A 138,994-nucleotide genomic window follows, 5' to 3' on the forward strand; every position below is an offset into this window, starting at 1 on the left:
GCCCACACCCCACCGGCCCCCAGCATTCATCACGTGCCTCAGTCCAAATGTAAGCGGCTCTGGGAAATGCAAGCTTCCTCCCCCAGGAAAAGGGAAGTGATGCAAGTTTTGGTCCCTCCGCCACCAACTCCGTAACATTTACTTATCCTAAAGTCAATCGCTGAGAACTCACATGAGGTTGTCTTAATGGGTCAGAAAGAGTACGAAGTTAGATATGACGGATAATATATGCAGCCCTGTTCCAGTCTCAGCACTGACTTTTTACAATCCTATCCTTTTTAAACTTGTAAATATCAAGAAAGTCCCAGGTTGCAAGGAATCAGAGATGGAAATGCTAATGGTATTTAAAAGCTTGCTCTGCGATTCCAGTCTTCTCTCCAATCATACAAACAGAGATGGGGGAGAAAACTCAGGGTCAAGTCTACTCACTGCTGAGGAAGCAGGCAGGTAAGCAGCTGTGCGGCCTCTCTCCAGAATGTTCGGACGTCGTCTGCATGCGTGTCTGAGGGTTCTTGTTGTGTTGCTCGAACAGTGTTGATCGAAATGTTTGCAGAGGCCTCTGCTTCCGGCAGCCCCGTGCCAGGTGACCTTGGCGTGTCACAGTCCATGTCCCCAAGCGGAGTCCTGCTGGGTGTCCACAGGGAAGAGGCTTCACTTTGTGAGGCCTCGCTTTTCTCAGTTGTCATAGGAATGGCTTAGCAAACTCAAGAAACTTGACCAAAGAAATTAAAATTAACATTAAAATAACAGGCCAAGGTGTGCCACATCTGTGACTCAACAGTTGCCTATAATTTAAACAACCTGCAAAGAGCATTAAATTGAAACAGAAGAAACTCTTGTTTTAACAGATAAAAAACAGCAAAATATTAGTAATTTTGCACATAATATAGTATGAAAACTGGCAGCCCGTGGTCCTTTTCTAGCCCATAGATATGTTTTATTTTAAAACACAAATCGAAATATTTTACATGAAAAACAAACTTCTGATCTCTTTAAGAAAAAAGAACAGCTCTATAGGAAATCATAGAAGAAAATCTAGGCAAAGACTTCCTTCTTAGCTACATTAAAAGACTGACCCCTAAATGAAAAAGTTGATAAGTTGGATGCCATCAGAATTAAGAATTTATGCTCCTTAAAAGACAATCGAAAGACTGCGAACTTGGGAGAATGTGTGTGTGAGTCACGCACCTAGCAGAGAACAAGTGTACCCAGACCACACAAAGAACCCCAGGTCTTTAAAGCCACAGATGATAGGATTCCATTTAAATGAAACGTTTCAGATCGGCAAATCCAGAGAGACAGAAAGTGGATTAGTGGTTGCCTGTGGGGGCAGGGAGGGGCTGGGGTGGTAACTGGAGGGTGCGAGGCTTCTTTCTGGGGTGATGAAAATGTTTTCAAGTTGATGGTGCTGATGGCTGTGCACCTCTGGATACACTAAAAATCACGCATTGTACACTTTAAACGAGTAAATTTATGGTAGGCAAACTACATTTCAATAAAGCTGTTACCAAAAAAAGGAACCCTCAAATCTTAATGAGAAAACAAACCAAAATTGTAATGAGCAAAATATCTGAATAGACACCTCACCAAAGAAGATATATAGATGGCTAATAAGCACATGAAAAGATGCTCAACATAATTAGTCATTAGGAAATGCAATTAAAACGACGATGAAATAAGTTACACAGCTTTTTGATTGACCTTTAAAAAAAAATACTGACAATAACAAGTGCTGACAGAGATAGTAAGGAACTTTGATGCAATCCTGGTAAGAATACAAAACGATACAAATAGTCACTTTGGAAAACAATGTTGCGGTTTCATATAATATTAAACCTACACTTGTCATATGGCCCAGCAATCTCACTGCTACATATTCACCCAAGAGAAACAAAAACCCATATTTAAGCAAAAACCTGCTCATGAATGTCTACAGTGACTTTATTCATAAACACTAAAAACTGGGACATAGTGCTAATGTCCTTCAGTGGGGAATGACTAAACAGTGATGCATACATCCAATGGGACCCTACTCAGAAATGAAAGACATGAGTAATTCACAGAGACGTAATCTAAATGCATAATGCCAACAAAAAGAAGCCAGGCTAAAAATGCGACATATTAGGGTTATATTTCTATGACAATCTCACAAAGACAAAATTATAAGGACAGAAAATATCAGTGGTTTCTAGGCACGAAGGTGGGGAAAAGGGTTGCCTGCAAATGGAGAAATCCTGGCGAAGCTAGGACTCTCATATTTTGATTGTGGTCATGATTATACACCATACATTTTTTGTCAAAACTCCCTGAATGTTCTATCAACACTGAGCCCACGATCCTGCAAAGCTGCCATCAACCGCCCCCTTTGGACACAGTATTTATTGTCCAGACCCCAAGTCCCCCCTGAGTCAGCTGGACTCATTCCCCTGCCTGAACCCTGGGGGGAAGTGCTTGTTACCTCTGTGTATCCCACAGGGTGAACAGAGAACAGCAAAGTATATTTAACTGCTAAAAGCCAGTGATTTCCTGGCTGGGAGACTCTCCGTAGTACAAGCTTCTGGAATCTTCTACTTCATCTCTATTTTCCCTCCACATGGCAAACTTCTACTGATTCTTCAGGACCCTATGCCAAATGCCCTCTCTTTGTTGAAGCCCTCTGCAGACCTTCCCTCCCCCTTGGACAGGGCCGCTGGTCCTCCCTGTCTCACAGCATGTAGCAGACTGTCGGGACTGGCCTGGCACAGAGCGGCCGCTGCAGAGTACAATTAATAAGTCGACTAACAAGAAAAATAGAGCCGAGCGAAGCCACCGGGGATGAGGCAGTAAACCCAGAGGAGAATCAGAAAATAATTCTGAGCCAGACCGAGGAAAGCTCTGAACGCCAAGTGAAGGATTTCAAACTTGATCCTGTGGGCTCCAGAGGTTCCTCGACATGTGAAAAGCCACTTTCTCCCTTTGTCTGGACAGCTGTCCCTCCTGACAGCCATGTGACACTCTCCTTCATCAAGGTCTCTGCCTAAACGGCCATCAGAGGAGCACCCCCGCCCACCCCACAGCGCAGCCGCCCCCTCCACCCTACTTCCTTTTCTCCACTGCACTAACCACCCCCTCTCCTGTGGCCGCTGGGTCGCCATCTCTACCCCCCACTGCAATGGAAGATCAAGGCGGGCAGGGACACTGTCCGCTGTTATGTTTTCTGAGGCGGAGCAGGGGTTAATACAATATTTGCTGAATAAGTGAATCCCAATTCCACGGATGAAGAAACAAGACCTGGCGGCTAGTACGTGGTGGAGCCAGGAAGCAGACACAGAGCTCACGTCCACTCGACTTCACAGGAGGTTCTCTTAACCAGGACCCAGAGGAGGGGAACTCAGAGCACAGGCTGTGGGGTCAGAAGGCCCTCGTCCTAAACTAGGGGCCCTTCCCCAATTTGGAATCATTGACCTTGGAGAATCTGTTGAAAGTGTCAGGCCCCTTACGCTGAGAGACAGACAGAAGAGCCAACGTCAAACGTGTTGCAGGTGACTTCGAGGCACTTGCAGACACTCGCTGCCACCTCTCCTGGGCTTCCCAGCTTGTGTGCCTGAGCCGCAGTCACTTCTCCGGAGTGGGGATAACGAGCCTGACTGACGGGATAGGAGGAGGATCCACGCAGATAGACGTGAACACCTGGTGTCCCGGTACCGTCAGGCCCAGTGCGCCCTTCCCTACCTGAGCAACTGTGAGCACAGGGTGGGAACGGGCTCCCGAGACCCAGGTCCCAGGCCAGCTTGTGTGGCTCTCAGACCCTTATTTCCAGGAGCCTTTGTCACCCCACCAGGGAAATTATTGCTCATTGAACAGAATGCACCAAATGAGAGCAAAAGCCCTCAGGAAACGCTAAAGCCCTGGAAACATTTCCCAAGACAACCCCTCCAAATGCCGCAAATTGCTTTACTGTTTCAATTTCAGCTACAAAGAGCCTTCTGCAGTCCCCAGTCTAACAAGTTCAAGGATAATGTGGGTCAAATCCTCTTACCCCAAACCCTATTATAGCACCACTTTCCTGAGGAGAAGGCTCCTCTCACCACCGGACTAGGACCTCCCAGGCTACGCCAGCAGACCTGCCTCTGCCCCCTGCCGGCCTCACACACAGCCCGGCCCAGCACAGGAACCCCATTCCCAAAGCTTCCACCTGCAGCCAAGAACACCTTGTTTGCTTGGCATGATTGCTATTTTAATTGGATGCCAACATCAAAAACTGAGAAAGTTCATAAACAAATCAATGTTTACAGAAAAGTAGAAGATGAGGTCAAGTCCCCACATTTGGAGACAGCTGGGAACCAACTGCAGCTGTCCCTTGGGTCCTCAGCCCCACAGGCCCCACAGTTCCTCTTCGGACGCTGCGTCGATGCCCACCTCCAGCCTGGAAGCAACAGGCGGGTAAGCCAGGCCCCAATTTTACATTCTGAGAGCACTACAGAAAGCCCATCCCCAGGGGCCATCTTGGTTAGCCCACTTCATAGATGAGAAAAGTGAGGCTCCTGGAGGCAAAGAAACACACCTAAGACCACAAAGCTAATAAAACATGGAATTGAGACTCAACAATAAATTCCCGTTAGGTAGAGATAGATTGAACCCTCCACAATGGCTTCCACATACTTAGAGCGAGAGGCACGGCAACCACGTTCCGGCACAAAGACACTGAGTCTCACGCACCTGGCTTGGAGCTGGACTGCACCCTGCACACCGTATGGCTCTGCCTCTCCTGATGCCGCGTCTCTAACAGGGGACGTGGAGTACCTCCCTCACAGGGTTCGTCGCCAACCCACGAAGAGCGCAGTCAATGAATCCAGGAAGGGCCACCGACCCAAGGACAAAACAAGTCAAACAAAAGCGGTCGGAGTCTGTTTTGGTTCTGAACGGAAGTCTCCGAGCAGCTACAGAACCAAAGGCAGCTTCCTTACAAGCCGTGCAGTCGTACTGGAGAAGAGGCCTCAAGAAGCTGGTCGGAGCATCCTCTCCGGCTGCAGTGAAGTGATGGGGGAAGGGTCACTCTCTGTGACTCACACCTACCGCACAAACTCATTGGCTTTCCCCCAGCTTTGTCTTCTTCCTGCCGGTCACACAACTAGGCCACACCACATTTCCCTGCTAGTTCTGTGTGGCCTAGTAACTGAGTTCTGGCCAAAAAGGTATGAACGGAAGCAACGCACGCCGCTTCCGGGACTGCCCATAAAACCCTGGCCTGCATTCTCCCCCGCATTCTCCTCCTTCTGGGGCCTGAGGCAGAGGAGCTCGTTGGAGGTCAAGCTTTGAAGAACGGTGGGCCCACAAAATGGCAGGACCCCGAATCCCTTCATCACCAACCGAAGGGGAAACGGCGGCCATTCAGACACATCAGCGTTGAACAGCAGTGAGCTTTGACTTTACCTGATCCAGTGTATATTGGGGGATATTTGTTATAGAAGCAAGCACGAGCCTGAACCAGCACCACCAATGTTCCCCTTGTGAAAGGAGGCAGCTAAGAGAGCAACAGCTGCCCCTCTGTTTGGTTCATCGGGGCACCAGGCCACAGGCTTGCGGCTCATATGAGCCACACACAGAAATCTGCGTCCTCACAGCTCTGGAGGCTACAAGTCCAAGGTCAAAGTATCAGTAGGTGTGGTTTCTTCTGGGCTTCTCCCCGTGGCTTGCCGATGGCCACCTTGCAGTGGTGAGGGCTTCCCTCTGGGTACACGTGTCGGGTGTCTGTCACAGTCTGTAGTCCTCATTTCCTCTTCTTAAAAGGACACCAGTCACCTAGGATTGGGGCCCACCCACACGACCTTATTTGACCTCAAATACCTCTTTAAAGCCACATCTCCAAGAACAGTCCCATTCTCAGGGACAGTAGTCCCCCGACCCCCGCCTTAACTGCAGGGAGTACATCCCAAGACCAAGGAGAGTACTGAACCCTAGATAAGCTGTGTTGTTCCATCCGTCCATACATACACACATACACACACACACACACACCTACGATACAGTGTAATGGCTTTTCTATCTTAACTAAGCACTTGCCACCACTGTGGCCGTGATTTTTGTGGTTTAGGCGCAATAGCAAAACTGGCACGCGTGTCTTTTTCCTCTTCCCCATTTCAAGAGTAGACGATTCATTCTTACCATAGATCCTCGCGACCCCAGCAGACAATTTTTTTGCTTACCTTACGAAGTCAACAACTTTCACCTTTTCCTTCAAAGGAAACCCTCCCCAGCTTCTTCTTGGCGCATCCAAATTGCCGGCCCCACTGCTTTTGTAGGTCGGGGACGTCACTAAGTAAAATGAGGGCAAGTTGAACACGAGGACCGCAATGTCACCACTGTTCCGATGACCGAGACAGCTGCTCAGTGACCACCAGGCAGGCAGTGTGCGCACGGCCCGCACACGCTGGACAGAGGAATGACTCGCGGACACGCGAGACACAGCAGGATGGCACGAGCTTTCATCACACTGCTCAGAATGGTACACAACTTAAAACTTGTTTGTTCTAGAGTTTTCCACTTAATAATTTCAGACAGTGCTTGGCTGCAAGTGACTGAAACCATGGAATGAAACCATAGAGAAGAAGGGAGTACTGTGCTGGCGGGGTTAGGTCTTCAACCTGTGAAATTTGGGAAACCACTTGATTTCAAGAATTATATGAAGCTACATTAATCAAGACCATGGTGCCAGCATCAAAGTAGCCACAGAGACAAGTGGAACCCAACAGAATCAAGCAACTGACCGTATATGGGTTTTGGACAAAGCTGCCAAGGACATGCAATGGAGAAAATACAGCCTTCTCAACAAACGGTCCCGGAACAATCGGGTAACGTCGGCAGGAAAGCAAACTGGGAGCCACACCCGTCACCAGCTGTAAAAACCAACTCAAAACCAGGTCAGGAATCTAAACGTGAACCTAAAACTATAAAACATCTTAGAGAAAACAGGGAAAGGCCTCTGTAGCCTGGAGTCACACGAGACTTCTCAAATCTACAACGAGAGCGTGACCCGTAAAGAACGAATCAGTGAACCGGATGCACCACAAGTAAACTCTTCCACTGTCGGAAACCCACCTTTGAGACAATAAAACAACAAGCCACCCACGGGGAGAAAACACTTGCGAAGCACACGCCCGATGAAGGACTTAATGTCCAGAATAAACGAAGCCCTCTCAAAACTTAACAACAAGGACACAACCCAGGTGTTGAAAACCGGCAAAACACATGTGAACAGACTCTTAACCAAAGACACACAGATGGCAAACAAGCGCATAAACAGGACTTCCACTCCCTGTCATCGGTCATCAGAGAAATGCTCACTGAAACCACAAGGCGACGCCCCTGCACCCCCATCCGAATGGAGGAACTGAAAAGACTGACCTTGGCACGTGCTGGCAGAGGTGCGAGGACCCGGGACTCCCGCACTGGTGGCGTCAGCCATACACTCACCTTGACACATCCGGCTGCCAGCATTACTGCCCTTGATCCAGCCATTCTTCCCGGGGGTGCTGACCTAAGAGAAAAGAAAAAATGTGTATGTGTGTGTGTACATATTATATGAAATACAAAGACCTGAACACAAATGTTCATAGCAGCTTTGCTTATAATTGCACAAAGCCAGAAACTGTACAAATGGCTGTCAACAAATAAACTGTGATATACCCATTTAATGGCATACTATTCTGCAATTTAAAAATGAGCTATATATGTAAACAGCAATATGAATCTCAAAACAATTATGCTTCATGAAAGCCGAACAGAAGAGTCCAGGCGATGTGACTCTCTGTCGAGAGCTCCAGGGTCTGCAAGCTAAATCGCAGCGACACAGGTCGGACCGGCGTTCGCCAGAGGCGAGGTGACACCCCGAGGGAGCAAGTGTACGAAGTCAGGAGCGCACACGTAGGGGCCCCGGACGTGGGCCCTGCCTTGAGTGCCGTAACGGTCTCGGGGTGTATGAATACGTCAAAGCCTGTAAAACGGTGCACTTGAAGTTGTGCCGTTTATTACTGTAATCAATCACCCCTCACGCTGATTTACAAATTAAAGCCCAGAGGAACATGCAATCCACTAAGTCCAGACTGTAAAAAATTACAGGCAAATGATCTTGTTTCTTCAACTAATAAGTTCCAAGAAAAAAAGAAAGAACCACAGGGAACCTTCGGTTAAACAGACCAAAGAGATCTACTGAGTAACAGCAATGGTCCTGATTTGGATCTGATACAGGCATCCAATTAGAACCCTGAACACTGACTGGATAGCTCATGACATTAAGAAAGTATTTTTAATTTTTTAGTGTAATAATGATGTGGCTACATGCTTTAGAGCCGCACTCAGAGATTCATAGTGAAATACTTATGGATGAAACTACGTGATGTCTGAAACTGGCTTCGGAACAGAGGAGGCGGGGACACAGCCGAAACTCTAGGAGCTGTGAGCTGACAGCTGTCGGAGCGGAGCAATGGCTGTGTGGGGTTCCTCCACCTGTGTTCCTCCACCTGGTTTTTCATGACCTTCCCAAGAGCCTTTTTAGACATTATTTTGAACTTTCAGTGCCAAGGATACACTGTGCATCTGCGGACTGTGGCCCTCTGGACTAGCACGACCATTCTAACAGTTCAGATACATTCACCCTTCCCCCAAAACCAAGTTTCCCCAGCTCTTGACCCCTCTCCCTAACCCGGTTGAGAATGTGTGCATTACACTACTACACACACTGCGTAGGTTTTTAAGTTTCTGTTCAAATGTTTTCAAATAACTTAATTTTTAAAAGGAACAATATAAGAAGTGTAATTGTTCATGTAACGAGACAATGGCTAGGGGAAATCTACGGAACCAGCTTCTAAGCCGCCCAGAACCAGGACTCAAATGGCAAGGGGAGTAGCTTGTCGCTAAGAAGCTTGTGATGGCACTTAAACCACCGAGATCTCGGGCTCCCAGGTCTGGAGGGCCCGCAGGTGGGGCAGGCACCGGGGAAGAACCACCCACAGCCAGACCCAGAGTCTTGCTCGCCTCCCCTCTTCTCTCCTCCTAACTGCTCACCTCACCCCCAAACTGGCTTACTTGTTGGATGCTCACTTGGAAGCTACCGTATTTTGCCATGTATAATACACACGTTTTTGCCCAGATTTTTGAGGGGAAAATAAGGATGTATGTCATACATGGGTACAATGATTACATAGCATGAGTATAATAATCCTGTGTATAATGCACACAAAACCATGGGTGCGCATTATACTCGGCAAAATACAGTACATGCTTCCTCTCACCCAGTAGGAAAGAGAAACTCCGTCCCAGCATCCAGTAAAAGTCCTTTACTCATCCCGACTGGACCAGCTTTGGCACTGCCCGTCTCCGGCCATTTCTGCAGTGGGGAATGGAACGGGCTGCGTGGCCTGGCCCAGGCCAAGTGGTCCCCTGTGGGCCGGGGAGCTGCATGGCGGTGGTGTTTCCAGCGCGCTGGAGCTCCCCAAACAGAAATCAGGGCTTTGGGAGGGGGAAGGGGAATGTCCTTTTCTCCTTTGCTTCTATCTGCACCTCAGTTTAATTGTTTCAAGTCCATGTCTCCATAAGGTGGAGAATGTTGGATGACCACTGCTGTGTTAAGGGGCAAATAGGTATGTCAGCTCCAGTTTTTAAAAATCCCAGGAAAGGACATGATTGGCCTGGTTTGGGTCACGTGCTCATGCCAGGCCGTCACTGCTGCCAGGGTGATGGAACACACGCTTGGCATAGCTAGGGTCAAACGCCCGCCCCCTGCCAGGGATGGTGCAAGGCAGAGCTGTCATGCGGGGTGTGTCTTCAATACCTTTTTTCTTTCCCAACCCTCTTCCCGCACCATGCCCTCCAGCTCCAAATTTGGCAGACCGAAGAGCGTATCCTGAAAACAAAACAAAACAGAACAGAACAAAACAAAACAAAAGCCCTTAGGTGACTTCTGTCTGAACAGGCTCTGGTTCCCCATACACATCTCGCTCATTTGAAATAAGTATCAAAGCAGACAATGCCTGAGCGAGCTGTCATGTCCCCGAGACTCGGAGTCCTCACTGTCAGGCTGGAGTTAGCAAAAATCCCTGAGTCAGAAAGTAGCGGTGATGTGAAAGAAATGGCGTACGGCGGGCACTTAATAAATGGTAACTTTTACACTCAATTCCAGTGTGTACTTAAAAAAGAAGTCTAAAACGAATCTTACTTTAAAGAAATTCTCCAAGAACATTTCAAAGCCTCCCATGGCTAGGAAGGGACCACATCGCCTCCATCACAGAGAACACCTGTCCCCAGGGTGTCACCCACCCGGCGCCCACCTGCACACCCAGGCCCAGCCCCTCCGCCCAGTTTCTCAGAACTCAGCTCTGTGCCTTCGCCCGCCACCACCTCCCTCCCCACCTCCAGGCATCTGTGCTGCCCGCCCTGCAAGCTGTCTCCCTAACACCTCACCTACTCACGGCTTCATTATTTGATTCCCTCGTCCTTCTCACTCAGAGGAGGAAGAGGAGTGGGGACAGTCACACACAGCAGGAGAGTGGTGGAGGGGGTGGAGAGACGGCCATGCCCACAACCCCCACCTTAGAACAGTCCTGTATGTCCGTCTCTGCCCTCTGACCCAGATGCAGGGGGCGATCCTCCTAAAATGCCCACTGACCCAAATTCCTTCCTGCTGAAAACCCCACAACGGTTCCCAAATGCTTAGAAGGTGACATTCTGGCTCCAGGTGTGGTATTCAAGGTCCTTTTAAAAGAGCCATTGACATCTTGTCCTAACTGCTAGCCGGCCTTGAAGGAGTCATCAAACTGAACTGAATTCTCCCTCCCAACCACCAGGCTTCCTCATGCCTTTGCCCCTATTTTCCCTCAGCCTAGAAGGTTCTTTCCCATCTACCCCACTGGAAACTCCTACCCAGGACACAGCTCTCATTGTCACGCTCAGAATGAAGCCTTCTCGGGGTGACAGGCAGCAGTGCCGTCCCCTTTCGTGTCCAACTGAACCCTTCGTAGGTACCTTAGAGGCAGCTCTCTCCGTCTTCCTGGCCCTGGTAGATGGCGAAGCCTAAGAAGCGAAGACTGGATTTCACTTACGTTGATCCCTAGCACCAGCCTAGGACTTGGGGCCACATAGATACATGATGACCAGGTGAGCAGATAAAAAGCATTAGCAGGTGTATTCATGAATGGGTGGAGGGAAGTAGGCTGATGGGAGGATGAACAGATGATGGATGGATGGTGAACCATGAACACTTCAAAAACAGAGAAGGGTTCTTATTCAACTGCTTTCACAGTGCCTAGAACAGAGTCTACAATACGGTAAGAGATGGTCAATACACGTTGCTGAAGGACTGAATGCATGATTGAAGGACCACATTATTCTGGTAAAGGCTTTGGACTGAGTCAGAGACCTGAATTCTGTCTCCATCTGTATCCTCAAGATGTCTATATGAACATGAGAGACTTGACCAAACACCTTGAATCCACCTCCTGTGAAATGGGTAGGAGAAATCCAATGATTTCTCCTCTTTTCCAAACAGGCTTATGTTCCCTGATTTGAAGCAGCCCAAATCTTAGATAAGGCTGTGGGCTGGGGGAGGGGCCCCACTTGAGCAAATGTGTGTTTACTTACAACTTGTCCTAATGCAAAGCTGATCCCAGATCTCTGCCAATGAAGGGGGAGGAGTTAATACACTCCAGATGAGGTTCTGTTCAAACCGTCTGGCTGAAAGCCTCGTGGTGGAAACGAAAGACAAGCTGAGAGTAGAGCCGGAGGGGTAATTACAGTGAAACTCGAACCTCTTCGAGGCTGTACCCACCCCGAGCTGACAGGAAAGAGAGAAAGGCCAGGGCACACAAAGCCTTCCCAGGGCCGCTGGCTGCTGGCCAAAGGCACCCTGTGTCCAGAACAGTTGTTTGTCCGTGGCAGCACGTGGTCTGTCCTGCCGAAGCCACACCTGGATCTTGGCACGCTCTCAGAACAATGGCTGTACCGAGGACACAGCTGTCATTAGTCACAGACTGGTACGTGCCAGGCACCGTCTACACATCACCTCATCACATCTCCCAGCAACCCCGGGAGGCAGGAATGATCATCTGTGCTTCATGCAGGAGCACAACGCAGCCAGTTAAGTGTCAGACTGAGGAGCTGAACCTGGAGGACCCTGGCCCCTGGTCTGTGGCCCACTGCCCTGAACTGGCCAGGGAACAGCCCAGAGACTGGACTTCATGCCACATTGAACTGCAGTGGCTCCCGCCAGGGCTCGCCCGACCCTTTGCAAGGTGCTCTCTCCCTGCGTCAAGCCTGCAATGCTGGGCCGTCACTCTGATTTCACAGATGAGAATACTGGGACTCAGACTGACTGGAGAAATGGCCACACGACAATGGAACTGAGATTCCATCCCTGGGAACTGGAGCCCCAAGCCAGGGCTCTCCACTGTCGGGTTACTCTGCTCCCATGTCACAGTGATAGCGGACATCAGTGGGGTTCGCCTGAACATCTAGTCTTCCTTCCTCTGGTGACAGCCTGCGAATTCTCTTAGGAGGGTCACACCCACCACACACACACACACCCCCACCCGCCACTTCAGTCCATGAGATTTGGGCAGAACTGATATACCCTGTTCTCCCCCTACCCTTTGCAGGGTGGACAGACAATCCGCCTGGCCACAGTGACCGTGTATGACCAAAGATATCTACTGAGACCCCACCCACTGACACTGGAGGAAACCACTGAGAAAGAGGTACCCTCTTTCTACTGGGATTTCTGAGCCAGTGAGAAAGACACCAGGACCTGCTGGGGGCCACCTGTGACCCTGCAAAGGGACAGGCTGCTGGAGAGACACCAACACAGAGAAAGACTCGTACAAGAGACGGAGAGTGACAATTTCCTAAGGACCTATTTTGAGACCCTGGATCCCACCACACCTGAATATATTCTGGGTATATGAGCCAGTGAGTTGCCTTTCTATTTAAATCAGTCCAAGGGGAGTGTCTCTCACCTGCACCCGAGAAGCTCCGAGGCAATACGTACCCCCACCACCACCACAGTGAATTACCATCACTGGGTCTTGGCTGTTGTCCCATTAGACTCAGGTCACTGGAGTGCAGGGACTGGGTCAAAGCCACCATTTTGTCTCACTGCCTGACTCCAACCATGCCTGGTATTTGTTGATTAAAGAAAAAATCCAACTTGACCCAATGACCCTCTGTGAAGTCAGAGGGATGTCGGACCCAAGAAACCCGAATTCCGTGGCCTGGCTCACCTTTCCCTCCTTCTCTGCCCTTCAAGGCCTAATTCCAAGGCTCCCTCCTCTGAAACTGGCCCACAGCCCTACCCGCTCCAAGTGCCCCCACCCCGTCAGGCCCTCTCTAGAGTGTTTCTGCCTCTCGCGGCATGAGCACCCCCACCCCAGCTCCCCTCCTGGATGCGGCCGCGAGCACAGGCCCTGAAGTGGGGTCCTTTACATATCGCTCCAGCCCCTGGCACCCCAGGGCTCAGGAAACATTTTCATTCAGTAAACACCCCCAGCCCCTCCTGTATGTCAGGCACTGAGGTTGCAGAGGCAAATGCGGCTCAGCAGTTAAAACAGCCCTGGCTGGCGTGGCTCTGTGGACTGAGCGCCGGTCTGCACGCCAAAAGGCCGCCCAATTCGATTCCCAATCAGGGTACACACCTGGGTTGCAGGCCAGGTCCCCGGTTGGGGGCTTGTGAGAGGCAGCCAACAGATGTCTCTCTCACACTTGGATGTTTCGCTCCCTCTCTTTCTCCCTCCCTTCCTCTCTTCCTAAAAGAAATTCTTTAAAAAATATAAAAATGACAATACTGAAAGCTAGCATTTACTGAGTTACTACTTCGTGCCAGGCACAGACCTAAGCACTTTACCTGTATTCACTCACCTAACCCTCAGGGCACACTACTGAAGTAGCTACTACCATTACCCCCCATTTCACAGATGAGGGGACTAAGGCTCAGATGTCGAAGAACCTTGCCAGAGGTCACAGAGATGGCAAATCTCAGAGGCAGGATTGAAATCCAGGCAATCTGGTTCCAAATCCATGCTCTGAACCGGTCCACGGATGGGATCATGAGTCCTTATGGGGCTGTTCTGTCACAAGCCAGGCCTTCTTCCTGTCTATCTCCCCTGCCCCCAGAAACAGCTGGGCTGAAAGTAGAACAGGCCACGCCCCGCAGTACTGATGAAAGCCCGGATTCCGGAGTGGGACGCACTGGCACGGATCTCTAACAACACCATTCTCTGGCCCTGTGCATCCTACAGTAACCTCTCTGAGTCTCAGTTGCTTCGGGATTAGTAACCCCGCAGGGCAGTTATGAGACTTGAAAGGGCAAATATGTGAAAATCACTTAGCACAGGGCCTGGCCCAGACCAATCAGGAAGTGCATTCGCTGTCACTGGAACCTTTTATTGTTCTTACAGGATAGAACAACCTGTCAACATAGAGAGCTTGGCACAAGGCGCACCATCGAATATTATAAATCTGCCCTCACCACATTCTATGACCTTGAAAGAGCACCTGCACTTCTCTGAAATGATTCAACCAATGCTGTTTCCCAAGCTCCTAAAAGCCCCGCTTCCAGCCGGCCTTTAAAATGAATCAAGGACTTGGAATTCCCTCTATTTCTCCACCCACAGAATCAAAGGCAGCAGGCGAGGGCTGAGGAGCGGGGGAGGAGGAATGCAAGATGGAACAGGCCCCAAGGTTTGAACTTGCAGAAGCACAACTGTGGCTCAGACTAGGCTCTGCTGAGCTGCAGGGCGCAGGCCCCCCTGTTCTGCTTTGCCTGTGCCCTTGAGAAGTAAACACAGCTGCCAGAAAGCGGGACGCTTCAGCCATGGCTAATCCCAGGCCACAGGGCGAGCAGGAACTCAGAGAGGCCCTGTGATGCGAAGTCTTCTCCAAAAATGTCAGCAAGTACACAGAACAAAGAGGGAGGGGACAATGCAATGCAAATACAATTAGGCTTCGGAACTGGAATAAAGGCTGAGTGCACAGACCAGCTCCAACCTTCCCAGCACACAGCCTTCCTAGTGCGGCCTTGGTTCCACTGCCCTCTCGTGGCAAAATGGGAACCAGCAAGCAGGTTTTAGGGGCTGGATCCCAGGGGTTGGAGCCTGGAGACCAGACCCCCCTCTCCACCCTGCGGCCACGGGCCTGGCTCAGCCCCTCCTTCAGCTCTTCTGCGCAGCCTCCAACAGCTTCCCCACTGGTGCTAATAAGCATCACCAGCAACTACACAACACTGACCTCAGGCGCTGTGCTAAGCATTCACATGATCCCAGTGAACTGTTCCACCACTCTGGAACTGGGTAGTATCTCACTCACAGATGAGGAAACTGAGGCTTGCACGGCGAGAGGGCTTGGCCAAGGCTAGAGGCTGGCTACTGAGATCTAGAGTTGAAACCGGCAGCACTCTGGACTGGGCCCATACACCTAACCACCTCAGCAGCAGCAGCAGCAGCAGCTTCCCTAGGAACCTGCTAGACTCCACCGCCCCCCACTGCAGGATAGGGAACCACCAACCCCGGGGGTGGGACTGAGCAATCTGCGCTTTGACGGCCCCCCAGGGGGTCCAGAGGCCCCAGCTTGAGAAGATCCACGTTACACTGCACAGCTGTGAGAACTCTCTCTGGAATCTAGTTGCCACAACACCCCACGTGGTCTTCCTAATACACAGCACGGAGATGCCTAAAGCCCTTAAATCGCTGACAGGCTATAGGTCTCACTCCTTAGCACAGGGGACAGGCCCCTTCACAGAGGGGCCCCGTCTACCTCTCTAGCCCCACACCTGTCACACTCCTCCCCTGAATCCAGGGAAGCAGGGGGTGGAAGGGAGAGAACCCAACACCCTCTGTTGTCTGCTGCCCCCTGGACTGAGCATACTGTGGGAAAATCAGACTGCCCAGAGTGGGGAACCTGACGCTCAGACAGGTGATGAGACCTGCCTACGTTCATGCAGCTGGCAGGTGGCAAGGTCAAGATAAGAGCCGGGGACCATCTGACACCACTGGCCCAGGGCTTCCAAGCCAGGTGGGGCCACACTGGTTAGGAAGCTGGACAGGGGCCCCGTGCCTGTGGGCTCTGATTGCTGAATGGGCGTAGGGTTCCCCTCCAGGTTCTATCTTTATTTAATGGAGCCACCAGGCCAAGGTCCAGCTGGTTGTACCCAGAAGGCCTTCTTGACCTTCTCTGGGACCCTAATAATAATGGGACAGAAGCTTAGAGAGGTCAAAGCCTGGAGGTGATCCTCAGGTAACCACAGCTGGAGGAGAGATGGGTGAGACCACAACAGGCAAGGCAGAAGAGTCCAAACGCTGGGCGGACGCTCTCCCCCAACACAAGCACTGTTAGAGGAAAGCCACCACTGCCCAGGTTCCTGTCAGCCAAACCAGCACAGGATGGTCCCTGTCTCCACGTCTTTGCCTGCATGGCCTCCTGCCTCAAACCTCCTCTAAGGGCTCCCTGGCTGACTCCTGCCCATCCTTCTAGGACCAACTCGAATGCCTCCTCCCGGAAGCCTTCTTTTCTTCCTCCACACTCCTGGGCCGTTTTTGTGACACTGTTACAGTGGAATGAGCAGCCAGAGGGGAAGTCAAGGCAGGGCCCTTGCCATTGTAATTTAACAAAGAACTTAACACAGGGGCTAAAAGCAGAAGCTCCCCTGCTGACCCAGTCATCTTGAAGCTGGTCCGACAAGGCGGCCAGACACCCCAAACCAGTGAAACTACAGTAGTGCAGGAGGCGGGGAGCCCTCGAAAGTCTGCGTGTTTCATCCCCACTGGCTGGGAAAAGGAAAACCTTGAGACTGCGTATTCACCCCAAGGCCTGGAAGGGAGAGGGGGAGGGTGTTCACAGTGCCCCAAGAAAAGGTCCATAAAACAGCTTTGGTTTACTGCCTCCTGTCATGTAGGCAAAATGAACAAACAGGCTCTACAGCAAGTTGAGGATTCGGGCCAACAGGCCCTGCCCCCATTACATACGTTTGGGTGATCACATCTCCCTGGGGAAGCTGGCACCACCTCTACCCATCAATCAATATGTAACTTCTCGGCCCCCACCCCACCAACTATACGAGTCCTCAGAACAAAGGACTGTTTCTGGGCCTTGTCTCTTGGCCTTGGGGCTCTCTTGCCACACCAGGGGACCCCAGCCACCTCTTTGCTGGCCACCTGGCCTCTGGCCACCCTTGCTTTTGCTTTCCTATTAGAACTTAGCACTAATAAACTTCGCTTGCACACTAGTTGGCTCGCTGGCTTATAATTCTTTACTACATTGATGAGAAGAACCGAGTTTCTGGGAGTTCCTCCCATACCACCACCGCCCGACTTCCAATAGCCCAAAGGAACAGCAGGACTCGGGCAGTGGTTCTCGACCAGTCAGATGTGGGGCTCGCCTTGGCAGTTGGGTTGGGGAGGGTGGTCCTGGTGTGTGGCCCGGGCTGGGAGAAACCACCCGCTGGGAAGAACCTGGCTTTGCAGCCATGCACAGAGGTTGCGATCCCGCTCCTAGGCTGCACCGCTGGAGTGAGGAACACCCCCGCTCAAGGCCAGCTTCATAGCCCGAGAGTTAGGGCTACACCGCCTACCTCTGTGGGCCACTGAGGGTTAAATGAGGGCTTTACATCCTTCCCTGGTTTCTGCCCATCAGCATTTTTGCCACAAAGCACAAGACCAACCCCCATGTTGATGGTTCACAATCCTCTAAGACTCCTAGCCTTCACATCTCTGTTATTGACAAGCCACATCTAGACTGTGCTGAACCTGAACAGTTGGGGTTTTGGACCCATGTGTAGGACATAACGCAGCGACAGACCATGGACTTCAAACTAATGTACTGACCACCTGTCCCTAGGCAAGTTCCCTAACATCCCTGAACCCAGTTTTCACTTGTAAAATGGGTCCAGGGTACAGCCTGATTCTGCCCGCCCCCGCCGCCCCTTTTACAGGGCCGGAGCTCAGGGGAAGCTGACTTGTGGTCACACCAGCAGTGATTCCCTTCCACCAAGAAGGCAGAGGGCCCCTCTCCACTCCGTGCGGCACGCTGCACTTCGGCAGCCACAGCGGAGATGCTGCCCGTCATTAATGTCCAGTAAGTCATCACAGGCCTGATCATCCTCAAGGAACCCCACAGTGACATCCGTTTCGGGAGAGACCTTTCTCCACGTTGACTTTAATCCCCACTCTGGGAACAGTCAGTGCCCTGCCCAATTCTCCTTCGGTCCCCAGGACGTCCGGAGACCTGCTGACAGCTTCATGACGCATGTGTGCCAACGCCTCACCTCTGTGCCAGTCACCTTATGAAGAAAGTAAAAGAAAACAAGATACGTTCAGTGACTTGTTCTTGCCAAATCCAGGGTGGTTCCAGTGATCCTTGGTGACACTGCAGCCAGGGCAGGTGGCACCCAGTGGGTTTGTTGCTATGACGCTGCAGGTCAGGGAAATGTTCTCACACTCTGCCTGCCTCTCCAAAGGGTGGAAGACCAAGATGCTGGATGCCTTGAAGTGCAGCAGCTGGTGGTTCCATGTCAGCAACAGTTTCCGACACGAACTGCTGGCAAACCGGCAGTTACTGATGACTAGTTCTCCACTCAGTATCCCTGAACGAAAATAAAGGGCCTTCGCTCTGCAAACCGGCACTAAACGGTAAGTGTTACATACTCATTTCCTATGAATTCCACCCATCCCCCCCTTCATTGTGCAAAATGAGGTCAGCTCAGGGGCAGTGAAAGCCTCCCGAGGCAGGGAGGTTTAGACGGCACACAGAAATGGTGTGAACACCTGCACTACAGTAATAGCTATTCATTGAACGCCCGCAACCCACCAGGCATTTGACATGCATCAATTCATTTTGCCCTCATAGGCTACACAGTTACTATGAACGTCATAAAAATAAGCCAACTGCAGCTCATGGAAGTGCAGTGACTTGGCCAATCTCCCAGTTACTGGCGGCAGAACGAGGAACTGAATCCAGGTCTACCCTGCTCTTCCCCACTTGCCAGGCAGCACGACCAACCCATGCAGAACGAAGTAACCCAGAGCCTGGCCCCCGTCCCTGCCTCCAACGCCCTCTCCTATTCCTCCTGACCATCTTCTCCACCAGCCAGGACTCTGCCGCCGGCTCGGCTTTGCTCCAAGCTGCAGCACCCCTCATCATATGTCCTCTGCCCTCCATTCTCCTCCTCCACATTCCAGACTTGCACTGGCTCCACCTTGCCCCACCCTCTGCCACAGCCTCAGCAAACAGAACTTGACCCTCTCCTGACTGCTATCCCCACAGGTGGCAAACAGTTCCGACTTCCGCTCCACTGTCCACAATGCAGTCATCCATCACGCAGCCACACGGCAGCAGAACGCTGATCCAATCTCTCCCCTCTGATCTGTGCCATGCCCAGGGTGTGATGGACAAGTCTGCTGCCTTCACGACACCCTTGCCTGGGATGATGAACATGGCTCTCTCGGCTCTGGCATCTAGAGCCAAGCTGATGGACTGATGACACGTCTCCGTGGCCTGGCTACGGTCTCATTAGAAGCAGCTCCTCCTCAAGCGGGAGGGATGCATTAGCGTGTCAGGTGCTGTGGCAGACACTGCACAAATACTTTATCTCACTAATTCTCCTACCACCCAAAGACGATTCGTCGTCCCCACTTGACGGATGAGGAAGGTGGGTCAGATCCGTCACTGCCGGCGCTGGGAGCCAATTCCGGTTCTGCTCAAGTATGAAGCCAGCCTCACTCCCACTGCACCAGCGTTGGAGGGAGAAGAGGAGGAACACCTCACCTACATACAGGTGTGTCTGCGTGTGCAGTGCCCTTCCATATGTACTCCCCTTCTGAAATACAGGCTGACCTTTTCATTCCTTTTACAGGCCCTTTTTCTTCTTAAGAGAGTAGACATTCCACGGTCCCTTTTACGACTAAAATCTTTAGGGAGTAGAATACACCTTTGACACAAAAAGAGATCATTTCTACCCCATTCCTGTCATTCTAAACTGAACCCAGAGTCACATCCCAACCAGCTCCTAACATACCCACCACACACCGCTTGGCTCTGGGACCTGCCAGAACTGGCCTCCTCCGGTTCACCCTCTGGCGATCGCCCGGCGTGGACAGCGTAGCCTGCTCCTCGGTCTGCCCGCATCTGAGCAAGACGCCCTGCTCTGGCCTCCCAGTGCATTCCGCCAGGAACGGCCGCCCCCTCCACCGCCGGCTGCACGGCCTGACCCGGGACAGCGGAGGATGAAGGGCACAATTCTCAGGACACACACGCACACCTCACACAAACTTACCATTCGGCAGGTTTTCTCCTTCCCTGGGCCTCATGCCAGAGAACCCAGGATCTCAGCGAGAGAGATGACACAATCTTAGCTACCTCTCTCTTAGCCTGACTTGTAACTCTAGTCAACGCAGCAGTGGGTCACTGGCACGGCACATGTGACGCTCCCTGCCATCGCAAGTCTAGCTCGGGGCTGACCTCTCCACCCACTTCTGACTTGCTCGTGTCTGCAGCAGCGATTATCTGTCATCCCTAGACTTACCGAATAATAAATGGCCACATCTGCTCCCGGAGGGCCTCCTCCCTGCTCTAAACGAGGATCTCACTCAAACCACAGGGCTTCCGTGGTCTGGCACACATCACATCATTCCGCCAGGAAGGGGTCCCTGCAGGACTCCGAAGCCAAAACAGAAATGTCAGCAAGACCCCGACAGTGAGCGAAAGCTCCCAGAAGCCGGAGTTCCTTCTTCGTAGATGTCTTCCTGTTGCTACAGGAAGTGTCCCACACATCGAAAGCAGAGTCTCTTGGTTAAGTGATAGCTGGCACGGATCACTGCCTTACACAAACCCAGGGGAAAACATCCACACGGAAGGAAGAGGAGAGCTGATCAAACACCAAGAATCTAAACCAGACCTTAGCATCTCATTCCAGTGCCGTGGAGGGATACACGGAGAAACACAGGAGCAACCACAGTGACAAGTTATTGCAAAAACAAGAAACAATGCGCCAAAGTTTACTCCCCGCGACACAAACACCGAACTCCTGACAATGCTTTTTACAGGGTTGTACCTGAAAAGCCCGTTTTTCAGAAGAGGTGGGGGCAGAGGCTGCTCTGGGGGCTGGAGGAAACGCTACTGAGCCAGAAGACCAGGCTCAGTCAATCAGGCACTAATCCAGGCCAAGAGTGACTGCTCAGAGCCACGGGCCACTCCTGTGAGATGGGAACGTAAATGGAAATGGAACAGCCATGGCAACGAAGGCACCCAGGTCTGGACTCTGGCACATGAGTAGCGATGAGTTACTTCTACCCCCTGGGGCAGGAAAAGGATGGTGCCCAGCCTCGGGAGGCTGTCCCAAAACTCGAGTAACAGCTGATGCGAAGTGCTCTCTATGGTGCCAGACTCGGAGGGAACGGCCAATGACTAAAACAGTCTAAGACTTACTGAGTGTTCATACCACTCAACACGGCGCTGACACCTCGCATGACTTCTCTTGTCATACTTGTCTCCGAGACGTTCTCACAAAGCTAGACATGTTTCTATGTACGAATGAGCCCAGGGAAACTCCTAGGATACACACTAAAACGCTGATTGTGACTCATGGTGCTGGGAATACGACTTTTCTTTCTGCTTTTCTGCTTTTTCTAAATTTTCTACAAACATCGTTCACTGAGGTATATCCTGTTTTACGCTGAAATACATTAAAATACAATGAAAATCATGACATTACTCACCAGAACCTCCTACACGAGCCATTTCTTTTGGAGGAAAAACTAACAAAGCTCTGCTCTGAGGAGCTGGCACGAGCTTCTCTTCCCACCATGAAGCAGCGGACTTGCCCCCGTCTTCACTTTGCCACCAGGGAGTGCAGAGTCCAAACTTTAGTCCAATCACTCAACTAGCTTATTCTTTGCACGCTTCTGTTTTGATTTCCCAAGTCTTGACTTTCTAATGTATTTTCCTCACCCTGATTGTGTAGTTCCTGTTTCTAACTACTTTTCCCAGTGTTGGCCACAGATCTGAAGAACGAGGCCAGGCGCATGCGCACACACACACACACAACTGCCGACTGAAAGCACTGCTGCTGCCCGTCGCTGCATGACGCGTCCCTGCGCTTCTCGGGCTCTTGGGTTAGAAGATTAAATGACAGAATTACAACCTTTAAACTCTTCTTGGCATTTCTTTTAAATGCAAAATGGCAACATCTCCCTGTAATAACATAATACCAGAATTTTAAAAGTCCTAAAAGTCTTGTAGTGAAAAAGTCATTTTTATTATTCAGTTCTCAAAATTACATGTATTTCTTTCATTATTAAAAAAAGCCCATCCCCGAGTCACCCTCCTTCACCCGCCCTCCAAAGGAGGCATTGCCCAGGCAGAAGCAAGTCCAGCGCAGTCCGCCCTGCACCCAAAAGCAGGAAGACAGGAGACCGCCAGAGGCCAAGGTACGCTGGTATCACTGCCCACGCTGCACAGCCCTCACGCAAGGGGGAATGAAAAGGAACGGCTAACGTCACAAACAGGAAGGCAACCGGCATGGGCAGCCTGAAAACAAGACTTTTATAATTTATACCAATTTACGAACACTGTAAGTGCACACCAACTCCAGGAGAAAGGACCAGACTAACACACAAAGGCAGGCCGGGCGCTCTCCCTACGTCGGGTCCTCCCAATCAGGAATCGTTAGGAAGCCCAAACAGCTTCACAGTTCCTGCTTCCCGACTACTGTCATATTTGCCATCTTTGTCATCACAGGCAAATGCCAGCAGAGGCCTTTTGGGGTGCCAAGCCACGGTGAAGGTCGGGGACTCACATTGCACCTCCCATAGCTTGTCTCCTATAAAAATCAATATAGAGAAACCAATCAATACATTAATAACAAGAGACCACAGTCATTAAGTACTTAGCTATATTAATTCATTTAATCCACTTAACAGCCCCCGAGATGGATACAATCATTGCCCCACTTCACAGAGAAGACTGAGGTGCAGAGCAGTCACCAGCCAGTAGGTGGCAGAGCAGGATCTGAACGCAGCCGGGGTAACTTGAGGGCCTAAGCCCTGACCCCTAGTCTACACTCCCTGTGAACACAGTGAAGAGCACTCAATGTCTGGTGAGTACCCTTAGGAATCACGTGGACTAGACTATATTCCCATGAAGTATAGCAACAACCCAGCAAGACAAGTAGTGAGTCAAACCCATTTTATAAAGAAATGAGTGATTTAACAGGTAAGTCACCTCAAGGAAGCAACAGAGTCAGCATGTGAGGTCGGTCTGTTTCCAAAGGCACAGATCTACTAAACTTCGATGCCTCCTGATCAGAGGAATACAAGTCTTTTCCCCAAAATGCTATTCCTCCCACTTGTTGAAATTAAACATATTTTTCTAATGCTGTTATTCCTTCAATCCTACTTAACCGTTTTTCAACTTGAGGATTAAGATCAACGTAGGGTTAGCAACAGGGAAGTGGGAGGAGGAGAAGGGGGGAAGAATGTACAGAAAATAGCACAGACAGTACGTAGAAAATAGACAGGGGGGAGGGCAAGAATAGTAGGGGAAATATAGAATCTAAAGAACTTGAATACTCTGTTTCTCTTCAGGTCGTATAAATCTTTCGCCTTTTACTAAAGAACTTGAGACACGTGGTCATAAACTAAAGGGGGGGAATGGTGGGGGAGGGGGTGTGCAGGGTGGAGGGGAATGAAGGGGGGAATAGAACAACTGTAATGGTATAATCAATAAAATATATATATTTTTAAAAAGATCAATGTAGTAAAACATTTACAGTTTGGTATCAATTTAAAAATGCAGAATACCCTCTATTATATACTTCACACTAGCCAACCATGGTACGTGAATTATACTTCAATAAAGCTACTTCGTATATACTTATGTTTGTGTATGTGTGTGTGGGGAAAGAGAGGGAGGGCGGGGAAAGGAGAGAAATCCCATTTATGGGACGGTCACCACTCTTCATGGCACTAGGGGCTGGCAGCCTGTATCTCCAGGAGCAAAGTTCTGAGTGACAGAGACCTAACAATCGGTTCCGGAGGTGCTACCACTGGGCCTCTGACCCCGTGTTATCCGATATGAGATTAAGAAAGAAATGGATATAGTTCAAGAATATCACGGCAGACGCAAAGAAGTCTGAAATGAAACAGTGTGGCTTCATAAATTTAACATCTCCCCCATTTATTGGAAAGTGTAGTCTCTGAATGACAGATGAGGGGCTTGCTCAGACTGACGTGACTATTCCAGACCATCAAAGTTCCAACAGAATTGGGCGATGTGTATGCGTGTGTCTGCAGAGCTGAAAATTGAGTGGACGGCATGAAAATGAGGTTCTGTTTCACATGCTATCAGGAATAAAATTTAAATTCTTACTCTGTTACATTTAACCATTAAAAATATGTAGAATACGAAATTATATCTGATTCCAACAGACAAAACATAGACTGTGCAGGAGGAAAAGACCAGAGGAAATACACTAAACTGTCAGCAGTGAGTCCCTCTATATCATGCACCTACACCTGCCTGTTACTTTCTCCTTTATATCTGTTAGCATTTTTCAAATATTCTATACTTAGCCTGTAGTACTCTTAGTTTACAAACTAATCTGTAAAGACACGTTTTACTGCATCAGATTCACACAGGTCCAGGGTATAAAGCCGCTCATACAATGAACGCTTCCGTGATAGAAATGTTGCACGTCTGCATGGTCCAATACAGCCCCCACGGGCCACACGGCGCTTCCAAGGCCCTGAAAGGTGCTTAGAGTGGCTGAGAAACTGAATTAATTTTGTTTAACTGGTTGCAGTAATAAGTGATCATTTAAATTTATTCTTTTTCCCTATTCAAGTCTTCTCCTAATCTTACAAATCTGATCTAAGTTCTTCTAAATGTTTTCAACCAAGTGCAGTTTGGTTTCTTTACCTAAATGTTAACACCTCACATGCACGGCTGGCTACCTGCTTTGCCCAGTACTACACCTTGTGCACCTTCCACCTCGGCACACAGAGCTGCCTCTCTCTCTGGGCACACTGTGACAGGCATGCATCACGACTCACCTCATTAGTCCACCATAATGAAAAGTTAGACTGTGTCCCATTTACATATTAAAATGTTGTAAATAACATTAACTGTGCTTTACTGGGATAATCATCTTGCTTTTAAATTTTAAATTTTAGGTTATAAAGAACTTTTGTTTAAAGCCCAACATGTTAAAAGTATTTGTCTAAATAATACTGTGTGTCAACTACAACTAGAAAACAAATCTTAAGAAATAATCTCAACAAAGTATTTGTTAAACAATTTAGAAAAGGTAATACAGCCACATTTAATATGTTCCTGAAAGAGTACATGCGAATTAAATCATATTTTACATATTATTAGGTAAGGTGTGAGAAAAACATGTACACACACACACACACACACACACTAAGAGCAAACAGCAGTAATTTGTCCGTGAGCTGGCGCGGTCCCTCACCAAATGCGGGCACGACGGACTCAGCGTTCCCACTGCAACGGTCTGGGCAAAGGGAGGGTCACACGTGTAAAATGAAGCGCACGAAGGACACTCATCACAGCATTACTTGTGACAATGCAAAACTCAGAAGCCACTACCAGCACAGGGAATGAAATTTAATCCCACTCTAAGTGGAAGGAAGCTCAGCAGCCACTGCCAAAGGGAGCTGTGACGTTTTGCAGGCGAGGCAGGTGGCTCGCCTGCAGAATGCAGCATCACAGGTGAGTGCCCAGCATCACAGGAGCTGCGCGTCTGGTCGGCTGGACCACACCCCCATGCAATGTTAGCAATGGTGGCACTCTCTAAATCATAAAACTTCAAGTTTTCTTCTTTGAAGCTTTCTATAATTTGAATTCTTTTACTCGAATATCATGTATTTCCAAAAACACAGCGGTATTAAAAAAAATAAGACTGAGGTATTAACCAATGTCACCCCAATAAATTCAATAAAAAATAAAAATTAAAAATAAAACTGAAAAAATTCTTTTGTAAAATAATTAATTGCTCTATTTTTCTGTTTGCAAGTTCTGATTTGTTGTTTTTAAAGGAAATCACATCCACTTCGATAATTCCTTAAATTACATATATATAGTCACATGTAGGCAAAAGACAGAAATATACCAAAATGCTAAAAACAGGCAGTTAAATGGGAGGACCACAGATAACACTTCTTTCTTCTTCCCACTTCCTATATTTTAAATTTTTCATTATAATAATGAAAAAAAGTGAATAAAATACAAATAGGCACCTAAGTCCCTTTCCTTCAGACCTGCACCTGCCTTTCCTGACTCTCTGCTCCCTCAACACCTGACTAGAACAGTCACAACAAGCTTGTCGTAAGGAGACAAAGTCATTTACACTGAAGCTGAGGAAGAAATAACGTGCGGAGCTGAACACACACAGCAGAGACGTCCTGATGGCCAGAAGCGAGAGGCGGAAGACTCGCCCTAAGGTAGGGAGGCTTTGGTTACCTGTTTCCACCTCAGCAATGTCAATAAAGTGGTCCTCCGACGCTGAGGCCAGCATCTTCCCATCGTGGCTAAAACTGAGGGTCCTCACAGGCCAATCCAGCCTGTAACACAGAGCAGACAAAGGAGACAATGACCCAACAGCACGGGATACAGTCAAGTGCAGCACTGGGAATACAGTAGGCGATACTGCAATAACTATGTCGGGTGTCGGGGGCACTAGACTTAGCAGGGGCTCACTTTATAAGTTATATAAGGATCTAACTTCTATGCTATACCCCTGAAACTAATATAATATTGAATGTCAACTGCAAAAGAAAAATAAAAAAATTTTACATAACCTAATAAGAAGGCACAATTTCACCCAAGATGGAACAAACGCATCCAACGAGGAGGAGAAGCCGACCTGGAAAAGCACCGAACACACACCAGCTCATCCACATCCCAGAGGCTGACCAGCGCATCTGCACTTCCCGTGGCGAAGTACTTCCCCGTGGGGTCGAACTTGATGCAGATGCAGTTAGAAGGGTGCGCGTTGATGGACTGCACTGGCTTCAGCTCCGGGTAGCTGCGGAGTGAGACGGAGAGCGATCAGACTGTGCGAAGAGGACTGCGGGGCTAAAGCGGCCAGAGGGGACACTGAAGGGGAAAACCAAGAACGGCGGCACAGACACCGAAGACTGTAGTTCAAGCGAGCGTTCCTGAGACACCGATTCCAAACAGCAGGCTGCAACAGCTCACCGACACCTCAGAAGACAAACCTGGACGTGACAGAGCCGTGAAATTGCTGAACTTTTTAATTATCATTCAACCTTTTTAGCAGTAACATTTTATGCCAAAAGAAATATTGTGTAATAACATGTTTAAGATACAAAAAGCAAGAAAACATAAATCAAGAATTTTGATAACTACCAAAACTGACTGTCCATTATAAAGAGTTCAAAGAATAAGCACAATATAATAAAGCATCTACAAGTTTTAGAAGTACAGGTTATAATAAGTATGAGCTCAGGGAATCTTGTTCCCATGAGCAAACCAGCCCTGAGGAAACTAAATGAGACGGTGAGCTTGGACGACCAAAATGACTAGACACTAGCTTGTCATCTTTGAAGGTGATAGGGAACTCATTCATCCCCAATGACACAGGGAGAGAAGTGAACATTGACCCTGCCTTTCCTAAATGAGCTATATTCCCGAGTCACCAAACAGCCCATGAGGGGACGTGTCTCATATTCCATCAAATAAGTAAGTAAACACGAAAGCAGCAAAATCCAGGCTGGGAGAAGCTCCACCAGGGTTCTGGTCTGGTTAACAGTCTGCTTTTCTAACAGGTAAGTTATAAGCAAAATGAAGGACTGGAAGGGGCCCCCCTAGTTTAACAGACTTAGGAAAATTCTCAAAACGTCTTAAGTGGGCAAAAACTAGACTATCTAGGGATGCACATTTGGAAGCTAACACTATAAATAACTATAAAAATCAAGACAGTGTTTACTTTCGAGGGGAGTGAGTTATGATGAGGACAAAGCTTATGGACTGACTTCTGGGATGGCCAGCAAAGTCCTATTCCCTACACAGACTACACAGACATAACACATGTAAGTGTTCATTAAACTACATGTTTCTTTTCCATGGTTTCCACATCTATATCAAAAGAGGAGACATTTTCACCTTCTATAAAGAGGCTTTGAAACAAAATTGCAGAATCCCCACTGCTTACAGCATAAAATCAAGCTGCTAAGCATGGAATTCCATGCCTTTCGTAATCTAGTGCCAAACTGTAATTCAACTTGACCTTCCCATTTTCAGGCCCTCCGTTCTGACACCTGAAGTGCCACCACTCTAAGCAACGCTGACCTACCGACTACTCTCCAAATAAGTCCCGCTCGTTCACACCCGTTTTGTCAACCATACAGTTCCTTTTTTCTGATTCTTAAAATTCTACTCATCTTTCAGAAGTTGCCTCCTTCAACTTTCAATTCAAGTGTCTTCCTTGGGATTCCACAACAAGCTCCCAGACTGTCTAACGTAAAACCTATTTCACTCTGCCTTGCACTGCTCACCCAGGATGGCAGAAAGAACAGAACCAGAAAGACCTGAAGTTCAATTCCACAATTCCAGTCAGTCAGAGAGCAACCATTTACTGAAATCCTTACTGTGTGTGGCAAGCTCTGGGCTAGGCACTAGGGATTCAACAGCGAACAAATGAAACACACTCCCTACCCTCATGGAATTTAAGTCTAATGGAGGATATAGACGAGTAAACATGCCGCTACAACAGGAAATGAGAAACGCTTCTAAAAGGAAGTACATGAAATAAGCCTCTGACCTTGGGGCGAGGGTGGGAAGACGGCTTCCCTGGAGGGAATGTAATATTTAAGCTGAGACTCTGAGGCTACAGATCAGCCACAATTCCAGGTGCACCCAGTTCTGCTGCTGACCAGCCGGCCAGTGGGTCTGAAGCCCAGAGCCTTCTCTGTCCAATGGTAAACACACCATCAACCCTCCTCGGATTTCTGGGAGGACCCGGCAAAATTTCAGGTGCCTGCCTCAAAGGTGCTCAGCAGGGGTTAGGGTTCTTCATTACTACCCGTCCTGTAAGCTCCTCCAGGACAGACCAGACACACCTAACTGAACTCTGTAACCACCAGCGTACCCAGCCGTTAAAGACAAGACAGTTCCCTGAGCTAGAACCCCTTCCTCACCTGAGGATGTTGATACAACCATTGCCATTGGTCAGGAAGAACATGTTATTGTCATTGTTCCAGGAGATTTCGTTGACCTCAAACTTGAACTGCTCCTCCGCCTTGGAACGGTGTGTCTTGGCATCAATAAAGGTCACCACATCGTCCTTGTTGCCCACAGCAATGGTCTGCCCATCGGGACTCCAGCAGATGTTAATGTTCTCCCCTGGAAAACCAGGCATACTCAGTAAGAGAAAACTGTTTGCCCAGAATCCTGGGGACGTTTATTTGGTTATCCTAGAATGCAGGCCAGCATTATCTCCAGAGCTCATTCATCAAGGTCACAGTCAATGGAAGGCACCTAGCACCTAAGTATCAGCAGCTATGCAAGTCAGGCACACCCGCCTACACATTTCCCCATTTGACCCACACAATATGCTATTTATTAGCAATTCATGGTCCTCATTTTACAGATGAAAAAAATGGAAGAGGGATGAGCCAAACCATCAAAGCTTGAAGTAACAGAGCCGCTCCATTTAGCTCCACAGCCCTGCACTGTCTTACTCCAGCATCTCCCAAACCCCTTTCGCCTGCAGGCCACTTTCACGATTTCTGTCCTATCCATGTAACAGCTACACCTCTCTCTATTGAAGAGTTTTCCAAAAATTGACTCAAACTTTTTAAAAATATTTTATTTATTTATCTTTAGAGGGGGAGGGAAGGAGAGAAATATCAATGTATGGTTGCCTCTCATGAGTCCCCTGCTGGGAACTGGCCTGCAACCCAGACATGTGCCCTAGACTGGGAATCGAACCGCGATCGTGTGGTTCGCAGGCCCGCACTCAATCAACTGAGCTACACCAGCCAGGGCTCAAACTTTTTTTTACACTAATAAACTTAAGAGATAAATTCAATAAGCTGGTTCTTTTTTCTAACAGACATCCAATTTTTAATGTTCATCCACACACCCATAAATCGCTTATGCATCACCAGTTGTATACCTGGGGAAACCGCTGCATCATCCCACTTACAGGTATGAGCCTTTTCTTAGTGCATTTTTTTCCATTACCATTTATCCCCCTTATAAGACCTTCTACCTCCACCCATCCTCCTACCCCCAACAGGTAGAAGCCCTATCAACAAAGTCTGGTGGTCCACACTGAGCACATCAATTAAAAATTTCATCAACTCCACCAATTCTAAGATTCACATTTTTCCCCATTTTATTTTCTATGATGCATCTTAAAAGGCATCTTAAAATTTTTAGTGCACATGGTTATCTGGAAGCTTTATTTCCTTTCCCAATAGAACTTAAAATATCAGTGCATCTTATAATCAGTGACATCTTAATCACTAAAACATGGTAAGTTACCTTTATAGGACACTACCTAGTGAAGAAGAGTCTACAAATGCTCTCCACAACTTCCGGGGCATTTGCTCCCTGACCACCGAGACCACCCAGGCTTCAGCCACTGTAGCCCATCAGCGGCTTCCCAAATTCTCCACGCCTGTGCGCTGCCGCTCCCTCCTAAAGCTCCCCTGCCCTCCCACTGCACCCTGACCCCTAACTTCCTACGGCTATTCCGAGAGTCCGCTCAAATTCTGCGAGGCCTTCCCTGTCTTCCCCCACGCAGACCTCAGCATTTCCATTCCAGGCACCTACCTTATAGACATCTCCACTGTAAGATGACCCATGTCGTATTTTGTTAGGTTTTTTTTGTTTTGTTTTGCTTTTTAATGCACATGGCTCCCTCCCTGCACTGAACTGTGATGTCCTCGGAGTTCAGGATGCCCCCCCAACTAACACCAGGCACAGAGAAGATTCTTGGAAAATGCTTGTTGAATGAATATCAGCAGCTTATCTGCCTATTGCCTCTCAGAAGTCACCTTTGGTGTTCACAGTAGCGATGCATTTGGTCGTCCTCACGTCCCAGATGCGAATGGTTTTGTCCCCAGATGCGGTGACAAAGAGGTCAGGATTACTTGGATGCCAACAAAGCTGGTCCACGCTGTCACCATGTCCACGGTAATTGTTTTCTTTGACCTGAGAGAACGAGATCAGGATGGAACTTCCCACAGGTGTAACTGGCCTCACGTGTAACTCCTCAATCAGAGCACCTGTGACCCACGAAAAATTAGAAAAGTACAGAGCCCCGTTCTTCCAAGCTTCTTGCCCAAAACTCTCTCCAAATCCCTCCTTCCTCCCTCCCCAATCACCATGAACCACCCCGAGGCTGGACTCCACATCAGTGCTGTTACTCATTTGTAGGTCCTGGCCTGGCCTGCCTTCCTCCTTTCTGCTTTTCCACCCAAGTTCCCAATGCGCCTCTCCATTCCCACAGGAAGCCCTATCACAGCCACAGGGGCCCTCCCCACCAGACGCGACCCACAACAAGAGCCCCAGCCCCCCTCACCCCACAAATCCTTGCTATCACTCTCCCACCCCCCCTCCTCCCCGCCTGTCCGCACCCTCTCCCCTCCGCTCCAGCCTAGCTACACCCCTCTTTACTACTACACTTCCCACACTCCCCTCCCGGGCCCTCCCCACGCCAGTGCGTTCCCCTGACACCTCCACACTCCTCGTTCTCACACCACACACCCCGCTCATCCACGCCCCCTCCTAATCCCACTCCTCTCCGCCCCCCTCCCCGCCATTTTCGCCCCACCACCACACCTGCTACCCACAGCCCTTCTCCCTGGCCTGGGCCGGGCCCCGGCAGCTCACCAACCGGTCCTTCTCCAGCAAGAAGACGCTAGCCGTCTTGTCGAAGGACCCAGAGGCCAGACGACGCCCGTCGCAGCTCCAGGCCACCGAGTGCACCTTGGCGCTGTGCGCCGGGAACTCTCGCGTCTTGCTGTGGCCCCGGAACAGCTCCTGCATGCCGAGCACATAGCGCGTCGGGCCGCTGCTCACTGAGCACCAGTGGGCCATGGAGCCGGGACCGCTCTGGCCGAGCGCCGAGGGCCCCAGGGCCGCCGCGGGGGCCGCCATGCCGAGCTCCCGCACACCCGCACGGACACCGCAGCCCCAACTCAGTCAATCCTGCCGCCGACGCTGACGCCGACGCTCCGGTCCAGTCAGTCCTGCCGCCGCCGCCGCACGCGTGCGCGCAGAAGAACGACGTCTCTCCCGCGCAGCCGCACCGCGGCCCACCGGAAACTGGACTACAAATCCCACCGTGCAGCGCGCACCATCTTTTTGCCTTTCACAGTAATGAATCTGTTTTAAATGTGTTGCAGAGTTAATGATCCTGAGGTCTTTAGGGTTTCTATCACCCCCTTACCTACTGCTTGGTAGATATATTTGTGTTAATCAAAAACGGAAATCAACGTTATTCTTCTAAACCTCAGTTCCCTCTCAGTAAAATACCTTTTTATGGGGTTGCTGTGCATCCCTTAGCCCCCTACCTTAGAGCAGAATGCCTTGACTCATTTTCCCGTATGTTCTTTTTCTGTATCTGTAAACGGAAATGTTGGAACCCACTACACTTTTCACAGGGACTGGTACAGAATAAACAACCAAGAAATGCTCACAGCAACAATCGTGGCAGTTTTGTGGTGGTTTATTTCAAAGCCTTAGTTGACGTGTGTGTGTTGTGTGTGTGTGTGTGTGTGTTTCTTCAGACCTGATATAGTGGCCTTACTGAACAGCTAAAACCACCAGTTTCAATACAAATCAGAATAGTTGCCTACTGGGGAAATTAGGGTTAGGATTGAGTCATGGGGTATGATACATATATATACTGTATATAGTAATTTTGTATGTTTTGAAGGATTCACAGGAAACTCTATTTATTTAGATATTTAGCCTTGGGAAGAGTTAAGAAAGGGAGGGTGGCTTTCAACGTTCACTTTTTGTTTTGTAACTTTTTGTAGTACAAATTTTCTAATCTCATAGATATGCTTCTTTTTGTTTACAGACTGTTCAATGTAAGATATCAGGGATGGGGGAACGTGATATACTCTTTTGCTTGCTTCTTTGTGATTTTCTATAAAAGAAGAGCAAATGTCATAGTATTTTAAGAATATATTACGAACCAATAAAATGGACAATGTAGATCATGTAAATCTTTTTTTAATGTTTTATTTATTTATCTTTAGAGGGGAAGGGAAGGAGAGAGGGAAAGAAATATCAATGTATGGTGGCCTCTCATGCGTCCCCTGCTGGGAACTGGCCTGCAACACAGGCATGTGCCCTGACTGGGAATCGAACCGCGATACTCTCGTTCGCAGGCCCGCGCTCAATCCACTGAGCTACACCAGCCCGGGCTTAGATCACGTAAGTCTTTAGTCACTGACACAGAAAACTATAGTCATATTTCTTAATTTAAGAAAGCTAATTGTCATTCAATGTGTATTGTATGATCCCACTTACATATAATTATCTACACATTTGTACCCATGAGTATTGATCATTCAGAAATGTCTGGAAAGATGTTATCAAAGTGTGATGTGGTTATACATTCTGCATTGTAACCATTCTGAAACACTTCAGTTTTTCTCAAAATGAGCATGCGTCATCTTTGAATATCAAGGATAAAGCAAAATCTTTACAAAGTCTTTGACCTCTACTTGACATCTCAGCAAACTGGAAGCTGGGAAGGAACAGGGGAAAGGATGAGAAAATGATTTAAATAAAACTATGTACAGTGAGAGGCTCCCTACTAAAGCAGTCCAGAAAAGTGACCTGAAACTGGGGAACGACGCCTGGAATCTAGCGGGGGTGGGGGATGGAGTGTTCCCTAGTGCAGGGAGAAACCTGAGCTGGCTAGCTTTAGCATAAACAATAGCAGATCTGCAGGCACCAACCCTGCCAGATAATGAGAAAGAGAAAATGAAAGAAAAAAAAACGTTTTAAAGATGTATACTCACCCAGAAAAATCCCTATTAATCAGGTCAGAAGCCTATTACCTAGAACATTTTTACTGGGAATGGTGGTTTCAAATCTCTATATTAAACAAACTTACTCTTTGGATAAAACAAAAAATATGTCATTCTGCCCTGGCTCAGTGGACTGAGTTCACGAACCACTCCCAGGCCCACCTGCGAACCAAAGGGTTGCAAGATTGATTCCCAGTCAAGGAACATGCCTGGGTTGTGGGCCAGGCCCCCCAATAGGGGGCGCGCAAGAGGCAACCACAGACAGATGTTTCCCTCTCTTTCTTCCTCCCTTCCCCTCTCTCTAAAAATAAATAAATAAATAAAATCTTTAAAAATTTTTTAAATGTCATTTTAATAAGTACATATGGATACAGGTAAATATACACAGAAACTCTAGAGGAATTAACATGGAAGCACTGAGGAGGGGGAATTAGAATCAGGATGAATCAGGATAGAATCAGGAAGTGGTCAAAAGGGGCTTTGACATGGTCTATGATGTTTTAATTTGTTAATAAAAAGAAAACAGTCACATATTTTTCTTGCGGTAAAATACACATCAACCGGCCACTATAGCCATTTATGTGTACAATTTCAGTGGCTTTAGAACAGTGACACGTTGTACAATCAGCACCACTAACCATTTCTAGAGCTTTTTATCATCCCAGACAGGAATTCCATCCATTAAATAACTCCCTATTCTCCATTCCTCTGATCCCTGATAACCTCCATTCTATTTTCAGTCTCTATGAATTTGCCTGTTGAAGGCACCTCCTGTTAGTATTGCGCAATCAGCATTGTTACTAGAATCATGCAATATTCGTCCTCTCTTGACTGGCTTATTTCTTTTAGGACAATGTCCTCAAGTTTCGCCCATGTGGTGGCATACGTCACAACTTCCCTCCTGATCTTCAGGCTGAGTAGGACTCCATGGTGGAAGGTAGGCCATGTTCTACTTATCTCTTTTCGTCTTTCAGCTACGATCGATAATGTGGTTCTAAAGATTGATGGACAAGTATATTTGCATCCTTGCTTTCTGTGCTTTGGCACAAACACGTAGGAGGAGAACTGCTGGGCCATATGGCAACTCCATGTCTAACTTCTTGAGGAACTGCCAGAATGTTCTCCACAGCAGCTGTACCATGTTACATTCCCACCAGCAAGGCATGAGCGTTCCAATTTTTCCGCGTCATCACCAGCACTTGTTTCCTGTTTTTCAAAAATAATAGCCATCCCGATGGGTGCAAAATGGCAGCTCACCGCAGTTTGGACTCACACTGTCACATATCATTTTTTCGCGTATACATTTTCAATTAAAAGTTACTTGTAAAAAGTAAGGGATTAGGGTTTGCTTTCTTCACTCACAGACTAAGGGGACCTCCTTCTCTGCAAAGCTCTGCGAGGACAGAAGCCATGGCCGTCCTGCTCACTGCTACATCCTCAGCCCCTATACGTATCGGGAGCAGATGTATAGCATGGTGACTGCAGCTAATAATCGTACTGCATACTAGAAAATTCCTATGAGCGAAGAGCTCGACCCTTCTCACCATGACAGCAATTCAAAAACTGTAACTCTGAGAGTCAAAAGGACATTTAACTAACCTTATTGTGGTGGACAGTTCACAATCTACCTATACACATATCAAAATACCACATTGTACACCTTAAACTTACATAATGTGATATGTTCATTATGCCTCAGTAAATCTGGAAAAGATGAGGCATTACTCAGAAAAAAGAAAAGAAAAATGCACTCACCGATTTCTCAAAAACATACCATCATTCTGGACGTCTTGGGTAAACAGCCTATTTCAAGACATATCCAGTATGGCCAAAGAAACATAAGGGACATTACTTACAGTTTTAAGAAAGGCAACTTCAGGGTCAGCAGTCGTCCATCCGGGCTGCCAGATAAGGACAAGGTAGATTTCAAGTGTGCTCACATTTGCACAGCCAGGAATCCTGGTTTCCCTGAGTGTCGTCGGACAGGGTGGCTGGTGAGAAAGATCTGCGCTACAGTCAAAACATTTTACCACTAAAGTCAACCACTGTTTTAAAAAGTCAATTACTAGTAGTAATCACTTTATTGTAAATTCTACAACATAAGTAGATATTTGAATTTTTCCCAATTAGTTCATCTCTCCATGGATGGACATTTCTTACTATAGATGACAACCATCCGTGACCTCTGCCCAGCTAAAGAGAGTTTAAAGCGCAGCAAACTCTTCCTCTCTTCACTCCCCAAGCTGAGAACGTGCCTGAAAGTCACTGAACCATTCACCTGGACAAGCCCCTGATGCCCTTGGGGGTGAGGAAAGGAGAGAGAAGCTGGTGCTGAGAGAGGGGGACCAAGATGGGAGCCACCTGCACTGCCCCCCTCCTTGAACTGTGCATGGAAACCCCCCCTGTATGATCTGAGTCAGCTGGAGGTGGGGGTGAGGCGTAAAGCTTCTGCTGGTGCTCCCCAAAACCCCCTCCAGGCCACGACCCCCCCCAACAACAAATGCTTGCCCCTGATAGGAACTGGTGGGGATATCCAGGAGAAAGGGGTTGAGGCTGACCTCCCCTAGGTCAGGGGAGGCCCCAGAGAGTAATGACGTACCCAGTGCCAGTAAGAAAGAGGACATCTGTGCTCCTGACATGTGAGGAAGACTGCTACTACAGTAGCAACGACGGGCAGAAAGAGAACAGACAACTCTTCGTGGACAGTGTTGCAGAGAACATTCTTTCCCCCTCCTCCTCCTCATCCCTATCTGGGAGGAACAAGAGCCCAGGTGAGAGGAAGGGAATGACCTTATCGCCCCTCCACAAAGAGCTGTGGGGCCACACGTCCACCTGCACCAGCAGAAAGGGAAGAGCTACACATATGAAATTAAAGATCTAAAATGGGCAGCCCGAAGTCATACTCCCTGGTGGGAGACCCTAGTAGTTACCGAAAGGGACCAGATCACCTGATATCCTCCATGACTTCATCCAAACCACTGAGCCGCCCAGCCAGGGCCAGACCACTAGTTTTTGAGGGGTAGTCCCCTGATAGCAGTATAAACAGTGGCTGGGAACTTGTTAGAAATGCAAATTTGGGGGCCGCACCTCCCAGTCCTGAATTAGAAGCTGTACAGTGGAGACCCAGAAACCTGTGCTTTAACCAGCTCCCTCAGGAATTCAGAGGCTCGAGAACGTTTGAGAGAAAGCACCTGATAACAATCTTCTTAGGAACAGGTTCCCCTTCTAATAAACATATTTTCATTTGGATCTGTCAATATTATTTCACGGAGCTGCTGGAGCCTGAGAGGGAGGAATTGGTCAATTCCTCACATTTATTGTAACACAGATTCTCTCTCGATTGTAATGATCCTGCTTTCAAACCAACCACCTGCCACTTTTCCCACTACTGGGTATATCCTTTTTCATCTTCATAACCTTGTTCATTCATAACATCTCATTATTCAAAGCGTCTACTATCTTATGGCTTCTCTTTGTGTATTTCCATAGTTTCCTATCCTACTACCAACTGAACAAGCCTCTAAATCGCACAGTTTAAATCTATGAATGGCATGGATTGTTGGCGAAACTGCGAATCTGTTCAATTTAGGAGAGTCATTCATTTAACCTCGTTTATTGAAACAACTAGGGAAACGCCACCTTTGACCCAGTAATCACACTTCTAGAAATTTTTCTTACAGATGCACTTGCACACGTACACCAAGAAGTGGGGCCTCTCTCCACCCGACTCAGGCCCCGGTCTCAGCCGGACCCCCGGTCCCCCAAGGGACGGACCCGCCCGTGTCCATCAGTGAAGCCAGATTAGTCCCAGTCCTGTTCACACCGCCCTTCACTCTGGAGTCAGTCGGAAGCCGTGGTTTCTCACCCTCGCCTTCAACACCGGCCCAGACTGGCTGAAGCTAGATTTTCTCTTGCTTCTCTTCGGTAAGACCGGATGAGTGCCACCACCAAGTACAATGGTCACGGCCTTGACCTGGCGACTGCCTGCCAACAGCAGGCAGCCAGCAGCCTACCTTCCGGATGGCAGGGCCCAGAAGGGGGCGGGGTTCGCAGTGGGCTTCGGGGGCGGGAAGGGGCGGGGTTGGGGGGCGGGACTTGGGCGGGAAGGGGCGGGGCCTGCGGGGGATGGCCCGGTTAGTCGCCGCCGCGACCGCCGTCTCTCCAGCCGCGGGAACCGAAGTCGCCGTCGCTGCCGCGGCCTGGGTCACCGGCCGCCCGCAGCCATGGAGGACATCATCGTGATCTCGGACGACAGCGGCTCCGAGAGCTCTGAGGGGACCCGCCCGGGCCGAGCGCGGAGGCTGCGCCGGGGCCTGTCCCGGACCTCCGGCGCGCTGCCCCGCCGAACTGTGGTGAGTGAGCCGGCCGCCGTGGCCGCAGCGCCGCCTCCTCTCGGGCCGCGCCGCTCAGCGACCGTCGGCCCGGCCAGCCGTCCCCGGCGCCCCCGCCGCCCGCCCGGTGGCGCCCCGCGGCTGCAGCCCGTTCCCGCCTCGCCGCCTTTCCAGCCGCTCTGGCCTTGAGCGCAGCGGGCCCGTGCGGGGATGGCCTCCGGGCTCCGCGTTCAATCCCGAGCGGCGGGAGGCTGAAAAGGGGCGGTCGAGCACATGCGCGACGTCCCACGGCAAGCGGCTGTCTCGGGCCCGGCCGTGGGCTTGCCGGGAGCCTTGGCGGGGCGGGGGTGGGGGCTAGGGGTTCAGGGGGACGGGGAGTCCTCGGGGGGAGTCCTCGGGGGGAGTCCCCGACCTGGAGGTCGGCACGCGCCTCCAGGTGGGTGGGTGGTGGTGGGTGTAGATGTGTGCAGGTGGTGGGTGTAGATGTGTGCTGGAAAGTAACGGGAGCAGGAGCTGGGAGGGAAGGAGGGAGGGAGGGAGGGAGGGAAGCAGTAAGGGAACTGCGGGCCTGGGCAGATGGTGGCGGCGCTCCAGGGCCTGGCAGCCGAGCGAGGGGCCCGGTTTTGGAGTTGTGCGGGAGAGTGATTTGTATCGCTTAGCAAACGTTTGCCGAGCTCTGAAGGAACAGAGAGGGCAACATCTTGCATTCTTTCTTTTCCCCTGGGTACCCTTAGTCTCTGTCCTTCTCCCCGAGATGGTGACTAACACATCTATGGTCCCTGCCTTTCTAGAATCCTCCACACGCATTTATTGGACCCCTACTATGGGCCAGATGTTTTTTTGGGGGGAGGATACAAGGGAGAGCACGACATCCATGGTCCCTCTCATAGAAGGAGATACAACCAACAAGCGTCCACTGAGTACTCAAGGGGTAGGACGTGGACAGGCTTTCTCTCAGAAGAGTCTCAACATCATCAACATCATCAACATCATCAGACTTACAACACCTTCTCAGTCCCGCAAAGCCACACCCCAGAAATAAAAGGATGATCTCGCTCATCCTTTAACCAGCTGCATTGGTCTCTAACCTACCACCTTTCCTCATATGCAAATACTCCAAGGCAAATCTAGCCTCCGCCCCTGCAAACCCCTGCCCAGCCAGACTGATCCCTAAGCCTCCAAAGGAAGCCCCTTCCGAGTCCCAGGTATGATGGTCAACAGAGAATGAATGACAGGCAGAACCAATTGCAGACAGTGCTGTGTTGGCAAGGTTCAAGCACCAGGGGTTCTCAACAAATCTCCATAAAGAATTTAGATGAGTGTGTGGATAAGAGATTTGCAAGGTGGAAGTGATCCCACTAGGTAGCTGAATGGATGTACCTAGCACTGTAGCGCGTGTGGGACAAAATTGATCCCCGATAAACGTTTGTTGGGTGAAATGGTGGAAGGAATGGGGGAGAGCGCGCAGTTTAGTTGGATGTTTGGTAGGAGCGCACGCACGTTCACCAGTAGGAACAGGCGTGGAGGGGAGGCTGCATTCATTCTGGACCCACTGGATTTAAAGTGCTGGTGGGAAGTGTACATGGATGCGGCCCACCCAAGGAAGTTGATCTCCACACAACTGGCAGAAGGGAGAGGTTTGGTAATTATCCAAATAGAAAGCACCGAAGGCCTAAGAGTGAGATCATCAAGGAAATGATATGGAGAAAAAAAAAAGGTGGAAGGAAAAAATAAATACTGAGAATAACTCACAGCTGCCTCTTCTTTCCCTTCTCAGTCCCCCTTGAACTTGGTCTTCTCCACCCACTTCCGTTCATCTCGAGTGCTGTCTCTTTTCCTTCATCTCAGTCCAGCTTCCTCCTTCAAGCACACAGATGGCATCCTTATCCCCGTCTGCTGTGTCTCCTGTGGCCCTTCCCACATGTGCATGGACGCGCTCTCTAAATGCTCCCCATCCCATGGCCACCCAACTAGGCAGTTTGCTCTTGACCCTTTTGAGTTGAAGAAGAATGAAGGGCAAGTTCCAGAGAGCAAGCTATCTGTAGATACTTTACTACAGCTTTCTGGAAACACCAAGCTTTTCTCTGTTTATTTCTCTTGTCAATTAGATAAGGGAGCTGGGATAACCCCTACGAAAGATCAAAGGCATTGAGAGACTTGCAAGGTAATAACACCTCAAGCGGTCTGGGCTGGTGTGGCTCAGGGGATTGTGTGCCAACCTCAAAACCAAAGGGATGCAGGTTCGATTCCCAGTAGGGACACATGCCTGGGCTTCGGGCCAGGTCTCCAGTAGAAGGCACGTGAGAGGCAATGACACGCTGATGTTTCTCTCCCACTGTTCCTCCCTTCCCCTCTGTCTAAAAATAAATAAGTACAATCTTTAAAGCCTCAAGTGCCTTTGTCTAGCTTTCCTTTTTCCTGAAGGCCCTGAGGTCAGAGAGACCTCTATAAATCACAGCCTTGACATACCAGCTGTGCAAGCTTTGGCCAGTCCTGTCACCTCTCTCAGCTTTTGCTCCTGGGAACATTCCTGCCTGCCTTGCAGGACCGTTAGATTTGTAATGCGGCGATGCAAGGAAAACACCCAGCACAAACGAGAACTTTGGCTACACTCTGTATTGTTTCTCAGCCAGGCCTGACCTTCTCAAGCGTGGCAGGCAGTGAAATAAAAGAAACAACTTTTACATTTTTTTTCTCTTTTTTGTAATGCTGACTGCGGGGAAGCAACATGCTTGAAGTGAGGACATCAGACAGCTATCCCCGATACTGTAGCTAATATTCCCGAACTCCTGGTTCTTCACTTGGGCTTTCGTCTTCGCTCAGTTGATGAAGTGTGTTTGTGTTTTCAATAATCTTACTGCTTTTTCTTTTCCACACAGAACATGTACATATATAGTCAATTAATTTTGGTTGACCTACTATAAAAATGTTTTTGAAATGTATATAAAGAGGAAAATTAAAGTTGCCCTTAATCCCACTACCCAAAGGCAATGAGTGTCAACATTTCGATGTAGGCCTGTCCGAACTTTCATCTGAATGTTCATGCTCATACATACCCACGTGTCCCCCCAGACATGTTTTTGCAAGTGGAGCTTTGCTATAAATGTGTTTTCTAGCTTGGGTTTTTCTGTTAATGTGCTTCTCATCCTTTCCACACTAGTAAGTGCGAGTGTACTTCATTGTACAGATTTGCAATTGATAATCAGTCTATCATGCTGGTTGTTGTTAAACTTCTCTATTATAAACAACCCAGTGAGGAATTGCCTCAGAAATAACCTTTGTACCCTTATTCACTTGTTTGTTTAGGGTAAGATCCTCTTAGATATGCCATTGCTGAGTCATACAGTGTGCCCCCCTTTGAAGACTTTTGACATGTATTGCCAAACTTCCTACAGAAATTGTGCACCAACTATAGTCTCATCACACCCCTTTCTTTACTACTTCATGATCCCAGCCCTCAATATTGTCAGTTTCTTTTTTTCTTTTTAAATATTTTATTTATCTTTAGAGAGAGTGGAAGGGAGTGAGAATCAAAGGGAGAGAAACATTCATGTGTGGTTGCCTCTCACACATCCCCTACAGGGGACCTAGCCCACAACCACCAGGCATGTGCCCTGGCTGGGATTCGAACCTGTGATCCTTTAGTTCACAAGCCAGTGCTCAATCTACCGAGCCACACCAGCCAGGGCCTATTTCTCCAGTAGACATTTACTGAACACCAGGCTCTTACAGGTGCTGAGGACACAGCTGTGAAGTAGACCAAGTCCCTGCCCTCGTGGAGATTTCATTCTAGTCAGTGAACAGTTAACAAGCACGTACTTGTAATACCAGGTGATACACAGTGTTAGGAAGAAAACTAAGGCCCTCTCATTCTTTTCACCTTGGCTGCTCTGATAGCCAGATTGTGTCAGCTATCGCGTTTTAATTTGTTTCTTTGGTTGAGATCCATTTTTTCAGTAAATGCTTTCTGAGCATATACTTGGACTCTGGGGACCAGAGGTGAACAAGATAACGATGGGCCTGTGCTCTCATGGGGAAAGACAAGCATCCAAGACTCAGGGAGATTTGGCGGAGAGGAACTTGGGTGGGGTTGGAGACGCCGATTGTGTTTTCAGAGAACTCCTCTCTGAAGAGTTAATGTTTGATCCGTGACCACAGGGACAGAATAGGTTTGTTACGGGGTCTAGAGGAATGAGGGAGGAGCAAAGGGTGCAGCAAAAATAAAGTCCTAGAAGTGGGAAAGTTTACGGCTAACTGGAGGAATAGCAAGGCCCACAAGGATGGAATGTAGTGAGTGAAGGACAGAGTCAGAGAGGATGAGAAGAAGGTGGGCTAGGTTGCACAGGGCCTTGCAAACCGCATAAGGAATTTGGGTTTTATTTTGTGTATTAAGACATATTTGAAGGATTTTAAGCCGGGGAATGACATGGTCCGATTTACCTTTCTAAAAGGTGATTCTAGCCATTGTGAGACAGAAGAACTACAACAAAGGCGACTAACGAATCATCCAAATGGGGATTCCTTTGCAAATGACAGGGGTGCCAACTGGACAGGTGCTCGAGCAGCAGGCGAACACGGGAACTGTCCTGAACAAGCCAGAAACACAGTCAGCTCCCCCTAAGGGGACGACCGTGGAATCAGGGGCTCAGCCTGTGAGGTGTGTGCCGCAGGACAGGCACGACCGAAGCTTGGTCTACAGGGGTGCAGCAGGCTCGGAGACTGGGGGGATGTGGTGGAAGAAGATGTTTAGGAAGCACCGGTGAAGCTGACGGGTCCTGATGGCTTGATGTGGATAATGGGCGGGAGGGAGGAGTCAGGAGGGGGTGTCCTGCTTTGGGCCTGAGCGACCAGATGCCGCTCATTGACATGAGGAAGGCTTGGGGAGGAACCGAGTTGGAGGGCAGATTTCGAAGACTGCTGTTTCGGAGATGCTAAATGTGAGATGCCTGTGGGTTAGCCAGGTGGAGACGCCAGGCATGGTGCTTGCACTGAGTTGGGAGGCCAGAGGGGAAGTCCTCCTCAGTAGGGACACAGACTGGGTGTCATTAGCACATAGGTTGTAGTGACTTGGATGTGATCACCTGGGCTGAGAGGCTGCAAGGAGAAGAACATATCCAGGGTCTGGCCCAGGTGACGGCAAGGGGCAGCTAGTAGGGCCGCAGGTCGGACAGCGTACCCAGCAGGTCGGAGCGGTGGACGTCTTGGGCGTGTTTATTGGACATGGGTTTCTATATTGTGTGTGTGAATTGCCTGTTGTCCTATTGGGGTATTATTTTTCTTATTAGTATGTAAATATCGCTTATGTGTGAAACTCACCGTGGGTTGAACTGGGTCCTCCAAAAAAGATATGTTGCAGTCCTGACTCTCACTGCAGAAAGTGACCTTATTCAGAAGTCGGGGCATTGCAGATGTGATCAGTGAAGAGGAAGTCACAGGGAGTAGGGTGGGCCCTTAATCCAACATGACCAGTGCCCCTGTAACACAGCGTGAAGGGAGAGGAACAACGCCGTGTGGTGACAGAGGCAGTGGTGGGGTGGTGCGCTGCAAACAGGGTTGCTGGAGACTCCAGAAGCTGAAAGAAAGGCCTGGAACAGATTCTCCCCAAGAGAATTCTCCCCAAGAGCCTTTCAAGGGCATGGGCTTCACACACCTGCACTCTGGACTTCCAAACTTCCAGAACTACCGGAAGTGAGAGGACAAATTACCGGTGTTTTGAGCCAGCTGGTTTGTGGTAATTTGTACTAAAAAAATGAATGCGGCCCCCTGCATCACACACGTTACCTCTCCCTCCGACCACTGACTTCTTTTGGTTTTCTTTACAGGAGTTATAAAGTTTTAAGTGACATTTAGTTCTGTTGCTCTTTTTTGTTGTTTGACTTCTGTCTTTGTTGTCATGCTTAGAATGGCTCTCCTCACTCCTAAGGTTGTATAAATACTCTTTACATCTAATTAATTCGTTAATCTACCTGGAATGAGTTTCAAAAAGGGATAAAATGGTAATCCACTGTTTTTCTCCCCATATGGTGAGCTAATTATCCCAGCATCCTGTATTGAATTATTCGTCCTTTTGACCCAGTAGTTAGAAACATTACCTTTGTTAAATGGTACGGGTGAGTATTAAATATTACCTCTATGGCCGTGCAGCCTCTTGTTATTGAGTTCAGCCAGCAGCAGAGAACCACCCGGAGCAGTGATGGCTGCCTCTGAGGAAGGAGATACTTGGTTTACCAAGCAATCCCTATTCCAGGACGGGGCGCATGCCAGCTTCCCACTGACCACCGAGAATCCTGTACCTGCTTTGGTGCCGTTGACAGTGGTGACTGTCACATCTATTAAGAAACAGCATGGTAGCTGTGGTAGCCCAGCAACTGGTACACAACATGCCAGTGGCGAGGTACCCAAGCAGGTGAGAAGACGCCTGGAAGGGAGAGCAGTGTCATCCCGGGCTTCCAGGAGGTTGATTGCAGTCCTTCTGGCTGGCATCGTGGGGCCTTGTGAACTGCCTGGTCATTTCATAGCCCTTTGTTGTATTAGCCTCCATAGCTGGCTGTGAGCTAGCTACGTACTGATCAGAGTTGTATGCTCCTGGGCCCTAACAGGGAAAGAAGGAAAGAGACCTGTGTTGTATGTTTGTCTCTGCTACTTAGCTCCGTAATCCTTGGGTAAAAAGCCTAATGTCTCTAGACCTCAGTTTCCCCACTTGTGCAATGGGGCTAATAACACTTACCTGATAGAGTGGCTGTGAAACTCAGAGATACGTGACAGCTCTCAACATACTCTCAGCCCACACTAGATTCTCTTATTTTATCTTGCCTTGTTCTGTAGCTTCTGTTGTGGGTTATCCCGTGTATTTGCTCTTCCAAACGAAATGTAGGTCTCTCTTAGATAAAGCCAGGGCTCCCTCTGTGACCCTCTCTCTTCTCACAATCCCTCCCCAGGACTTCATCGACTTAACCAGAGAGAGCAGACCGAGGCCAAAGGATCGCGGTGGGATCTGCGTGATCGACTTGACCACAACTGAGGAAGAAACCAGACCTATCGCCACTTTAGACTTAACTCTGGAACCTGTTGCTCCTTCCCAGAAGGAGTCAACCAACCCTCAAACATGTGCCAGCCTCTCCAGCAAAGAGGCCAGGGAAGGGTGGGTAGTAGACAGAAGCTCGTGGCCCGGAGCACGGAGGACCCTTAACAGCGACCCTGTGGATGTGGACCTCTTGGAAGAAACCGCATTCGAAGACCCCCAGCCCCCTCCATCCGTCAGCGGGGACTCCGTTCATCTAGCAGAGCCGAACTGTAGCTCGACCACATTCAAAGGTGACCTCGGCCTCTTGGCCAGCCTGCAGCCATCTTCGGATGTCCACCCCATCTCCCCAGTGAGCAACAACGGCGGCGGCGGCGGCAGTCAGAGGGCGCCCTTGGCCTTCCCACCCCGAGATGCACTCTGCCCACAGCAGGCCGTGCAGTGCCCGCTGCGAGCCATGCCGTGCCCCCTGCGAGACTCGCCGTGCCCGCCGCGAGCTTCCTCATGCCCACCGCGAGCCTTGTCCTGCCCATCGCAAGCTGCGCAGTGCCAACCACAAGCTTTGCCTAACCTGCTTCGAGAAGTGCCCTGCCCTCAGAACGGGCCATGCCCACCTCAGGACTCACCATGCCATCCTCAACACCCACAAAGCCCACCTCAGGACTCACGCTGCCCACCTCAGGGCTCTCTGGGCCTACCCCAAGGTGTGCCCGGCCCACCTCCACACACATCACGTCCACCAGACGTGGCACACCTGCAAGGCATGCCGTGGTCACTGGGAGATGTACCACAGTCACCAGATGTGCCACAGTCATCAGGAGACATGTCACAGTTATTACGAGACATGCCACAGCCACCAGGTGATGCACTACAGTCGCCTAGAGGCATGCCACAGTCACCTACAGACAAGCTGCAGTCACCAAGAGACATGCCGCAGTCACCAGGAGGCATGCCGCAGTCACCAGGAGGCATGCCGCAGTCACCAGGAGACATGCCACAGTCACCAGGAGGCATGCCGCAGTCACCTACAGACAAGCCGCAGTCACCAAGAGTCATGCTGCAGTCACCAGGAGTCATGCTGCAGTCACCAGGAGGCATGCCGCAGTCGCCAAGAGACGCACCACAGACACTACCGAGAGATGTGCTACAGTCACCAGGAGACATGCCGCAGTCGCCAATGGGTGCACCACAGTCACCAAGAGGCGCGCTGCAGTTACCTGGCAAAATCTCACACTTAACCGATGTGCCACATTCACCTGGGGACATGCCACACTGGCCAGGAGACAGGCCTGACTCTCCCCCAGATGACGTACAGAACTGCGACACTCCCATGGACATCTCAGCTCCCTCCTCTCCGAGCTGCTCTCTCAGCCCTCAGTCTCCACAGTCTGAAGCCTCTTTATACAAAGTCCCTTGGCTCTCTGTCACAGAAGCTCCAGCCAGAAAGGAGATGGCCCTGTCAGGGCCTGCCAACCCCGGGCCCGCCCAGGTGCAGGTGCAGACAGGGCCCGGCGCGCTCTACAGCAGACCCTGCCTGCACAGACTCAAGTACTTCTTACGGCCGCCGGTGCACCACCTGTTCTTCCAGACACTGATACCGGATAAAGACGTGAGAGAGGTGAGCTGAGCGGTGTCCCCTTAGTGCTGAGGGGCCGGGAGTCCATGCGTGGGAGAATGAGCCCAGTATGAACTTGACATTTTTGTCTTTCCCTGGCTTGCGGAACCGTGCAGTGTACAGTCAGATCTGGGTTCAAATGTCGGCCCCACACTTAAAAACCAGTCCTGTAGCAGTTGACCTGTGTGAGCCTCAGCTTTCCCATCTGTAAAATGGGAACAAGAGCCTACCTCACAGCATCAATATGTGAGAGAACGTACGTAAAGTGCCTGGCACGTCTGCTCTCCCATTTCCAGGTCTATCCTTTCAGGGTGCCCTTCTTACAGCCTCCACGTCACAGAAATAATCACAACATTCCTGACCCTCGGTGCCTCCAAAATGATTAGTCTCTGACATTTAGGGAGGGAATTCAATCTTAAGATTTTAGTGGGAATCCTACTTCCGTGGTCCTCACTGAACCAAATGAGATGTGCAAGGAAAAAGACGGGAGGCTGTGTCCTCATTATCCGTAATCACGGGCGGGGCACAGTGTCGGGAAGGCTGGCCTGGAGTGGCCCGGGAAGTCACAGGTGCACTCTTGCTGGAGCCGGCAGCGATCCAGCTTAGCAGGTCAGGTGTCCACCGTGGTTTGGCCTTGGAGAGTGAACTGTGCTCTCTCGTTCTGATTGTTGTTATAGCTTCTAATAAGTTTGTCTTCTTCTGAGTGACTCTTCCAACCCCTCGCCTGGTCTCTTTTCCCGTGGGTTTGTGACACAAGAGAGCTTGTTTGTTACCAAGAGAGCTTGGGGACGTGAAAGAGTTGATGTTTCTGTGGTCCGAGTTGGGTGTTTTCTGGTGCTGCGTAACCAGAGAAGCCTTCGGGACTGCAGGCAGGGCGACCATGTCAGCTTCTGTGCACGTGTAGCTCAGATGACAAGGTGGCGGCTGCGCTAGACACAGCGGACTTTTCTTCACCTGCATTTCTTACCTTCCTACCTCAGCCAGCTAGAATACAGCCGTGCGTCTTTCCCATCCCTTCCGTGACTTCTTCGGGGCCTTTAGTAAGGACTCCTGCACTAGACAGTTGTCCCCAGGAAACCTCGTAGCCAGTCCCTGTGCTGTCACTTGCCAGCCGTTGGCCTTGACTCCTCTTGAGTCTCTCTTTGTTCAGCTCTAAAAGAAGTCATGATACCAGTGTCATAGGGTTATTTGACTTTAAGGTAAACACAAAGCACAAACCACCTTTCAGGACCTATAAAAATGCTCTGTAAGTACTGGTTCCCTGTAAGGATACGGGCATCAAAATAATTGATAAACTGTACATTTGTAGATGTCTGCATGTGCAGGCAGGAAGTGAATAATAACACAGGTTCAAGGTTGTAGAATGCATCACACGTGAAACAGGCACGGAAGCAAGGCCTTTGTTCTCTTGCCTTGCTCTTCATTACTTGCAGCCTGTGGCACTGGTCTGTCATCAGTGGGGTCCAGGTGCCCTCGGGTGGCTGGAGACCAGACCGCAAACCACGGCGACTCCAGCCATCACTGTTACACGTAAGCTGTCAAACGTCTGGTTGGTGTTTTACAATTAATACCTATTCTCAAGTTTTAAAAATTATGCTTAATACAAAACATTAAAAATATAAACTATAAAAAACAATTACCCCTAGTGCCATCACTCAGCATGTATTATTATTAGTAACTCGGTGTATTTCCTTCCTCATTGCCTTTGTATACATATGCATTTAAACACGTAAGAAAACATATGTATTATTGTTGGTTTTGTAGTTTCTGGAGAGTGCGAGTTTACGGGATAACTGGCGTGATACCAGCGGTGTACGCCCGCCATTCGGTGCTTGACTCTCTAACACTGTCTTCTTACCTATAAAGTAGAAACAATAACAGTACGTATTTCTTAGGGTTGTTGTGAGAGTTAAGTGAGGCTAGGTTAAATGTTCAAAAGTTGTTTTATAATTATTGCCATTATTATATTTCCATATCAAACTTTTTTTTAAATTAAGGTTATTTATTTATTTTTAGATAGAGGGGAAGGGAGAAAGAGTGGGAGAGAAACATCAATGTGCGGTTGCCTCTCATGCACCCCTGCACTGGGGACCTGGCCTGCAGCCCAGACCCGTGCCCTGACTGGGAATCGAACCAGTAACCCTTTGGTTCGCAGGTTGGCACTCAATCCACTGAGCCACACCAGCCAGGGCTTATATCAAACTTTTTAATGTTCGTTTGTCGCCTGATTATGAAAGTAATATATGTCTATTATGGAAAAATTGAAAAATACAAAAGAGTCTGTAGAGGAAAGCTCGTCTGTAATCCCACCACACAGATCATAGAAACCACTTCTCGCATTTCTCCCCCGGACTCTATATACACATTTTGGGGGGGAGAAAGCAACTTATATTTACTATCTACTCCCCCCCAAATTAACAAATTGGATTCTTCTCCTAACAATAGAACATTTAAAATATCTTTCTTCCTCTATTTATTTCAGTAGCTGACAAACTATTAGAACTAGCCCAAAATATCTTATCACCCTCACTCCAAAAGCAGCTTTGGCTAGCTCCCACCTCTTCCTTACTTTTCTTCTTTCTGTGCTATATTTTAACACAGATGAAGTCATGTTATACGTAGAACACGGAATTCCTGTTTTTTAACTTAATATAAGCATTGCCCATGTCACTGAAAATTTTTTCAGATAAGGCTTTCCAATCTTTTTTTAAAAATTATGAATATTTCCAATGCATGGAAAACTTTGCTGTCTTCAGCCTGTTCCAGAACTTCTTGTTTTTATGTCCGTAGAAACCCCATCCTAACTCGCTTCTTTTTATCTCTACAGAGCAAGGGTCAGAAACTAGAACCCATCCCTCACCGAAGGCTACGAATGGTAACCAACACCATTGAAGAGAACTTTTCCCTGGGCACCGTGCAGTTTCTGATGGACTTCGTGTCCCCGCAGCATTACCCGCCCAGGGAGATCGTGGCTCACATCGTCCAGAAGATCCTGCTCAGCGGCTCCGAGCCCGCGGACGTGCTCAAGGAGGCCTACATGCTCCTCATGAAAATCCAACAGTACGGACCGCAGATGCTGGCGGGCCCTCTGGGGAGCCTGGACTTGGGGCCCGGCCTCCTCTTGCCCGGTCTCTATTCAACCCACCGTTAGAGTGACTTAGTGCATCAGCGTGGGTCAGCTCACGAGGGACAGGACACCCACTCGCAGCTAGCTTTAAGCCAGCAAAAGAGAATTTAATGGCTCATGTTGCTAGGAACCTAGGAATAAGACGACTTCATTCAGTTCAGAAACGGTCACAAGGTCCCTTTTTCTGCTCTGCTCGGCTTCTCTGTCCAGCCTCCAAGTGGTAGCCTTCTCAGCCTCTAGCTCCTACAACGTTTGTGTTACTCTCGGTGGCAGAGTGTGCCTGCTTCCTCTATAATCACACCAGGGTTCTGAAAATCAGTCTGTGGCTTCATTGGCATAACTTCACACATGAGCCCTTCTGTGAGCCAGTCACTGTGAAGCGAGGGGTAGATATCATGACTGGCTCGCTGTGCTTCGTGGGCTTCATTTCAGGGTCCTGGCAGGTAAAGCCAGTAGGCTGACTAATAAAGAGTAGGTTTCCTCAAGGCAACATTGGGTTACGGTTGCCTCCCAAAAGAGAAATGGATACTGTGTAGGAAAACAAAAAAACATGGAGTTTCGTTGGCCTCAGCTGACAATGCATTGCATCAAAGAGGGGCAGTAGCACTCAGGATAAGGAAGCGTCTCGCTTCTGTCGTCTTCCAGATCCCATCCCCTTTTCCATTGCACTCTGCTAACTTCATGTCACTTGACTTGCAGGCTTCATCCAGCTAATGCCAAGACAGTGGAGTGGGACTGGAAGCTGCTCACTTACGTCATGGAGGAAGAGGTAACATAACGATTGTGAGCGTGTATCTTTTGCAGAGGAAATTTTAACTAGAAACAAAAGTCGCAGCAAATCTGGTACTAAAGCCTTCGCCATTATTTCCTCCTCCTCCTCTCATCCCCATCAAAAAATTCCTCCTGGAAGGGCACGTGCTGTCTTCCAATTCGAGAGTGAGCACGTTCACTTGTCCCTCTCCTTGAGATCCCACAAATGAATAAGCAAAGTTGTAAATCTGTGGCAATGAGAATAAGGCGAAAGACCTTAGATCTGAAGGAAGATGGGGGGACCTAAAGGAGCTGTGACGACTGATGAAGGTAGGCAGAGGAAGCTGGAGGCTAGACTGTGTGGGGGGTGGGGCTGCAGCCAAGGAGGGAGGAAGGCTGTGCCCTAGAGCAGAGGGGCTTTGGACTCAGAAACCCGGTACACAGGAGGGCTAGAGTCCAATATGGGCTGTGCGTTTGTGGAAAGTTTGTAGCTGGAACTGACAACCTCTCCGTTGTTGAGTACAGAAAGTTCAGTCATCAAGTTACCTAAGGATTCATGGTCTGAGAAATATAATGAACCACTTGTCACAAATGAAAACAACTACTAGAGTTGGTGCTCCAGAACCTAGTTTTTCTGCATTCTGACCTGAACTTGCCATCTTTCCGTCTGCTCACCCAAAAGCACTTGGATGGAACACATTATTTTCAACTTAGAATTCTATGCTCAGCTAAAATATTAGTCAAGTGTGAGGGTAGAATAAAGACATTTCCAGACATATAGGAACTTGAAAAATAACCTCGTGCCCCATTTCTTAGCAGGTTACTTAAAGGTGCACACCCAGAGAATGAGGGAACAGCACTGGCTGGGCAGCTTGTCAGTTGCGGAGTCATCCCACACACCACAGGGTTACAGATTTAATCCTCAGGGCACATACCTAGGTCGCAGGTTCGATCCCTGGTCAGAACACATACAGAAGGCAACCGATTGACGTTTCTCTCACACTGATGTTTCTCTGTCTCCCTCTCCCTCCCTCCCTCCCTCCCTCCCTCCCTCCCTCTCTTTCTCTCCCTTCTTCCTCTCGCTAAAAATCAATAAGCATGTCCTCAGGTGATTAAAAAACAGTTATAAACACGTATGCACCTAATGAAAGATCATCAAAATATGAAGTAAAAACTGACAGAATCAAAGGGAGAAATAGAGGGTTTTATACTAATAGCTGGAGCTCTTAATAGCCCGCCCTCAGTAATGGATAAAACAACAGATGGAAGACAAGGAAAGAGAGGACTAAACACAATAAACCAACCAGATCTGACAATTATATGCAGAATATTCTACTCAACAGCAGTGTGCACGTCTTTCTCGGTGCGTGTGGGACGTATTCCAGGATAGACCACATGTTAGGCCACAATTAAGTCTCAAAGGATTTTATGAGATATCTGATAACGTCTCTTTAGTCTATGAAGCTGGCATCGCTCTGATATCAAAGCTGGACCAAGACACAAGAAAACTACAGACCAATATCCTTTACGACATCGATGCAAAGATCCTCAGCAAAATACTAGCAAACCAAATTCAGCAGCATATCATAAGAATGATATGATTTACACCACGACCTTGTGGGATTTACCCAGGAATTCAAGGATGGCTCAACACAAGTCAGTCCCTATGACGCACCACACTGACAGAGTGAAGGACAAGAACCGCGTGGTCATCTCAACTGGTGCAGAAAAGCATTTGACAAGATTCAACACCCTTTCACGATAAAAACTCAACAAAATAGGAATGGAGTTAGTTTCCAAAATAGGAATAGGTTAGTTTCTAGGAATAACTAACTTGCAAAAGCCCTGTGTGAAAAACCTGCAGCGAACGTCATGCTCAGTGGTGAAGTACTGAAAGCTTTTCCTCTAAGAGCAGGAGCGAGGCAAGGATGTCTGCTTTCGTATCTTTTATCCAGCACTGGATGTCAACCAAAGCAGTCAGGCAAGGAAAAGAAATAAAAGGCATCCTAATAGGAAAAGAAGAAGTAAAATTATCTCTGTTCACACATGACATGATCTTACATGTAGAAAACCCTAAAGATTCCATACAGAAAGTAGAATAAAGAAATTTAAGCAAAGTTGCAGGATTCAAAAATGATGCAAAATTCCGTTGTCTTTCTATACACTAACAGTCTATAAAGAATATTAAAACAGTTCCATTAACAATAACATCAAAAACAATAAAATACTTAGGTATAAAAATAACCAGGAGGTGAACAACTTGTACACCTAAAACCATAAAACATTGCTAAAAGAAAATAAAGAAGACATGAATGAGTGGTAAGGCTTCTCGTGTTCATGGACTGGAGAACTAAATATTGTTAAGGTGGCAATACTACCCAAAGTAACCCACATATTCAATACAATTCCTATCAAAATCCTAATAGCATTTTTCTTCCAGAAATAAAAAGTCCAGCCCTCACTGGTGTGGCTCAGTGGATTCAGCGCCAGCCTGCAAACCAAAGGGTCACTGGTTTGATTCCCAGTCAGGGCTCAGGCCTGGGTTGTGGGGCAGGTCCCCAGTTTAGGGTGTGTGAGAGGCAACCACACACTGATGTTTCTCTCTCTCCTTCCCTTCTCCTCCCAAAAAATAAATAAATAAAATTAAAAAAAAAAAGAAAAAGAGAAATCCATCCTAAAATTCATATGCAATCTCAAAGGACCCAGAATAACCAACACAATCTTGAAAAAGAAGAACAAAGTTGGAATACTCATACTTCTTGATTTTAAGAGATATTACAAAGATACAGTAATTAAATGGTGTAGTGTTCTTATAAAGAAAGGCATAAGGAATGGACTAGGGAACCCCAAATCAAACATTGCGAAAATCGTTAAGTGACGTTCACCGAGGATGCTAAGCCTGTTCAGTGGGAGGAGGAGCGGCTCCTCCACAGGTGTCGGGAGAAATCTATAAGCACGGGCAAAACAAGGGAGCTGGACCCTTACCTGACACCACATGGAAGATGGAGCACAGATCTGAACGTAAGGCCCCAAACTACATGACTCTTAGGAGAAAACATGAGGGGAAGCTTCATGACATTGGATTTGGCATTGATTTTTCTGATACAACAGCAAAGGCACAGGTAAAAAAAAAAGCAAATACAGACAAACGGGACTACATCAAAGTTAGAAACTGCAGCAAAGGACACGAGTGGAAAGGTGATCTGGAAAATGGGAGAAGATATTTTTAGATCATCCAATAAGGGGCTAATATGAAGCAGTACAACTTAATAAGCCAAACTGATTTTTAAAAGGGCAGAGGACTTGAGAGAGACGTCTCTCTAACGATGAGCTGCAAGTGGCCAACAAGCATATGAAACAATGTTTAACGGAAAGTAAGAAGCAGCAGGGGTGTGGAGAAATTTGAATCCTTGTCCACCGTGCTTAGAACTCTAAAATGGTACAACCACTCTGGAAAATGATAGGGCAGTTCCTCGAAGAAATTAAAAACAGAATTACACTATGACCCACCAGTCCCATTGTTGGGTATATGTGCCCAGAATTGAAAGCAGGGTAAGAGATCTTTGCACACTCGTGTACATGGCAGCGTTACTCACAACAGCCAAGAGGTAGAAGCAACCCAGGTGCCCACGACGGAAGGCAGGCTGGACAAAACGTGGTCCGTCCATGTACAGGAGTGTGAATTCTGTTGTAAGTAGGAGGGATGTCCTCTCACAGGTAACAAGGACGGCAGTACAATGAGGGCACAGTACTAAGTGACACAGGCCCCTCACAAAGAGACACAATAGATGATGTGACCGACGGGAGGCGTCTGCCACAGTCAGATTCACAGAAGCAGCCAAGAGACCCTGGCTCACCAGGCGCTGGAAGGAGGGGAAATGGGGATCTACTGCTCAGTGTGTGTAGAGTTTCGGCTTGGCAAGATGGGAAAGTTCTGGAGACTGTGGCACAACTGTGTGGATATCCTTAACGCTCCCGACCTGTGCACTGAAAAATGGTTAAGATGCTCGTTTTTATGGTAATGTTTTACCACAAGTAAAAAAATGTTTAAAGAAAGCAGAAAATAGCAAATGTTGGCTGGTGGGAACATAGAGATAGAAGTTTTGTACATTGCTGGTGGGAATATACACAGTACAGCCCCTTTGGAAAACAGTTTGGCAGTTTCTCTAACAATCTTAACAAAAACATCACGTGCCCTGGGTATTCTACTTCCAGATATCGACCCAAGAGAAATGAAGACCTTTGTCTCCCAAAGACTTGCATGTGAACGTTCACAGTAGCTGTGTTCATAATAGCCCCAAAGTGGACACGCCCACATGTCTAGCGGCTGGCGAACTGGTGACACAATGTGCTGAACACACACACGCACAGGAGCACCACGTAGTAAGACTGAGCTATGATACACGCTGCGACATGGATGAGCCTCGACCAACATTAAAAGGAACACACACACGATCACGTTTTATATAATTCTGTATATACGAAATGTCCAGAAAGGCAAGTCAGCGCAGCCCGAAGTAGATGAGCGGCCCCCTGGAGGTAGGGGTGGGAATTACCTGGGAACAGACAGACGTGAGGATGGCGGCCATAGTTATGTATCGAGTCGCCAAACTCGATACATTCACAACAAATTGAGTTGTACATTTACAAAGGGTGAATTTTATGGTTTGTCAGTAAAGTTGCTTTTAAAAATACAAATACAAACCAATTTGGAAAAGAAGGGTATTCTCAAAATTCAACACCATTCTTGAGGTGAAAGAAGCAATAATGGCAAGCAATGTGGAGAGGATAAAAAAGAAGCTTTAAGAAAATAAAAAATCTTTGCAAGAAATGAATGATTTTCTTAGTATACTATATGGATTTCCAGTGTAGTAAATAACTTTAACATGATTTGTGCACTGTAAACACGATTTAGTTATGTTTAGAATCAGCTTTATACAAAGCATGGAAGACGATTGTATTAGTTTTAACTATGGGAAATAGAAAAGTGTAGAAAGTAAAGGTTGGGAGATGAAAAGAGATCGTGTATTTGAGAAGAGTAGGGTTGTTACAGCATCCTTATCGTACAATGGGGAGGACCAAAGATGTTACCTGTGGCTGATGGAGCGTAAATGGAGATAGTTATTTTAGGAAGAGAAGTGGGAAGTGGCAGAATGAGTCAGATTCTTATCTGGCATAGCAGAAACAATAGGTAGTGTCTAAAGTTCAGAAATCGAGAAACAGCAGTACCAGTCTGCAGCCACGCCACCCTGAACACACCCGACCTCATCTGATCTTGGAAGCTAAGCAGGGTTGGGCCTGGTTAGTCCTGGATGGGAGACCACCTGGGAGTAACGGGGGCTGTCCCTGCCCTGACTGTTCTGCAAACCAAAAGGTCTCAGGTTCGATTCCCAGTCAGTGCGCATGCCTGGTTTACGGGTTTGGTCCCCCTGTTGGGGTGCATACCAGTGGCAAACGATCAATGTTTCTCTCTCTCCCCCTCTCTCTAAAATATAAATAAATAAAATCATTTTAAAAAAGAAAACTAGTGATAAGAGCACATGTTGTAGACAGGTTTAGGGTAACCTGCAGAAGAAAAAGGTAAGAAGTTACCCCCTCTTAGGCCAGAGGAGGCTTGTGGCTGCGAGTCTCCTTTCTTCATAAATCTGGCACAAGTGCTTGAGTTTTGAAAAATCATGTGTATCAATAGAGATTGGAGACCGTTTAAAAGACAAAGGTGTCCCATCCCCACCTCCTCCAAAAAAAAGAAAGAAATGGCAGGGGCTTGGAATGCTCATTCTCTCCTACCGACCAAACCATGCCCTGCTTCGAGAGCTTACGTTTCTGGGAAAGATGCCAGCCCTCTGGTGTTGCCCACGAGAGATGGCCTGTTGCCTGGCGCCCTCTCATTCTCAGGTTTCAGAGCCTGAGCCCCTGGCCTGGGCCCCAGCACTTGCCTCCCCCTAAAGGAAAACCAACCACCCAACTGCGTGCCCGCCTGCTGAGTGACAGGGTCTCGCACTGGCTGTGGTTAGAATGATCACCACGTAAGTCACAAAGTCACTGAGACTCTGAACGCGTAAGTTAAATAAGAGGCTTCGAACAAAAGTCCACAAACAGGGTCTGGGTGCCACAAAGCCCACGCGCTGCCTGCCCCTCAGCCGGGCCGTGTCAGTTAGGGTCGTTGCCCCTGCAACAGAAGACCCCACTCAGACTCACTCCCATGGGAGGGCGGAGCGCAGCTCACACTCCTGGAAGCTGACGATGTGGTGGTTGGATGGAGCAGCAGAGTCATTCGGCGTCGGTTCCCGCCTCTCTCTCCTGATAGCCACAGTTCAGGGTTTGTTCTAGACTTACAAATTAGAGAGGGAGCGAGACTGACTGCCTACAGTAGTCCCTTAAAACCAGAAAGTCGGCACGCCTGCACCCCAGGCCGTAGGTGGCCAATGGTCCTCTTTGCAGCAGCCCAGCCTGCCCGCCCTTGCTCTCAGGTGCAGACACTTGTGACACCCGGCCCTCCTTTGCACTCGACCTTCCTTTGCACTTGGTGTTTGAGAGCCCAGCGCTCACCATCACCGGGGAGACTGAGAAGGCGCCTCTCCTTTTCCTCCCACAGGGACAAAGCCTGCCCGGGCGGGTCCTCTTCCTGCGCTACGTGGTGCAGACCCTGGAAGACGACTTCCAGCAGACCCTGAGGAAGCAGCGGCAGCACCTGCAGCAGTCCATCGCCAACACGGTGCTGTCCTGCGACAGGCAGCCCCACCACGTCAGGTACCGCCTGCCCACGCCCTGGGGGGTGGGGGATAGAGGAGCAGAGAGCCTGAGATGCATGAGACCGTCTAGGAGCGAGACGGTGGGACAGGGGTGGCTACCAACACTGGAGCCCTAACACCACCCCCTGCGCCAAGCGCACACCAGGCACCAGAGTGTGCGTACACCGGGCACCAGAGTGCGCGTACACCAGGCACCAGAGTGCGCGTACACCAGGCACCAGGGTGTGCGTGCTCTGCAGGCCATCAGACGCTCTGGCGCTATCTCACGTGTCCAGACGGCCTCCTGAGATCTGGGAGAGACTGTGACTCACATCAGGCTAAGGGCAGAAAATCTACCCCAGTGCATAGAGAATCTGCAAAGAGCACAGGGTAACATAGGTGGGTATTAAATTTAAAAATAACCATTGGAACGAGAGTAACTCGGCTGACTGTCCTGCCGTGTGAGCGCAGGCACTGGACTGAGTGGGCAGCACGGGGCAGATCCTCCGCAGGCCAATGTCATCAGTCACGTTCATTCCCACCTCTGCTGGGGGGAGCCTCTCGCTCTATAGAGCATGGTGCTGGGGTGTAAAAGTGAGCATTTGTGGCCTTGAAGGGCAAGCCAGGTCCTCCTTTATCGGTGCTTTATCAGTGACAAAAGCCCTCTGTTCTGGATGGGGAAACCAGCTGTCTTGAATCCAAGTAAGAGATGGGCGTGGGGTAAAGGCCACAGTTACATGGATGCACGCATGCATGTATCACAAGCACCACAGAGGAACCTGTGAGCCTCCTACCGTGTACCAGTGACTCCTCACAGACAAGGTTTCAACCAGAGAGACGGCAGGTCAGTCTCCACATGACCCCTTTGTAAGGGCTTTTCTTTTCAACCGTTCCTGCAAAGAATCAAGTAGTCCTACAAAGTTTGAGAAAGGTGCTGGTCCCAGGGCCCCTCACCGGCATTTTCCTTTCCCACGGGGCTCAGTGCTTCCAACTCTTTCATTTAAGTCTGGGCTGTCAGACTCATGTTCATCGGGGGCCACATCAGCCTCGCGGTTGCCTTCAAAGGGCCAAAAGAATTTTAAGGCTGTATAAATGTAACTACTCCTTAACTGTTAAGGAGTTGAAATCACATTCGGCCCTTGGAAGGCAACCACAAGGCTGATGTGGCCCCCCGTGAAAGAGAGTCTGACAGCCCTGATCTAAGTGATTCTTTGGATATTTCCTTCTGTGCGGCCACATAACCTGTTTGTGCTGCTGGTTCTCGACTATTCATTACTCACTATTACCCGCTGACTTCCCACGTGAAAGATGAGGAGTTAGCCCTTCGTGCCCCTCCCTCCTCCCTCCCACACGTCTATCTCCCATACCATTCACACAGTCAGATCATCATTTCGTGCCAGCCAGTATTCCGTATTTCTGTTACCATGACTACGTCAGCTAGTCCAAGTTGAGCCAAGTACTGAACAAGGATCACTTTTCCTCTCACTCCTACCCATGTGTTACTTTTCACTTCCTCCTACTCTTCCTGCGTATTGGACGTCGGTCCCAAATCCTCTCCTGTTTGCTCTGAGCCTCCCTGAAGCATGCATTGCACAGTGCAGCCACTGGACCACCTTCCAGCACCTGTGGTGGGGCACTTCGCCCCTCTGGCCTGGAGGGGGCGCTCTCACTGCCCATCCTTATTCTCAACTGGAGCATCCCCTCCACCTGTTCCCGGAGCAGGGGCCCCCTTTGCCAGATTCCTCCTGAATCTTCTCTTTCCTGGTTCACTGCCTTGTTCCAATGGCTCAGTCCCCAGCAGCTTCTTAGAAAGGTGTGCGGGAAGTACAGCTTTTGAACTCTCCTGTATCTGAAATTATCTTTATCTTCCCACACATTGACTGATACCTGAGTGTAGGCATGCAGGTTAGAAAAAACTTTTCCACAGAACGTTGAAGGAAATCTTCCGCTGTCTTCTAGCTTCCAGAATCACTGTTCATCACATGCTACTTTGATTACTGGTTCTTGTTATGTGTCCTGATTTTTTATCTCTGGAGGTTTATAAAATCTTTGTGCTCTGTATGCTGTCTCTATGTCCACCCATTGGGCGAGCCATGGCAGTCTGGAAACATGTCCTTTGTCCCTGAAAACAGAGTTTTCATTTCCACTGTCATGCTCTTCATTTCCAAGAGCTCTTTGACTTATGTTGCTAAATGTTCCTTTTTAAAGTTAGTGAATAACTTTCTGTGGCCTTCTTCTTTTGCAGACTCATATCTCTGATGAGGTTAATGATAGCTTTTGTTTTTGTTTATTCCCTGCCTAATGTCTCTTTCTTCCAAGTTGCTTTCTTCTGGAGGGGGTTTGGCCACTTTGGTCTTCATCTCTCATGTTAGAACATCTCCACAGATGTCTGGCAAACCTTGGTGGTCTGTCTGTCCATGTTTAAGGCTGACAGACTGAAAGCTGACAGGAGCTCTGAGTGCTGGGAGGACGTCCTGCAGGCAGGACTGGGTGCGCATCTCTCAGTACCTCGTCCAGTGTCTTTGGGTCCTTCCTCTGGGGCGGGGGGGGGGGTCTTGCCATGGAAAACTTCAGGTCTCCTACATGAAGCGTAGAGACTGAGATGCCAGGGTTTCAAAAGACAGGCGCAGGCAGGCAGCCAGGGTCCCGCCTTCAGCAGGCACGTGCTCACGTAGGGCCCCATGTTTGCTCCGCCGGTGCCTCCCTGCGGGGCCTGGTCTCCCAGTCCAGAGACCCCCGTCTTACCTCTCTGCAGAGGCAACCTGCAGTCTTCAGGGTTGGGGAAGAAGACCTAGGGGTCTGAAAGCTTCTCAAGCATCTCACAAGCCGTCAGTTTGCCCCTTCCACCCTCACCACAGAGAAACCTTGTACTACCATTTGCAGATCTTGTTGAAAGCTTTTTTGTAGTTCTTAGGTAAGTACTAGTAAATAGGGCTGCTCTGAGCTACTGTTGGCTTAGAATTCAGCTTTCTCAATTCTGCTAAGTCAGTTAAAATGTATCCCTTTGGCATTTAGATTAAACATTATCCTTAAAACATGACTCACTTGCCTTATTTACTTAGTTAATTGGTTACTTTTGATTTTGGAATCAGCATCTCTCAACCACCCCCCAGATCCAAGGCTCGGACCTGGACGGTTACCCACATCACGTAACTCATCTGTCTCCCGTCACCTCCCCCTGCTCCTTCCCGCACCCAAAGCAGCCAGCACCGCGAGTGCTCCTCACCCCCTCCTCTTCATGCATGGCCTTACTGCATCTGCACATGTCCCTGTAGAGTACATGTCTTTATTTTAGTTCCCTTTAGGTATAACAAAAGGGTATCATGGCATATGTAGTCTATTATATAAAAGACTTTTATTTTTCGCTCAGTATTACAAGGTGCCAAGGTTGGTTCGTATTATTACCTATCCCCGCAGCTCACCCATTCCCACTACTGTGCAATGTTCTGTTTCGTGACTATACTTCACTTTCCTTCCAGTTTCCCAAACTTCATGACTGTCGTCTCCTCTCTTTTCCTCCCCTTCCTTGCAGATTTTTAAATGTGATCCGCTGTAGTATTTAGTAGTGGGATTTTAGGAAGCAACAACCTTAGATGTGTGTTTGCAATCCGCCATTTTTACCCAGGCTCCCTAAGTGACGGTCAGAAGTCATTTCGACTGCATGAGATATTTTTGCCTCGCAGACTTTCGGAGCCCTCACCCTGCGGGAACTGGGACCCCCTGCACACACCGCAACCGGGGTAATTAGCATTAACCGATGACCCCTCACAAGTGAAAGCCAGCAGGGACTTCTGTGGCCATCAGTCCAGCCTCGCCCCTGGCTGGGGGGCCTCAGAGAGTGCCCTTCGACCCCGGAGGTGCCTCTCCACAATGGCAACTCGCGGAAAGTGTCTGTGTTTTAGCCACTGTTGCAGCCCTACAGCAGTTGAACGTGTGGCTTCCAGCAGGCTTGTTTGCACAGTGGGGGTCGCCTGTGGGCCCTCTGCTGCCACGGGGGAGACCCTGGGGTCTCGGAGCCCAGGCCAAGGCTGCGGTTCTGAGCACCACACAGTAGGACTCTAAGAAGTCCGGTCTGAGCTTCTCCTCTTTTCCCCTTGCAGGGATGTGATCAAGTGGTTGATCAGAGCGGTGACTGACGGCGGGCTAACTCAGCCCCCACACGGGAGCCACGCCTCCGCGGGAGCAGGCGCCCTGAAGGCCAGCAGCAGCCACCCCTCGCCCCAGCCTACCCTGACGAAGAACGCCACGCAGGTGTAAGGGCGGACGCTGTCTTTCCTGGGGCTGCCGGGACGGACTGCTGTAGAAACGGCCCCTCTCCCTAAGCGCAGTCCCTTCTAACTCCCAAGGTAGAACGACAGCAGGCGCTTCCCCTAGGTGGACGGGACTCCACTGAGTGGACACAGACTTATAAGCTGAAGTAAACAAAAAAGGAGGACACTGCCCTCCCCTTCCCAGACACCGAGAGACGGTGGCGCAGTTACAGCTTCCCATGCTGCAGCTTCCACTGGGTGGGGGGGACGGGGGGCGCTGGGTAGTGGGCGGTCCGCAGCCCCTGGTGCTGGGAGGGGTCTGGCCATTCGACCCTCCGCCTCCACCAGGTCAGAGCAGCAATGGCTCAGAGCAGGCCGGTCCCACTACCTCAGGCAGCCCCGGAAAGCGATTCCTGGCAGGTTTTTTGTCTCTGGGGTTGAGAGTGGTCTTGGCATTTTTTAAGAGATGCGAAGATTTTAGGGGCTGAGCTGCCCTTACCCAAGTCACCCACTCTCCCGTGCCAGCCGGTAAAGGCCAGTCACACTGAACACGTCAAACCCCACATGCACGCCTGAACTCAGGAAGCTGTACCGCCGTCTGGTTGCACCGAGCTGATTTTCATATAGGCCTGTGGTTTTTCACCAACTTAGGAGACCATCTTGCATCAAAAGGGAGCGTGTTTTAGATCAGTGAAGCATTCACTTGGGCAGGTTGGGGGAGGCCCTAAAACAGGGTTACCCCTGAACCCCAGGATGCAGATCCAAAATGGAGGCAGACGCGGTTCCTTCCATGGAAGCTAATCTCATATAAATAATAACAAACCTATTGTAAGTAGACATTAGGAGAAATAAAGAGTCAATGGAACGTGGTCTGAACCACCCCACGGGCGCTACCTTTCCATTAACAAGCGCTGACCCGCCAGGTATCGGCCAGAGCACTCAGGACCTCCGGAAATGGGCCGGGTCCACAGCCTGTCTAAAGCGAGACGGCTGGTCCCCGGAGACCCGGAACCTGAGGCCCGAGCCCCTGGTCCAGCCAGCAGTTTCCACCCCAGTCCTGATGGCTGTGTGACCTGGTCCAGGCTCGCCTTTCAGAGGGCTGCTCAGGTTCGTCTGCCGCATCAGCCCGGTGAGGTCTCAGGGGAGGGAAGGGCACATTCCACCAGGCGAAGTTCTGTGGCCTAACTTAGTAGGATTAGTGTGAACTAGGAACCAGTAACAGGAGTATACCGTATGGTAAATAGCTACAGGCCTGGGCAAGGCAGGTTTACAGCAGTTCATATGGAAAAGGACACAATACAGTAAATAATAACACAAGGGCACACTCTGTGTTTCATGACTGTAAACCTGCCTTTGCCCGCTCCTGTATGTTCCCCTGTATCAAAGGAATTCAAATGACATGTTACTCCTTCTGGACCCATTTCTTCCTCTGCACAATGAAGAAGTTACAGGTCAGAGGATCCTCAAAGTACTCCAGATCCTGCGGACTGATGCGTCTGTCTCGGGATTTAAAAGCAGCTTGCTTTTGCGGCTCAGCCCCGGGTTCTGGGGGGTTCAGATGGTAGGATCTGGCAGAAGGGACTCGGGCGTGTGAAACTGCTAACTACAAGCACGCCGACGGCCTAGGTAGCGCCCCTCACCCACCGTGCGCCCCCGCAGACCCCGCTCACCTGTGCTCTGCCCCGGACTCAGGGTCGTGTGCCAGCTGCAGCGCATGCTGTCCATCGCCGTGGAGGTGGACAGGACTCCCACCTGCAGCTCCAACAAAATGGCCGAGATGATGTTCGGCTTTGTGCTGGACATTCCGGAGAGGAGTCAGAGGCAAGTCCGGTTCTGTTTTTCTGTTTTTACGCTGGGAACACAATTTTGAAAGAAAATTCCAAACAGTAAATTGGGGGGTGGGGTGGGAAAGAGGTGAAAGGTAGTTCCTGTCTGTAGAACCTGCGAAAGAAAAAAGTTCTCAACAAATTGTTATTATTTGCAACTAAGGCATAATTGTGGGGGAGGAGGCGAGAGACCTTGCAATGGAGACTAAACTTTCCTACGTCATCCATTGGACTAAACCTCACCCGCCCTTCACCTGTTAATGGTTCACCTGTTAAGCACAACCTTCTTCCCTGACCCTCAGCCACAGAGCCTGGTATCAATGGTCACCGAAGGCTTGAGGGGTGAATGGAACAGGCATGTCCAGTGTTAGAGATGATCCAACAAGGGGTGAGGCTGGACCTGTAAAATGAGCCCAGGCAGGAAGAGTAAGGAATTCAGTTTCTGGAAGCATGAATTAATGAAGCATTCATTCCATTAGGAAGGGATAAAGAATTAGACTCTTGGCTAGAATGAATCATTTCTCCTTTGAACCAGTAATTTTAGAACCGAGAGGAAGAAAACTAAACTGGAATGAATATGAATTCAGAAACAGATGCTGGTACAGGAGGTGACCGCGAGAGGGCCACTGTACCGTGGCGGCCGGGGGAAAGCGTGCCCCTGCACTCCCCATCTGTCTCTCATCCCCACCCAACCCCGAGCTCGCAGCCCGCAGCCGGCAGCCGAGAGTAGTGTCTGCAGCTCTGGTTCCTCTTTTAGGGAGAGTGTCATGCCAGATATTACCATCACGAAGGTGTAATTAAATCACCCTGCTAAGATTAAGACAAACATTCACTGGGTCCCTACAGTACGCCAGTCATTGTCACATTGTCTCATATTTTCATGAAACAAATGAGAAAAATACTAGAAATAGTGAAATAACTGGCCTAGGGTTATACAGCCCATCAGATGGACTCAGGACCCAGGTGCAGACCCGGTACTTCCCCACCCCGAGCTCGCTGTTCAAAGCAGGCAGACGTCAGAGCGTCAGAAAGAAGGCGGGTGCACGGGTGCCACGCTGGGTCTCCCCCTCTGTCAGGAGTGTCTCGTTCGGGTCCATTCACTCACTTAAGCCCAGGTTCTGGTGAGAGATGAGGAACCTAAGGAATGCATAACTATAAACAAATTTAGACTTCACATAGGCAAAAGTAATGTAAATAAAACCTGGCCCTACTTTAAAGCTCTCTCAGAAGGGGCAAACTGGCCACCACCCAAATTATACTAAAAGACCCCTATCTTCACGTTCTTTGCCGAGCCGGTTCCCAGCACACTGTGAACATTCAGAGATACTCACTCTTGGTACCAGCTCTCAGTCGTGTTCCCACACAGCTCTTCCCCACGTGTCTTGAGCTGGTCTTTTCCGAGCACCACGGACTCGTGCCGCTCGCAGCAGCAGCAGCAGTTCGTGAGCAAGTCTGCCCGGCGCACAGGCCCCGTGGCCGCCGGTACTTGGGCCAGCGTGAGGGCGCCTTCCTGGGCGTAAGGGCCCTGCTGGCTAGCCCCCTCTCCCCTCCTCCATGCAGAGAGATGTTCTTCACCACCATGGAGAGCCACCTGCTGCGCTGCAAGGTGCTGGAGATCATCTTCCTGCACAGCTGCAAGACGCCCACCCGCCTGCCCCTGTCCCTGGCCCAGGCCCTCTACTTCCTGAACAACTCCACGTCGCTGCTCAAGTGCCAGGTACCTGCCCCCCGCCCCCAGCATCAGCTCGGGCCCTGGACGCCTCCCCCGCCCGCCCCGCCCCTGGGTGTCAGGTCGGGGTGACTTGGAAACTGCAGGAGGAGGGCGTGGGTCAGCAGGCGCCCGCTGTCTCCTCAGTCGGACAAAACCCAGTGGCAGGCGTGGGACGAGCTGGTGGAGCACCTGCAGTTCCTGTTGTCCAGCTACCAGCACGTCCTGAGAGGTGAGGGGCGTCATCGTGAGGGGGCGTGTGGGGGTCTCTGGGGGTGTGACTGAGAATCCAGGCTGCACGGGGGTTCTAATCGGTGAGCGCTGTCCCCTGGCTGTGAGAAATAAGGAATGATGTCGCTAGAATCACTGCTATGAAACAGAAGAATTCACCTGTTTGTCATTATAAAGTGTGGTACGCTGGACCTCATGGGTGTCAGGAGTAGCAAGGGTCATCGTGACCTGGGAAGTGCCCAGCCATGACCCGACTAGCCCTGGCGTCTCACCCCTCCTGCCACCACACCGCGGGGTCGATCGCTCCCCAACTACGGACCTTATAAACGCCCGCCAGTACGGTGCAAGTACAGAGCAAACCAGGGACAAGGGACACATGTGTGCCTCCCAAAACACAGGAGACACCCTACCGTCCGTCAGAGTGGCCCTGCTCGAGTCCCCGGTGAGCCAGGGGACTCACTAGGAGGGTCTGGAAGAGCTGGGTAACTAACACTCAGGAGGCCACCACCGGCAAGGACAGTGGTACGATGGCCACTTTGAATGAGAATGGTTTGTTAGCCAAGGACTAGTGAGGTCCGTGGGAAAGCTGATATAATCATCCATTGCAGGGGGGAAAGGTGGTGACTTTAGAAGGAAACAGGCATTCCTCTCGCCGCCATGCCCTGAGGACACCTCGGCACTCGGGCAGTATTCCGGCCAAAAGTCCATGACCCAAATCGAATCACAAGGAAGATTAGACCAACCCATTCTGAGGAACCTTTTACAGAACTGTTGGCCTGTCCCCTTCAAAAGCGCCAGAAACTGCTCCGCTTTAGAAAGGAGCTCAAGCACAGGACACTAAACACCACGCCTGGTCCCCGACGGGAACCGAACCAGGAAAAAAGAAGCTAGAAGGCACATTATTGCGACAATTGGTACAATCTAAATAGATAATGGGATTGCATTAACATTAAGTTTCCTATTTTTGATCGTCGTTCTGGCTTACTGAACGAAACATCCTTGATCTCCGGAAATCCACGCTGAAGTGTCAAAGGGTGAGGGGGCACCATGCCTGCAGCTGCCTCTCACACCGGAAGGAGGAAAAGTGTGTATACAAAGCTTAGGTGCCGTGGTCCTGTTGAGGTTGATTTTAGCTCAGTGATGATACCCTCAGGCTTGGAACTGATGAAGCTGTTTAGAGATATTTTTTAAAACTCGCTGGATTTAAGGTAGAAGAGCAGGGTTTAAGTCCCGCCCCAGCACTCATTCTGCACTGGGCAGCAAGCCTTGTCCCCAGACCTTGCTTCCTCCCTTCCGCAGAGTGGGGCCGGCACGCTTCATCGGCCACCGAGACTGCAGGCAGTGAGAAGAGGCAGCAGAGCTCGGGCTGCCTGTGCGCCTCGACGGTGTGGCCCACGGGGGTCTCCTCTGTCTGAAATCCTTGTAACTCAACGGGAGCACTGTGGAGACCACCACATTCGGTCTTCTGGGCATTTTTCGCATGCTCCGAGAATAGTACCTACCCTTCAGAAGAAAGCCCCAAAGGCGAATTCCATGTGAGCCTGGCCTCACTGAGCTTATGTGATTATTTCTTCTAAAGATGTAGCCAGAAGTTGACTATTCGGGCAGCTGGTTTTTACTTACAATTCACCTTTAGCGCTTCTGGTTCATCTGTTTCGCTTCCCAGTTAGTACACTTGGGTCGTGGGAAATAGTGACTAATGTGGATGTGGAGTCTGGTTCTACTACAGAATATTCTTGTGTTTCAAGGGAAGGCCTCAGACCAGTCTACAGCGGTGGGCAGCAGTAGGTTTCTAGTTATACCACCAATAATACAGTCATGAATGAATAATAGGACAGTCGTAAACTCGTGTACACACAATTATAAATCTACTTTTGCCCGTCCCTATTGAGTAAGTGGGCTGTGTTCCAGTGTTATTTCATCCTTGACATCGGCATTGTTTCCAGCTTCTTTAGAGACCAACAGTTAAGGAGAAAAAAAACTTTAGAAACAAGTCGTTTGAAATAGTGCCCTACAAAGAACACAGCTGAAGGGGACCCTGAAATGGTCAGCGTCCTTGCTCCTTGCCGGTGGCATCTCACTGTGAGGGCTCCTTACTCAACTCTGGGGTGGGGGGCGCATTGCTGAGGGCACTTAGGGGTCAGCCTGAGTGGTCCAGCTCCCGGGGTGTGGGAGGAAGGGACAAGGTTGGGAAGGACAGAGGAAGGAAGACAAGTAAATCCACAAACACTGGCTTATATCATCCGATGACCTTGTGAAGGTCACTGACCTTGGGAAAACAAAGGCTTAGAGAAAAGTAAATGCAGAGCCAGGATTCAAACTTAGGTCTGTTGCAAAAGTCTGGAAGGAATTACTTTTCTGTGAGATCACTGGGCCAGGTCAGAAAGTGAGATGCTAAGGAATTTCCAATCCCACTTTCGGAAACCCCCTATACATCGTTAAATTGCTTTTGTATAGACCCTTGACCTTGGGGGAAAGTACACCCTGAAACTTCACCTTTTACAAATCCTTCCGCAGAGAGCAGAGCAGCCCCATAGAGACAGGGAGGCTGGGGGTCTGTTGAACTCACTGTCTCAGGCTCCGAGAAGCGACCCCCTCCACCCTGCTCTGAACACAAATGTGACAGTCGTTTGGCCTGGCCTACAATTTGTACAAAACAGTCTCACTTAAACAGAATAGCTAGAGTAAACCAGTATCACAATAAACTAAGTTCAGTATTTCTTTACAATTCTTCCATACTTAGGGAAAAACCTCCCTAAAGATAATTCGAAATCCACATGAATATTTTTCAAGTGATTAATTTTAAATATAACTTCATTGTTTAAACCAACAAAGGCAAAAAATTAAAATGGAGCACCAATTTTTTAAATATGAAAAACCTGAGGACCGGAGCGAACAATGGGCCTTTTGGAAACAGAGTCCCCACGAGCCCCCACTTGGCCCCAGCACTGAGTTAGCGAGTCTGTGCCCAGCCCTGCCCAGTGGAGTTGGACCTGTCTTAAATCGTAACGAATAAAAAGCAGTTCAGTTCAACTGACTTTTCCCCTCTTGCAGAGCATCTGCGGAGTTCAGTCATCGATCGAAAAGACTTAATAATCAAAAGGGTCAAGCCCAAGCCCCAGCAGTGCGACGACATCACGGTGGTAGACGTGGAGAAGCAGATCGAGGCCTTCCGCGGCCGCCTGGTCCAGATGCTGGGGGAGCCGCTGGTGCCCCAGCTCCAAGACAAAGTGCACCTGCTGAAGCTCCTGCTCTTCTACGCCGCGGACTTGAACCCCGATGCAGAGCCCGCCCCCGGGCCCTGGAGCGCCCCCTGAGGTCCTGCTACACGCCGGGCACCAAGAATACCTCCTGAACTCTCCGGCTACTGGGAAGTTCTGAAGTATGGAAAGTAGTTACGTCTTAGAGGACCAAACCCACCTTATTTATCCGTAGGTTACAACTTTCTAACTCTTTAGTAAATACTTTTTGATAATTCTATCCTAGCCTATTCTGAAATATGGCTTAAATATGTAAGGTGTATATATTTTTGATAAATTATTTATCTATACTTTCTGAAACAGGTAATACTATATGCCCTTCCATGTTTAACATTTCCATTCAAGATGTGAAAAACTCCCTCTGAACAAACCCTAGGTTCAATGTTATGTTACTCAAGGCACCGACGACCTGTTTCAAAAGAGAAAGACGCATTCGTTTCTCCCTGATGGAACACAACCATCAATATTACGTTGCGCACAGACGTGACTTTGTGGCCAATCCATTAAGATCTCATGTAATGAGGCAGAAGATGGGGGGTCAGAAACAAGAGGATGAGCGTGTTGCAAAAATGTGTAAAGGACACAATAAAAAGGCGATGGTTTTTCCAACACCAGGTCTCCTGCTTAGGCTCCATGACTGAGTGGGCAGAATGCAGTAGTCACTCCCAAGGGGACAAACAAAACAGTCGTCCACATTTGAGAAAGCAGTACAGATTTTTATTGTCGAAACGAGATCCGAGTGTAACAGAACACGAATAAATTAATTGTTCTCATCATCTGAGACTCCAGGGCCTCTCTCTGGAAGGGTCAGCGCAGCTGGCCACGCAGACCGGCTCCTTCCAAAGCAGGAGCAGCCGGGGTTTGAGACCAGGTGTTCAGAATGACGACTGGACATGCCCTTGGTGACGGGAAACGCAGGTGCACAGGTGCTTCCCGGCTCCTTCCCTCGGGAAGCCTGGTGTTTATCCGGTGTGGGCTCACTGGGGGAATGACAGCTTAGAGGAAATTTTTTCATCCTCCCACCTCTTGGCAAAAGCTGCAGGCCCTGCTGATACTCGTTTCACGTGAGTGTCCAGGCTGCAATCAACGTATAGTCACCACTACCTTTACTGTGAAAAAGCTTACCATCCATTTATACCTAAACAGTAGGCTGAAGTTTCTCCTTAGAAAGTTTCCCACCCAATTGGAGTTAATTTGATGTCACTTTGAAGTGTAACAAAGGATATGAGAGAAGCCGTGCCCAGCGCCACTGCCCCGGAGGCCCCATTGTTAGGAATGGCCAAGAGCGAGGGCTGCAGTCTCCAGGCAGGAGGGTCCCTGCCAAACCTGCTTTTCTTCGAGCCCAGACATCAGACCGTGGGTCCCCACTGGGTCCCCGCTCGGAGAGGGTGGGGGCACCAGCTGTTGAGGGCGGAGCCTCTTGGCCATAGCCTGAGGTGCCTTCACCGCCCGTGGTGAAGGAGCAGCACGAACACCATCTACCTGGGAAGCGACTGTCAGGTTCTTGTCTAGGCCAAACGGTGCAAACACAGGCGGGGAGGCCCCACACGTCGCTGCTGAGAGGACCTAGTCTAACTTTAAACTAAAGCAACACGACGACTTCCTCCACACAAGGGCAGGCTTTATGCTAATGTTTCCCAAAACTGTCTCTACTTCTAGCCTCAGTGTAAGGGGTTTAAAAGAAAAAACCAAAAAAACCCAAACACTTCCTATGTCAGAGCCAGAGTAATCGTGGAGTGGGTGCAAGACACCCTCTATCCGGAGTCATTGGAAGCGAAAGTTCTAGAAGCCGGTGGGTGTGAGCACATTCAAGTCCCGGGGTTTGAGATTATGGGTACGAGGCGGCTGTTTCTTCCCTTCGACCACCGGGACATCCATCCTGGGCGGCCTGCAGGCTGCTGGGTCCTCGGCCGTCCGGGCGGCCTGTGCGCGCATAAGCTCCATTGGGGAAGGTTTCTGGGCCCCTCGGTAGGGCTGGACGGCCAAACCCGCTGCAGGGGTAAACCAGAGCACAGGAGTTCAGAATGAGGGACGGCTCCCCGCACACACGGGAAAATGCCTGCCATGCTGGTTTCTCTTTTGAGAAAGCTGCCTTACCTGAATCGGACTTCTGGAGGGGTCTTGGTCCAAAGAGGCTCCATCTATCTGCCGAGTTTCTGTCTTTATCCCTGCTTCCAGAATCCATGGCGCTCAGATTTGGGCCGGGCAAGGCCGCGGAAGAGCCAGAAGAGAACCAGCCTCTGGCAGAGAAAGAACAGAACAGTCTCATGCAGCCTCTTCCTGCCCCTCTGGAAGTGCCCCGCGCGCAAAGCCTAGGGACTGTCACCTCCCCCTTCTCGCTCTGGAACCGCGGGCTTAAGTCCCAGTTTCACTTGCACAAGGCGGCTCGGGAGGGGCACAGGAAGAGCTCACCTGGGCTTCTGCTTCGGGGAAGAGTGGGGGGTGCTGCTGGGGGTGGACTGGGCCGAGACCGGCTTCTCTTCTCTCATTCTCTCTCCACTCTGCAGTTTTAGTCTCTGTGCAGATGGGTGAGAAGAGAGACGTCAGCTAAGTGTGTGTAGAATCAACCTGGTCCACACCAACTTCAGGCAAAAGGAAAACATGAACAGGTGGAGTCATTTTGGGTTACAGAACAGTCAAGTCAAAGGAGACATATTCCTTTGGCTTTGCCATACTAAACAGAACTCTGTTTAAAAAATGCACTAATTCTTCAACACATCTTAAACACTCCTGTACTGAACACGGCACCAGGCCTTCTAACGTTACCACCTCTGCCGGCCAGTAAGCGCAAGGACCGGACCTCAAGCTGCAAGCCCCCGGGGCTTTCTACGGACGGCCTTGAACTCTCCTCTTGCCACCTGCCTTGCCACCTGCCTTGCCACCGACAACCCGCCACTGTGTCTCTCGAAGCCACGACTCCAGGGCCACGCCCATCCTCTGCAGCTGCCCACTTCCTCGGTGAGGCCCGCCCCGTTCTGTCCTTTTCCTCCCACCGCCAGTCACGCTGGCCTCCCTCCTCGCTGTACACACACGTCTAACACAGAAGAGCGTCCACTGGGGGAGAGACCAGCCTACCTGCCAGCTCTTCCGGAGCGAGGCTCCCCGGCCGTCTCTGTGCTCCACGCCCCACGTGCCCAGGCCAAGCCTGAGCCACACCCCAAACACTCCCCCTGTCGATCTAGGTAAGCTGGCATTTCAGCCAGCCTCCTGCGCTGCCCCCTCGGCCACGGGGCAGAAGATGGCCCAGCGTCGACCCTACACCATTCGGGGTGAACCGCTGCCCCAGAACTCTGACCAACACCGGTCCTGGGACGGTCCATGTCACAGGCCGACAGAGTGCCCCTCTCCGGAAGCGACAGTCCTGACAGCTTAAACCGGCCACCAGCCCAACCCTGGTCCCCACAGCAGAGGCTTTGACTCTCAGCGTGGGAACATAACCTGGGATGCTTGTTACAACACGCCACAGTCCCCAAAGTCTCGTACCCCTATAAACAGGCCACTAGAGCCACACGGTCCTTCCTTCCACACGCCGTGTCTCACGACCCTCCCTTGAGCCCTCTCATGAGTCAGGTTCTCAGACAACGTTGGAACTTGGGGAAAAACACCTACAGGACCAGGGCATGGGGGGACTTGAGCTCAGGTGCTGTGACCAGTTAAATACGTGGCCTCGGGCCCTGGCCTCTTCACGTACAGAGCACGGAGCAGAGGCCCCACAGAGCAGAGGCCCCACCTCGAGGGAGTAGGCGGAGTGAGCGAGGGCAAGGGCCTCGGGAGTCGCACAGCGCCCTCGGGCCTGCAGTGGTATTCCCTGAGCGAGAATCATCTGAAATGGTTTCATTCACACACCTATTTGGGCATTGTTCACCTTACCCAAAATTAGTCTCCTTCATTCCCATTTTAGAAAGAGCAAGAACATTCCAATTCTACATTAGCTTCTAATTAAAATAAATTAAACCTCGAGCACGCCCTTCCTTTCCAGCTGGTGTCACCTCCGTGGAGGCTGCCTGCACCTCCGGTCCCTCAGTGCCGCTCCTGCTGCTGCGCCTCGGGACCCGCCCGGCCTCACGCTGCTGCCGTGCCCACCAGACCACCCAGGGAGCACAGGGCTCCGGCCACCTCCCGACTGGACGCCGCCCTGGGCCGCCAGAGTTGAGGGCCCGCAGGGAAAAGCACTCCGGCCCTTCCCGCCATGGGGGGGACTCACAGTTCAAGGACCCTCACCCGCTCCCACCACTCCCCGCAGCCCCCGCCTAGCTGAGCTGGTGACTTCTGAAGCACACCTCCAGCTATGAGCGACAAGGGCGTCGTACTTCTCAAAGTCCCTGAGCAAGGAGCTTACATGGAGCGCTTCTGCCCCGCGCAGGTACTTGGTCTCCTCGGTGGTAAGGCCCTTGTGGGGCGTGTAGCCGGCGTCTCTCAGCCCTGCCTGTTGCTCAAAACGCTGAATGCTCTCCTGGGTCTGTTCTGGGGACAGAGGAGATGACAGTCATGCCCTTCCCCTGCCATCACACACAGGGGAGGGCAACACAGACACCCGCCGTTCTCCCAGGAGCAGCAGCAACCTGAACCTCGCACGGAGGTCTTCGGGCCCCAGGGAACTCCTTACCTCCCTCACTCATGCGCTGCACGGTTCTCTGTGTGTTTAGAAATGAGCAGGGAGAAGCCCGCTGACATTCAGTAACAGTGGATGTTCTCCAAATACAGTTCCCCAGGAGGGACTCGCCACCCTCCCGACCACACGGGCCACTTTCGGCTAGATGGCACCAAGGGACCGATCGGAGCCAAACCACAGAGAATGTGCCTTGAACTAGCCAAGTCCACTGAGCTGACATTTCCTGTGCGTTGAAGTGCCCCTCAGCGGTGCCGGGCACGCAGGCAGACAGCTCCACGTTAGGTAATCACAGAGTCGGCCACACTGTCGGATGATCGACAACCCAAATTTTGCTCACTCTGTACACACACTTCCTAACACGGCCCCACGTCCAGGAACGCGGCAGCTCTGGACCAAAAGTCTGGATCCTGGTGTCCTTTACGACTCAGTCATTCCCTGTTGAAGGGACTATTGTATTTCTACCAGAAACAGACGCTCAGGGGAAAAAAAACACCCAAATGTATAAAGATACTTCCCTGTGTTACCAGGTAGTGACCTGCAAATTTAAAAGGCAGGAAGGAATTCAGTGCACCAGAGCACACCAAGACCAGGATTTAAATGCGGCTATTTTTAAAACGTGAAACCACAGCGACATCCGAAGAAAAGACGTGGCTGCTCTGTGTGCACCTGCGCAGAGCTGTGCACAGGGGCGGACGGGAATGAGCCAAGGAGTGTCTGAGCAACAGCAGAACGTGCAGGAGTTAGAACGTTCCGGACTGCTGGGGAAGTGTACTTTCAGTGAAGAAGTTATCTTGGCCGGAGCAGCAGGAACGAGAGCTCTCTCTCTAACGCTGCCAGAACCCTCTCGGGCTTACAGGGTACACGCAGCAGCTGCTGATTCAAGTGGTGTGTGTACACGTGAACTGGAGCCCAAGAAGAGTTTGGACTTTGGTTCCTGGGCGAGTTCTCCAGAACAGGCTGGACAAACGGATCCTCTCCCAGGGCAGAAAAACAAGGACTTCCGACTCTGCGACTGAGCCAACAAGGAGGACCTCTGCGGGCCTTGTCGCTGGCAGGGGCTGCTGCTGACACGCCGAGCTGTGTGTCTAACAACTAATTGTTAACAGCGGAACCAAGGGTTCAAAAAAATGCAAGCTCCCCGGTTTCCAGTCTCATTGGGACCTCAAGTCATACATTCTAAAGAATAAAGAAGCTTCAGGCAACAACGTTCAGGAAGTGAGAAAGCTTTGAGCCATTTAATTTTAAAAAAAGAAAGAAGAAGAAGAAAAAATAATACGGGGCGGGTGGCGGATGCTTCCAAGGGCCGCCTCTCCCAGCAGCAGCTCCCAGCCACCAAGCACTGGGCCACCTAACCCTGTCTCCACCTGCCAGCCAGGCTCTTCGTGTCGTTTACAAGGAGACGGTCTCAATGGGTGAGTGACCTGCCCCAGGCCACACAGATGCACGTGGGCGTGTGAGACCGTATTAGCAGGAATGCACCTCTGTCAACAGAGATGCCGCGTGTTTGGCCAATCCTCACGTCCATGCAGCTCCACTGGTGACTGGCAGCCCATCAGATACTTTCGCTGGCCCCTGCCAGGCACGGTCAGCACGGGCGGAGGCCGGTATGCCTGCGGGCCCCCATGTCCACCTCCCACCCCTGCTCCACTAGGAGGGTGCAGAGCGCTTACTTGTGATCAGAGAATTCATGATGACACGGGTGGCTTTAGCCTTCACCACGGGGACCTTTTCCGTACTGTCAATGGCCGATGACAGGGTCATGGCAGGGGAGGAGACACTGGCCTCTCCTTCCTCCACCTGTTCAAGAGAGGCAAGGTGAGCACAGCAGGAAGGCCGCACACCTACACTCACTCCCCTGGGGAGGAGGCTATGGGAACACCTCGAACCTGATACACGAGGACACCTTTACGGGCAGGGGATTTGGCGTTTCTACCTGATTAGGTGTGTATCATCTGTAGTGACAAGAGATAAAGACACATAAATAGACACAAAAAAGTGGGAAAGCCAGAGTGGGAAGCTGAGGGCTCCTAATTCCCAGCCATGTCTACCCACTGAACTGATCCAGGCCTCCTGCTGAGCACGGCCCACACACCTGGGCCACGCCAGCTTGGCTCCTCAACTCACCGCTGCAGGCGCTCAGCAGACCTCAGACAGGTTGAGCATGGGAAGCCCTGGAGGGCTTGTCCAACAGGTGGCTGGGCCCCACCCCAGGGCCAGTTCAGTAGGGTGGGGTGGGGCTCCAGAATTTGGTATTTTTCTAACAAATTCCAAAGTGATGCTGATGCTGTTGGTCCCCAAAACCCCACTCCGAGGACCACAGCTCTAAGGGTTCAAGGAATCGTCTTTTAGAACCAACCAAAAACTCTATGTAGTTCCTTATCTTGAACCTGAGAGCTCGCCACCATGCATTCAAACCCCCAACACCACGCTCAGGACTAGCAGGGAGGAGAGGGCCGGATTTATTCTCTGTTGTCTGCTTCTCCAAAGGAATGAATGGAGCCCGTAGGCAAGTGGGGGGGCGGCACTGAAATGCCGCGTCCCTGTGGCGACCAGGGCCTGTGCCTCCCAGCTGGGACTCCAGGGGGGCCAAGCCTGCATCCCTGCTCCCTCACTTGGAGGGTGGCAGACAGTCAGGACAAACGAAAGAATGCAATGAGTCCCGCTGGGCTTTCCATTGGGAGCAGCTGTTCCAAACCGGCAGCTGTCGCAGCTGGGGCGCACCAGCAAGGGGAAGCCCATTCTCTGCCTTGGCAAGCAAGCAGCAGCCTTCACACAGGAAAGGGCGCGCTGCCCTCAGGACCGCCAGCAGGGCCTTGCTGCTGTGCCGCCCTGGCCCGAGCCCTCTCCTCCCGGGACTGCCAGTCCTCTTTACGCTAGACGTTTCCTCCTCACAGGTGACTGCGTCGGACTGGCAGGTAAAGGACGCGAGGACGAGCGTACCCCTGAGCTGGAGGGGGTGCTTTTGCAGAAAGGAGCTCCCTGTTCTGACAGCTTAAGGGAAGGGGAGGGGGGCGGGCCCATGAGAAAGGAAGAATCAAGCGCAGCTCCGCGGGGTCCCTGCTGGCCGGGGGCAGGAGTCACAGTGTCCGCCACACGCCCGACACGTGTTCTAACCCCCTTTGATTTAACCTCGCAGCACCTCCATGGCCAAGGGGTCTCGGGTGGAGACACTGTTGCTCAGGGATGAAGCTGTGTGTCCAATGTCATTGCTAATACACAGGCCATTAGGGGATTTATGCCCAGGTCAGTTAAAGTCATGGCTCACTGTGTTGTACTTCCAAGGTCAGGCCCTCATCTGTCATGCAGCTCAAAGTTCAGTGCAACTGAACTAGTTTATTCAGGCAACACTGAGTCAGAAGTCACAGAGACACCGCCCCTACAGGCAGGGAGCGCAGGCCTCAGTGACACCGAGGCAACGGGCCTGGGAGACCCCTGGAGCCACAGTGCACCGATGGGCTGTGAGAGCAGGCGCGGTGGAGCGTGCGCCCGAGCGAGCCAGGGCCCGAGGACAAAGGCTACCCTCCCAGCGAAAGAGGCGGGTGTGGCAGGTGGGAGAGTGTGACGATAAAAAGAACAGCACATGATTGGGAAACAGCCAATTTCCCCCCAATCACTCCATGAACATTCTGGGGTTTGTTTTGTTCTCTGCCCGATACTGCAGGTAGACCACAAAACTGGCCTCGGCGCCTGTCCTCCAGAGCTGGCGGGAGGTGATAAAGTACCACATGGCGTACGACAGGGGCCTGTGGCAGAGGCAGGCTCAGGGAGAGGTGGCAGTCTCATCAGGAGGAAACCCCCACAGGAGAGATGTCTGCTCTGAGACCTGAAGGACGCCGCTGCTCAGGCAGGTGGCGGGAGAAGAGAATAGGGATGGAAACATTCCAGGCAACAGAGCAGCTGAAGCAAAGACGTGAAGGCACTGAACACCCTACTAAGTGCAGGAAACCTTAGGTAACTTGCATGGATAGATCAGTGGGGGCAGCAGCACACTAGGGTCATGCAGAGCCAGACTACGGAGGTTGCATTTTTAAGGCTGTAGCGAGTCGGGTGGGGATGGGGTGGACAAAGAATCTCGGGAGGAGAAGACGTGTCCACTCTAGTTTGAATTAAAAAGGACCAAAGGCCCACCGACTCCAGCAGAGACACAGAGAACACACGTAGGGATTAGCGGCAGCCAGACTCTGGGCGCTGGAGCCACGGAGGCTCCTGGGGCGGGGGAAGGGGAATGAAAGGCTTGGCTCGCCAGGGGCAGCCCGCAGGGTCAGGTACCTTGGCGAGGTGCTGATACTTTCGCTCTGGAATCACTGGCTTCCAGGGGATGCTGCCCATGTCCGATGGGGGAGGAGTCATGGGCGCGGGGTCCTCCAGGGCATCATCGTAGCTGAATGCCCGGCGGTGTATCCCGATGGGCAAGGACATCTTGCCTAGAGGCCCACTGGGCTCAAGGGCTAAGAACAGAGACACCTGTCAGGATGGGTTCAGCGACTGAACACTCATAGCTTGACGCTGATCTATGGGCAGTAAAGCTCTGAACCGCTCACTCCGGGACACAGCAAGGACAGCTTGTTCTGGAATAGCCAGACCAGTCAAGGAACGGTAATCCATGGTGCTGACCCCTGTCTCTCGGCCTGACTCCTGGATTCTCCTCTTGACCCACTCAGCAGCCCTGGTGCATTTGTATGGTTTAGAAAAACTGGAAATTCAATTGAAATCACCCGAGCAAGGTCATACAACGTCACACAACGTCAAAGTGCAGTAAAGAATCAAAAGCCGACCCTGATTTCAAAGTTTGTGTTCTTTAGGCCACAGATTCTGCCCCACAGCCACGCCAAGGCTCTCAGCTCCTGCAAGACTGAGGATATGACGTGCTCCCTCCCACTTTACAGGTGAGGAAACCAGGGCCTGGAAGCGAAGCGACTTGTCCACGTTCATTCAGCAAGCAGCCAGCAGAGGTGGACTGCGGATCCTCTGCCTCCCCTCCCCCACCAAAGGAAACGAGAGCAGGAAGACAAGAAACTTTTGCAAGACGCTGCCAGCGTCCTCACCAGGTCCCAGTGCTCTGCGTGATCTGAACGGCAGCGCCAACCACCACACAGAAACTGCTGACGGCCACTCTTCCGAAGCCCCACCGGCTGCTCCTGCCAGGCCGACCGGTGGCGCGTCCCGCCGTGACAGAGGCACCCTGCTTCCAGGGCACTCTCAGTGCTTCCAGGCCAGGAAGCAAAGCCCATTTTGTTGGTATCAAACTAGCCTGTCCAGATCCTGCCTTCAGCGTGACACTGTCCTGTTGCTAAAATTATACAATCACCCCTCAAGACAACAACTCGTGGGGCAGTAAGTCCCAAACCCGCAAAGACACTTCATTTAAACAGTAAGGGACCAAGCAGCTACCATTTTTACTGTTAACATGGATAATAACCACTAACAAACCCCTAAAAACAGAAAGAGGATTAGTGGTGGCCAAGCCCTGGCCCGGCAGGCAGGGACAATGATTACAAATGGACGCGAGGTTTTCTTTTTGGGGTAATGAAGATGTTCTGGGATCAGATAGTGGTCATGGTCACACAACCTTGTGAATACTAAATTCCACTAAGTTATTCATTTTAAATGAGTGACTTTCATGGTGAGTTATCTCAATTAAAAAAGCAAATAATAGCCGTGACTGGTGTGGCCCAGTGGGTTGAGCAGCCTCCTGCAAACTGGAAGTTCACCGGTTCTATTCCCAGGTAGGGCTCATGCCTGCATTGCAGGCCAGGGCCGTGGCTGGGGGCGTGCAGAAGCCGCCAATTAATGTTTCTCTTGCACATCAATGTTTCTCTGGGCTGGAACACAGGCCGCAGCCAGCTCTCACTCTGCATGTAATGCTCCGCGCTCCCCACACTGCGAAGCCTCAACACCGTGAGTGCACCCACCCCAAGCTCTGGGGCGCTCACAGCAGAGCTTACGGTCAGCACAACAGCAATGGAGGACAGACCAAACGCAAGCAGATGAGGTCGGGGACCACAGAGGGGCTGATGAGGTCGGGGACCACTGGGAGACACGGGGGAGACTCCTGTTACTCCACTTAATTTGGGAGCAATTTCAAAACCATCTTAAGACTCCTCCCATGAGCCATCCCAACAGCCCTCCTACAAATAATAATGAAGTCAGCTTATATATACACTAAGCAACATGGTCCTACAAACAGACCCCCAAATTTTCAGGGCAGTAAATGCACATTCATCACTAACTTTTAACTCACATTTTCACACAGTTTATGTTTAATCGTCATAGCAGCCCGGAGAGACAGGCGCCGTCATCAAGCCTGCACTGATTATCTAAAATCCAGTGATCCCAATTTAATTTAAAACATCAGTGCCCCACCCCCACCTAAAAGAGTCCCAGGCGGGATCAATGACTTCAGTAACCCAGAAGTGACTGTCCTACCTACAGAGACCCAGGACTCATTCCATGTTGCCATGGCGTTTTCATGACTACGTTCCATTTGCTGCCTTTAAAGCCGGCTGGGGCCTTTCTGCCCAGGCCTCAGAAATTCCAGAATTCCACCGGCCCCCCACCCCCCACAAACGGGGGTGAGTTTAAACTAAAGTTTTGCTACATACCTCAAGAACTACCCACCTTACTCTGAATTCTTATTTAATGCTGTAGGAAAGTGACAAATCTGTCACACCCTTGAGTGAAGTGACTACTCTCCGGTTAGATTCCGGGTTCATTACACTGGCTGGGCGGTTAAAAAGATATTTAAATGATGCCAACCTAACCATCGACACAAGGTTCAGAAAAAGTGGTTTCTGGATAGCGGCGTTAAGGGCGACAGGGCTTGACCAAAAAGAATTCAGTTTACCGGGCACTTCTGATTGTCTCGAAGCCATTGAAAGACTGGGATCCGGTGCTTTTTCTATATAGATTTCAGAGCTGAGTCCCTGCCACCTAATAAAAATAACAGAGAGCATTTTCTTACAGTCAACACCAAAGAGCACCAACACTGTTCTTCTGACAGGCACGCAGACTTTCACATGTACAACATGGAAACATATAAAGAGCCAATGGGTGAGAAACATGCCGAGGAAGAAAAAACAAAACAAAAACAAAACAACAACAACAAAAAAGGATAATAGCAAAGGTCTCGCCACACCTGTGGCTGATCTTAAACCTGTGCTATGACAAAGACAGGATACCTGGTGAAAAGGTCACCTTACCAGAGAGAAGGGATGTGATGATTAAGCTCACAGGTAGATATTAACGAGGAACATTGTTCAGCTGCTGCCAATTAGCTAAGCTGCTTGGGAGGAGGCCGAGTCCATTCCAGAGGTTCTGGGAACAAGAACCAACCAGCATGTGTTGGCACAGCCGGTCAGAGTCTGCCCCACACCCTCCCCCTCAACATTCCTGCACCCCCTGGCCTTGCGAGAGGGATTCAAAGTTTGTTGTTTGTTTTTTCATGTTTTAAGTAAGTTAAGGCTCAGGGTCCAAATAACCTGGCCCACAGAAAGAGGATACGTAGCTAGGGGTTAAATTCCTGCTTTACCGCCAACTCGGACTGTATTTACAAGGGTTTTAGACCACACTTATCCTGTGCTGTAACCCTCGCAGGAACGCTGCAAAGCAGGCATTATTTATCCCCGGTTTGAAAAGAAAACTAAAGATCAAAAGATAAGTGATTGGTCCAGGGTCACAGATAAGTGGCCCATCTACAAGATAGGTAGTTTCAGCCCCATTTTACAGGGAAGTTCACGCAAAGCCCTAAGAAAGCTGTTACTTGCCTTGCAACTTGCTACCTGACCCCTCTCTTCTGGAGAGGGGGGGCAAACTAGCTAGATGGAACTCAGAGGGCAAACTAGCTAGTTCTTCATTAAAGAACATCGCCTAAACCAAAGTTCGGCCATGCCTGGGGTCTGGGGAGCCTACCGACCTAGATACATCCCCTCCTGCCCTCGTCCCCTCCCCCGCAGAGCTTCTCCTACACGGGATGCCCGATGATTCCAGCAGGATGTGAAACGCCAGGCTCTGACTCAACACCCCCTCCCTCCCGCCGAGCAGGGAAAGACTAAGGCGATGAGGGTCGAGGCCTGGCACTAGCCGAAGGGTCCCCGAGGGCAGCGCAAGTAAGAAGCTTCAGAGGTGAGGTGGCTGGGCGACGAGTGGGGTCCCAGCTCCGATGAAGCAGAGGCGAGGCCCGCTGGGGTACCCCGGAGCCTGGGGACCGGGAAAGGACTCGGGCCAGGGCCCAAGTGGAGAGGCAGGGAGCGCGCCCCACTAGGGGAGCGGAGGATGTGGCCCCAGGGAGGCCAGGCCCGCCCGGCCTGTCTACTTACCGATTTCGCCGCCGCTGAGCTGCCTGCAGCCCGAACCCCGGCACTAAAGAGGCGCCGAGGACCCACGTCCCTCTACAGGCTGTGTCGTAGTGGGGACCCAAGTCATGATGTGAACGGCGTTGTGTCAGCCGCTACCCTATGAGGTTCCGGCACCGACCAGAACCTAAGCTGCCAAGCTGACCAGCAGCCTCCCCGACGAAACCTCCGGGAGCCCTGAAGTCACGCGAGACTTTGCCCGAAAGGCCCTCGTGGTATGCTGGGAGTTGTAGTCCAGGATCGGAAAGCGCCCGTCACCAGGACCTCCTCTGCACTTCTAGTAAGAAGAGAAGGGAGCAGGGGCCCTCTTTCCAGGAAGAGCTGTGTTTGTCAGGGTTCATGCCAGTAGCGGAACCAGGACGGGGAGCAAACTTCATCCGCCTCCCCTGGACGAGGTGATCCGGATGCCATTTCCCTTTTACGCCAACAGCGATGCCTGCTGAGATGTCACAACCTGAAGGCAGACTTACTTTTCCCCCCACAGGGTTTACTGATATGGTAAAGCAACACGTTTCTACCCCACGTCCCAAGCTTGCCATCAAGGTTCATCTCAGGAGGGCTGGGGCTGAGGCGCCGGGGGAGTGGATCTCACATTTAGACTTCGGCATTTGACACCTGCGAGGTCTACCGGCAGGACGGAAAGACTTGCCGCAGGAGTGCCTTTATCAGGCCACTGCGCCTGAGTGCGCCATAAATTAGTCTTTTAAGTTCTATAACTAGCTTATGAATAGCATTGCAGTGGGGGGGATCAAAAGTGTTACTTCTTTAATTGGGAACTTTTAAATAGCATATACCGCAATTTTCTACCCTCTGTGGAAGCAGAACTGACACCTTCCTCCATGGGAAGGACAAAGTGCAGGTCACACCTCAGCCAGAAGGGGGCGGAAACTGTACTTTGCATCTTTTTATAAACCAGAAGACAGGATCACTGGGTTCTGTTCCTAGCACTCCCTCCCACCGACCCCCACCCCCACCGGAGGAAAAACTGAACCCTTTCCTGGAAGTTACCAGCCCTCTGACTAAAACGACTTTACCCCTGACTTTTGTGGTGTTGCTGTCTGAAGACACAGCATGATCGAGGCAGATAGTAGCCGCATGAGAAAACCAGTTTCCACAATGAACATCCTAACCATACGTTTGTAAACTTTACTACCTTCTGGGGTTTTCTTCTTTAAATGGGTATTGTGGTTTCTTTTTTTTTAATTGGGGATTTCATCTAAAGCCTTCAAAGCCTTGTGCAAGTCAACTAGTTTTCCAGACGGTTCGGTTGAACAAGGAGGATTCGGTCACGACTGATCCGCAGGTCGAAGAAGGGCACGATCTGAGCTGTTCCGTTCAGGCTGTCTTTCTCGGCTCCTGGTTGTGGGGGGTCTCTTGTGGCCTTAGAGATTCCCCTCCACCCCTCTTCTGTGCTTTTTTCCCCACTCTGGTTTTGGTTCTTAGCCAAGCCTGACTCCAGTTCTCAGCACAGCTACCTTACTTCCCCATGGGCAGTAGCATCTTGGGGAAGTTCTGCTTTGAGGTCTGACTGTATGGTTCTTTTCTGGGGCAGATCCCAGTCAAGGGGCCCTGTGTGTGGTTGACCAGGGGATCCGGTTGCCTTTTTCATGTAGGTTTTCAACATACACTTACCAGGACACTAATTGTCTAAATGCTTTTGCCCCTGAATTGTCTTTTTGCAGTTCCTTGGGCATTTCAAACTTTAGTAAACTTGGAGCCTCAAAAATTAGAATTGACCAAGATCTCTCTTGCATCCACCCTGGATGCCCCGTATCTCGAATTCTACTTCACAGGGGAGGGGGCGCCTGCTTTCCTGTAGACGTCTGCCCGCTCTGGCCAGGCCAAGCCCTCAGAAAGGCCCATTCCTTAGACAGACCTGCCAGTGTTGACACAACCCACCAGCAGGCAGGAGCTTGGTCACTGGGAAGGCAGTAAGAGGGGCATTTGCATTTCTGGGGTCTCTAGACTGGGAGCTTTACCTGGAAGCCTGCCCCCTTTTTGGTCATTCTAGATGAGGCTTTCCACCTAGCAGTGCTCAGAAATGTCCATTTCCATTGCCCAGTTGGCAGCAGAGGAAACTAACACGCTCAAGAGGACCTTGGCAAAGGTACCTCAGCCAGAGAGTAACAGAGCCCAGGGCTGAGTATCTACCTGATAATTTAGTTATTGGCTGCCCTTGGCCTCAGCTTCTCCACTTTTTACATCCCAGGGGCGGGGTGGAGGGGGGGGGCGGCAACAGGTTGAAAGCAACATTCCAGAGGAAGAAATAAAGGGAAGCAACATCTCCCTCTCGTGGTGAGGGGGGAGAAAGAGTTCATCGGAGAGATAAAGGATGCTGGGTTAGCGGGTGGACGATCAGACTGTCCTTAGAAACCCGTTTATCCAAGCTGATACTACAGCCGGTGCAACGAAGGTGCAGAAGGACCCAAGCCAACGTCACACACCTAGTGTGGCGCAGTTGGTTAGACAGAAAGCGTGTTTTTGCGTCTTCCTTTTTGTCAGGCACTAGCTGGGTGCTCCGAACACACAGGAGCACAGTCTCTGGCTTTTGGGCTGAGCTGAATGCTACCAAAATTCGTACGAAGTCCCAGCCCCCAGTACCTCAGAATGTTACTGTCTACGGGCTTTTCAGGGACCCACAGGAAAGTCTCTGAATACTTAAAGTAAAATAACTGGTCTAATTTTGTTAAAAACCTGCACTATCGATGTGGTTATGTGTCTGCAGATTATTATGTCAACTTCGCTTACGACAATATATAATTTTCATAAAGTTGTCGTTTGAAAACAATTTTGGAGTTATTTTTCTCGCTTTGAAATAAATCCCCAGCGAGCACCTTAGCGCACCTAAAAAAGTTTTTAGTCAATCACAAATTAGACAAGTTACCGCAGCCATAGTTCCTCCTTGAGGTCTTTGAGGGATGCTCAGAAAACAGGTTGCTTGGGTTTTAATGCAAACCCTACCAATGCACTACGGTGCGACCCGGACGGCGATCTTCCCTCCCACGAGGTACAGTTTTAAGGAGTAACCGAGAACATCCGCGAGCTAAGCCTCCGGCACACAGCGAGAGCTCGGTAGATGCCAGTATCACCGTCTCCGGTCCTGCTCAGGCACAGCTTCTCGCTCCATTCCGCACCCACAGGGGGCGGGAGGTCCCTAAGCCAGGACCCGCGCCCCCACTCCCGCCGCAGGGGCGCGGGCGGCCCGTCGCGACAGCGGTGGTGCATTGTGGGGCTTGTAGTGCGGAGCTGGCTGGGGTTGGGTGGGCGCGGCTGCAGCAGTCGCAGCGGGGCCATCTTCGGCCGGCCGGCTGGTGTGGCCAGTGCACCCGCGCCCGGCCTGATGGCGCCGCGGCCGCTGAGCCCCCTGGTACTGGCGCTGGGCGGCGCCGCGGCCGTGCTCGGCTCGGTGCTCTTCATCCTCTGGAAGGCCTACTTCGGACGCGGACGGGAACGGCGCTGGGACGGCAGCGAAAGCTGGTGGGGCGCGGAGCCCGCCTGCCTCCCCGAGTGGGACGAGTGGGACGTGAGTGTGGGGCTGGGGTCCGCGCCTCCCCGCGAGCGACGGAATGGCCTGGTTCCGGGGCTTGTAGCTGCCGCCCGCAGGCCCCGCGCGGGCAGGCGGGCCGTGGTATGCCGCGGAACCGAGGATCGGGTGGAGGTTTGGGGTGGGGGCTAGGGGTACTGCCGCCGCCGGGCGCCAGCTTCCTCGCGAGTGCAGCCGGCGCCCGCCTAGCGCCTGCGCAGAGCGCGCGATGCGCGGCCCTGGGGACGTCGTGAGAGGTCCTACCGCCCCTCTTTGAGCTCCTCGCTGGGCCGCGCCTCCAACTCAGTGGTCTCAGCGGCCCTGGCACGTGGGCGGAGGGAATTTGCCCGAGGTCACTCGGGTAGAGCATGCAGAATGAGGCTGGGGACTCGGGGACTCGCGCTCGCCCCGTTGTCTGCCTGCCTGAACTGGTGGAGGGTGGGGATGGGCGCTTTGGTGCCTGCGGTCTCGCCTCGGGAAGAGCAAGGCAGGAGGGTGAAACCGCAGCCCGACCTGTGCCCCGCAGCCCGAGGACGAGGAGGATGAAGAGCCGGTGCTGGAGGAGTTGGAGCAGCGCGAGGTGCTGGTGCTGGGGCTGGATGGCTCCGGGAAGAGCACGTTCCTGCGTGTGCTGTCCGGGAAGCCACCGCCGGAAGGCCATGTTCCCACCTGGGGCTTCAACTCCGTGCGCCTGCCCACCAAGGACTTCGAGGTGGACCTGCTAGAGAGTGAGCAGAACCCCCCCCCCCCCCCCCGCCCCTCGCAACCCTGCCCGCATAACCGTCTCTCCATCGCCTCAGTTGGATCCATGCCTGGGCTCTTTGCCTGGGGTTCTGCATATCTAAGCAGAGCACGCCCCCGTATGAAATCCTTCCCAAGCTTCTGGGGACACAAGATACAAAACAAACTCTGTATTCCAGCGTGGGCTCCCTTCATGCACAGGCGGCTGCAGCGGGCCCCTCTGCCCTGCCCCTCACTCCAGCAGAAACCCACATGGCAACACTGACACCGACAGCTAGTTTCCCGTGTGCCATTCATTGGACAGGTGTTACAGTCAAGTGCCACTGCGACCATCACAGTCTGCACTTACACACACCTACATGGTACACAGGTGGCTGCAAGCCTGTGCAGCCTGTTGCTGTACTGAATACTGTAGACAATTGTAACGTGTTGTACCATGATGCCACCAGGTGATGGGAGTTTTCCAACTCCACTACAACCTTATGGAACCGCTGCCATACATGCAGTTTGATGGTGACTGAAATGTCATTAATGTGGCGCATGACTGTAAATGAAATCCAACAACTCTGTGCAACTGGAAACAATGATTACCCTAGTTGATACATGGGGAAACTTGAGGCCCAGCAACTGCCTGACTCTTGACGTTAGGTGCTGTGCTATGTTGCTTCTTTCTGAAGGGTGCTTGCTCTTTTCTCTCTTGTCTCCTGCCCTTTGCAAGCACTGTCCCCTCTGTCTGGAAAGCCCATCTTCCCTCGATAAACTCATCCTTCAAGACTGACATCAAACGTGATGTCCTTGTGAAGCCTCCTCTGACCCCCAGGCCAGGTTCAGAGCTGCTTCTCTGGGCTCCCCTTCCACTGAATGACTTGCCACACACCAGCCTGTGCCCCTGACGGGGCCTCTGGTACACAGAGCGGTCTGATCCAGCTCCGGCTCCTAGGGCTCAGCCCCGAGCAGGTACCTGGGAGAGCTGGGTGAGTGAGTGATCACAGAGGGCCTGAGCAGCCCGCTGCCCTCGGTGTGAAGCTGCTTGGGGTCTTGGGAAAGGATGGCAGAGAGGGAATCGAGAGGGCAGCCGTGCTTAGCCACCTGTGTCCAGCCACAGACTTGGGGGGGGGGACAGGTAGACTTCCTGCCGAACGAAGCTCAGACCGTGAAGACTGGGTGGGTGTGGCTGAGTGCTAGTCAGGGCATTGGACTCAGGGCCTGGCTGTTGGCCTGACTGGCCCGCCAATAGGCAGGCACTGGCCTGTTGGTCTGATGTGGCTACATCTTTTATCCCTGAATATAGCAAACATCGACACTCACCTGGGATTCGGTCTCCTCAGCAAGCTTTCCCCATCTCCCTCTTTTGTGCCGGGGACACAGGACAGTCAAGTGGGGGCGCTGCACCTGAGGCCCACTCTGTCAGGATACAAGAGTGCCCCTGCCTCCAGCCCTGGGAGAGCAGGTTGGGGGTTTTCATGTTATCCAAGGTTCTGACCGATTACAACCTCCAGCCTCCAAAGGGTCCCTTGGCCTGGATCCCACGGTAGATCCGCCATCCGGGTCCTGGGCTCCCCCTGCCCACAGCGGCAGGCCCAACACCAGCTGTGAGTGGGCTGTGGGTCCGCGATGGCTCTTCCCCCACCTCCAGTATCCATTTCATTAGCTGGTCCCTCCAGCTGTGTCCTTCTCTCTCCGGATTCCGTCTGTCCGCTGCTCCCTGCCTCCACCGCTGCCTGCTTGGTCCGGGCCACTGTCATCTCTCGGTGCTGTGACAGCCTCTTGCTGGCTGTCCTGCTTCCCCTCCTGTCCCCAGTATGAGCCAGTGGTGGCTCTCAGATCGTGTCGCTCTTGGTGAAAACCCTAAGGCCCACCCCCCCCCCCCCCCGAAGCCCCACTGTGACTTCCCAGGCCCTGTGTGGCTCAGCCCGGGCCAGGCTTGCTGGGAATGGCTCCCCCCTCTCTCCCTGTGGCAGGACCTCAGCCACCCTGGCCACCTTCTGGCAGCTTGGTCCTCTCTCTGCCTCGAGTGCGTCCCCTGTCTCTTCCATGGCTAGTTCCTTCTATCGCCCCAGACTCGGCCCACACACAGCCTCCTTGGGGAGACCTTTGTGGACCACCCAGTCCAAGTCCACACCCCTAGTCACTTTCACTGTTTGTCTCATGTCCTTCCTTTCTGAAGTGCGTGTGTGCATGTGTGATTGCCGTGTCTGTCCTGACTGTGGAGGGAACGCCTTGAGAGCAGGGCCCCTGCCTGCCCTGTGTACCTCTGTATCTCCAGCACCCAGGTCAGCGCTTGGCACCCAGTAAGCACTCAGTAAATGCTTGTTGAGTGCCTGCTGTGTGCCAGGCATTGTGCTGAGGGCTTTGGGGGATCCAGAGATCAATGGCTCTTACTTTCAAAGAGCTTAGAGTCCCCAGGGGTCAGACATATGACCAGAAACACCCTATAGGATGCAGGGTGACCGACGGGGCCTGTGCAGAGGGACAAGGGACAAGAAGGCAACCCATCCTGGGGGTGTGCCCGGGCAGCTGTGTGGCAGGATTGAGTTTGGCGTTTCCAGGGGGAGAAAAGGGGGTAACCAGACTGAACAAGAGGAGCTGGATGGAGGGTGGTTGTGCCCAGGCGGGGCGGGGAGCCCTGGCCTCTGGCCGCAGCTGCTGGAGCCCATGAGGCGGCTAGGGCTGGCAGGGGTCACCTGCTGTACACCGGCCTCAGAAAAGAGCCATGTATTTGCACCTTTGGGCTTTGCTGGTAGGTGAGTTTAGTGAGAGGAGACTGGTGTTTGAAGGCAGCAACTTGCCGGGCAGACCCGCTGTCAGCCGGGGCTAAACCCAGATCCAGGCGGCTCTGCGGGGTGGGGCTGTGGAGCGGCCCAGGGCCCAGGAAGGCTCTGAACTGGCCCCTGGCCTCTCCTTAGTCGGTGGCAGCCAGAACCTGCGTTTCTACTGGAAGGAGTTTGTGAATGAGGTGGACGTGCTGGTGTTCATGGTGGACTCGGCTGACCGGCTGCGGCTGCCCTGGGCCCGGCAGGAGCTGCGCAGGCTGCTGGACAGGGACCCTGACCTGCCTGTCGTCGTGGTGGCCAACAAACAGGTGAGGGCCAGGCTTGATTGCAGGCCCCTGGGCAGGGGCAGGTGCCCCGGGGAGGGATGCAGGCCCAGGCCCACGCCCTGGGGTGCTTGGCGGGGATCCTGACCCCCACTTCTGCCCGGGTTCTTCCCTCATCCCAAGTCTCCATCCCGTCTCCCTTCCCTTTCGCCTCCCTGTCATCCTGGGGAAATGAGAAAAAGAATTATTCAGGACCCACTGGATGCCAGGTGTGGTTTGGGTAACACTTCCTGTTATGCTTCCGTGGACCCTCCGAGGCATGGAACACTAGTCCCGTGCTACACACGGGGAGCCTGAAGCTCGGAGGGTTGTCGTCTCCCCAGGGTCGCACGCCTGGGAAACAGTGGGCCGGGGATGTCTGACTCCGCACCTGCGCCTTTTGTGCTCTGCCGTGTCCTCGGACTCCTGGCTCTAAACCAAAGAACGAAAGCTGGGAGGCGATGAGGGGTTAACGGAGCGTGATAACACCTAGATTTGATTGTGTGCTGCCCGCTGTGTGCCAGGCGCAGTGCTGGCACCCGGCAACATGGCCTGCAAACCCCACGACAGGCCTCGCTGCTGTCCCCGAGTGCCCAGTTCCAGTTGGTATGTGGCAGAAGCAGGACTTTAACTCCGATTGTCCCCTAAGTCTCTGCTGTTAGCCCCTACACCACACCTCTCCTGGGTGCCAGCGAGGCGCCTTGGGCCCAGCAACCTTGGCGTCACAGACCAGAAGAGCCATTCTCGATACCAGTGACACGGCTACTGTACGGAGTCCTGGAGCTGTTTCCCATGGTCTGTGCCCACGTCCCCGAGGGTCCCCGGCCATGTTTCCAGCCTGGGCGGGTGGGGAGAGGCTTATGCCTTTGACCTCAGCTTCCCCTGCCCATCGGGACTTGACATTTATAAATAGGGGACCATATGTGCTGGTCTGCCCAGAACAGCCCCCTTTTATACCTGTTACTGTAGTATATTTACTCAGTGCCCACGCCGAGTCTCAGAAGTAGCCCAGTTTGGACAATGAATTACATCATCGTCTTACATATAAACTGTAGTTTGTAGCAATTTTGAGGCCACGGAAGACAACACTGTGGGTCCCAGCGGTCTCTGAGTTGCTCCAGGAAGAATCACCGTAATCTCAGACCAGGGCTGAAATTTAAATGTGCCCTCCCTAGCTTGCTTTGTAGTGGCCTCTTCCTTCCTCAGCTAGGGTCTAGGGGTCGGGGAGGGGAGGCCCTTGCCTGGAGGCGACCCCGCTGTAGAACCTCCCCACACTGAGTTCAGGAGGCTGAGCTGGGGCTCCTGAGCGTGGGCAACACCGAGCGAGTGTGGAGCTTGGCTCTGCCGCTCACCACTGCGTCCTTGACTCAATGACTCCGCCCCGCCCCAGCCTGTCTCCTCATCAGGTAAGTGTGGACCCTGAGGGAAGGAAGGCTTAGCGCCCATCACCGTGCGGCATGTAGGAAGTGCTACTTCTGACCGCGGCGGCCGGTGATGGGATGGAGGGAGACCCGTACAAAGGAAAGGCAGAGACGAGGGAGAGTTGAGACCAGGGTCGCTCAGGTTTGTCTCCTGGACGAGGCTGGGAGCTGGGGGACGCTGTCGGCTGCTCCACAGGACCTGAGTGAGGCCGTGAGTGTGGCGGAGCTGCAGCGGGAGCTGGGTCTGCACGCTGTGCACAGCCAGCGGGAGATCTTCCTCCTGGGGGCCAGCATCGCCCCCGCAGGCCCCGGCTTTGAAGACCCCGGCACCGTGCACGTCTGGAAACTGCTCTTGGAGCTCCTGTCCTAGGCCGCCCCTCCTGCTCGCTGACCAGCCCTGGGAGCCCAGGTCTGCTGCTCCATGTCCAGCAGCGGCCTGGGCCTGGGGCAGGAGCCACGGGGCAGCTCGTCCCTTCAACTTGCCCTCACGAGCAGGGCCCGGGCAAGGCTGAGGACCACCGCGCAGCAGCCTTCCTGGTGAGGTGGCTGTGGGCTGCAGTGGAGAGGGGGTGGGGCACAGGGCGGCACAGAGCAGCCGTTTCTGGGTTGAGGTCTAGCCCAGTCTAGACTGTGGCTCCTGGCACCTCCGTGCCACTCACACACGGGCAGTTCTGGGCGGCTGCAGGAGCCCCGGCTCTGCCCGTCTGGCTCATGGTCTTGACGGGTCTCTTCCTCTCTGGCCCTGGGGCCCTCATTTGAAAGGTGGTTTCTGTGGACTTTTCAAACCGGAAGGTGCACTTCCCAGCCACAGAGACAAGAAGCGTGAGGACAAACCTGGAGATCCCAGCAGGGATCTGAAGCCTCCCTGCTCCCCCAAGCCCAGGCCTGGCCCACCAGCCTCTCATGACTACAGTGGTGTCCACACCCTCACGAGCAAACCGAGAGCCGTCCCCCTTCCCTCAACTCTGGAGGCAGAAGCTGCTGCTCTTGCACTGACTGTGCCAGTGCCCATGTTTACCTAAGTAGGGGAGAGGCGTCCCCGTTCTACAAGCAGGTGTCCAGTGTCCCTGCCTTTGAAATTCTGATTAACTTTGTGCATTAAGTGACTTGTCTGCTTTTATTTTAAATAATGAATGAATGACTTGGGGTTTAGAGGAGCCTTTGAACCTTTTCTCACAACTTTTCGCCATGGGAAGGCAGAGAACCCTCGCTTCTGTGTCCCGTGAGCCCCGCCCCCACCTGGTTTCTAGTACTTGACAGTCACCCTTGAAACTGGCATTGGAGAGCGGACCCTCCTCTTCTCGTTCAGACCTGCCTGTGGTCCGTTATCACCATGTGCTACAATGTTTAAAGTCCCCAGTGGGGGAAGTGAACTTCAAAAGACTTCAGCTTCTTGTAGCTGAGCTACTTTCAGAGACCACCCAGAACTGACGGGTGCCAGCAGCAGCGGAAGACGAGGGGTGCTGCGGGGCCATGCTGCCCCCCCACCCCTGTACTGCACAGGGTACAGACGTTCTGCTGGCGGTGGGTGTGCTGCAGCAGGTCCACGGCAGGCGGCTGTGCTCCCAATGGGGACGCTGGCCCATTCTCCCAGCAGTGCCACAGAGCCCCCCTGCTCTGGTTCCAGGACCGAGCTGGGCGAAGGACAACGGCTGTAAGAACAGTAGCTGCCTGGACTTGTAGCGCTCGGACCAGTGGCTCCTGAACGTGACTTTGTTTCAGGGACTCAGGTAACAGCTTTTGGGAACCAGGCATTACACAGAGTTGTTCATCTCAACGCAAGCAAGGTTCCTGAGCTGCCGTGGGTCCCAGTGCGGTCCCACCGCTCTCTGACTCTGCAGCCCCCAGCCTGCCTAGGCATGGGGACAGGGACTAAGTGTCTGGCGGCTCTCCTAATGAAGATGGCGGAGGAAGGCAGTGCCCACTCTTCAGGTGGGAGGGAGGCCCCTGCCTGTGGAACTTGTGTCTGGGTCACTTCCCCTGGCTCAGGGGTGTCCGTTCTTAAGTTATTTAAATGAAACCGAGACTTCTGATACTACATTCTCTGACCTGCTGCCGTCCCTGTGGAGAGAGGCCAGGGGCCCAGAGCTGGGGCATGTGGATGGTCTGGGCGAGGAGGCTCTGAGGCTGCTGGCACCTCCTGCCTGGACCAGCCGCCCATCCCAAGAGCCTCTGGTATGTCGTGCAGCTCAGCACTGCAGGCGCAGAGGGACCAGTCCTTCACAGGTCCCCACAGGTGCCGATGAAGACCTCCCGACACGGGCCCACCGGCCTGAAGGAAACGCTGGGCCCCCACAAAACGTTTCCACTTGCCTTTGAAAACCATTTTGCCCTTATGCCAGTTCGGTAGCAACTGCCAACACTTCACCCCAGCCGCTGACACTGGCCTGTGGTGTCGTCCTCACACCGCTGCCCCAGACCTCGGAGCCAGGACAGGCTGAGCATCGTGCCTCCCACCTGCTGTCTGCCCACAGGTCCCCAGAGTCCTTCCCAGTTGCAAAGGGAAGCCTCTAGCCTCTTCTCATCTGCTGCCTCTGGGAGGAGATGGGCCCATTAAGGGACAAGGGGAAGGTCCCCATCAAAGGTGTGGAGATAAAGGGGCCTTGCCCCGACCCTGCCTGGCGGCCCCAGACCCACAGAACATTAGATGGAGTGCTGGTAGTGCCGGGGGGGGGGGGTGCACAATAAATAAATAATAAATAAATGCCAAAAACTGGGGCATGGCCTCACTCAAATTCTGACTTTGAGGAATGTGTGCTTGGTGCTTGCAGTCCTGGTGAGGGAAAACTACGGCGGTGGTTCTAGAACACGTCTCGTGACCTGGTTTGTCCCAGTCCCAGTCCCTGGGCCCTTCAGCCCACNCTGGCACCTCCTGCCTGGACCAGCCGCCCATCCCAAGAGCCTCTGGTATGTCGTGCAGCTCAGCACTGCAGGCGCAGAGGGACCAGTCCTTCACAGGTCCCCACAGGTGCCGATGAAGACCTCCCGACACGGGCCCACCGGCCTGAAGGAAACGCTGGGCCCCCACAAAACGTTTCCACTTGCCTTTGAAAACCATTTTGCCCTTATGCCAGTTCGGTAGCAACTGCCAACACTTCACCCCAGCCGCTGACACTGGCCTGTGGTGTCGTCCTCACACCGCTGCCCCAGACCTCGGAGCCAGGACAGGCTGAGCATCGTGCCTCCCACCTGCTGTCTGCCCACAGGTCCCCAGAGTCCTTCCCAGTTGCAAAGGGAAGCCTCTAGCCTCTTCTCATCTGCTGCCTCTGGGAGGAGATGGGCCCATTAAGAGACAAGGGGAAGGTCCCCATCAAAGGTGTGGAGATAAAGGGGCCTTGCCCCGACCCTGCCTGGCGGCCCCAGACCCACAGAACATTAGATGGAGTGCTGGCAGTGCCGGGGGGGGGGTGGTGCACAATAAATGCCAAAAACTGGGGCGTGGCCTCACTCAAATTCTGACTTTGAGGAATGTGTGCTTGGTGCTTGCAGTCCTGGTGAGGGAAAACTACGGCGGTGGTTCTAGAACACGTCTTGTGACCTGGTTTGTCACCGGCAAGTCCCAGTCCCTGGGCCCTTCAGCCCACTCGGGCATGGGGTGCTAAGGAACATCAGCTTTGGCCTCAGTACCTTCTGGGGCTGTCTAAACCCTTCTCCCACTCCTGGCTCTGGCCATCAGCAAGGACGTCACCTGATGGCCTCCATGCCTGAGGTCACAATGAAGGCCACTCCACAAGCATTTCTAGGCAAGGTCCCTGCACTCACCCCTTCTAGTAGGAGGCATCGAGCAGAATAAAAGGCAGACCCGACTGACAGGCCTTGCTAACTGGGTGTGGGGACTGGGGGCAGAGGGTGGTGGTGCCTGAACTGGCCAGAGAAATGAGGTTGGGGCCAGCCCAGGTGATGACCCTGGAGTGCTATGAAGGGCAAAGTTGAGGCCAACCACCATAGGCCGCCTAATCCACTGCAGACTGGAGCCTGGGGGCCGGGCTCGCCATGCCCTGTGGCCAGCCAGGCCAGGACCGCCCAGCGTGCCCTGACAGTGGGCCAGGGTGGAGGACAGCACATGAAAACCTGGACTTTGCTGTTGGAAAGACGACTTCGACCCCCAACCCCTAATGCCTCTCAAGCCTCAGTTTCCTTCCAGGGTTTTATGCGAAACGTCTATGTGAAAACATAAGCCCTCTTCAAGAGCAGTGAAAAGAGACATTTTGGGTGCTTGTAGGAGAAACCTTAGGAGCAGGAGGATTTCTGTATTAACAGCGAGGATAAGTACTCCAGACTAAGGAAAGGCCCACTGCCCGCGCCACCCCCTGCCTGTGGTCCTGCTGGGGGGCAGCCATCACTTCTCCCGTCACCCAGACCAGGCGGGCCTGGCCCCGAGGATGGGGTTGGGCCAGCCTCATCTGTGGCCACACCCCGTCCTTGCCTTAACCTGGCTCCAGGTTCTCGGGTCCAGGAGAGGCTTCAGCATGGGGCAGGCGTAAACCAGTCACTCAACCTCCATCTTACTCTTCTGCAAAGAGTCAATGAAGGCTTGCCACTCTGCTGGGTAAAAACGCTTATAGACGTTGATCTTACTCCGGATCTGTTTTGGGGTATCTTGGTAGTAATTCTTCTCATCCCGGGCCATAGCCTAAGAAGAGAGAAGGGCGACTTGAGGGCTTGATAGGCAAAGGTTTAAATCTTAGCTCTGCTGAGGTGGGCAAGCCACTTCCTGTTTCGGAAGCCACGGTGTATGTGGGGACACGGGTGCAGATACCACAGGGGACAGCTGAACAGCTCATGCTCCATCCACAGCCAACTAGTCCCACTTGACTCGGGGGTCCCATGTAGCTAGGTCTTTCCATTTTTAACAGAAGCCAAAAAAATAGGGACTTGAATTTGAACCCTCCCATTACTACAAAGGTATGTAGCTCAAGTTCTTTGTAAATACCATGCAAGCAAAACACCTGTGGGACAGCCACTCAGTCTATCTCAGCCATGAGCACTGTCGTCAGCGGGAACCACCTCTTGGAGTCTTCCCTTTGTTTCCACTCAGGGAACAGGCGCAAGGCAAGCAGATCAAGTCACCAACGGCCCAGCGTGCCTTCCCATGGGCCCAAGTCACTCACCTTGTAGTCCTCCCCGTGGTTCTCCACCATGTAGCGCACATAGTCTATGAGGTCCCGGGACAGCGTGTTTCCCTTCTTCTCTGGGAGGCTGGCTTCTGTCTGCAGGTCTGGGGTGAGAGAAGCCAGGAGACAGAATGAGGCGTTGCTTTCTGAGCTGCCTAGTCACCCCTTCACCCAGTCCCAAGCCACAAAAGTTGCTACACCAGCCATCGATGGGCTTTGCCTCTCTATCCCCACATTCAGTGCCAAAACCCTCCTCTTCAGCCCCTTGGGTCCCAGGCTCTGCCTATGATACGGTCCTCTCTTTGGGCCTCAGATGGGTACCAGGAAGGGAGGAAACTTATTTTTACGTAGTGCCAGGTTCTGGAGACAGAGATGAAGGGACAGGACTCCCAGCTTTAAAATGGAGAACTTTTTTTTAAAAAAAGATATTTTTAGAGAGGGAGAAAAGGAGAGAAAAATCAATGTGTGGTTGCCTTTTGCACACACCCTACTGGAGACCTAGTCTGTAACCCAGGCCTGTGCTCTGACTGGGAATCGAACTGGCGACCCTTTGGTTCACAGGCCAGCATTCAATCCACTGAGCTACACCAGCCAGGGCAGACCTCCTTCTTGAAGTGTTAACACTAATGCATGAAATGGAAAGGTCTGAACAGATGAGAAACAGGGCCTAAGGCTGGATCCAGGTACTTCCCTGTCCCATGGGAGGGAAAAAGCCAGGTTGGGGAGCCAATAATGGCTTTGCTCCTGAAACAGCAGATGCTCCTTACTGCTCATCTATGAAGGGAGAAAAAGAGCTCACGGAAACAGGTGGTCAAATCTTCTCCGGAATTAAGTGCTAAACTTACCTCTAGTCAAAACCCTTTACATTAGCTTCAACTACAGTAAGTGTGATTTTCCACGTGCAAGCCGGCGCAGTGCTGCTTGTGAGTCACTGAGAGGCACTAAACACGGGCCATCCACACCCTTTTACACTTAGAACTGTCAAAAATCTCAGGTAAGAGGAAGGCTGCAGAGAGAATTCCTGAGTATTCGTCTTCCTTGCAGATTGTACTCTTCTGTTTTAACATTCAGTTTCTGTGGCCTTAATGAGCGTGGAACGGATTGGTCATTGGGAAGATGGAATGAGATGGTCGAATCTCTAAAAAATCTGTTCATCCTGAAATTCAGGAGCAGCTGAAACGTGTGCCTGAGCTTAATGGTTTCCCTTCTAACCTCCCAGGCAGCAGGCTCCATCCTCCCTCAACAGCTCTGACCTCACTTCACACACACGAGCTTGCTCAGTAGACTGTAAATGTGCCAGCCAGGGGGACAGCCCTGACCCCACGAGCCCTGGACCAGTTCACTTCTTCCTTCTGACCCTCAGTCTCTCCCCCTGCCCTTTTCTAGACCCAACCATGCTGGATGGTGACCAGACAAATGTGGCCAAAACCCACCATTTAGCACATAGGGCTTCCGCACAAGCTCCCGAGGCCTCTCCTCTACGTCCACCTCCATGGCCTTGACCTGCAGAGAATAGCCAGTGAGAACAGTAGATGAAGAAAGGATCCTGGATGAGGGAAACTTCTAGAGGCTCTTGCCCATCCCAGCACCAATGCATGACCCTTAAGAACCGCTATACAAGGTTAGGCAGGAACAGATGACGAGGAGAATCAATGCCCTGGAGGCTTCATGGTTCCCAAGAGAATCAAGCAGGCAATTCATCTTTCCGTGCCTGTCTGTGAAATGAGCATAATCCCCCTTGCCTGCCTCCCTTTGCTGGGTGACCATCTAAATGGAACAACAGACACAGAAGTGCTTGATGACTTACAATGGGGGGGGGGGGGGCAGGGGATGTCAGATCTCTATGGGGAAGAGCAGCCTGACAGTGCTTGGCTGCCGCTCCCTTTCCCTCTGGCGGGGAGGGGTAAAAAGTCACCTGCCTAAGGGGACAAGTTCAATCAGCAAGCCCATTCTTTAGGCTAACTATGGAGCATTAGTCACATCCCAAGTACCGGTGGAGATTTAATGCCCAAAATACATGGCCCTTGTCCCCAAGGAGATTATGTTGGGGAAAAGAGGCCCAGCCAGGAAACAGATAAAGAAATGGGTAACACACCACTGAGTACTTACAAGTGCTGCAAATTAAAATAATGCAGAGAAGAAGTCGCTGAGTGAAAAGGTGCTATTTTTTTTAAAGGGTGGCCCAGAAAATCCTTCCTTGGGAGAAACTGGCCCAGAGAAGCCTCAGACCAATGAGGCTGGATGACTGGAGAATGAGGTAACGAGCAGTAAGTAAAGGTCCCAAAACCTGGAGAAACCTTATGATGAAGTTAAGGGCAGAAAAAGATAAGTTCTGGAAAATACCCTTTAGATGCCAGGGGACACAAACAAGTTAATTTCAGGAAAAAAAATAAGTGAAGGAGAAGCTCCAACCCGGGGCCTGTGTGTGCTGGGGAGTATGGAGAAGGTCGTAAAGGGACCCTCAGCCACAGTCCGCGCGGGCTGGCCGAGCTCGCTGGGGCAAGGTCGCAAACTGAGGACGAGCGTGAGGCAGGTAAAGGGCAGGACCGAGTTCTCAAACCCAGCTAATGACGGCGGAGGCCGGGGCCGGGACCCAGGGCCGGGACCCCGCCGTGTCAGTACCTTTCTCTTCCGGAGGGGCACCGCCTTGTTGGGGTCCATAGCCAACCCCATCTCGGCCAGGTTCTGCCGCACGGATTTGGCGTGGTCCCAGGCATGTCGGATGTGGGAGCTAAGGACAGAGAGAGAGCGGAGCTGTCACCTCGCCGGCCGTCCAGGCCGAGGCCCGCGGCCTCCTGAACCCCGGCCCCCTCACCACTCGATCCGCGGGGCTGCCTTCCGTCGAGCATTCCGGTTCAGGCGCTTCCGGTTAACGTTGTAACCGAACTTTTGCCTTCGGGTCTTCCCCTTGGCCTTAGGCATCACCCCGACCACTGCAAGTAACTCAGATTCCGCGTCCCTAGCTCCTAAAACCTCGTGGAGAAGACTCCTTCCGGCGTGTGAACGCACGGCTTGGCAGGCTTCTTGGGAAATGTAGTCCTCCCGGCAGCACTACCGTGCTAATTACTACAACCCCCAGAATGCAATGAGAAGTTGCGCCTGCGTATATCGCTCAGTAAAGGCTTTCACCCCGCCCCTTTCATAACCTAAAAGAAGGAGGCGCTTAGCGCCCCTATTTCCCTCCCACCGCTGTTGCCTGCGACACGGCGTCCCTTGGCCCTGTGACTCCCGAGGCACCGTTTGAACCACCCCCGCTCCCGTCATTGGCTTACCTAAAGATTCCATCTATAGAAGGGGTTGAATCGGTTACCATCTTAGCTGGACAGAGTTGGAAAATGCTGACCTCTACGAATTCCTGGACGTGGCTCCATGCCCTGCCCCTTCCTGACAGTGCTGACCCCACAATTCCCTTCATCGCTAACTCCCAAAAATCTGTGTTCCCTTCCCAGACAGACACATTTCACATCTTGTATTAAATAGAACTTGCGACACCAGCTGATACCCTGGAGGAAAGGTATCTTGTCGGGCGGGAAACACGCTCCTTGCTCCTTCCATGTTTCCACCAACTAAGTGCTGGGATTGTGAGCGGATGTATCTAGTGCCGATTATTTCTTCCCCTGGAAGAAGAAATAAAATGGGTCGAAACACCCTTTCCTTCCCCCTGGAAGAAGTGGCCCACTTGCAAGCAAAATCCTCTCTGCTCCTCCCACCACCAAAACCCCAGAAGTAGGAGGTCCAAAGTCTGGGAAGCCTGAAAAATCGGAGGGCTGAAATCAGTGTGCTGAGTGTGGTCGTTAAGTATTGGTGGAGAGAAGGGGGAGGAGCTGTAGACGAATCTTCTGATACGTTTCGCCTTAACCACGTCGGATAAAGACCTATACAGTCAGGCCTTGACTTAACACGGGGGAAATCCCTAGGCTTCCTCGTGGCCCTAAAGCCTACCCATCATGCTGTTACCGTCTTTACCTGTTTTCTTGTCTATCTCCCCAACTAGAGGTCGGGGACAGGGTCCATTGTCATTCTCGCAGGTGAATGAGATCATTCCCCTCCTCTAAATAAAACCTTCGGAAGACTTTTCAGTTCGCCCTCATTACCTGGCCCTGCATACCTTCCAACCTCAATCATCACGTTCCAGCGACAATGGCCTTGCTCACCGAGCACCTTTCAGCTAATCCTCTGGTCTGGAATGTTCTTCCCTCAGAGTCCTACCTGGCAGGCCATGCTTGACCTCAGCTGCAAGGCCCCCTCCCTCTGGGCTCCATCCCTTGCCCAGGTACAGGGTAACACAGAGCTGGACCCAGGACCCAGGCTGTTGGTGTCCTGCCTTTAAGGACAGCTAGGCCTGGCCACCATCTAGGAGGAAAGACACCCTCTGCTCAGTCGTGGCAGGTGGGAGGGACCGCTCAGGGCAACGAGTGTCCAAAGAACAGTCTAGTCGCTGGTCATCACGGTTGTCTGAGCCTGTGGGAACGTCGCTGGGGGCCCAGGTTCGAGTCCACATCCCCCTTTACAGCAGGAACAGAGAAGGTAAACTGGGGAATAACAACAATCCCTGCCCTCAAGTCCCTCTCTCTGGAAGGAAAGAGGGTGTTTCCAGGCCCTTTGCCCAGAGCCCGGCACACAGTAGGCGCTTCATTCTGCGAATGAAGAACACCTCTAAGCCATATGCGTCATGAGCGGAGAAGGCCCCTTAAAAAGAACCCAAAGGGGCGTGCTTGCGGCTTTGCAGTGCTGCGTGGCCTCTGGGGACGCTGAGTCAGAGGCGGCGTGGAGGACGTGGGGAGGAAGCTCAGACAGGGGAAATATGGGGAGAGAGGGGCGTGGGAGGGGGGCAGATTGGAGGAGTACGGCCTGGAGAGCAGAGGGGAAGATCGTGGGAAAGAGGAGGATGCGGGGAGAGGAGGGGAGCGGGAAGGGGTGCGGGGAAGGGGCGCTGAGCAGCTGACGCGGGCAGGGGTCGGTGCGGCTGGCTGTAGCAGGCCGCGGCGCGCAGCAACACAGTGTCCCAAAGCGAGGAACAGCGAGCGCGGAGTCCGCACCTCCCCGCACAGCACGCGCCCCGCGCCCGGAGTAGCGGCCAGCGCGTCCTCTCCGGCTACTGCTGCTCCCGGAGCCGCCATGGCGCCGGCCCTCTGCCCGAGCATCAGCAGCATCCTCTGGCTCGCCTGCCTCCTGCCCTTGGCCCCGGCCGTAGTGGCTGCAGGTAAGGAGCTGTGCCAGCCGGCCGACCGGCCGGCCGCCCTCCTGGAGCCGTAGCGCGCAGCGCGCGGGGGCCTCGCCCGGAGCCTGGGCAGCAGAACTGGCGCCGTACTCCTGAGCACACCTCCCTCCTTCCCGGAGTTCGTGCACCGCGTTGCAGAGGGGGCTCCGACGGCTGGGAGCCGCGAAGCCCTCTACCCTCTCCCTTCACCCCTCTCCCCAGTAATCGCCTCGCCACTTGAGGGGGCTCCCTGCACCCCTTGGTTCCCGCTGCTGTCTCTAGAACGTCCCTATTCTGGGAGCGCGCGCAGTAACCTGAGAATCCAACCCGATTCTGGGGGACCTCGCAGGCGATGGGGGTGGGTGAGAATAGGTGAGACCAGGCATGTGCGGGGGTGGGGGTCGGCAGTCAAGCCGCAGCCCCCCAGGAAACGCGGCCAGGTTGCTCGTGGAGCAGTATTTTTGCTTTAAAACATAGCCTTGTCTGGAGAGCCTCTTCACCCCGTTTGCGTAAGTTCCCGGGTGGGAGGCGAGTTTAAAGCCCAGGAGGCTAGCATGCCATTTCCTCTCTGGGAATGATTTCCAAAATGGACCTGGAGCAGGCTCCACTGGGTCCCACACCGTGTCGCTGGTCGCGATTCTACGGTCCCCACAGCCCCACCGCTGGAAGGCCAGCACCAACTAACTCTTCTGTCTCATTTTGGCGACGAAAAAGGATCCGGGTTGTTGGGGGACAGTTGGGACGTGGGCAGCTTAATGGGGGGTGTTGACTATCACCCAACAATTTCATTTCCCCGACCCCCTCCTCATCTTAAAAGAATGGCAGAGAAAGGAAGGCAATTTGGTGCAATGAAAGCAACGAGGTAAGATTAAGACCTTGCATCTCAGGTAAGAGATTTGATGATGTAAGAGAGTTTTCTGGGAATTGCGTCTGCCCCTAGAGATGTAGATGGAAATGGGGTCTCTTGTCCACTAGGTCTGTGTCCAGAAATGACGAATGGGGCGTAAATTTCCAGAAAAAAGGGGGGGGATTATGTAAAAGTCATGTGTTGTTCCAAGCCTGGCCAGTTGCCCCCCTGATGTGGTCAAACCAGCTGGGGACGGGGGTGGGGAAAACCCACAGGGGAAAGTGAAGGCTCAGTTGCCCTTGCCACCCTCCGTGGTCCGGGTCAGCCTGAGTGGCCGGCCTCCTACCCCGGGGGTTGAGGTTGGAAGTTCTGTCCTGCCCCATTGACTCCCGGCGGTGTTACCCAGACTTAAGAGGCACACTGGGGCAGGTGCGGGGCTGTCTACCTGTGAAAAGGCAGATGTGGCCATTTTCTAGAATCGTCGGGGCCCCATGGTGGGTCAAGCTTTGTGGCGGCTGCCCCTTAGCTTTTCACTTTGGCCCCTCCAGCTCTGGGTCTCTCGGGGCACCTGTGTCACAGCCACGAGGGTGACTGTCCCTTAGGTTCAAACTTTCAAAGATGGATTTGGAGGGGTAGGGTGACAGGACCTGAGCCTGGGTCCGTCAGCCACGCAGGTCAAAGCCTTCATGGTCCCTCTCAGCCTGAATGTCCTGGACACTTCCCAGAGCCCCGAGGAAGAGGGACAGCATCACCCAGGAACTGCGAGACAACTGCTTTAAAAAATGCTTAAGAAAAAGTGCCCTTGGAGGCTCCTTGTGTCTGGACAGGTAAGGGGTCTGCCAGGAGCTATGCAAGCATCCGCCGTAGCCTTGGCCCCCCCTCCCCCCACATCCTCCTCCCCGAGAGCCTGCCTGCAGCCCCTCCTGATTCCACTCCCCTGGCAATGGATGTGTCGTGCTGACAGGCACCCATCTCTCTGCAGATACTGGGTGGCCACGAGCATGCAGCCAGCCAATGTCTCCCCCCACCTGCCAGCCTCTCTCTGGCCCACACTCCTAGCTTGGGGGTGGGCAGGACAGAGAGGGAGCAGGGAGGAGGTGGCCTCTTATCAGAGCACCTCGGTCTGTGCAGCCCGGCCTAATGCTGCCTCCCAGCCCGAGGGAGAGAGAACAGGACCCAGCCTCGTGGTGCGGATCTGCTCTGCGGTCACAGGCAGTGGTGTGACCCCAGGGGGCTCGGAGAGCTCAGTCCCTTGATGTGAAACACACACCTTATCTTGGGGAGGCTTCTGCTGCAGCTCCTGGAATTCCCTCTTTGGGACGTGGGTGAGGGGAAAGGCTAGAGCCGTGGGGACAGGCAGCATTGCCACAAGGCGAAGGGGGACCGTTGAGGTCACACTCATGCACCTCCCAGTTTTGCTGAGTCCCACAGGTCTCTCCTGAGCTCCCTGAAGGTAGGAGGTATGTGTGCACTTCTGGGTCACCTTAACACCTGTGGGGGTGGGGCCCAAGGACAGGTGAACTGTGTCCTGGGACATTGCCAGGTCGCCTGGCCCCTCTGCCACACCCTTCTCTCCAGGTGCCACTCAGCACCAGCATTGTTGAACACCCACTATGTGCTAAGCGCTTTGCTAGGCAGGGGGAGATGGAGATGAGCACTGCCCTAAAGCAGATTGTATCGCACGCAGTGGGGAAGATAGAAAGCCATTATCCCAAGGTGGGCTTGGGACAGTTGTGTTCAGGCTGTTGAGAGAGCACCAAGGAGGCCTCCCGGAGGAGATTAGGCACAAGGTGGGGAAGGGCAGTGAGGACAGCATGGGCAAAGGCCCTGAGGTTAGGAAGGACAGCACGTTGGGGGAGCTGCACGAGTTAGAGTGGCTACAGTGTGGGCATGCCAGGAGGTGAATTTGGACTCCACCCTGGGACTGGCCAGTTTACCTGTTGTGTGGGGTGGCGGAGAGTGGGGCAGGACTCGGGCCAAGGGCCCGGGGCAGGATGCAGTGGTCATCCAGACAGGGCTTAGGCAATGTTAGCAGTGATGGAGAGGAGGCGTCAACAGAGTGCTACGTGAAGCGGGTGGTAGGTTTGGGGAGGGGAGAAATGCAGAGGTTCTAGAACATTACCCTATTCCCACAGGACTTTGGGTAATGAAGGGAAAGTTTGGGTCTCTGCAGCCCAGAAGAATAGCTAATAACCACTTAGCCATTAGATGCTCAAAATGTGGCTAGTACAGTTGAGGAATGGAATTTATAGCATTCATTAAATGTGAGTCCTTAACTTCGCTTAATTGTTCAGTGCAGGTCTGGGGCCCAGAGAGTAGGTTTGTATTACTGGGCTCCACAGCATTTAGGAGGCACCTGAAACCACAGGGTAGGGGGTTCGGGGAGGAGGGGCATGTCTGCAGGGTGGGTGGGGCCTGGGGCCGGAAAGGTGTGGGGGGAGAGTGACCTGAGCTACCAGCCCTGCCCCTTTTCCTTCCCCCTCACCCCTTCTGCCCAGGTGTGCACTGCCGAAGGCTGCACTCTCTCGCCTCAGGCCCTTCAGAAATCTCACCTGCGGAGGAAAGTTACAAAGTACAGGAAAAGGGTCACAAGCGTGCAGTCATGTTCTCAACCAGAGCATGGCGGGGGGGCGGGGGGGGGCCTGCGAGTGCAGTACCTGCTTGAGCAGTTGTCACGCATGTGTGGAAATTCATGTCAGGGCAACCATAGACACACTTTGAAAGTGCTGTCCTGTGAAAATAAAATAATCCCAAATGGCGTGCAGAGTATGATTGTGACTAAATGAAAACATTTTTATGCATGAGAAAGAGACAGGAAGACGGCGACAGGATAGCAGGTGCTGTCTTTGGGAGGGAGGATGACATGACATTTCTAATACTCTTTTACACATATGTGCGAACTTTATGATGGAAACAAGCCTTATTTTAAGTCTTACCTTGTTTATAGGATAAAATATGCAACTATCTAAAGCAGTGGAATAATAATGACTTAGGGAAACGCCTGAGATTCAGAATTGAAAAGAACAATAGACTGTCTAATCCCAGATTAAGAGCAGGTTAACCAGATAGTAGGAGCCCTGGCCAGTGGTTGGAGCGTCATCCCATCACTGAAGGGTCACGGGTTTGATTCCCAGTCAGGGCACAAACCTGGGTTGTGGGTTTGCTCCCTGGTCTGGGGGGCATGTGACCCCAGTCCGGGCATGGGCAGGAGGCAACCCATCCATGCTTCTCTCCTGCATCCCTGTTTCTCTCTCCTCCTCTCTCCATCTCTTTAAAAGCAATGAGGAAAAAAAATGATGTCCTTGAGTGAGGGGAAAAAAAAGAAAAAGGAAATGCCCAAATCTGTTAACAATGATTGTTACTGATTGCTTTATTTTTTAATAAAATATTGTTAATTAATTAAATAATTCATTTATAGAGAGAGGGCAAGGGAAGGAGAAAGAGAGGGAGTGAAACATCAGTGTGAGAGAGAAACATTGACTGCTTGCCTTTCGAATGTGCCCTGACTGGAGACCAAACCTGCACCCAAGGCATGTGCTCTGACTGGGAGTCGAACCTCCAACCTTTCGGTTTGATGCCCAACCAACTGAGGCACACCGGCTGGGGCTTTCATAAAATATATTTTTTAAACTTTTAAAAAAGATTTTACTTATTTATCTTTAGAAGGAAAGGGAAGGAGAGAGGGAGAGAAATATCAATGTATGGTTGCCTCTCGTGGGTCCCCCACTGGGAACTGGCCCACAACCCAGGCATGTACCCTGACTGGGAATCGAACTGCGATCGTGTGGTTCACAGGCCTGCGCTCAATCCACTGAGCTACATCAGCCAAGGCATAAAATACTTTTATTTTTTGTTTTATGCTTTATTGGCAGGTTGCGGTTAGTCTTATCTTCAATGTGGGGGTTAGGGGGAGTGTTATTTAAAAGCTCTGCATCCCACACGCTGAAGGTCCCGCTCACCATTGGCAACCTGCAAGGTTGATGCCGGGGTTTCCTGTAAGAGCTGCACCCCCATATTTTGGGTCCAGGTTCCTGAGGAGTAGAAGCCTCTGGAATCACAGAGTTCCAGTGTTGGCCCTGACCGGACCCCCAGAGGCCGCTGAGAGCAGTGCAGCCCGATGGAACCCTCTGGGGCAGTGAGGGGTTCTGGGTCCATACTGTGGACCCATACCAGTCACCACTGTGACCCCCAGTCACAGGTGGCCAGTTGCTCCCGCGTTGGGTAGTGTCAGTCTAGAACCTCTCACATTTTAGGTCGAGAAACTCAGACCGAGAGAGAAGGAAGGGGCCTTGGCTGGGATCAGAGTGGGCCTTCTTCACACTCCAGGCGCCCAGCTTGTGCCAGGGGCCGGACTCAGCTCTGAGTGTCGAGTTGGAGTTCTGTGGGCACAGACTAGTGTCCAGTGGGGGGGGACGGCGGGCGTTTCTCAGCAGCAGCTGCCGGGGTTCCTTGCGAGATGTGCGCGGGCAGTCACGAATCAGAGCTGAGATGCTGTCCAGGCAGGGCAGGCTCGGGCCACGCACATGCCCTGTGATATAAACCGTGGACCCTGAGAAGGGTGTGTGGTTCGGAGCCAGCTGGGCCCAGGTCTGGATCTGAGCTTGACGGCGAACTCCTCATATGAGTCTTGGGCAAGTCACCTGGACTGCCTGGGCCTCAGATCCTCCACCTGTAAAGTAGACCAATAGAAGCTGGCTCAGAGGGTGGCCGTGCGGTTCCTTGCCCTGTCCCCCTTCTGAAATGTAGTTTTTGGTTTTTTGGCTCCTAGGCCTGTATGAGCTTCACCTCACCACGGATAGTCCTGCCACCACAGGGGCAGAAGTGACCGTCACGGCTAGCCTGGTGCCCAGTGACAACGGCAGCCTGGACCTGCCCACCGACGCTCACTTCTACCGCTTCCACTGGATCCACTCGCCACTGCTGCTCACGGGGAAAACCGAGGAGGCCCTCAGCTCCTCCATCCGTGCCGTGGGGAGCGCGCCCGGGGACTTCCCTGTCTCTGTCTGGGTCACCGCCGCCCACTGCCAGAAGTGTCAGCCCGTGGCCAGGAGCCGCCTCCTGCTCTCCATCACAGGTGGGGACTGGTCCTGTCTGCTACCCTGCCTTCAGACTCTGGGTGCAGAGCAAAACATCCAGCCCCGTGAGTAATTGCAGACATGCACATTAGACCCTTGGGTCCTGCTCCATTATCAGTGGAGTTAACAGAGGATCAGAATGTGGTAAAACCCTCCGACGCAGGGCTGTGCTGAAACCTCCAGTTCAAGTACCTGTTGCTGCTGGGGGTGTAAGTTAATCCAGCCCCTTGGAGAGCAGCTGGTTCAAGGGTATCCATTCATCTACTCTTTGGCCCCTTCACCTTCATTCTCTCTTTCTCCCTCACCCTCCTTCCTTCCTTCCAAGAAGTTCCTGCTCTCTCGGAGTTTGCAGTCTCTTAATGAGTTTATCTTGAGGAAATAAACCTCCATTTGGGTGATGCTCTGTGCACAAAGATGTTCATCGCAGCGGTGTTTACAATAATAGAGGGAAACAGGAACAAGCTAAGTATGCAGCCACGGGGTATTGAAATCATCTGTGCCATGAACAATAATGACTTTTACACAGAGTTTGTAATGCCCTGGAGAAAACCCAGGCTTGTCAAGCTTTAAAAAGCGAGACAAAATTTTATCACTCATTTCATCGAGTGTGTTTATTAAACGTATACACATGCATGCACCAACACTTTGCAATTCTTCAAAAGTGTCCACAATGGTTGTGTTTACGTGATAGGATGATTCTTTGCTTTCCATCCCACTTTCCAGCATTTTCCAAATGAGCATGATTGAGCACACCTCTCCATTTTTGTGGTTTAAAAAAATCAGTTCTTCAATTTTTAAAAAAATATTTTATTTATCCGTTTTTAGACAGAGGGGAAGGAGGGAGAAAGAGAGGGAGAGAAACATCAATGTGTGGTTGCCTCTTGTGCACCCCCTACTGGGAACCTGGCCCATAACCGAGGCATGTGCCCTGAGTGGGAATCGAACTGGAGACCCTTTGGTTCGCAGGCCAGTGCTGAATCCACCGGGCCACACCAGCCAGGGCTTCTGTTCAGATTTCTTTAGAGAAGGACACAGAATGGAGGTCCTCACCCAGCCCTGCACGTGGGGTGTGGAGATGCGATCCGTGGAACTGATTGCATTTTTTAAGGCTCGTCTGATCCTTTGAAATATTTCCCAGAAGTTACTTTTCAAAGCCTGTGCATTTCCTTCTGATTCTGGGCATCTTTTGTGCCAGAAAGTTCGGGGTCCCAGTGAAAGGGGTACAGGTGAGAAGCGATGCATATCACACCTGCTGTACGTCTTCAGCAGGTTTGCACAGCAGGAGCAGTGACTTCGGGGACACACCCCTCTATGTACAGTGACCTGCAGGGTCCCCTGTCACCGGCACCCAGCTCTGACAGGGAATATCAGGTGGGGAGAGGCTGTTCGGTGGGCAGGCAGGTGAGGTCGCTGCTGACTCCCCCCCACCCCCACATCTCGGTGGGCTCACCTCCCTCTGCCTCTCTCTCCCAGAGTTCATTGCGGGGAACCTCGCTGTCGCCCAGAACACGTCCCTGCCCTGGCCCACCTCCTATCTCACCAAGACCGTCCTCAAAGTGTCCTTCCTCCTCCATGACCCTAGCGGCTTCTTCAAGACTGCCGCGTTTCTCTACAGCTGGGACTTTGGAGATGGGTACGTAATTACCCCCAGGAGGCCCCAAGGCTTCGCTCAGCCCGCGGTCCTGGCCCTGTGCTCCCAGGCAGGGTGCTCGGTGCCGCCCCGCCTTCCCCCGCTCACTCTCACTCCACATGCTCCTTGAACACCTGCTCTGTGCTAAATTTGGGCTGTGCATGGGGACCAGTGGTGAGCCTGCAAATTAATAGAGGTCACGGGTGCCCCAAATGGCCCTTTAAAAAAAGGTCCAGGTAGGAGCGATTTTATTCTCCATTTGACTTTGGAGGGACCTATTCTGACTTTGTTTCCCAGGCTTTTCCCCCAACAAGCCAGGCTACAGGAGGCAGGTCAGGAAGTGGGGGTCAGGCAGGTCACGGACACCTCAAGTTCGTGCAAGGGCAGTGCTCCGTGGAGACCTCTCACCCACCTGAGTCCCCCCAGTCCCACAGGCTGAGCCCGTAAGTCCCACGGCAGGGGTGGGGGCGGGGAGTGGTGAAGGGTTACAGAGCCTTCGATGAGCCTGGACAGCGGGTGTGCGGGCCCGGGGCTCGATCTGCTCCCTGGACGCCCGAGGAAGGCCCAGACTGGGGAGGCCGCTGCTGCGACCGGCAGGTTTGCTCATGAGGGACCGGGCGTGTCACTGCGCAGCCACCCTTGACTCTCAGAAGTCCCATGAGTCACTTCAGTCCTCTGACTCCTCCTTGTCACCTTATAGCACCCAGATGGTGACCGAAGACCCGGTGGTCTATTATAACTATTCCATCATCGGGACCTTCACCGTGAAGCTCCAAGTGGTGGCGGAGTGGGAACAGACCACGCTGCATGCTGGGAAGGGCGTCGTGCAGAAGACGGGGAACTTCTCCGCCTCGCTGAAGCTGCAGGGTGGGTCTCGGGGGGCTGGTGCAGGCGGAGTGCTTCCTGTTACCTGGCCACATCGGCCTCTGGTCAAGGGCACAAGGCGCAGCGGACTGTGCCTCAGTCTGCTACTCGGGGAGGAGACACCGGAACCCATCTCTGCCTGGCTTTAGTGGGAGGGGGGCGGTCCTACAGCCCAGGCCCTGGGAGCCCTGAGACATCTGCCCTTAGCCACCAGGTTGAATGGGGTCCTCTGCTTTTCAGAAACTCTTCGAGGCATCCAGGTCTTGGGGCCCAACCAAATTCAGACCTTCCAAAAGATGACAGTGACCTTGAACTTCCTGGGGAGGTAAGTGAACCCCAGAGCACTCTGTGCATGGCCCGCAGCTCAGCCCACTCTCTCCCGATGGTGATCCTGAGGCTGCTCCTTAGCCTGAGAGGCCCCGTGTCTGGGGGCTCTTGGAAGGACAATCCCTCCCAGGCCCTTGTCCGTGCCATGGCTGTGAGCACAGCTCTGTTCTCAGGGTCCAGGGGAGAAAGCACGGGCCTTTTGGGGCTGTCCGCAGTGTGGGCCTCAAGGCAAAGGCAGTGAGGGACCACTCCTGTGAACAGCCCTCTGTATGTGACTTGGGTCTGCTTTCCAGGCTCCTGGAAAGCAAGCCATCTCATGTAGGACGCGGCCCAGCTCTTGGCAAGACTGGCATTAAACAGTTTGCAGCAAGGGACACAGCGCAGAGGCCAGGAGGGTTTGCCTCACGAGGACAGAAGGAGCTGCAGGGGGCAGCAGTCATGTCCCAGCCCTGCAGCGACTCTCCTGGGGAGAGTCCTGCCCCGGGACCTGCCCGCCCCGTGGGGACGACTCCAAGGGAGGCGGGGCTGGACAGAGAGTGAGCAGCGTGGCCGAGGAAGGAGAGAGACTTGCTGAGGGCTGGGGGTGGCTTCTAACGCTTTTGGGGGGCTTTGGGGGCAGGAGCTCAGTCCTCGGAGGTGGGGTGGGAAGCCACGTGGGCACGCTGAGCGTGCGTTTCACTTGAGCCTGGCGTCGTGTGAGACGGGAGTTCCCAGTGGGCGCTCCTCAGGTGGCCCTGTGTCTCCAGCTTCTGAGCCCGGGGGCAGGCGGGTAACACGAAACGCTCTCGGCCCCTTTAACCCCACGGGGAGCCCATATGCCCTTTCAGACTCCCCTCAGGCACCAGCTCCTCTAGGAGGCATCACGGCGCACTGCGCGTGGCGCCGGGTATCCATTCTGCCTCGTCCAGCAGTCTGCGCGTGGCGCTGTCTGTCTCACCGCCCGGAGTCCCCTCGGGGGTCCACGGCCAGCTCTAGGTGCTCTCTCCGCCCGGTCTGGAAGGTGCGAAGTGGAGGCCAGGACAGCTGGGTGTTCTGTCCTGGGAAGTTCATCGCCGCCTGGCCTTTCTTGGACCTGGTCTGTGTTCATACTCCCCGCGGAGCCACTTCTGACCACTGCCCGCATGTCCCCGCAGCCCCCCGATAACCGTGTGTTGGTGCCTCAAGCCCGAGTGCCTCCCGCTGGAGGAAGGGGAGTGTCACCCCCTGTCAGTGGCCAGCGCGGCCTACAACCTGACCCACGTCTTCCGGAACCCCGGGGACTACTGCTTCAGCATCTGGGCTGAGAATGTCATCAGCAAGACACACCAGTACCACAGGATCCAGGTGTGGCCCTCCAGTAAGTGACACCCCCCTTCCGCTTCAGAGCCACTCTGCCCCCAGGCCACTGGGGCCAAGCCGTCCACAACAGCCCCTCCAACACTAGAATCATCAGTAGCCCCACTGACTCCAACCGACACCGCTGACCGACTGCCCACACCCTTCTCCGACCAATTCCACCAGTGCCACCAATCCGCCTGGCAGCACCACCCTCGACATCACACCCCCGGCAGCACCAACAGCCACCTCAGCCACCACCAGCCACCTGGAGCGGCTCTGCTGTTGCCATGGTCACATGCACCGCTGACCGCTGTTCCAGCACCGTCCAGAACCAGCAGGCAGCTCTGTGATCGCTACACCCACCTGCACCCTCCTTAACACCCCTCCTGCCAGTCCCTCGCCACTGGGACCAATGCCATCACCACCATGCCACCCCAGCCTCTCTGCTCGCTTGCTGCCCCCACCATCGTGGTCAATGTCCCCTCCATGTTACCAGTGCCACCATGAACACTCCCACACGGAACGAGCCTCCATGATCGCAATGTATCTCCATTCACCCCCTGCCCAGCGCAGCGTCTCTGTCCACCAGGGTGCGGTCACCACCACTCAAACCAGCATCCCCGGGGGTGACTGGGATGCACGGGGCTGTCGTGAAGTGTGAGCAGCTCAGGGTGTGCGTGGTGCGGTCCCTCTCGCTCACAGGGATGCCCGGCCTGTCCCCCCAAGCACTCTCCCCATGGCCGTCACCAGGCCCAGCCCCTGGCTCAGGGCCGCAGCCGCGGGCGATATATGTCAGCTCTTCCCCTTCGTCTCCCAGGGGGCTCTCCTGTGACCCGAGTCGAGTGCTCCCCTACGTGGGGTAGAGACTTGGGTCCCAGACCTCTCGGGGATGATCTCCCAGATGCCCAGTCAGGTCCCCCTGTATAGTACAAAGTGGGGAGCCCTCCCAGCTGCCCTGTCCCCAAGGCGGGCCCTGTCTCCTCAAGTCTCCCCAGTCCCTGCACCCCACTCCAAGCCCTGGCTGAGCTTGTGGGACAAGCAGATTCTGACCCCAGGGTGCCCTTGGGGGCCTGGGGCCCTGCCTCCCCCAGCACCTCCTGGTTACTGAGTTCCCAGGAAAGCCCTGGATTTGGCGGACAAGAGAGCGCTCTGGGTAATCCATACCACCTTTCCTTGGGCAACGGACCCTCACAGCGTATGCTGGTGTCTGTGGGCAGGGAACGCAGGAGGAGGTGAGCGGAGAGTGAGGGGAACTCACACCTGCTAATCACCTGCCACGCACCTGGCACATTCACACCTCACCCGGTCAGGTCCCCTGGTCTGGGTGCAGCATTGGCATCGGGTAGACTGGTCAGAGCCAGGATTTGAACTCAGGGCCCCCTGACGTTAGACCCTGGGCTCTTCTTGCTCTGCCCTGGGGCTTCCTGACACGGGGATCAGTGAGTGATCCCAGGGCTTCCAGAGGGCAAGAAGCTGCAACAGAGGGCACAGCGGGGCGTGGGTGCCCTCACAGCGTGGTGTCCCTTCCCCACCGCCAGTCGAGGCTGTGACGTCTTTGATGGCCTGGACTCGGAAGTCCTGAGACACCACCCCTGTCATAAGCTGTTCACTAGGGACAAGTCACTAAGTCCAGCCAGCACTCAGGGGTGGGGACTTCAGCTGCGCCTCTTGGAAGTTCCTATCAACAACTTGTGGACGTACCGTATTCTAAGCCCTCGCACACGCCAACCTGGTTTTCGTGAAATCCTGGCTTTGCCTTCTGAAGCTGCCTGGCTGAGAGGCATGCACACAAGGAAAGAGCTCCTGGGGCGGGGGTGGGGGTGGGGGTTGACTCTTCTCTCCCCCCGCCCCCACCGTGGGGCATGGCCTCCTGAGAGCTGGCCTGCAGCCCGAACACCCAGGCCCATGACTTGTGCTTTCTCACTCCTAGGCGTCCAGCCAGCTGTCTTCGCTTTACCCTGTGCCACGCTCATCACCATGATGCTGGCCTTCATCATGTACATGACCTTGAGGAACGCCACTCACCAGAAGGACATGGTGGAGGTGGGTGCTCAGGAGGGTGGGGGCTGGGCCCCGGGGCCCTGAGAGGATGAGGATGGAGTGGGGGTGTGTGGAGAGGACATGGGGGCCAGGCCAGAGGGCTTGGAAGGGGTCTGGATCCCAACGCCAGGCCGTGGGGCTGGGGGAGACGTGCCCAATAGGCACCTGCAAACCAGGGAAAATGGCTGAGTTGGCTCCTTCCCACTTGACTTTCCTCCTGTGCTCACCCCTTGCCTGGCAGCTGGGCCCATGAGCTCCTGAGGCAGAGGGCCACCGGAAGAGGGAGATCCAGGGAGCAGAAAAGCCCGGGGCACGGTGATGTGCTGTGTGGGACCAGAAAGGTGTTTCTGTGCATGGTGCCGCCAGCTTGTGAGGCTGCCTTGTGTGGGGCCGCCTTGTGTGGGGCTCCCGGGGGGCGGGCGATTGACCCGTGGGGTTTTGTTCATCACAGGTGGCTGATTTTGACTTTTCCCCCATGTCTGACAAGAACACGGAGCCACCCACGGGGGGCAAGTGCTGTCAGATGTGCTGCGGCCCCTTCCTGCTGGAGACGCCCTCCGAGTACCTGGAGGTGGTCCGTGAGAACCACGGGCTGCTGCCGCCCCTCTATAAGTCCGTCAAAACGTACACAGTGTGAGCGCCCCCCACCCCTCTCAGCTTTACTGACTGCCAGCCGGATGCTGGGGCGAGGTGGGGCCTGCCCCCAGCAGGAGGGGTCCATGTGTGCGGGGCTGTCCGCCCTGGCCGTCCGGCCGTCTGTACAGTCCAGCCACTGCCACAAGTCCCCTCGTCGCACCCCCAGCCATCGTTGGTCCATCTGTGCAGCCCAGCCACCACCATGAGCCCCTCTCAGTCAGCCCCACTCTGCCCCTCGCCTTTGAAGAGGCCCCAAGCGGGTGGACACAGTGCTCTGATGCAGTCCCTCCTCGCTCCGGGCGTGCCTGGCCGTCCCTTGCCCGACCCTCCCGTGTTGGCACGCCTGCCGTCTACCTGGGGTTCGAGCTTCCGCCCTGAGAGCTAGGAGCAAGGTCGCAGACGGCTAGGGATGCATCATGAAAGGTCGCTTGTAGAGACAGGTAGGCACACACATGTGTGCCGCACGGACACCTCCAACAGTTTTCTCCACATCAGTTCAGTCAGTCACTGGGATGTACCCTGAATTGGAACCAAGATGAAATCTGACCTTTTCCACTTGGGCCCAACGGCTCCTGGGCCTGGTCTGTCCCTTTGTGCACTGTCCCTGTGGCTCTCTGGTCCCACTGGAAGGACACCTTGTTTCCTGCTTGCTTGCTGGGGGCAGGGCAAATACTTGGTGAGTGCACAGTGCTTTTATAAATAACACCCTCTTATACTAAGACCACGTTAACTCCCACTGAGGAAAAGGCCTTGAAGCAAAGAGGAGTCAAGCCGGTGGGGACTTGGAGTCCCTGGGAGGGGACAGTGGTCTTGCCACCCCGCTGCCCCCAGGAGGCCCTAAGAGGGAAGAGATGGGAACCAAGCCGGTCCTCTCCCTTGCAGCCCAGTGGCTGGGGCAGGCAGCACAGGTGGAGGGAGCAGTTTATGGGTGCAGAGGAGACACGATAGGCCCCAGCAGGGTGCTGGGAGCAACCTGAGCCTCTGTTTGGTGGGGGCAGGAACTCAGCTGCTGTAGACGTCTGCTCTCAGACTTTCTGCAGAAAACACTGTTGTGCAGCTCATTCTCACGAAATACGCCATCATTGCCGAATAAAGTTTGTGTGCTGTGAGTATAGTCTCATCTGTGGGGCAGCCTGGGGCTCTTACTTCCCCACGCACGGGCGTTTGAGTGGTTCTCGGCCACGCAGAACATCCCGTCTCCTGTGAAGGGACAGGATGGAGCTGCTGTCTGGGGCTGGGTCAGGGATTCTCAAACCACTGTCACTGACCAATCAGATTCTGAGGAGGGTCTGGTGGGGGGGTCTCTTGGAGGTGGGTCCAGGCGCCCCCTGGTGACCAATGTACAGCCAAGTCTGACACTGGATCAGACTCTAGATCAAGAGGGAATGTCCGCCAGGTCTGGGCACTGGCTAGAAATGCAGGTCCTCAGGCCCCGCCCACACCTGATTCAGCTCCTAGGGAGGGGGCTATGGCCCGTGTCTCCACGGCCCCCCGGGATCTCGGTGTGCCAGTGAAGTGTGAGAACCCTGATCTCCAGCAGGGATCCTCAGACTTGGACTTGAATGTACATGAAAAGCGCGGGAGGTCTTGTTCAGTGACATGCCCTCAGAGGACAGCTGGAGTGCGCCCCAAGATTCTGCATCTCTAAAAAGACCCTGCTGGTCTCAGGGCCACAGGCTGCCCAAACTCTCTGGGTCGACACCCTTCCTAAGCGCTTTTCCTTCTGTAAGAGGTTTGGGTGTTTCTCTTCATTACCTCCGCTCTCCCACCACCCCGAGCACCCAGCACCCAGCAGGTGCACCCCAAGCTGAACAAAGATGGGAATTGACCCCACCTCCACCCCATGCTGTACCACTCAGGGAAACCCCACTTTGAGTGAACAAAGCCATTTGGGGAAGTTTCTAGGGCTTTAGCATCATTGGCCTGAGGGGCAGATGCCGCCACATGCGGCCTAGCTCTGACCCCGACTCCCACCAACTGGAGGGAGGCAGGGGCCAGGCTCGTACAGGCACACATCGCTTAATCGCCCCTCACTTTGCGGCACTTCACAAATGTTGTGATTTTTACAAAGGGAAGGTGAGACCCTTCACCAGCGAAGAGATCACAACTCACGTGATTGTGGTGTTCTGCAGCCGTGTCTCCAAGCTGCGCCAGTGTTAGTCTGCTCGAGCTGCAAACCCCAGACCTGGCGGCTTAAACAACAGGCACTGATTTAGTTCTGGAGGCAGCAAGTCCAAGGTCAAGGTGCTGGCAGGTTGGTTCCTTCTGAGGCCCCTGCCGTGGCTTGAAGACGGCCATCTTCTCCCTGTGTCCTCACACGGTCTTCCCTCTGTGAGTCTGTGTTCTAATCTCGTCTTGTGAGGACACCGTCCTGCAGGATTCGGGCCACCGCATGGGCGTGTTTTAACTTGATCACCCCTTAGCGGCCCTGGCTCCGTGTTCTGAGGTGCTGGGGCCGAGGACGGCAACACAGGAGTTTTGGAGGGACATGATTCACTGAAACTCCTTGATTGCTGACGTCTGGCCTCCAGGCCCGGGAGAGAACAGGTTTGTGTTGTCTGATGTGCCGGCGCCCATGGGAAACGCGTACGCTTTCCCCACATCCGTTCTGGTGGCTCCATCTGTCACAGTCAAGTCCATCCAAGGGGAAGTCCTTCAATCCAGATCCTCTATGCAGCCACTTCTGGCCTCCACTGCCCCGTGTAGTGTCCTCAGAACCACACCAGGACCACGTCCTCCTCCGCCCAAACCCTGGATCACCTCCCAGCTCAGAGTCTTTCCAGTGGCTGCAAGTCCTGGCTGACCCGACCCTTTGACCTTTGACCTCATCCGTGTCGCTCATCCCTGTAGCTCTGTCTTCCTCGGGGCTTTGCTCTGGCTGCTCCCCCTGCCAGATGAGCTTTGCTCCTCCTTTCCTACACATGCATGGGGCTCCTTTCTTGCCTTCTTCACATCCGCTCAAATGTCACCTGCTCAGTGACACTGACCCAGCACTCCCTGCCTCCCGTCCCCTACATCCCCACCCTGAAAAGCACTAACCAGGTCCTAATGCACCATTACTTTTACAAATTTACTTATCACGTCTGTCTCCCTCCATAAAACAAAAACTCCAAGAAGAAGGGCCTTTGCCTACTGTGTTCATTATTTCTAGTTGCAGCCCCTAGAACAATGCCTGGCACATAGTGGGTGCTCATTAAATGTCATCAAGGAAAGGAGGATCCCAGTTCACTAAGCAGATGTGGTTTAATCACTGTTTTGATATCCACCCGTCAGTATCATTGGTTTCCTTTGTAATCCTATTATTTTATGTTTTGCTTTTACAAACATTATTCTGAGGGCTTCATCCAACTACAGAGGGGCTTATGGTGCCCAAAAGGCAACCAGGCCCCTGGAGCTGTTCCCTAGAGAGGTCCACAGGTTCACAGGGGAGACGGGGGACTCTGCTTTCTTCCAGCCAGAGGAAAGGGTCCTTCTGAGGGGCCCTAAAGGCTGCTCTACGCGGCTCTGATCCAGGACACCAGGCACCGGCCCGGACAGGCCATCTGCAGGCAGCGCCCCGTGTGACCAGCAGGGGGCAGCCCTGCCTGGCCATGCTTCCCGCAGTCTCTTACCCGAGGTAGCCTGTGAGCTCTGCAGGGCACAGAGGGGACAGGGAAGACAAGCACGTCGGGCACATTTCAGTCAAGAGAGGCAGGTACTGAGTCAGTACTCTGGCGACTCTGCTCAGCAAACAGCCCTAGGTGCAGCGGCTTTGCCGGGATGGGGTAGGGGGTGGGGGGCACTCTGCCTTTCTTTTCATTTTCTTCCCCTGCCCCAAAGCTCCAGTGTGCTTCCAGGCACTGGCAGCAGGGGGCGCTAAAGGCACTTCTGAGAGGAAACCAGCCGCAGAGCATCGCCTTGGAAGGTTGAGCCTCCCTCCCAGACTCAGGTGTTTCCACTCTGGCTGCAGTTTCAGACCAGTCCCCTCACTCCCAGGTCCCAAGTCAGCGTTTGACCCGGCACCGGGCCACTCCCAGCCCGGTCCTGGAGGAGACTGGTGCGGGATGGGGGTCGGAACCAGGGCTACATCTTCTCTCAAACAGAAACTTCAGCCTCTGGCCCTACACAGACATCAAATCAGCTCACTCTGCTGCTCAAAACCCTCAGCGCCTCCCCATAACCTTTGGCAGCCCGTCCGAACTCTCGGTCTGGCATTGAAACCCCTCCCACTTATGCCTCCAGCCACATGTGCACAGAATTCACCCCCGTGGTTGGATGACACCCCCACTGCCCTGGGGGCTCAGCCTGCACTCATTCAGCAAACTGTCACAATGCCAAGTGCTGGGAACGGAGCCACGAGAAAGCAAGGCCTGGCCCCTCGGGGCTTCCCATCCTGTGGGTGACTGGTGTCCAGTCAGAAACCACAGAAACAGCCACCAAGGGTCAGGGGCCGGTGCGGCAGCTCCTGCCACTCTGGAGCTTCCCCTTTGTGTTCTGCCTGGGAAATGCGCCTGGGACCTGGCCGGTGCCCAGCACAGGGCCTGGGGCCGAAGAGGCCGAGTGTCCTGACCCTGGCCCGGACCACAGTGACGGGCATTCTGGTGACTACTGTGACTTTCCTGGCTGAGAAACACAAGGCTTCCCCAGGCTTGGGTGTTCTGGGGAGGCGCTCTTGAACCCTGAGCCCTGGGGGGGCGAAGACAGCAGCAGACACCCCAGCTGGTGCCTTATTGCAGGCGCCACACCAGCCCTGCCGGTGGCGACGTACTCGCTTCTTGCAGATTCTAACAAATACTAGGAGAAAGGTCAATGCCTGTGGTCTCCCCGTTCTTGTATTTCACTGTGAACACCACGAACGTTCCTGCTATTTTCAGAGCCAACCCACTCATGAGAACAGTGTTACCTGCATCCTGTGTGCTCCAGGAAAACGGCGGTCCAAAGAAACCTTTTTATTCTGGGAAACGGGTTACGGCAAAGAACCTCCTTCTCCATATGATTTAATTTACCTGGGACAAGGCCAGATACAGACCTCAGAATCCCTTATTCCTTCTTCATAAGAAGGAACTGAACTGCTCGTCTCCACCGGTCATTCGGGAAGGAACCAAATTTTGGTTAAGCTCCTTGCCTTCCTCCAGACCCCCGAGACTTGGCCCTCAGTGGAGCCAGCAGACAGACCCCCAAGAACAGGCTGGTCTCAGGGTGAAACATACTCTGATCATCTATCCCCTCACGCCACCCCATTCCTGCACTTCCCCACACCTGGTTCCCACTGCACACACTACTTCCTTTCTGCGGGAGAGAACCTCTTGCTGCCTACAGCTCTCGGGAAGCTTCTAGACTGGGTGGTCAGGACGATCTCCCTCTTGCCAGAGTTGCTTCCCTCTTTGCAAGAATGCTTTTGCGTAAAGTCTCTTTTACTGAGCCCAGATTTGTTCTTATTTGCTGCTCTTGAATGAGCAAGGTGGAGATGGTTGCCATTGACTGAATGTAAGTTTCAGGAGGCCAGAGCAGGGGACCTCGGAGGCCCGCCCACCCGCCCTAGGTTCTAAGTGGGGCTCCCAGTTGTCAGCGAGGGTGGGGGATGGGGGGAGTGCTTTTCTGCCCAAGCGGACAAGACCCAGTGATTCCTAGTAAGCCAGCCCAGCTCAGCTGTCCCAGAGCCATCCCTTACACTCACCCGAAGACCCAGGAAGCGACGACCGTCTGCCATGGAGAGACCAGGAGGCACAGGAACTGGGATGCCTGTTCTCTTCTTGGAACCAGGAAGGGGAAAATGCAGCAGGAAGAAAATCAGTGAATATAGCTCAGGGATTTCTCCTGCCCGAGCAGCTCGCCCAAGGTCAAAGGGCTGGGAGTTGGGGGGGGGGGGCATGCTACGAGTTGACTACCTGGCTTGTTGGCTGTCACGTGACTCTGCTCTGGGGTGCCCGGTCCTGCTCCTCAGGCCTTCAGAGGGGCCCACCTGACCCTGGCGGGAGCAGGAGGAGGGAAGCTGAGCTGTAAGAGCCACTCTGACCACCAGGGGGCGCCCAGGCTCCAAGAATAGGGAGCCCCCGAGGCCAGAAAGCAGGGCTGAGAACAGGAACGGAGGGTTCAAGCCCTGTCTCCCCCATTCTTCACTCCTCCAAGTGGACCTGCGAGGCAAGCTAGGCAGGGCTGCCTGGGCTCGAACCCTCACAAGCTTTGTGCCCTGAGACAAATCTCACTTTCCCTGTCTCAACTGAGTAAAATAATGGGGCCCCCATAGGAATGTGTGTGACCGTGAGGACCCAGTGGGTGTTAGCCATCCCCACCGTCTGCTCTACTGTCAACCACAGACACAGCCAAGGACACTGAGGCCCAGACAGCCAGGGCTACCGGCCTGCAAAGCCAGAGTGACCCTTCCTCGCCGGTGCCGACAAAACACCCAGTGGGCGGCAGCTCCCACACGTGTCCTCACACAAGTTCCAGAACCTTCCAAGTGCCCTGAACTGGAGCTCTCTAGCGGAAGAGGGAGCTCCCTGCGCTGTGTAAGCAAGGCTGGAATCATGGAGACAGAAAGAGCCCAGGGTTTGAGTCCCCACTCCGCCACAAGCAGAGGACGTGGGTGGGAATTAGGTGAGGGGATGCGCTCCCAGGGACACTGGCCCCACCTGGGAGTTTCTGGAGGGCAGGGGCCAGGTCTGAGCTCTTGGCTCCTGGCTATGTGGTGAGTATGTCCTAACTTGGTGAGTGGCAGCCACGTGCATGGGGTGGTGGGCAGTATGGGGTGGGGGTAAATGCATCAAAACAGTCATCGGTGGGGGTCGGATGTGGGAGCCCGGATCGGGAAGGACTGTGTGGGGCAGAGGAGGGGTGGGCGGAGTTAGGGCATCTCCTTTTGGAAAGCCTGCAGCCCAGAGTGTGGCAGAAGCCAGCCATGTCCTGAACAAGGGGACCGGCGGGGCTTATGGATCACAGGACTGTTCAGCCAGAGGGACCAAGCCAGGGATACTGTGGAGGACGGGGGGCCACTCACGGTGGCCAAATGCCACCCTGGGGGCCCCAGGGCCAGACGGAGCTGTGTTTTAGGAGTTGCACCCAGGACCTCTGTCTTCTGATGGGGCTCATCCTGGGGGCCCGTGAGGTGCCCACCATCTCTGGATGTCCCCTCTGTGCTGCGTGACCTTCAGGAGATTGCTCTCTGTGATTTTCCTCACAGCCTAGCCTGCAGCTCCATCTTTAAAAATAGTTCCAGAAAAGCCCATTGCTTATTCAATGAGTTCTTTTGTTAAAAAGAAAAAAAAAATCCTGCCGCTTTGGTTTGTTTCGTTCATAACCAGCCGACTGCGATTATTAAAAAGCCTGAAAGACTAGTAGGATGCTGGGAAGGAGTGGGAGAGGGCAAGGGCGGGGACGGTGGTGGAGCCAGGCAGGCCGTGGGCGGTCCCAGGGGCCAGGGCACACTCAAGCGCCAACCTCAGGCCCCTCTGGAAACCTGGGCCACTAGGCCACCTCTTGAAGCCTTAATCTTCTCACCTGTCTGTTGGCGATGATAATAATGCAGCCGGGTCCTGAGATTCAGAGCTGAATGGGACACCCACCTCCCCCCACCAAAGCCCCTCACCATGTCTGACTCGTGCCCCCCGCTGAACTCCGGGGAAGAAGTGTGCGCCACTCCGGCCTCACTCCCTCCGCGCCACTGCTCTGTGCAGCCGGGCTTCCGGCCCACCCCTGCTCTGAAAGCCCTCTTCCCAAGGTTATCAGTAACGTTTGAGGTGGAAGCCACGTGCTTCTGTGAGTATTCGTCAGGCGCCTCCTGGGAGCCAGGCACGGTTGCCTGCAGCTTTCGGCTTGCCCCTTGCCTGGCGCTCAGCAGCCTTGGGTCCTGGGCAGCAGGATCTCCTTCTGCAGACCTGCAGACCCCTCGCTGTCCTCCGAGGCCTCTCTGCCTTTTTCCTGGCTTCCCCTCAGTGCAGGTGGCTAGTGGCTCACCCAGCCTTCGTCTTTTCCGTTTCCCTTAGGAAAGTGGTCCCTGTTTCGTTCTGGACCACCCCGAGCCCAACTACATGAACACCCAGGAGCCCAACAGATGGGGGTGGCCCATGAGATGAAAAGCCGATGTTTTGGGTGAAACACCCACAAATTCCCCTTAAAAGGGAGACAGGCAGCTTTACTGTGTCCCCTGCAGCCACCATCCTAATCAAAGCCACGAGCGTGTCTGGTGAACTTGGTGACAATGGCCTCCCCACTGGTGTCCCACTGCCCCATTCTCCCCAGAGCTGCCAGAGGGGTCCTTCGGAGGCATACATACCTGACCCTGCCATTGCCCTGCTCAAACACCTGCTGTGGCTCCCTATTACCCAGGAACAAGTCCAAGCTCTGTGCTGAGCCCACACGCCCCCCCTCGCCCACTGCACACCTCTCCCTCCCCTTCCAAGCCCTACTCCCACGCTGTCCCACAGGGAAACATTCAAGCCAAGTAGGCCATTTAACATTTTCTAGTGCTTACATTTAAAAAAAAAATGAAAAGGCCAAATTATTTTAATACTACCTCTAACTCGGGACCGCCCAAGCATCCCCACTCGACACGCAGGCAGCTCTGAAGTTTGCCGATGTGACGAGGCACCTTTGTTTTCCTGATGCCACGTCTCTGCCGCCCGTCGTGTGGGGTTTCCTCTCGCAGTGCATCTTAACTCGCTCTGGATTTAGGTTTCCTAAAACATACAGTTGGAAAAATAGATGCACATATCCGCGTGGCTCCAAATAGAATTAAGAGTCTCCCAGCGACGGAATTAAAGACCCGTTTTTAAATCTCAGCTAAAATTAATTTCAAAGCCGGTTCCTCCGTGGCACCCGCCGCATTTCAGGCGCTTGGCTGCCGAGGGGGAAAGCACCACGTGGGGTCCGGCCAGGCTGACCTGCCAGCTTCCCGAGATTCTCTGACATACGGCTGTCTGATGCAGTGTGGCTCGTGAGTGCTGAGCGTATTTGATTCTGTTTAATTTTCACTGATGGAAACTGAAAAGCCGCATGTGGCCGGCAGATTCCTGGGGGGAAGCTGCTGTCACCCCCAGACCTCTGGCCTCCCTGCCTTGGCCCTGCTGGCTGCTTCCGCTTCCTGACCAGTCCCCACCCTCCTCCCCCCTCCCACCAAGTCGTAAACATCAATTCACTGTTAGGTCACTGCCCCTCCTCTGTGCTCCCCACCACCCTCTTTTGCTCCCCACCCCCATGATGACATTTTTCTCACAGTTCATTGTTTGAGTCTTCTTCCCAGGTAGACAGCGAGCTCCTTGAGGGTACTCGCCACACCTGCTTTGTTCACCGCGGTGCCCAGCGTGCTGACATTTCTGTGACACTTCTTGAATGAACGAATGTTCAAGAATGACACAAGTTTCACAGTACTTGGAATTCCACTACTAGAAAGTTCTTTGCCTTGCAGTTAAGCATTGCCTTTCTCTTATTATAAAATGCACACTTTCCCGGGCAAGGAATTCAGGAGATCGAGGCTTCCTGTTCCCTGGGACCGCCGACTCACGGCACGGTTTAGGCAAGCGGATGCTGTCTCCGGCCTGGGTTTTTCCTCTGAAGGCGAAGGGCTTCAGATCAGGCTGCCCAGCACACACGGCCCCCAGAGTCTCAGCACAGAGGCTCGAGGTCGGGGCGCACCCCAGCAGGTCTCTCCAGGCGGAGCTTCTAGACAGACCGCAGGAGGGACTTCCTTGAGTAGGGCTGGGGGTGGGGCACTGTCCTGGCCCAGTGGTGGCACAGTCCTGCCACAGGCTGAAGGACCTGGCAGAATTGTCATGCGGTGGGAGGGGGTGGGGCTGCCTTTGGTTGGCAACCCCCTGACGGGCCATCCCGGTGACAGAAGGGGCTTGGCAGGTCTGCGCAGGGGTGGAGACGGGGGTGCTCTGGCCAGGCCAGCGCTCAGGGTTGCCTTATTTCGGCGTAAAAATATCAGAGGCTGTGGCAGAGCCGAGCAGAAGCCGCCTCCGCAGTGAGTCCCTGCAGCTCTGTGAGGGTGACACCTGGAGAAGGGACGGCTGGCCCTGGGCGCAGCATCGCTGGGCAGATGGAGGCTTTGGCGGAAGCCGGAACGGAACGCCAGGCGGGCCGGGAGCCAGGTCAGCCCGCGGAGAATCCCCAGGGAGGCCATGAGGCTGGCCTCCCTCCCAGGCCCTGGACTGGGGCCAAGGCCAGTATCGTTGAAGTGTGACAGGGCAAGGTGACTCCAGCAGGCTGGTGGGCGTGGGGGCGACGGGAGAGGCTGACGGGCAGGCAAACGGTAGGAGGAAGCCCATGCCGTGATTTTGGCTGCCTTCCCCACACTCACCCGAATGCTCACACCCCCGCGCAGGTGCCATGCCCACGCAGGTGTGCGCACAGCCAGCGCGTCCGCGGGCGTGCAGGGGTACACGTGGAGGCGGGCTTGCCTTCCCCCGCGCCCCGGCTTCACCGCCGACACTCTCTGTTCCTAGAGGTGTGTTGTCCTAGAAATCCCTTTCCATTCAAGCCGTTCCTGGATGCTGGCGCCAACTTCCACTCCCGCCATGGAGTTCCTTAGCAGGCCCTGCCAGGAGCGGCTCATTTCCATTTATTTCGGGCGCCGGAGAGGCAGGGAGAGGCAGAGCCCTGCAGACGGCTCGGGGATTCTCATGAGCACGAAGGCCTCCTGAGCTCCTGCGCCGTGGAAGCCGGGCACGGCTCCAGGACCGGGTCTTTCTGTCTGTGGCAGGAATGGCTGGACCAGAGCTGCGCCCCGCCCCCAGGGGAGGCGGGGCAACAGGGCGGAGGGGCGTGTCCTGGCCACAGTGAACCTCCATCCCCACCTGGTCCCGCCACCTGCCCGGGTCCCAAGTTTTCCTGGTCGTGAGGCCACGGGCCACGTCCGGGCCGCTCCCGCACCTAGCCCGGTGCCCGTCCCACAGAGGGTTTGGCGCGGTAGTCCACTTGCAGTCAGATGCCAAAACAGGATTCTATCAGGCGCAAGTGCCTGGGTGGTCCTCTCAGACCTCAGAACGGGACCTTCTTTGGAAACGGGGTCTGTGCGGACACACTTAGTTAGAAATCATTCTGGATGGAGGAGGACCCTGAATCTAATGACTGACATCCCGTGGGAAGAGGAGAGGCCGCCGAGACGCACAGGTAAAACGGAGGAGAGACCTCAGCGATGTGGCCGGAAGCCAAGGGACAGCAGCGATGGAGCAGCCCCCAGAGGCCGGGAGGCAGATGGCACAGCTCCTCTCTCCGACTCTCTGGAAGGAGCCAACCCTGATGCCGCCTTGATCTTGGACCCGGTCTCAAGGGAGAGACGGCGAGAGAATACGTTTCTGTTGTCTTAAGCCTCCCAGTTTGTAGTGACTCGAAGTGGCAGCCCCAGTGAGAGGAAACGGGGAGGGGCTAGGAGAGGCTGGGTGCACCACTGGGTCAGTGTGACCAGACCACCATGGAGGGGGAGAGGGCTGCAGGGCTGCCCGGAAGGGTGCTCCGCTGACGTGCAGCCTCCAGGAGCTTCCGCAGGGCTCCTGGGGAATCTTCAGGCTGCAGTTGGCCATAGAGCCCTGAACGCCCAGCAATGGGCCTGCTTCGGGCAGCTGGAAGCTGGGGGCTGTCCACGGGAAGGACAGTTTGGGGGCAAATGCACCTGAGGATTCCAGAGCATGACGGCGGTTGGGAGCTGCCAGGCATGTTCTTGTGCTCATCACGGTGGTGGAGTGAATGAATGACAATAAAGGGAAGTTGCTACTGGCCTGAGAAAGACTGGACTGCTTCTGAACAGGGCCTATCTTGAGGAATTGACATGGGAGAGAGCTTTGGCTGTCGAAGCCTCCAGAAGGGAGAGGACCTGAGACATTTCCTAAGGCAGCCTTGAGATGGCCACGAACGCGCACCAGTGAGTGGCAGGTGGCTGAGGCCCCCGACTCCGAGGGCCTTAAGGCGACAGAAGTTTATGATCTCACAGTCTTGGGAGGCCAATTAGGGAACAGGTGACAAGTCTTCACATCTGACCCCAACGGCCGGGTTCAGGGGTCTCCGAGAACACTGTCGTTTCTGATACCACTTGCAAATTTGAGGACCCCGAGACCATCTTCAGGTTCAGTAACTAGATAGGGACGCCCAGAAGTCACCGGAAGCTGTTGTTTCCACGGCTGTGGTGTATGGCAGCAAAGAGGAGACCGACTCGAGTCAGCCGAGGGCAGAGACTCCTGGGACAGACCCCGGGAGGGTTCTGTGTGCAGAGCTCCAGGTTGTGCCCTCCCAGGGGGCCGTGGACAGTACTGACCCCTCCTGGCAGTGACATGTGGCAGTGCAGGTGGGACGTTGCCAACCAGGGAAGTCCCCTGAGCTTTGGTGCCCAGAGTCTGCCTCGGGGTCCAGCGCAGATGGACCTGAGTGCCGACAGGGCCAACCGCAGTCTCCAGCCCCTCTGGAGGTGACACTGATGTCACATGGCCCCAGGTCCCCTTATTCACATTGTGAGGCTCTCTGGCACAGCCCAATGGCCCCAGGTAAACAAAGTCACTTACCAGGCAGGACATTCCAAGGGCTTAGAGACCTTCTCCCAGGGGCCGAGGACAAAGACCTGATCTCTTTGGCTGAAGTGGATTCCTTAGTAGACACCCACAAAAAGACCCCGGAGAAGATGCTAAGCCTCTTTGGGACCTCAGTTTTCACATCTGCAAAGTAGGTCTGTGGGTGCCTTCCTTCCGGCATTGTCGGGAGGATTAAGTGAGAGGCCTCTATGAAAGTGCCCAGCCCGGGCCCTGGCACACAGCTGGTCCCCCCGGGAAGAGGGGGGGGCAGTACTGGCTCAGGCTGATGCCTGAGTCACAGGTGATTGATTCATCACCCGCCTCAGGACGACGGGATCTAAGGGCCCCTGTCCTGGGTGTGGTGTTCCTAAGGTGAGCTGGCAGCCCCCATGCCTAGTGGGAGCCGAGCTCATTACGTGTGACCTTTTTGATGAATTATAAAGAGCTCAGGCTACATGCTGAGCATGGGGAAGGAGCGACGGGCAGACAGATACGCATGGCTTCTGCAGGGAAGGGGTTCTGGTTCTTTACCGGGACAGCTGTGCCTTCGAGCAGAAGGACCAAGCAGGCTCAGGGCTGAGAGGACAGGGGCGCCCATCGGGAAGAACGGAGCCAGGCCAGGTATCCACAGCGCCTTTCAGGGGACGGCCGCGTTGGAAGTTCCGGGCTGTGCTATTTGGCAGCGATAAGGAGCCATTCGGAAGGCTCCCCAAGGGTTTCTGTGGGGCCTGCTGAATTGGAAGTCTCAGCAGGCAGGGTCCCTGCCTCTCCCACTCCCTGCCCGTCACTCCGTTTCCTGTCTCCTGAACGGGAAGGCGGGGCAGGGGTGCTCCCACGGGGCTTGGGTGAAGCTCCAGTTTCCCACTTGGATGCCCAAACTGTGCTCCGCCCAGCCTCCCCGCCTCAGCTGGCGGCAGCTCCACCCTCCGGTGTTCCAGGCCGAACCCTGGGGTCCCCCTGGACCCCTTTCTCTTTTTCAAACACCACATTCATTTGTCAGTACCCCTCTTCAGCAACCGAGGCAATTTATCCAGAGTTGGCTCAGTTCTTCCCCCATCTACCGCTCCTGGCCTGGCCCGAGTCCTCCCTGTGTCCTCTGGACTTCTGCCGTCAGTTCGGTCCTGCCTCTGCACTGTCCAGTCTCAGCCCGTTAAAACCCACGCTGTCTCTGGCCCAACCCCCCGGGTCTCCCTGTCTCGCTCAGAGTCCCCTACCTGCTCCCTCTGGGTTCCCTGAGCTGCCACAAGGGGGCCTCAGCGGGCAGCCGGCGTCAAAGCGTGGGAGGGTCACCCAGGCCTCTCACACCCGAAACACCCATCTTGCGATCAGGCATCGCAGGAGGCTCCCGGGCACGGGAAGTGAGCAGGCACCCCCGGGGGCTTCACCTCTCTCTGTAACGCCCACCAGCGTGGGAAACACCCCACGAAGAGCCAGGATCTGCCCTTGGGAAGTACGCTGGCTGCCCTCTTGTTTCACGGGGACAGCCAGATTCCCGGAGAAATGCACACCCACACAGCACTCGGCTCCCGGTGCTTCGATTCGAGCCAGTCAGCCCACACACTACAGCCCCCGAGACAGGTCGCTGGGGTCCAGATGTGTGGGGTTTCGCTCTGTCTTCTCTGTAACACCGCCAGTGCTGTCCACAGCTGGCAGTGGCTCCTGGCACGGCCAGACCAACGTGGGACCCTCCCCAGCTGGGCTGGAACACGCCCTGTATTTGTTGGGTCAGCAGGCACACGGAGGCCACCTGGTTCTGGAATCAGGTGGGAAGAGTTGGTGCCCCACCTCCTCACTTCAGTGGAGCTCAGGTGGGGACAGCAGGTAACTCTGCCACCCTCACTGCCGAGCGTCCCCACCAGCGCAGTTGGGAGGATAATTCTGCCACTGACGTGAGCTCGGGCTCATATGAGCCAGGCCTGTCACTCAATGCTCTGTGCTGTCTGTCTGCTTGAACCCTGACCACAGCCCAGCAGCCTGGGGGGTGGTGTGGGGGCGTAGGGCGATCTCCTCTCACAGATGACACCAAGGTTCAGAGACGCTATGTCACGTGCTCCAAGCCGTGGAACGGTGAAGCTGCTTCTGAGGCCGGGGGATTCGCTCTGATCCCCGTTTTCACTCGTCCTCACGAAGGACTTTCGTCCAAGGCAGAGGAGACCTGCGGCCTGGAGGGTGAGTCCGGGCTGCTGCCCCCTCCTCCAGGGCCGGGGCGGGGGGGGGGTGCCCTTTTCCCAGCATCTGCCCCGCCTCTCTTCCCCTCCACATTTTCCACAATCTGCCAAGTCCCAGGCCCCCTGGGCCACCTGTCACCGCTTTCCAGTGGCCTGTCCACCCCTTATCCAGTCTCTCCAGGCTCTACCCAGGGACCGGTTTCCAAAAATACACCCTGGCTCCAGCGTGTGGCTGAAGGGCAGGGCAGCTGGGACTTGGGGGCCAGGGCGCTGTGAGAAAGCCAGCTGGTAGCTCCCCGGGATGGAAAATTTTACCCCGGCTCCTGCAGATGTGACAGGAACCCACTGTGGGCCCGAGGCCCATGCACGGGGACGGGTGTCTGGACAGCTGGTCTCCCTCCCAGCGTCTTGCCGGTAACCTCCATCGGCCCAGCCGGCGGGGGGAAGAGGCTCTTTCCCACGACGAGCGAGGCAGGTCTGCCTGCAGAGCCATAAAAACGAATGTATTTGCCACCAGAAGACATTTTCATAAGAGCCACCGTCCGCCCTTTCCCAGACAGGCTTGTCTGATGAATAATAGCTCAGATGAGCCCAATAAAGTTATAGGTGAGTGGGAATTGGACTTTTAATGGGCCCAGCAGCAGCCAAGGACCATTTATGAGACCAGGCTAGAATCTCTCCTCCTCCTTCCGTCCCTCAGGCCCATCCTGAAGCCACGGTTCTGCCAGCTGAGACCCAGTGTGTGTGCTAGCCCCTCCCAGTCTCCTCCTCTTCCGTCTCCTTTTTGAGCAGAGGGGCCCAGGAGGCCTCGGCTGTCCTACATGCCCATGACCTGCCCGTCCTGGCTGAGCAGAGGCCGGCTGTGCACCCACTGCAGTCCCCTGTGGACACCTGAGCGAGGCGGAGCGGGACGTGGCTCCCCATCCCCCCACCGACCACGTGTGAGGTGGGGCAAGTCTGCGTCTATAAGCGTGGATGCTGCTGGAAAGACTTGCCCTGAGTCTCCGCTGTGCCCCAGGCTCCTTGGTGGGCACCTGGAGAAGACTGTCCTAGAAAGGAAGGTGCAGGCCTGAGGGACCCAGGACCAAGGTAGGAGGTGAGAATGCGTTAGAGATGGAGTTCACGGCAGAGCTGAGGGGCCAGGCGAAGTGATGGAGGTGCTCAGTGTCCAGGGCGGTAAGGACAGCCAGGGAGGGCCTGAGGCAGAGCAGAGGAGAGAGGTTAGAGCCCAGGAGAGGAACGAGGTGTGAGCGGGGTCAGTCCCCAAAGGCTGCCTAGGGAAGGGGAAGGGGATAGTCTCCAGTTTTTGAGAACTTCAGGTCCTTTCAGCACGGTCTTGGGGTCATCTATGGAGAAATGGTGCAGCCAAGGCTGCGTTCGGAGAGAGGGTTCGGGACTGGCTTCAGACAGGCGGCCCTCCCGGGCCCTCTCAGGGCGTCTGTGGCCTGCGGGTGAGGCGGGAGCTCCGGGAGGCAGCATCGCGGCCCTGACTGCTCAGCGAAGTGCCCTGGGCTGTGACGAAATCCCAGCGCCACCCCCACCAAGAGACTCCCATGTTATCTTCAAAATCTCCCTGAACCATTTCACTGGCAAAGTCCAAAGAGGCTGGTCTGGATGTCGGGAGAGCCCGGTCCTGCTGCCAGTGTGGCCCTGCTTCGCTGGGGGACAGTGAGGCCAGCTGCTGTCCTTCCAGAGCCCCAGCTGTCCCATTTGTCCCTACGTGGAGGTGGGACTGTGTCTTCAGCTCTGCATCTGTGGGGATGCCGATGGCTGGTCCTCCCCGGGGCGCAGAGGCGGGCACTCCTGGAGTGAAAGCCTGGATAGGAGGGTTTCTTTCCTTCTTCTCTACCTAGAGATGGCACTCCTGCCACCCCCCGCCCCCACACCGTCCCCCAGCTCTCTGGGACCACACGCCTGCTGCCCACACCCATAGCCTGGGACTGGCTCTCTGTCTCCACTCACACTCACTCCCACACGCAGCCCGAGACCTCCTCGGGGGCCGTCTTTTCGGCCCACAAGGAGGGGCAAGGGGACTTCCGCGCTTGGCCCACTTTCCTCGCTGCCTCTGGCTGAGCAGCAGCCCAGGGGACCAGGGAGTTCATGCTTCATTGCCACCAGCCACTTTGGTTCACGCCCCAATTTCTCCAGTTGGGGGGTTTCAGCTGCCCTGCTGTGGCCGGGAAAACTGAAGCCGTGACTCCCTGGGGTGGGGGGCAGTTAGCTTGGCCACAAACAGGGTTGACCTCTCAGCCTGAGTCCTGCAGCCCGCCTTCTCCCAGGATGGGGCCAGCCCAGCTGGGCAGGGCCCCCAGCTCAGATGTGGCCCCTGCCACCCATAGCGGGCAGGCCCCACTGCAAGGAGAGTCCAGCTTTGCACCCGCAGTCGTGGCGACTCAGACGGGCTCTCTGTGAGCACCTCATGCCTGCCCCACTCACCCTCCCAGCCCCCCACCCCTGGGAGGCATTGCTGTTGGAGACAGGGTGCCTCGGGGACACTGCCCCTGAGCGTGTTCGATGGCACAATAGTGGTGACCCGCCAGTGATCTCAGGTGACATGACTTCTGGCGGTGGTTGGAATGGCTGTGCATGTCAAGAGTGGGCGTGGGTCAGGAGTGGGCATGGGTCAGTAGTGGGTATGTTTCATCACCTTTGAATCCTCCGCCATTGGAGAATGAGGCAAAATCCAGCAGTGTGTGCCCCAGATGGTGAGTCCCCCGCCCGAAGGCTCAGCACCTTACTCATATTTTTGCCTGGTCCGGTCTCACCCCTGGCCTGGTGGCCCTACCTGACTCAACACACTTGTCCTCCTCTGCCACCCGCTGGAGCCCTCTAAGGGATGACTTTCCAGGTGGAGCAAATGAGGCAGATCCCTGGGTGGGGCCTGGGGCTCCACCCCCAGGCCCAGAGTGGAGGCCTGGGCCGTTTGGGGCTGGCGGGGGCATGGGGGGGTTGTTGATTGAACAGCAGGGTCTGAATAACACAGGCCCATTCAGTTGGGGAAGTGGCCCTGGCATTTTCCAGCTGTGCAACTGTGGGCTGGTCACTTGACTGCTCTGAGCCTCACCGTCCTCCTCCAAACACTGGGGCTGGCGTTAGATATACCTCCTGGGGCAACGATGGGTGGGGGGGGAGGGGTGATGAGAGAGGGCGAATAAAGCTGCAGGTGCCACCGGAGCTTGGAAGTGTTAGTGATGAGGATTAGTGACACTCCTGTATCGATGGGCCTTCGCAGGTCCAGTGCGGGTGGGGGCTTGGCCTGGAGACTCGATTCCGGCGAGGACCCTGACTTGGCCGTGGCGCTGGGGCAGACATGCCACGGGAGGGCCTTTGGTGCAGAGAGACGACGTGTCAGATGTGACCGTGGGAGGGGTCAGAGCTGGGAAGAGCTGGCGGGTTTTGTGAGCTGCCTCCACCCGCCCACCAGGCCCTGTGGGAAGTCATCAGGCCCATTGGTGATGAGCCTGGTTTTGAGGCCTGTCCCAATTCTGGCTCTGCCACACTACCTGCCAGAGATTGCCACAGCAGGTCAGCAGCCGGAGGCAGGGTTCGGCAGGCCAGCCCTGCTCCAGGCTGCAGGCAGGGTGCAGTCTGCCGTGTGTCCCTTCCCCGGGCTCAGGCCGACTGGCCGAAGCTTCCTGGGGATGAGGCGCTCCCCGTGGCCACAGGAGAGGTGGGAGGGGCTGGACCAGTCGGGCAGCACACTTGGACCCTGTCCTCTTCTGCACCTGCTCACATCCCACTGTCCAGTCGCCTGAGCCCAATGCCGATGGGCCAGGAGTGGTCAACTGTGCTTAGTAATCCGATGACCCTGGCCGCCCCGCAGCTGGGTCACCTTGGGCACAGCGCCGGCTGTCTGTGGTCCCTTCTCTCATCTCTAAAGTGGGAAAATGCACACAGCCCCTGCCCACTGGCTGTGAGCAGATGCAGAGATGAGGCCAGGAGGGTGCTAGCCCAGTGCTCACGCAGGTGACTGTGACTGAGTACTCAGGGCAGGTGTCACAGCTGGCAGCGCCAGGGCTCCCCACCTACCCCAGGGTTTCTGCCCCTTGTCTGAACGGTGGGGGTGGGGCGGGGTGGGGAACCTTGTTTTCCACGCTCTAAACAGATATCAGCACGGCCAGCTCAGGCCCTGGGGGTCCCCATCAGCCTGCAAGAGGGCCAACAGGTGGCCAGATCCGGACGGTAAGCGTTGCCAAGGGCTCCAGGAGGCATTTTTCTGGGATGTTCTCCCCTGATTTCTAACCTCTCCCCCTGAAGGCAGTTCCTCACTTTTATTTCCTCCCCAGGGCAAACATCCTGAATCTTGACCTTGGTTTACGTTTTCTGAGGAGTTTTCCATGCTCTGCCTCCATGTGGAAATTGTGTGTACAGGTGACCTAGGCCCCATATTTGCCAACCACCCACCATGCCCCACGCTGACCTGGCCTACTGTGTGTGCACCCTGGCCTACTGTGCGTGCGTGCTTGATAGCAGCTTGGCTCTCTCTTTCTAGAGTGCTGGGAAGTAGATATCGATTCACCAGACATGCTCATCCAACACACATTTGCAACACAGACAAACACAGCAGGATGCTTGCTGTGTACAGGCCTGGGAGCCCTGTACCTGGCGCCTCCCACACTGCCTGCGTTTCCTGGGCAGCTTCTGTCTTGTATTCACCCCAGCTGCACTGGCTGGCAGGTAGGCAGGGGAATCCCCTGTCATCTCGTTTCTCATACCCTCGGGGCAAACAGGGGGCGTTGGTAGGCGAGATGGGCTGGCACTGAGGTGCAGCCTGCTTACAACACACCCGTGACCTCCGGGAGGCCCCAGGTCCTCAGCTGCCTTGTCAGCTGGCTCAGAAAACCTGTTTCCTAACCAACGTGGCCACCAGGCAGCCAGGGGCCATGCCCCGGGGGCCTCAGCCTGCTCCGGCTGGAAAACTGGAAGTCGCCTCTTTTTTAAAAAAAAAAAAACCACAACTACCTTCTGCTGACAGCCTGAGAATCCTGTGATGTATACGATTAATATGAGAAGCAACATCATTATTCTGTTAATATATTATTCATCTCACTAGTGATCTATTCTCTCCACATTGAGCTCGGAGAGTCAATTCTCCCCTCCCTGCTATTTTAATAGAGGCGCATTTCAAATGGTGAGAACGGCGCATTAAACATGTATAAGATGTAATCTCATTTCGGATGCACTCTTCCAGCCCGCCCGCCCGCCCACCCGCCGCAGCCGCAGAAAGCCCACGACGCCGCCCGGACTTAGCAGGACCCACGTGGGTGGGTGGGCAGCCGAGAGTGAAGTTGGCTCTGATTAGGACTTTGTTACAACTTCGGCGCCTGGGGCAAGGCGATCCAGTTCTGTCCTGGACCCAGCACCTGAAGCTCGGCTCTCCTTCCCGGCAGAACAGACATTTCACTTCAGTTTTTGTGGCTTGTTCAGCAAACCTGCAGGGGGGTCCGAGTCCCTCTCTTCCAGCCGAGGGGTTGTACCCCGAAGCTCTCACTGCCCTCGCCCCTCCCCCCCTCTGCGGCTCAGGACAGAGGGGGCTGTCCCCCGGCTTTCCGCAACTTTCTGGCTCTGGAATCACCAAGTCCTTGGTCCAAAGCCCAGGTCTCCCTGTTCTGAGCTCTGGAGCCCCTCCCTCCTCAGCCCTTATCAGCAAGGACACAGGAGGAATGTCACGATCGGGTGGGGTGGGTCGGGGTGAGCCCTCACCTACAGCTGGTCTACCAGCTGTGGGTCCGCAGACAACTAGGGTCTTCCTGGGGTGGGCTCTGTCTTATTTTCGGAGGGGTCCGGCTCTGGACCATGGGGCAGAAGGAAATACCACAGGATGTAGTAACCAGGTTGGCCTGGGCGAGCCTGAGCAAGCTGTGTGCCATGAAGCCCGGGGGGGCTGACTCCAGCACAGCCCCGGTGCCCAGGGCAGGTCTGGGGGCGGGGTTGTCCTCTGCTGGGCCCAGGCCCAGGCTCCTGCCTTGTGCACCAGGGGATGGTGAGCCGGATGGGGCTTATAGGCTGGGAAGGGCTCTCCCCCCCTTAGTCTCCTGGCCCCCCGCGAGGACCCACTGCACGATTCCAGGCAAGTCTCCGAACCTCCCCGCACCCCAGCAAACAAGCAGCTGGTCCTGGTGGCCTCGCAGGCTGAACTCGTGACCCAGAGCCTCCCCGACTCCCCGTCGCTGCTGAAAGGCCCTGCCTGGAGTGCTGGTCCCTGGGAGTCCGGCCTCCAGCAAGTGGCAGGTCTGGCCACTCGGCAGGAGAGACCCCTCGGCCCTCCTGGTTTGAGCTTGGCTGTCTAAGCCGGTCCTGAGGCTGTGCTGCTGCCCTACCGTCCCCTCTCCTTCCCTCCCCACTGCTCCCCCACCTGCCCCTCCCTGGCACCCCCTCTCCACCCTGTTAATGAGTCCCAAGGAGATGCCTCAGGCCAGGTGTCTCCTTTCTGTTGGCAGGCGAGAGGCTCTGAGAGCCCCTGCCATGTTTGGCTCTGCTGAGCGTGGCCCTGACTCGTGGTTTCCATGGCAATGGCACTCGCGTACCAGCCTTGGCTTGTTGCCAGGGCAGATGACAACGGTGACAGCCAGCCAGACTGCATCCAGCTGTGCTTGAAGTTGGAGGGTACGGGGTGCTGCGTGGGGGCAGCTCTCCTGCCCCTCTCTGTCATCCGGGGTCCAGCCTGGAGCACGATGCCCAGGAGGCCCGCCCCTCCTCCCTGGACGAGCTCAGCGGCGATGTTAGGGTTCAGGGGGAGCCTGGGATGGTGACAAATCCCTAGCAGCAGGCTGGACCATGCCTGTGCCTTGCTGTGCGCCGTTGGGCGGGACTGTGTCCTCTCTGGGGCCGGTCTCCGCTGGAGGGGCTATAGCACTTTCCTGGGGGCAGATGCCTGTTAGGTGGGGAGGGACCACTGCCCCTTGGTGCAGGTGTGGGCCCTGTCCCTGCCTGAAGCCCCCCCCCCTTCCATGGTGCAAGGCTGGGCAGGAGCTATGGGCCCCTCCCTGCAGGCCTGGACCCAGGGCATTGGGCTAAGTGGCCTGTCTTTGACACCAAGCAAGCATGGGTGCCTCTCCTCGGAGGAGGCCCCTTGATGTTCTGACACAGCTCGGTGTCCCTGTAGACTGACTGTCATCAGAAGGGCCACCTCTGGGGTCACGCTGCAGCCCTCTTGCAAGCTGACAGCGTCTTTGGATTCTGCTACCACCCACAGCTCCACAAGTCTGCGCTGCAAATATCTCCGAGGGGACCGAGTGGGGGAGGTGGTTGGAAACAGGAGCCCCCCCCCCCGAGGGCCTCCGCCCCCTAGCGCCTCACCCCTCGTGCGTGGTGGGTGCTCATGCTTCTCCGAGTCACCGCCTGCTGGTGTTTCACGCAGGAATTTTTTTTTTTTTGGCAGATTCCAGCCCTGAGGGAAGCAGAGCATGAATCACCTCCGAGTCACTCACCCACTGCCGTGAACAGACGTCCCCACGCAGACGTCCGATCATCCCTCTTGGTCCCCTGGCTGACTGGTGTATCGAGGAAGCTCTTCCCATCCCACCTAAAGCTTCAAAGCTAGTGTCGACAGATGGCAGCTGGGCAGTGTCGCCTGTGGGCTCACCTGGGCCCTGGGACAGTGGCGCTGCTCCGGGCTCCACACAGTGTAAGCACCTGCCTCTCCATGTCACCATCCTGGCCTCCTGTAAGTGGCCTCGGGCCTCCCCGGCAGTGACCGGAAGGTACCGGCTGATGCCCCCGGAGTTTGGGGAGAGGTAACGCCCCATGGGAACCACTTTGGCCAAAGGAGATAGAAGATGAGATGAAGCTGGGAGATAAATTTTTCTCCTTTCTGCCCGTTGAAAGCTCGCTCCTGTCGGGAAGCCTCCCCCATGGCTGAGCGCCCTGGGACACCTCCTTGTGGCCGGGAAGCAGCGGCCAGCCCCGGGGAACGCATCATTCTGTTTAGGCCTCCTCCATCCTCGCTCTCACCGCCCTGGGGTCGCACCTGCCACTAAGGCATTGGCACTCCAGTCTCGTCTCAGGGTCCCTCTTCTAGGACACCCGACTGAGACAGACACAGGGCTTAGCCTGAACCGTCCTCCCTGTCCCCGGGAGAGTGGACATTCCTCCTGAGACAGGACAGCAGACAACAGCCTGAGCTGGGATGTTGAAGTTTCAAGTTCGAATCCCGACTCTTTGCTTAGCGATGCATGACCCTCGGTTTTCTCATCTGTAAAGTGGGGGAATGCCTGTCGGTCTGCTGAGGCTGCTCCAGGTGACCACAAACTTGGTGGCTTCAGACAAACGAGTTTCATCCTCTCCCAGTGCTGGGATAGTGAAGGCTCCGGTGTCACAGTCTCCTGCGGGTCCCCGGGGGTGCGGCCATGGGGTCCCCTCCAGTCTCATTTCCTCAAAACCTCACCCCCCTGAACAGTGCTCTGCTGAATGCCCCCAATGCTGGGCCTCCCTCTGCCGCAGCAACGGCCTGTGGAACCCCCAGAATCCAGGGGTGCAGGGGGCAAAGAGGAGGGCTCGGTGAGCGGGACCCGCAGTGCGGGGATCGCCCAGACAAGCTAGGACAGCTCGTCACCCTCGGTCCGGCCTCTCCCCACCTGGCCAGCCCTGCTCCCTCCCCTCCCCACTGCCCTGCCCACACTGAGTTAGGGGTCTCCTCCCATCGGGGCTCCCATGAGGCCCCCCTTACTTTACTTCCTGTCACAAGGCTCACCCTGCTCTGTAGAAATTGCTTCCGCCTCCCTCTTACTGTGGCCTCCATGGCAGCGTCCCCGCCACGCACACAGCACCGAGACCAGTGGTGTAATGTGCGCTGGGCCAGGGGGAGGGCGATCCCATCCCGGGCAACCCTGATGCTCCGCGAGGCTCCCTCCCCACCCGCTCTCCCCACCTGGAGACCTGCCTGCCAGGGGGCAGCTCTTGGGCCCTGGCATTGGATTGGCATTCAGGAACGTTTGCTCGCCAGCAAGAGAAAAACGCTTGGATAATCTCTCCCCACCACCACACTAGGAGGTAAGATGCCCTTCTTACCAGGAGGGTCTGGGTGTTGCAGACCGCTCTGCCTGGTTCTGGGAATTGTATTTCTACCTCTTGTGGCTAAGGGCGAGGGACGACCTCTGGAATGCGAGCCCCAGGAGACAAAGCTTGTCTCTGGTAGCAAACGCTGCCTCAGTTTCCTCTCCCTGCCCCCAAAGCTTGGTCAGAAGTCAATGATGGGTAAGAGCCCTCACAGCAGGGGGCAACTTAAGCCAGACTCCATCACTTGGGAGGCCTTCATGGAAGGACTCAGGGGGCTGCAACAAGGAGCAATGGACTCTCGCCCCCTGGCTTTGACATAGCCCGAGTCCCCATGTTCTCTGGGAGAAGAGCTTCCTGGCTCTAATCCCCTTAAGCCTGAATACCTGATGGGGAGGGGTGCAGCTCCTTGACTTGCTAGAGTGTGTCCTGGGGAAGAATCTGGCATCACCAAGACTTCCTGATAAACCTGTGAAATCTGCTCTGCTAAGAGTGCTTTCATTCATATGTTAAGGGTTGAAGCAGGAAACCCTCAAACTCTGTTCCTGACAGACTCTGACTTATACTAAGCCCTCAGATTTCTTTGAAATGTTATCTACTGTTTGATCCTTGCCACCTTGTGTTCCTGTGTATTACAACCCAATAAAAGGCCCTGGAGGAGGGGGCTCAACACCTTCCCCCCCGCCCTCAGAAATTGGCCACTGCTCACAGCCTTTTTTCTCTGGGAAAATGGCCACTTGTCCTCCCCAAGCAGATCACATCATGTCTCAGTCATGATTACTCTCATCCCTGGCACCTGGGGGGACTTGCAAGGAGAGTCACCCCCTTATCTGGGGGTCGCTCACAGAGTTGAAGAGAAGGCAGAAGGGAGGTTCCCATAGCAGAGTCGCCTGCCAGGGGGTTGGGCGGGTTCACGGGCAGCCATGGGGTTTGCATTTCAGGGAGGGGCCCCGGGCAGCATCCTGGCCAGAGCAGGTGAGGACAGTGTAAGGGACACCCCCACTGTGTTTGGTTTCCCAGAGCTGCCAGTAAACGTACCACAAACCGAACAGCTTAAATACCAGAAATGTATTGTCTTGCAGTTCTGGAGGCTACGAGGCCAAGGTCGAGGTGCCGCAGGGCCGCTCCCCCAGCTTCTGACGGTTTCTAGGCAGCCTCACCCCAGTGTTCACATGGCTTTGCGTGTGTGTGAGTGTGTGCCTGTGCCCCAAGTTCCCCTTTTCATGGGGGCACCACTGGGTTAGGGGCCCGGGCTACCCCCGATGTTCATGTAACTAATGCCATCTGCGGCCACCCTATTTCCCAGCGAGGTCACACGCTGAAGTACCGGGCTTAGGAGTTCAACACATGAATTTGTGGGGGTGGGAGGTAGACACAATTCAACCCGTAACACCAAGACAGAATCCAGGGGTCGAGGTGGCCCCTCAAAACAAAATAAGGGCGTCATTCTCAGAGGGAGGGAGAACGCATGCTGGGAAGTTCAACACCGTTGCCCCGGTGGCCCTGTTGTCCCTAGGTGCTCAGGTGGCCGAGAGCCGTGGTCCAAACGAACAGCTTGCTTTCTCCTGCATCTGTGTCCCTGGGGTGGCAAGGACGCCGACTCCAGTGGAGTCTTCCAGACCGAGTGGTCGGCAGGTATTTGCTGAGCACCCGTGGCTGCTCTGTTCAGACGCGTGGGCTGTG

General features: G+C 53.5%; 6 protein-coding genes, 3 long non-coding RNA genes and 1 pseudogene across 17 annotated transcripts in view; 4 read left to right on the forward strand and 6 right to left on the reverse strand.

Annotated features, from left to right (window-relative positions):
• The window catches only part of LOC118994971 (uncharacterized), a 2,638-nt gene extending 1,298 nt beyond the window's left edge, over window positions 1–1,340 (reverse strand). The window contains exon 1 of the long non-coding RNA XR_005068171.1: window positions 430–1,340. This is a non-coding gene — a long non-coding RNA (uncharacterized LOC118994971). The remainder of the gene's footprint in view (window positions 1–429) is intronic.
• A 5,421-nt stretch (window positions 1,341–6,761) lies between these two features.
• LOC118994972 (uncharacterized) lies at window positions 6,762–18,524 on the reverse strand. Its single transcript, XR_005068172.1, has 2 exons — window positions 18,281–18,524; window positions 6,762–7,516 (listed from the first exon to the last, which is right to left on the reverse strand). It is a non-coding gene; the product is annotated as an uncharacterized LOC118994972 (long non-coding RNA).
• Window positions 18,525–22,248: 3,724 nt separating this feature from the next.
• On the reverse strand, window positions 22,249–32,275 carry THOC3 (THO complex subunit 3). Its single transcript, XM_037057807.1, has 6 exons — window positions 31,894–32,275; window positions 31,056–31,212; window positions 29,190–29,394; window positions 26,894–27,055; window positions 26,491–26,591; window positions 22,249–22,831 (listed from the first exon to the last, which is right to left on the reverse strand). Exons 1-6 carry the CDS (start codon window positions 32,158–32,160, stop codon window positions 22,668–22,670), a joined length of 1,056 nt encoding a protein of 351 aa, XP_036913702.1. The 5' UTR covers window positions 32,161–32,275; the 3' UTR covers window positions 22,249–22,667.
• A 2,295-nt stretch (window positions 32,276–34,570) lies between these two features.
• Window positions 34,571–38,062, reverse strand: LOC118994974 (uncharacterized). 2 transcript variants are annotated; one of them, XR_005068174.1, is made up of 3 exons: window positions 37,915–38,062; window positions 35,906–36,054; window positions 34,571–35,255 (listed from the first exon to the last, which is right to left on the reverse strand). It is a non-coding gene; the product is annotated as an uncharacterized LOC118994974 (long non-coding RNA). The 2 variants fall into 2 exon arrangements; XR_005068173.1 differs by having other exon boundaries at window positions 35,906–36,059.
• A 100-nt stretch (window positions 38,063–38,162) lies between these two features.
• SIMC1 (SUMO interacting motifs containing 1) lies at window positions 38,163–69,999 on the forward strand. Its single transcript, XM_037057808.1, is given in 11 exon segments — window positions 38,163–38,401; window positions 45,319–47,019; window positions 49,844–50,076; window positions 50,843–50,912; window positions 57,489–57,643; window positions 61,725–61,877; window positions 63,567–63,695; window positions 65,261–65,417; window positions 65,556–65,640; window positions 68,694–68,936; window positions 68,939–69,999. Coding segments are annotated over 11 exon segments (3,111 nt in total). The 5' UTR covers window positions 38,163–38,272; the 3' UTR covers window positions 68,995–69,999.
• On the forward strand, window positions 56,125–56,239 carry LOC118995072 (uncharacterized; annotated as a pseudogene).
• Window positions 69,595–82,047, reverse strand: KIAA1191 (KIAA1191 ortholog). Of its 7 annotated transcripts, XR_005068175.1 has the most exons (10): window positions 81,827–82,046; window positions 80,711–80,825; window positions 80,356–80,441; window positions 77,781–77,959; window positions 75,182–75,308; window positions 73,239–73,363; window positions 71,312–71,415; window positions 70,997–71,139; window positions 70,430–70,890; window positions 69,817–69,828 (listed from the first exon to the last, which is right to left on the reverse strand). XR_005068175.1 is itself a non-coding variant. In XM_037057811.1 (9 exons), exons 3-9 carry the CDS (start codon window positions 80,381–80,383, stop codon window positions 70,682–70,684), a joined length of 912 nt encoding a protein of 303 aa, XP_036913706.1. In that variant the 5' UTR covers window positions 80,384–80,441; window positions 80,711–80,825; window positions 81,827–82,047; the 3' UTR covers window positions 69,595–70,681. The 7 variants fall into 7 exon arrangements, 6 of the variants coding, with proteins under 6 accessions (XP_036913706.1, XP_036913704.1, XP_036913705.1 ...); XM_037057811.1 differs by having other exon boundaries at window positions 69,595–70,887; window positions 81,827–82,047; XM_037057809.1 differs by having other exon boundaries at window positions 69,595–70,890.
• A 3,078-nt stretch (window positions 82,048–85,125) lies between these two features.
• On the forward strand, window positions 85,126–93,275 carry ARL10 (ARF like GTPase 10). The gene is made up of 4 exons (XM_037057816.1): window positions 85,126–85,385; window positions 85,912–86,113; window positions 89,033–89,208; window positions 90,820–93,275. Exons 1-4 carry the CDS (start codon window positions 85,203–85,205, stop codon window positions 90,991–90,993), a joined length of 735 nt encoding a protein of 244 aa, XP_036913711.1. The 5' UTR covers window positions 85,126–85,202; the 3' UTR covers window positions 90,994–93,275.
• A 419-nt stretch (window positions 93,276–93,694) lies between these two features.
• NOP16 (NOP16 nucleolar protein) lies at window positions 93,695–98,756 on the reverse strand. The gene is made up of 5 exons (XM_037057817.1): window positions 98,553–98,756; window positions 98,360–98,468; window positions 97,171–97,240; window positions 95,735–95,841; window positions 93,695–95,256 (listed from the first exon to the last, which is right to left on the reverse strand). Exons 1-5 carry the CDS (start codon window positions 98,657–98,659, stop codon window positions 95,113–95,115), a joined length of 537 nt encoding a protein of 178 aa, XP_036913712.1. The 5' UTR covers window positions 98,660–98,756; the 3' UTR covers window positions 93,695–95,112.
• Window positions 98,757–100,669: 1,913 nt separating this feature from the next.
• TMEM130 (transmembrane protein 130) lies at window positions 100,670–114,782 on the forward strand. 2 transcript variants are annotated; one of them, XM_037057818.1, is made up of 8 exons: window positions 100,670–100,940; window positions 106,553–106,858; window positions 108,333–108,492; window positions 109,190–109,356; window positions 109,594–109,678; window positions 110,814–111,016; window positions 112,928–113,040; window positions 113,489–114,782. In XM_037057818.1, exons 1-8 carry the CDS (start codon window positions 100,856–100,858, stop codon window positions 113,672–113,674), a joined length of 1,305 nt encoding a protein of 434 aa, XP_036913713.1. In that variant the 5' UTR covers window positions 100,670–100,855; the 3' UTR covers window positions 113,675–114,782. The 2 variants fall into 2 exon arrangements, with proteins under 2 accessions (XP_036913713.1, XP_036913714.1); XM_037057819.1 differs by having other exon boundaries at window positions 113,525–114,782.
• The last annotated feature ends 24,212 nt before the right edge of the window (window positions 114,783–138,994 follow it).

Source organism: Sturnira hondurensis, unplaced genomic scaffold, assembly GCF_014824575.4.
Source record: "Sturnira hondurensis isolate 20B ecotype Veracruz unplaced genomic scaffold, ASM1482457v3 Scaffold0009733, whole genome shotgun sequence".
Taxonomy (NCBI): Eukaryota; Metazoa; Chordata; class Mammalia; order Chiroptera; family Phyllostomidae; genus Sturnira; species Sturnira hondurensis.

Coding starts and splice junctions, on each gene's coding strand:
- THOC3 (XM_037057807.1), bottom strand. CDS start 32,160: ATGGCGGCCCCCGCGGCGGCCCTGGGGCCCTCGGCGCTCGGCCAGAGC. Junction 29,395..31,055: donor CGCTACTGTGAACACCAAAG/GTGACTTCTGAG, acceptor CTGGTTTTCCAG/GGGAGAACATTAACATCTGC. Junction 22,832..26,490: donor CATTGCTGAGGTGGAAACAG/GTAACCAAAGCC, acceptor TGATTTTTATAG/GAGACAAGCTATGGGAGGTG.
- KIAA1191 (XM_037057810.1), bottom strand. CDS start 80,383: ATGGCTTCGAGACAATCAGAAGTGCCCG. Junction 71,416..73,238: donor GCGGGGCAGAAGCGCTCCAT/GTAAGCTCCTTG, acceptor CCATCTGCACAG/AGACTAAAACTGCAGAGTGG. Junction 70,891..70,996: donor CCTCCAGAAGTCCGATTCAG/GTAAGGCAGCTT, acceptor TTACCCCTGCAG/CGGGTTTGGCCGTCCAGCCC.
- ARL10 (XM_037057816.1), top strand. CDS start 85,203: ATGGCGCCGCGGCCGCTGAGCCCCCTGGTACTGGCGCTGGGCGGCGCC. Junction 85,386..85,911: donor CCGAGTGGGACGAGTGGGAC/GTGAGTGTGGGG, acceptor TGTGCCCCGCAG/CCCGAGGACGAGGAGGATGA. Junction 89,209..90,819: donor TCGTGGTGGCCAACAAACAG/GTGAGGGCCAGG, acceptor GCTGCTCCACAG/GACCTGAGTGAGGCCGTGAG.
- NOP16 (XM_037057817.1), bottom strand. CDS start 98,659: ATGCCTAAGGCCAAGGGGAAGACCCGAAGGCAAAAGTTCGGTTACAAC. Junction 97,241..98,359: donor TGCCCCTCCGGAAGAGAAAG/GTACTGACACGG, acceptor TATTCTCTGCAG/GTCAAGGCCATGGAGGTGGA. Junction 95,842..97,170: donor GAAGCCCTATGTGCTAAATG/GTGGGTTTTGGC, acceptor CTCTCACCCCAG/ACCTGCAGACAGAAGCCAGC.
- TMEM130 (XM_037057818.1), top strand. CDS start 100,856: ATGGCGCCGGCCCTCTGCCCGAGCATCAGCAGCATCCTCTGGCTCGCC. Junction 106,859..108,332: donor CCTCCTGCTCTCCATCACAG/GTGGGGACTGGT, acceptor TCTCTCTCCCAG/AGTTCATTGCGGGGAACCTC. Junction 109,357..109,593: donor CGCCTCGCTGAAGCTGCAGG/GTGGGTCTCGGG, acceptor TCTGCTTTTCAG/AAACTCTTCGAGGCATCCAG.